General features: G+C 37.7%; 1 protein-coding gene across 4 annotated transcripts; it reads right to left on the bottom strand.

The window, feature by feature from the left end:
- Nucleotides 1–28844: 28844 nt before the first annotated feature.
- chl1b (cell adhesion molecule L1-like b) lies at nt 28845–100939 on the bottom strand. Of its 4 annotated transcripts, XM_088424229.1 has the most exons (28): nt 100849–100939; nt 65961–66136; nt 63524–63632; nt 63204–63394; nt 62294–62416; nt 61113–61283; nt 60924–60953; nt 60702–60813; nt 60383–60564; nt 59241–59372; nt 58302–58442; nt 57757–57868; nt 56916–57082; nt 56667–56832; nt 56432–56556; nt 54923–55024; nt 54461–54658; nt 54160–54230; nt 52058–52280; nt 49012–49047; nt 47928–48043; nt 47491–47695; nt 45832–45954; nt 42132–42311; nt 35719–35850; nt 33903–33975; nt 33730–33810; nt 30303–30439 (listed from the first exon to the last, which is right to left on the bottom strand). In XM_088424229.1, exons 2-27 carry the CDS (start codon nt 66052–66054, stop codon nt 33750–33752), a joined length of 3375 nt encoding a protein of 1124 aa, XP_088280355.1. In that variant the 5' UTR covers nt 66055–66136; nt 100849–100939; the 3' UTR covers nt 30303–30439; nt 33730–33749. The 4 variants fall into 4 exon arrangements, with proteins under 4 accessions (XP_088280352.1, XP_088280353.1, XP_088280354.1 ...); XM_088424226.1 differs by lacking the exon at nt 33730–33810 and having other exon boundaries at nt 28845–30439; XM_088424227.1 differs by lacking the exons at nt 33730–33810; nt 49012–49047 and having other exon boundaries at nt 28845–30439.
- Nucleotides 100940–136172: the final 35233 nt, after the last annotated feature.

Here is a 136172-nt window from a genome sequence, read left to right as displayed (position 1 = left end):
CAGTGCTTGATTGGCATATCATTAAGAGGAGCGCTGGCCGTGAGTGTCATCTAGCAATTCTTTAAAAAAAAAAAAAAAAAACATTGATTAAAAATTCTTCACTGGCACACAACTTAAATATTTTACATGATAAAATGCTCATCCATTGAAAAAGTTTAGATACAGATGTTCTATCTGATTGGACAGAATTTGGTGGCACTACTGCCACCTAGTGGCTTAGCATGCTTGTGAATGAATAAAACCGCACCATATGGATTCGTGTTGCAGCGATTTTTTTTTTTTTCAATGAACAAAGCTATGTGGATAGACTTTTTTTTTTTTTTTTTGCACATGAAGGATGAGGAGAATATTTGGCTTTAAATAACCCTGGTTAAGTGCAGACACGGCATCCATGTTTGTTTTAGTTTTCTTTACCATGCTGCCTTTTGCTCATCTTCGACATAAAAAAAAAATGTGGTAACCAAAAACAGTGACATATGTATTTCTTGTTTCTACTTTCACAGTCATTAGTCCATCTCAGCGTCATGGATACTTTTAGATTCCATTTTAAACTGGGCAAAGCTTTTACTGCGTGTCACATGTCGATGTGCAGAGCAATGCAGCACAACACCTCTCAGCCCACCAAACGTAAGTTGCAAGCAACTCCCTCATTGCCGCCATTCTCAGGAGATTGCTATGAATAAAGGATTAGCTCCAAGCCTTGAGTCAAGCTCTGATTCTTCAAGTCGCTTTACATATTTAGGGCCAAATTCTGCACGAGCAGAACAAGCAGCTTAAAGTCAAAGGAGGTTTTTCAAGTCAGATTGACTTGTGGTGGAGTGTAGTGATGTAAGTTTGTGAAATTCTTGACACGCCTGCCATTTCACCACATGGCTGTATTTCACATCATGTGTCAAACTATGTGAGCTACATGGCTGTTTTCATGACAGAATTTATTATTTTGGGGAGTGTGTATTCTTTCACAGAACTTGAGATTCTGACGCTTGAAATACCACCGAGTAAAAATGCTGGATGTCTCTTCTGTAGATAAGTGTTGCTGCTGCATTATAGATCACTTTTTTTTTTTTTGAACGCCACCTTCCAAATAATTTCTTCCATACCTGTTTCTAATTTTTTAAACCAAGTATTGACAATAATGCAAGGTTTTCTGTCGGTTCCAGAAACACCATAAAAAGGTGTGGGAAATTTTAAATAAGACATTAACTATGGTCAATCAGAATGTTCCAAATTTGGCAAGCTGGTTTTGTTTTTTAAGAAATTGCTGCCATTTAAAGAGTTACCAGAGTAGATGTAACTTGCCAGCAGGTTTTCATTGTCATAACTGAGATGGAATGATGACACGAAAGACTCAGACTCTGTTACTGCTGTCAGCCAGTGGCTAATTGATGCTAGAGGCTTAGCTGAAGCTGGCAACAAGAGCCATAGAATACAATGTAAGCATGACAAAGACCATTTTTAATCCCCTTAATTTGTAAATGAACATGATTTCAGAACAAATTTGTGTTGTTTACATCAGGAGTCATGACTCACCACGTTTGGCGGTGTGTTTGATTTTTTTTTTTTTCACTGTCCTGCAGCATATTCTGTTGTGAATTCCCCCAAAAAGATCTCTTACTGTAAAAGAAGAAGTAAATGTCAAACAGGAGGCTGTAGACAGCTTTTACAGATTTTCCCTGGATTACGCAGATTAGCAAGAGGCATTTGAAAATCTTTCCTGGATGCAAGTCATTCAGGGAAATACCTCAAAAGCTTAAGAATTCAACGACTCTCTGCCAAGAATCCAAACACACTATTTAAAACGGATAAAATGAAGGGATATAAAGAGACTTGTTATACACTAATGTCTCTCATAGACACAGCTCATGTTGCTAAACATTTTTTTCAGGCTGTAGATTAAAATAGGACATTGTTATGAATGACATCATTTATATATATATATATATATATATATATATATATATATATATATATATATATATATATATATATATATATATATATATATATATATATATATATATGTATTTACAAATGTACAAACATACAGACACAGCTGTGGTCCAATTGGGGCATGTTCAACCATGTAATATAAAATGAGGGCATGCAAGAGAAAGAGGCAAAACCTCCTTATGAGGAATATGCATATCAGGTGTGCCATGAAAGGCGACTGGATTGGCGCCTCACCAGCCAGCCAGTCTTTGAGCGACAGAAGGATTAACAGTTCCCATAGCAACAGCTTCTTCATTTTCCAAGGTCAAAGAGTCTCCTCCTCCCCATCAAGTTGCCAGAGAGCGAGGGGTAGTTCCTTGGCAAAATCGCTCCTGTTTTACTCTGGGGAGGAATAAAAAACAGGGCAAATAAGTATGGCAGAGCTGAATTGATATCAACCTGCTGGAGTTGCTTTTAACTGTTGGGAAATGGAGGAAACATGCACATGAATATACAAAAGATCTTATACTTATTTGATGTTTGTTTTTTCTTTCGTATGGACAGTACTGTTCTTACATTTTGCTAAAGTGAGTTTAACAACGCAGAATTTCTGCTACTTCATTTATTTATTAGTTATTTGTTGTGTAGTTTATCTCGTCAGCATGAAATGCTCCTTGCAATTGCATTGCTATAATTACACTCTTAAAAATTGCACTAATCTCTGTTTGTTAGTGCATATTTTACTTATCGTGCCAAATAAGTGTATTTAATTCAAATTTGATGAATTAATTACTAAACATAAAATAGTTTTTTTAATTGAGTTCCACCACAGGTGAATCAATAAAAATGTTTTAAAGCCTCCACTCGGAGTTTAATTTGAAAACGTGAATCTTTTCTCAATGACGAGCAAACATGCAGATCCAACAAAACAAGCAAGTATGATGGAAAGTAAAGAAAAACTAATGTGTGGGGAGAGAAAGATGTTCATTCAGTCGACAATTATTTATTCTAAGAGGTCACGATACTGATCACCCATGCTTTATCTTGTCAGTCATCATTATCGATTTGGTCTCCACTTTTTTAACCTTTTGCCATTTTGCTTCCGCGCCTTCTCACAGTCTTGTCATGAGTCGATCAAACATGGTGGGCCTGATCAATAAGGACATTATTTGTTGGCTTTCCTTGTGAGACTTTACATTTAGCTGTTTGAAAAACCATTCAAACTATTTTGTTCTCCTGGCAATAGAAGCCACATTCTTGCCGTTTAGCTTCCGTCTGCGACTATGGCCCAGGTACTTGTAAATACATAAAGGGACCTAGATCTGGTATTCTTACTCTTTCCACAGTAAAATATATGTATGGCAATTATATTTGTCACATTGGCCATTTAATTTCCTATTAAACATGAATTTTAGGGTACCAGTACTTCCAACCAGGATGTGAAATGTCTCGTTTACTGAAGCCGCAGCACTCACCGGGTGGCTACCTCTCCCCCTTCGTGACACCCTTCAATGCTGCCTGGCCACAAAACATGCATCCACCCATCATCTTGACTGCTCGTAATCACGAGGCTCACGGATGACGAAGACTATTCCAACAGCATACATTACGGGGCCAAAAACAGGCATTTTACTGACATTAAAATGCAAAACAGCGTCAATACACCTCTTTCACTATTACCTGTTCTTCCAATCAAATCATTCCCCTTGGGAATCCAATATTTATAACAATAGTTCAGCCCGCAGGTAAATTATTTACTCATGACGTTGATTGTCTGGCTGTGCGTTCAAAACAGACATTTTTACCGCTTTAGCAATGTCTCCAGTTTAACGTTTCAACTCATAAATTAAATGTTGCCGTTTACTTGGCTGACTGATATGCTGGACTTAAATCGTCAGTTTTTTGAAAAGAATAAGTAGAGCAAAGGTATGTCCTCTTGTGTATTTTCATATTTTTAAAAAATAGTTAGCCTTAATTGAATGTCTCACTCTATCTAATGCAACCCTGTCATACATATAATCAGAATAATACAATCTTTTTGTTTTCTTTTTTTCCTTTTGGTCAGTCGTAAGAGCAAGTCATTCCTCCCCCTGAGAGACAGCTAACATTAGCGCAGATTTGCAACCCTGTTACAGTGATTACATTTCTTTATTTAGTTATCAACCTTTTAGGCGCCAGCGTTTTTTTTTTTTTTTTTTTTTTAATAATGTATTCTGGTTTTGTTTCACTGTTTCGAAAGGTTGAAGCTTTAAAATGGTTTAGCAATGTAGGAATAATGTAAAAGTCGCTTAATGCAATATTGCTACTTTGGTTCTTTAAAGATTAAATTGTCATAAAAATCATACCATTTATCTGTAAGCTGACCTAATCATGTTCATGATAGTTGATGACCTATTGTTTATGAAAATGTAGCAGAAAATCAGAGTAAGGAATATTTTTCAAGAATGCCCTTCAATTATAGAATAACCCAACACAATTTTGATTGCTGTACAAAGGTTAATTTCGAGCGGTTTGGACAGTATTTTCTGCTTGATAAATCCACTGTCCATTGGTTGTGTGTATGTAAAAATCTGTTCATTATACAAACATATATAGCAAAAAATTTGCACTGTCCCTCTGTCACATAGCACCACACTGGTTTAATGATTTACTTTAGAGGCCCTTGGAATCCAAAAGAAGCATTTTTTTTGTTGTTGTTTTTATAAGTATTTATAGTCGGGAGTGATTCCCATGATTAATTTATGTAGTCTGGAAAAAAACACAATGGTAATAATTATTCTACTCTGCGGATTTTGGTCGTAGGTGTTGGATACACCAAATAAGATGAGGCCAAGATAACGATGCCTTGAAGGGAAACTATCTGCTCGGGATAACACTACTGTATAACATTCACCATCCTGCCCTTCCATAAGTACCCGATATGCAGATTGCAGTAGAAAAATCCAACTCAAGGTAATGATATTCGCATGTATGAAGACACGCACCTTAATGGATGTACAGTACATCTGGCATTTTGTTTAATGAGAATCAGAATCCCCTACTGGAATAGCAAAGTCAAGCTCAGGAAAAAAAAATGGTTGGGGGTGTCCTGTGAACTCTGGGGAGCTATGTTCCGCTTCATTATGTTCTGAATAATTGGTTATACATGTGACATGAGAAATTAACTCCAGCAGCCTTGTGAGAGTTCATTTAGATTTGTCTCCGCTCCCTTGTGTTATGGCGTATCAACGATACCAAGATAAGCATGGCATTGAGCTAAGACATCACTCCAACGTGTCATTATCATTACCGAAAAATCTATCGGTCCATTACCGGAACTCTAACCAAACTATTATGCATTCAAAATAGGTGTCATGTCTTATTACTTTATTTGATTACATGACAACATTCCACTGATCTCCGATCTATCATCACAGTGTGATCAATGTTGAAGTTCAACTGGATCGGATTAATAGGAGTTCTGTTCAGTTAGACAGCCACAAAATATTTATTATCGGGAGTCAGAAAATGTTATCAGCAGTCCAACTTTAATTCCGACTGTCATGCAGAAATCCTCAGCAGCATAGAGGCCATCCGTGAATGTGCATAAGTAAAGCTGCATCATCTGGCTTTTTGCTGCTATTCCGTCCAGGTTACTCAAATGAATACCAGACAGTATTTGGTAGGGACCTTTTCTTTCATTAAAAACTGTCTTCCTCGATGTCCTTCTCAGTGTCGCCCCCACATTAGCAGCGCACCGTCTGAACACACAACCCGGCTGCATCCTCAAAAGGATTCATAACGTTCATTCAGGACTGAATTTAATTTTTCCAAGGAAGACAGAGGTAAATTCTCCGTCAACCGTAAAGTGACAACGGCAGAGGCAAGGAGACAACTATTGCATAGAGCTTGCATTGTTCCACCGAGCAAGAGAGCCATTAGCTATTGCTAATGGAAAAAAAAAAAAAAAAAAGATGTTCAGATCAGGCTCAGTTGTTGTCATGGGTAAAAGTTAGGTAGTGTACGCAAATGCACAGAGTGAAGCACGCAACAATATGCATTAGCGCTGTCTGCCACGCAGGCGTACAGTACCTACATACCCGTTATTTGCATCCTTGCATATACTCATACGTATACATATATCCACACACACACGCACACGCACACGCACGAACACAAACTATAACGTGTATGATCTTAAGCCATGTTTGGAACTTTCACCTACTGGACATCATTACATCAGGGAGACAGTTTCATCTTTCCATGTGACCTCCACGTTTTTCATGTTGCTGCCCCACAAGTTATTCTCGGCTCATAATTGCCATCAAACATATACAAGGAATGTGTGCCACTGTCAGCAATCCAAGAAATTGTTGTCACCTTTTTCTTCCTGCCTCTAAATTGTATAGGAGTGACTTTCTTTGGACCTTCCAATCCTCTTGTCACTTTAATTGATGGAAACATTGCCACCGGTGATCATTAAAAACCAGGAAGATTCCTGACGGCAGATGGCATGGAGTCAAACCATTAATCTTGTATTCGCCTATTGTTTTTGGCTTGATCAGTGACTGGAAATAAATGCAATATTCAAGAGTGTATGCCATGTCTTATTAAAACTAAACGCAAGAACAACTCAAATAAAACAAAAAAAGTATGTTACAGTATGTTTAAATTTAGTTGTAACATGAGCTCATAATTCATTACTCTAAAACCTGCCAGTACAAGTCTGGTTAAACACAACGGTATAAACATACAAGTTGAGAAAAACAAAAAGAAAAATATCTCTTTCAGCGTTATATCCAGTTGCTATGTGTACTAAATTGCAGGTTGTTGGAGTTACAGTCAGAGGGCATCAATCACCCTTTGATAGTCTGTTGATTTCGGGAGTTCTTTTTCAGAGGAGACAGCCCTACCAGGGAGCGTAACATATAGCATGCTCACTTTGATGCAGACTTTCAATAAAAGGCAATTGAAATGACAATAAGATTAACTTCATTCCCTCTAATCGCTACAGAGATTGATGTGACCTCAAAGGGAGAAGCAGTCTTTTGCAATTCAATTATGTAAAGCTGGTAGGGTTTCTCTTTGCAGTAACATGAAGATGAATTGCAACACGGGGAAAAGGAACTCGAATCAACACTGTAAAAGATTTGGCGAATACAAGTCAATCGACTGAAGAGCGTTGCTAAATCAAGCTTTTTTATTTGGGAAACATTTTGCTAATTGCACATTTCAGTTACCTTGGGCATGTTGACGAAGGATTTTTGTTTTTTTAGTTTGACGTCCATATTTGCGTTCAGAACATGATGGAAAAATATACACGTTATCTCATTTAAACCTGTGCAGTATTTAGTATTTTTACCCATCCTTTGATCATTACATCAGAGGCATTTCATATCAAAGGGAGCTGAAATTTCACCCAGGTGATGACAAAATATCAAAGTTCAAAATGGCACGGTCACTTTGTCATCAGAGTACCTGTGTCATGACTTTCATCTGATTTCTTTAAAGCTTTCATCTTTTATGTATTCACCCAAGATTATAAAAAAAAAAAAAACTTTAGTGTTTAAATGTTATGATTTTTTTTTGTTTGATACCAGTATACCAGTTCATAAGCAGTAAATAAAGAAATTATTCAAATGGACATACTGCCCCCATCTTATGCATCGATTGGTGATTGGTTGATCGCTGATCTTGATTGGCTCCAAAAATCCTAATCATGCAAAATCTGATCGTTATTATGCACATCTATCAAATTTGATAGTACTCAATAAATTGCATTAACTATAGGCTTACACTTTCGCTTACATGTTGAAACAAACGAGTATCCAGCCGATGTGTACGGCGAACTTGTGTAATTGGATTTGGTAGTATTGAAAGTCTCCATGACCTTTGCTGAGAGTTGGCTTGTTTGAACTGGGTACGCTGTAACCCTTGACACCTTTCAATGTCAGAAAGTAACATGACAGGTAAGATAACAACTCCTTACAGGTTTGACTTGATTCTTGTAAAAGGCTGTTTGTATGACCTCTGTCAGATTGATGGAAAGATCTCAGAATGATTCAAGTACACTCCAAAGAATGCCAGAACATTCTGAAAATAAATCTTTCCTTTGTACGAATAGATATGAAAAAATTACTGTAAAGTTCAAAACAAGCAGCAAACTTCAAGCCCAAAGGGATTTAACAAGCAGAACCGTTAATGGTCATTGCATGAATATTTAAATGTTTCAAAAGGTTATGTAGCCTCCAGTCCTTCAAAAGGTCATTCAACCTGCATTGAAGGACTCCAAATAACATTGTTGGCAGACAACTTTCATAAGCCTCAATAAGAACAAATTCAAAAGCACTCACAATTCAGTATAAATGTTATATCACAGTCCGCTGAAAAGAAATTCACACACGCACACACACACATATATATATATATATATATATATATATATATATATATATATATATATATATATATATATATATATATATATATATATATATATATATATATTATATATACACACATTCACACACACACACACACACACACACACACATTTATCCGTTGCACCCAATGAACTCCAAACCATCATACAATGTTTCTGTTTGAGCTAATTTAACAAGGTTTCTGCAGGTATCGGTAAAGCAAGTGAGAAAGCTAGTATAAATAAATGCATTATACTATATATATATATATATATATATATATATATATATATATATATATATATATATATATATATATATATATATAAATGATTATTATTAACTATCAATAACTTGCTTTTTTTTCTCATTGATGATACTAAGTTACATCTAACGCCGAATAATCAATGTACGCTGTAATGAATGAATAATGCTTGAGTTTGGTTACCTACATTAACATAATATTTAATCACACAAACATGTTTTAAGTAATCACCGAGTGGCATTACCCATGACGCTCAATGTCATTATGACAACAATAAAAATATGGCTCCTTTTGCTCTTATCAGGATAAGCCGGAGCATAACGACCGACGCTCAGAGTAGGATGCTGATTTGAATATGACTAATGCCGGGCCAGTTGTACAAATCACATTTCGCTCCCAAAGCCCGTCTGCGTCTGATAGGTTCCTGCTCGCTCCTTCGCTATCAGAGCTCACACACACTCCTCTGCTGCTGCTGCGAGCTCAAAGGGGGGGGGGGTCTGCTTGCTCTCTGAGCCCAAACCACAATGGGTCCGGTCAACAATGGTCGAATCGGCCGGGTGGGAGTACAGTGCTAAAATAAGAGCAAGGGCTTTTAAGTTCTGCTTTGAGGTATTGGGTTCATCATTGAAGCTTGAGACTAATCGTGGTCCTGGAACGTGACATGACATGCTGCAAATGCGCCTGGATCTGGCTTGCTAGTTAGCGTGGTTTGAATTATGCCCCCCCTCCCCCCGCTGCCGCCTTCCCTCCCCACTTGCATTCTTTGTCTCGAGATTATGTGGTGATGTTTCTTTGTTTACGCATGTGCCATGTTTTTTTTTTCCAGGCTTATGCTATAACCCTCATTAGGGAAACGACAGAGGACTCGTTTTTATACCCCTCCACATCCCCTTATGTTATCTTATATCTCAAAGCACTGCACAATGGGCTGCATGGCGACAGGTCTTACTGTTCTGTATTCACCTTTCGGTTATTGTTTTTGTGCGTCTCTTGGACAGTTCCAGCCTGTTTAGCTCATTATTTTTGCTTTGTATTGGCGAAGGTGTAATGACAATAAAGCTATTATGAGATTACCCTAATCATCCAAATATTGGATGCACCCGTATATGGGACAAACCCTTATTTTTTGGGGCAAATGCTGGTATTTTCTACATTAATGTGTACAGGATGCACCATCACTCTGGTGACAATTAAAAAACTATTGCAAAATAATGCAATATAACTGTTATAGTTATAATGCAATATAACTATTGCAAATCTAATCTTATTTATTTTCTTGGGTTGCTACCCTTAAGTTATGTATTTGTTGCGGGTTAAGTGTGTCTCAGATTTCCCGCTTTGTGAGTGGTCAGTGAATGCCTCACCAGTGTAACGTTGAGTGCCCTTGAAGCAGTTCTTCCTTTTCATTGCGACATGGCTCAAGGTTTTTTCGCCTTTAATACCACAAATTGCACACCCTCCGTGTTCTACCAAGGTTATGATTGTGTGCATTTGTGCCAAAAAACAACAATTAATAAACGAGTCAAATCTAATACTTTTCTATGTTTTCTGACTGATGCATTCTTAATTTAATCAGATGGAGACATAATAACTTTTACATGCTCCTCTCTATTTGAATAGCATTCCTGTGTGTGAACGAGGATGGACTCGGGTGTCGGTTCAGTCTGATCACTTCTTTAAGAGAAAATAATGCTGAAATAACCTTAGCCAACACAAGCTTCTTTTAGCTGCAACAAGCCCTGGCTTGAAACAATCATGGGTCATTAAATATTGTATATTGAATGCGTTTTCACAAAACCAGGATTGTGTCAGAGAGATTATTGCTGAGTCTATGTTGATTATTGTTGGGTCCATTTTTGGAATTTTAGGTCCTTAAGTGTCAACTTTTATTTCCGAGCCGCCAAAAACCTGAACTTGTAATCAAAATGTATGAAAATAAGAGATTAGTAGACAATGATCACCATAAATAAAAGAATGTGCCAAAGCTTTAACTGTATTTTTCTCAAAACTAGAGATTTCAACTTGGCAACAATCTAATTGCTGTAACCGTCAATTTTTGAGCTATCTCCACGTATTATAAATAATTGTGAAGGGAATTAGAGAAACTTCAAATTGTTCAGAATAAGGCAGCAACATTGATGTCCATATTTAATGTTCATACAATGCACAGCTGTCTACATTACTTGAAGGTAAAGAACAGATTTTCTGCCTCAGTTTGCATGGGAAATATAAAAAAAAATGTTGACTATCAAAAACATGAAAGTCGGTTCATTCATGATTAAATGGAACTATATATATTTGGCCTTTTCTGTTTTAAATTGTTTTCACCGAGCAAAAACTACACATTTTCTTTTTTTTTTGTTCCCTGATTATTAATTTTCAGTACGATATCCATATACCATAATATTCAGTAGCTGAAGCCCTATTTTATATTAATGCAGCCCTCAACCTAACACAAACTATGATCCAAAAACACAAATGTCATAATACTGTAGTCTACCACAAATATTCATTGCCCTTATTAATGTCATGAATAAATTGATGCATGTCCTGTCCTTATATATGAAACATGAATCAATATGCAAGCAGCAAGAGGGGCACCTCTGAGGGTGGATGTTCAGCTCAATGCTGTGATTGTCCACTCACACAAAGTAATGAGATCATCTCGGGTGAAGTGATGCTGAAAATGAATCTTCTCCTCTTCATCTGCTAACAACATAGTGGCCACATTTCTCCTGGACCTTGCACTCTAAGGCCATCCATCCATGTTCCACATCATCATAAAGCTTCAGCTGTCACCTTTTAAAACGGATTTTAACAGGAATTTTCTGCACAAAAGAAAAACAAAAAAACATTGTATTTTTGTGTGTGTATTGAATCACATTGAATTTATATCTTTCAGAGCCAGACACTTTCAGAGACATCCTGACACGATTGCAGTTGCTACTGACCACCTTTGTGCAAAATAAGTCCTATGTGTCATTTGTGGGTATGATGTCACTTGAGACATTGAAATATTAAAAAAAAAAATGTTATCAAAAAAATATTCCATATCAAGATCAGAGCAGGATACTGTCAATTGCGGTCCCACTGTTTTAGGGGCACTACAAATAAATCATAATGTATGTAATTGATATTGAAATTTTACACTTACAAATTATTGCTTGTGCTGTTAAACCATTGACATTGTTTTCACTAATCTCAAAATCATCCATAATTAATCGTGATTCGTCACATTTTTCAACAACTATTTTCTTCAAAGATCGTAATAGAAATTCTCAAAAAAATTGTTCTCGGTTTAGTTCTGCCCATGAGCACAAACTCCGGCAGCTTTGTGAGGCAACTTGAGCAGAATTTTTTGGTCCAAGATGATATTCCAACGTGCTTTGTAGATTGCGCAAACATTTTATTTTTTTTTTTAATCGACTAGCCGTCATGCAAATTTTAGTAAGATGTAAAATCGTGCATGTTTGGTTGCAAAGCAGAAATAAAACAATGTTTACAGCTATATAAAATATACATTTATCTAAATATTTTACACAAATTTTGACAGCCTCACTTCCTGTATATGTAACCGTCCAAGTAGTTACCAACATCCTATAAATCAAATTCTATGACATTTCTACAGCCCATGTCTTCTGTTGAGAGGCAATGCCTGTTGCATTTGAGAGTTAAAAATCAAAGCACATTCTCCAAACTAAAATCACTAGTGAAACTGAAGTCGAAACCCATTAACCATTGACGAATGCTTTTCTCTGCAGCCCTATCTTAATTTAAGGCATATTGATGAAACGCTCCTCGGAGATGCTGTTGTAACAAAAAATAAATAATTTACCGCAAAGAAAAAAAAAAGGATGTTCCGTGTGGCGGTGAAGATAAAGCTTAATCTATCGCCGTTCTGTGAGTACACTAAGAGAAGTGGTCGAAAGGTCTGAAATAATCGCAGGTGTCAGAAGCTATTTTCCGCAGTTGTAAGGAGACAAGTTGTCTCGTGGAAGTGTGGGGAATTTTCTGGTAGGAATATTGCAGGTCAACATGTCAGATGACTGACAGTGCCACTGGAGATAAAATGAAAGCTGGACGGAGAGACATCCAGCAGAGGACAAAAAGGCCTTTGACCAGATGACAGAGTGTGAGAGGCACTGTACACGCTGTCGAGAACAACGCCGAGTTCTGCGTTTGGGATGGATGATTCACTCCTCGGCCACAGATTTTCACAAGAATGCAAATTCGCATTTCAAAGAGCAGGAAAAGGCGGCGTACTGTCGATGTAGCGCTTTATTTCCAAATGTAAGCAGCTCATCGCATGATTGGTCGGTTGCAAATCCATTTAGTGCGCAGTGCATTAATGGTGCTGCAGGCTGACAGGGCTCGCCACCTTTGCTACTACTGGGGATTAAATGCTGGTTTAATAAAAGGAACCTCTGCATGTGCTCGTGGCGTTCATTTGTTTTCCCGGTGTCGCGTGTGTTATTAAATCAGTGTTGTGCAGCGATATTGCTCATTTACAGTTTTGCTCATACATTTACTCACACTCATTTATGAACACATTGCACACATCGGCTTTCACCACTAGTTGGCATGTACAGTTGTGCTCATAAGGTACCCGAGGGCTTGAACAAAGAACCTTTCATTTAACGTACATGAGAACTCTCTGTGTCGCTAGAACCAGGGTGGGTAATTGGCTGTCCTGCATGTTTTCCCATTTTCTCTCCCCAACACACCTGGTTTAAACCATTAACTCATCAAGAAGCTCTGCTGGAGCTTGAAAATGATCCTAATCATTCGAATCAGGTGTGTTTGAGGGAGAAAACTGGAAAACATGCAGGACACCGACCCTTGAGGACCGGAATTGCACACCCCTGAGCTCCAATGAGACGACAATGACAAATAAGCGAGTTCAATAAATTTAACCTCATCCCTTCTTTAGCCATAAAAATCGTCCTTTCACTTGTCCCATCACATTGTCTTACATAGCAAACGACTGCTCTGTTAAGACTTGTGTTTCAAATTAAAGAAACACAAAAAAACAATCTGTTTTCCAGACTATTTTCCTGAGCTTGCCTGAATCCTAAAAAAAAAAATTCCACAACATGAGGAAGGAAGATGTGAAAATGGAAGAGCATGTAAGAGTTGCGGATTGGATGAATTATAAATTTCACTTTGGAAAATGACTCTCCGACAGTAAATTTGCTAAATATAGAGTTATATGCAGTCTTTTTAGAGAGGTGGCTTTCTGCAGAAGTAGCTCAAGTTTAGCCTACAACATCAATGCAAAGCACCTAGCGAGGAATAGCAAAACTCTGTCAAACTAAAGTCAACACCCCATGTTTCATCAAGCCTGTGACGAACAACATGGATAATTTTATATATTAATGTTATATGACATAGAAAAAAAAAACAAAAAAACCCCAGCACCATTACTCCTGACAGTCGAAACTAAAGCTTGCAACCAAAATATAAAATGTACATTTACTTCTAAATTTAATGTTTTATGACTTCCTGTAAATGTAACAGTCCAAAAATAGTTACGAACATCATATAAACTATTAAAAAAAAACACTTTGGTCTAAAATACACCTCAGGGTGATAGCTTGTTTTATTGTGGCTTCTTTGCAAAACATTGAATGTGTTTATCTTGTCAAATTGTATACATTATATGCATGTTGTGATTAGAGACTCAAGAAACTGATTTGTTAGCTCTTCATTGCTTCATGTTGGTCAAGGGGTACTTGAAGAAATATTTCACAGTCCGTCGCAGAGTTAGTGGCAAGTACATACAATGTGTTACCCGCATTCTAGTCGCTTTTTAAAATGTTCTTTTCTGACAAAGGATTTCATGATAACTGATAAATGTTAAAGGTGGCGTCAAGCAGCGATGGTAAAGACTTCCAAATCCCTAACACAAGAGAAGCTGTCTGCAGCAGTACTACACAATCGAAAAACCGATCCTTACAAGACAACGGTAACCTCTGTGTTCATCTACAAACGTCCACTCCGTGCTTCGCTGTTATCTCTTTTGCCCCTTTGGGGATTTTAGTTCACTCCACCGCCTTTAGCACAACACATGGTTATGGCAGATTGTATGAAATACAAACATTGCCTTTCCCGCTCTTTACCATGAAAACTGTCTAGAGACTGCTCTTCTCGTTCATTTAAAACAACTAACAATAAAAACATCCAAGCGTCCTTCAATTTTCTGTGGCCGCTTGACAATATTGAACAAATTATACAAAAAATTACCACTAGGTAATTGAATATTTGTTAAGTGTTGCATAGTGAAATAGTCTGTTGTTACTCAAATTGAATTTAAAAAATGTTATTTTAAAAATGAATAATTTTAATTCATTATTAAGTGTAAATGTGTTTTAGGGTCTTCAGTACTCTTTTGGGAATTAAGAGTTTATGATAATATGATATATTCTCTATGCGGCCCCACATCCAAACATGGGCCTCATTTTCTGAATGAAAAATTGGTTGCTTAGGTCGCAACCAATCACCACTCACCTGGCGAAGGTCACATGACCAAACTCGTAAACCAGGTGAGCCCTGATTGGTTGTTACTTGAGCCCTGAGCTTTGAATCGAACTGATGGAGGTTTTGCTTGATTCTTCATGAGCAAATTTGTAGTTGCGGGTGCAAAAATTTAGCCACAATTTCAAAGTAATACAAGTACAAAAAAATAAATAAATCCAGTACATGCCTCCTTCTTGGGACCTTGGCCTCAGCCGCAAAGCAGCAGAGAAGTCATTATCATTACAGATAATAACTCAAGCGGCCATTCATGTAAGGGCAAATCCCTTAGGATGGTACGCCTGCAGTATGAACATCATTATCAATATAGGGCTCCCTTGCGAAAAGCCACCCCCAGAAATAGAAAGGAAGCAGCAAGGGTAGATTTCAGTCCCATGATCTGTGAAGTCTGTGCTTGGCATCCAGGAATACAAACTATTGCAAGGGCAAATATGCGCTTATCAGAAGCCGCAACATAATTAGGGTATTCATTTCATGTAATTACCGCTAATCCGACGGGACACCAAGTGTTACGTTCTGAACTTCCTGATATTGAACAACCTAGGCAAGTGTTGAAGATCCCAGTAATTATAGATGAATTCAATAAATGGGGTGAAACTGTGATATTTACGCTCAGTTATTGTTTTCAAAGACAAAGGATCAAATTCTATGTACCTTGAAGGAGCGCGGCTCAGGCCACGGCGGCGCTTATTTTGTGTGATAATATTCCTTGCAAAATTCAATAAAATGTTCTCAAAATACCCAACTGGTTCAGGAGTCACCATTGCGGTGCCCGCAGGCGCAAGGTAACCCCCACGGCCCACGAGTGCCCCGCCATTTCTAAAAATAACAAATAGGTAAAGGTAATTTGAGAGATTTTTTTTTTTTTTTTTTCCCCAGAAGTCTGTAACAAACTGGTAGCACTCCATAATAATCAGCAAGCAAGAAGTGCAGCGGATCTCAATTTCCAAAAGGTTGCCGACCTCTGGACTAAATTAGCTTTAGAACCAGTGGGATATTGTTCACAAATTAGAGTAATAAAATTGTCTTGCGCTTCTTACGGATACATTTTCAAATTGGAGTAGTCAGGGTTAGAAAGTCCACCTTTAACGGTCAGCCGGGACTGGACCGACTTGTGGCCACGTGTTTTTTTTCTTTTTAAACTACCCCCCGTCGGTATCATTAAAGGTAAATGCTTAGAAAACTACTTTTTTTTCCCAACATGCAGCTCAACAGCTTCAACATGCAAGTCAATATAATGTGGCAAAAATGCTGCATTTTTACCATTTCGCTAATCAGTCTGTTCAAACTTCAAAACTAAACACGACAAATGTCATTTTTTTCCCTGATAATGCCACAGGATATTGACTTGTGCCTGTGCGGTGACATTATGGGGATAAAATGCTGAATGTACATGATAATAAACCTTTTAAAATTACGTATGGAACTGTCTAGAAGCTTAATTTTAGAATGTTTTGGTAGGTACAAAAGCTAAATAATAGCATTTTTATTTTATTTTTACATGAGCAAATCAATACCCTGTATCATTATGGGAAAAAATGCTACTTTTTTTTTTTTTAAATCCAGCCTATCATTATGTTTGAATTTACTTAAAATACGCAGGAGTTTACCTACTGATATTATAGGTAAAAAGGGCGGAATGGACATATTGTTGACCATTTGGCAGATTTTTTTGGACAATATATAAAAGGCCTTGAATGGCCAATATAATTAGCCAGCCGGCTAATCGTTTGGACCATCATCGCTAATATAATGTATACATAATTTTAGTCTTTTAATCTGGCAAAGAAAAAGGCATTGCAGCATAGATGCGGCCGCTGCAGTTTCTGTCAGACCAGTTGATGCATCTGTTGTAGCTTCCGTTTTTACCTCACATCTCACTTTGGTCTTATTAAGTTTCTGAAAGTCTATTTGCTTTGTGGAAACAACATAGATTTTTCCATCTAATTGTCTCTTTGGGGAAAGAGGCCCATATTGTGTTGGGCACCAAACCCTCTACAAGAGATGAATGACTGAGTTGCAGGTCTTAAACACAGCAAAACAAAATTAAACACGGGAGACAAACAAATAACCCTCTGCTAACCTTTAAGCCCTTGAAAATTTAATTCTAATTTTCCTTGATAATGTACAGCGGGCGGTGTCGGCAACAACATGCTGCGCATTTATTGCAGGGCTGACCCTCTTGCGATGCCCCAGATTCCAAGTTGATGGGAGGTGAATAAAAATATATTTTTCTTTTTAATGGAAAGCTTTCCAGTCCGGGGGTGGCAAGTCAAAAGGAGGCGCTGCTGTGGTTTCTTCACTGACTCGCCACCCCCGGAATGTCAGTGAAGGATCTCCGGTAAGGGAATGAAAATACACACCAGGCGGACAGAATGTTTTCTATTGGTTCCTTCAGAAACAAGGCACTTCATCTTCTACATTCTTTTCCACTGTGCTCACTTCATCGTTCTTTTCAGTCCTTTTGTGAGGCAACGTGCATATTATGAAAAGATAAAACGACTGCTCTCTGGAGATAATAGTTGCCGTGAAGTGTATTAATGAAGAAACACTTAGGGCGGGTTTAAAATGAGAGACTGTCAGGAAGAAATGAAATTACAAATAAGAATACGAAAAAAAAAGCAAGATAATCATCCTGTTCCATCTCTCCCTGTCCTCTGCACCTTCTGCTCCAAGTCAAGCTATCTACAAATCTTCCCTCGGCACAACTATAAATCTCTTCTTTGGGTTTCCTCTTCGCCTCAGACCTGGCAGCTCCATTACCGGCATCCTACAACCGATAAACCTCGCGTCCCTCCTCTGCACACGTCGAATCCATATCAATATGACCTCTCCATATAGGTCTGCAGAGCTTCCAGTGTGTGCTGTCCCTCTGATGAGCTCATTTTTGATCTTGTCCGTCCTCGTCACTCCCGATGAGATTTTTTAGAATCTTCAAATCTGCCACCTCAGGTCATTGCTACAGTCTTCAAGATAAACTACGTTGCTGATAAACGATGGTGACAGAAGGACACACGATGAGGTGGCTCTGTAAAAGTGTGTACTGTACATATGAGGGAATTATGCAATAGTTTACTTGTCTTTCGGGCCTGTGAATACACTAGCAGTAAATCATGCAAATGTGTTATTTGTGAAATGCATCACAAATAAATAAATTAAAGCTTTGCAAGCAAAGGGTGTTTTTGGTGTGTGGCACAAGTGCTCTTTTCTTCTGTACTGACCGCATTTACCGCCAAAATACCGCACAATTTGGCAGCTCTTCCAACAAATGACGCAACGCTGAAACAGTGCACTTCTGAAACTTGATCTGCTCGCATTGGATGCGAGCATGCAAGGGCCAGACTGATGCTCCATGTTTCATTGGGGCAACCTGCTTCCAAATTCCCCTCCATCTGACGGCATGCGGAAACACGGGCAGAAAAAATAGGAGCAAGCTATATGCCAAAGAGGAGGATCGGGGATGACAGAGGAGGGAACACCGTGGCTCATTAACAGCAGCCGCTTGGACTGATCCCAGAAGCCAGCCAAGGGAGTAAGAGCCAACTCGCTCTATTACCAGCAAGAGAGACACTTCTAAAGGGCACGGCCATCTGGAACACGCTTCACAAGCTTTTTCTAAACTGCATTTGGGTGGGAGGCAATGCCCGGACTCTTCAAGCAGGTTGACAATTAGGTGACACAGAACCGCTATTCGCCTTGGCCTGAATTGTCAATTATGATCCCGGAGAAATATAAGAGGGAGACGCACCGGATTAAAACAAAAAGGTTTGAAACAAGCATGTTCTGACTTTGAAAATCAAAACAAAGCAGTCGGTCGGATCACAATCAAGGAAATACTGCAACACCTTTTTCCTGCTGTCACTCAGGGCTCAGGAAAATGTCAAAACGTAGTCTCCCGTGTTGAGATGACACCCCCTCAAAAAGGACAAATGGCTGGATATGAAAAATTGATATACGGAAGGAAATAGACTCTTGGTCCAATATAGAGTCAGGCTGACCATGTGACTTGTGCAGCAGGAATCCAAATTATAGCTCGATGAATTATTCACGATACTGCCACGCGGTATCAAAAGCGCAACGCAAATTATGCAAGTTTTGGCTTGTTTAAAGGAACATCCAGAACAAAACTAATGAGAACGGGCACACGGAGTGATGAAGAGACTTGAGGCTGCTCTGCTCCCCTTCTGCATTTTTTTCTAATTATAAATACCAAATAGATAAATGCATATGCCGATTGTTGTTTTTTGGAGGAAGTAATTAATGACTTAAATGTTGTATTTATACCTGGGCTGCAGCTATTGAATATTTTGGTATTCGGATATTCAACTGTTTTACTCTATGACACTCCAGAAGTAGGAACATCAATTACGTCACTTGAGTCGTTTATGTCGTAACGGCCTTTGAAAAGTAAACAGATGGATCTCGCCAACCTTTGATACCACCTAACTGCTAACGCTGCCAACATAGAGCTCGCTGCTGCTTGCTGCTAACATTGGAGTCCCCGCTAATTGCGTAACGCATAGTACAGTTTCAGCATTATTGCCGTATTTGTCTGACGACTGTAAAACTCAAAACCAGACCAATTTTCTCCTGTGTTTCAATAGCATCAATTCAAATGCAAAACAAGTAATATCAAGTCATGCTGAATGCTTAAAATGATTATACATACCTCTAATTCGATACTGTATGCATCTGTTTTAGAGTATTTTCACAGAACATCGCAAAAATGCCCTTTCGTCAAGCGGTTTCCAATTGCCTCTTTGTTGTCTACAACGGGGCCGCGTGGCTCATTTTTTCCGGCAGACTGTGACGAAAACACGGTTTGACTCGATGTCCAAATGCTATTTGGGAAAGTAAGGTTTACTTTGAAGTTGGCCTCGGTGGCGTCTTACTGTCATGCCGAGCATGAACACTTTATACCGCAGCTAGCTTGACTTCATGACAGTCTGCACTCGATAAACGGGTACCCGAGGTGGAAAAATATGCCTCCAGCATTTTACGAACCAAGGTACTCAAACTACTCGAGAATGTGTTTCACACGTAATTTAAACGATAGGTTTCTTAAAACAACAACAACAAAACAGTCAAAATAAAGAAGTTGGCTAGCACTGCACATACGCGCTGGCATCCACTCTCAAGGCAGATACATAGATAATCATTGTATGACATACGGGTTTTACATTTCAAATAACCCAGGTTGCATTATCAGCAGTTATTTACAGTGCAAGCACTGCTCATTAATTTTTAAATGAGCCCTTAAAGTCTGGCTGACAGGCAAAGCTGGCAAGCAAAAGCAAAAGAATGAGCTGTTGTTTTTTCACTCACCATGTGAAACCGAGTAATGGCACAGAGCAAAGTGCTAGCAAATGCATTATTAATGAACTCATGTTGTAATACGTAAAGGTCAAGGCCGTTGTCTCAACACGAAGTAATTTGTCATATAAGCGTGTCGCTCAGTTCGGCGCTTGACAATTTTGCAGGACAGTAACATTTTAAATTAAATGGATGTTTGCATAAAAACGGGTGCACAAACTCTTGCTGAGACAGCTGTCTTTTCAAAGCAAACTCAGAGCGGAGATCTTAGTGTACTAATGTTAGAGTTAGCCAGCCTTTTTCCAGGGTCTCATTGGAATCCAAAGCATTTTTACTCTTGTCTTGTCTTGGCCTTGGAAATGGCCGACTCGGGATTTTTGACCAAGACCATTTCAGACCAGGCCAGTACTACTGTGACCGTTAAGAAGACTGAATACTGATTTTCAAAAGTCTTGGCCTTGACTGGCAGAAGTCTAGGTCTTATCTCAGTCTTGATCTCTAAAACTATTGGTCTCGTCTCGCTCAACCTCCAAAAGTCTTGTTCTTGTCTCGTCTCAACTTCCAAACGTTGTGTCGTCTTAAGCTCCAAATGTCTTGGCTTTGTCTCAGGCTTGACCTCCAAAAGTCTTGCTCATATGTCTCGATCTTCAAAAGTATTGGTCTTGTCTCTGTCTTTAAAAGACTTGGTCTGGTCTCAGTCTTGATCCCCAAAGGGTTTGGTCATGCTTCAGGGTTGGCATTTACAGTAAAAGTCTTGGTCTTGTCCCGATCTTGATCTTCAAAAGTCTTCGTCTTGTTATGGTCTCGATCTCCAGAGGTCTTTGTCTTGTCTTGATCTTCAAAACTTTTGGTCTTGATATACAGAAGTCTTGGTCTCATCTTAGTCTCAACCTCTAAAAGTCTTGTTCTTGCCTTGTCTCAACTTCCGAAAGTCTTGATCTTATCTCAGACTTGATCCCCAAAAGTATCGATCTTGTTTCAGTCTCGCTCTTCAGAAGCCTTGGTCTTATCCGGGTCTCGACCTCCCAAAAAGTCTCGGCCTTGCCCGGGTCTTGTCACAGTCTTGACCTCCGAAATTCTTGGTCTCGTCTCGTCTTGATACCATCACGTATCGATGTCTTTATCTTGGTTGGCGTGGTCTTCCAACAGTATGGTGTAAAAATCGATGTGGATTTTTTAGAATTTAGTCAATATCAATAAAAAGTCTGGAAAAAAAATGTGTCTTTGCAGTTATGATTTTTATATCTGAAGCTTCAAATACACACACCTTAACAGAGCAGTCTGGTGGTCTCTTAGAGAGTGTGAAGGGACAAGTAAGTGCAAAGATTCTAATTCACTCACGGGAGTGAACTCCTGCATAATAAATGCCAGACCTAAACACAAACCCTAACACACAAAGAAACTGTTCTCTGTTTAACTTGATTATCAGTCAGAAGAATGGACTAAATTTACAAGAAGGGAGGTAAAGACATTAAAATGAAAATGTGTCTTTAAGTGACTTATCTGTCTGGATCATCTCATTCTAGCTACATAACGTAGATTATGATTGTAAAAAATGCATTATTTAGTCCGGTCTTTCATTTATTGGAGCTTTAACTTGAATATTTCTTCATCCACGGATTCCACGTGTGTGTTGTCATGACACGTTAAGTGGATTGCATGTGCAGAAACATGCTAACGTTTCTGCGTTCAAGTGATGTTGTGACAAGGGCACCTGGCTGCTTTCTTGTTTTTTTTTTCTCCCCCATTCTGCTTTGTAATCACATTACCCATGCATGTCTCATTAATTCCCCGCATTGCTCAGTGAGCCACGACTCCTGCTGTCACAGTCCTCCGGCTAGTGCATGCCAAAGCAAGGCCTCTAAACAAAGTCGCGGGTGAAGTTAAAATGACGGCCTGCAGAGCAGTCACAAATCATTGATGAGGGTCAGATCACTTCAAACTGAGAACTCTCCACAGGTACTGCAAACTCATAAAAGAAGTCTGTTTTCAAGCGTTGCTCACCATTTAAATGATTTGATTGGATTGGTAGTGTGCACAAACATTTATTTTCATTCGAATAAATTATGCTTGAGTAATTTCAATGATTGTTAACCCTGCAATTTTGTTGTAAATAGAATACATAATAAATTCACAAAAGGAATACCGGAATTAGCATTTCTGATTTCATACTGCATGAGTGGCCATTGAATGCATCTCCGGGCAACTGCGTGAGCGAGAACAATACCCACTTTCTTTCGCTTCTCCATGTAGCGATCGATCATTGAATGCAGACACCTTTATTTGATAACGTGTCTCAGGTTCCCATATTGGAAAAACACCTCATTGAGATTGCCACAGTTTAACTACATTTCCCATGATTCTCATACAGGGAAGCAGAAAGAAGATATATTTCCGATAATCTGTGAATGTTAACGTGTGATTGACATCGAGATGGTCCAAAGAACGATATGATGGGATGTGTCCTATGGAAATTGAGGAAAAAACAATGAGGCTGACTGCAATTGGCCATAAGGCTATAAACCAGGACTACTCTCGTTAAAAAGGGACGTTTGGTCACCCGGCGCAAACTATACAAAATCAACCACATTTCCCTGTAATATGAAAGAGAGCAAAATTAATGAAGCCTTTCTGAGAAAAAAATGATCAGAAAGAAATTCACCCCTTAACCCTCGTCAAATTAATATTACAAAAGTATGGTCCACGATTCTGGAGGCTTGAATGAATGACAAGGTCAAGAATGACAAACCATGCTCAGTGTTCTAGAACGGCAACATTATAGGAGATACTATGACCCACACAGTGAATTATTGATTATACTCTCTCTTCCAAATACATATTTAATACACTTTGTAAATAATTATTGACAAACCATTGCTGTGTGGATTATAATATTACATTTTGGTTACTGGAGCATTTTCAGGGCGGGAATGATTGATTGTGACTGACATTGTAAAAGAGGCCTCAGTGACCCTCTCTGACTCTGTGCAAAATGATTCTTTACTAGGGCTGCCACCATCCCACACAGACCGTCCCAAAAGTACAAAAATATATTTTTTATTTATTGATTGATTTGAATTATTTACTAAGGTTGAACATGAAGTGAAGTGTGGCTCCACATACTTATGTATTATGTTTTATGCAGTGTATAGTAGACGCTATTATACATGTCTATACTATTACATATGCTAATTAATGACTTCTTTACATATGTATGTACGTATATATGTATTAAATTAAACATGATAAACTTGTGTATTACAATAAAACATTAAACCTATAATAGTCTCTTAAGTCAATTACAGACAATGCTTTGACAATATTTGTTGAGTAAACAGTAGAGCTTCCTTTCAAGTACAACGAAGGCAATAACTTCCTGTTAGTCTTTTTCTCCCGCATCTTCTTCTTGATGCACACATTTATGCCACTTTATAAACAGTATAAAATACAGCCCGAGTGATTATTGGGTTCAAAACTTTCTTTCCTTTCTTTTCGGAAGCTCCAAAATAATTTTGTCTTGAATGAAAGCCCGTTCAATATGTTTTTCAGCATACAAAGGCATGTTTGGTTTCCTAACCGCGTCAGCAATGCATGAATTCAATAGTTAATTGTAACCAATGTGTTATGTTCATTTCTCAGAAACAAACAGCAATGACGTCTCTGCGTCAATATGACCCGAGATGTGTTTAATTATCCAAAAGTTTTTGAGGGGTTTTTTGAGTTTTTTCTTCCCCTTCTAGGAGTTTTTACAGGGGATGCTGTGGTGTACCTTACACCGAAAAGATGTCTCTGTATGACTTCTATTTTCGAAAGAAGCCTCGACATGACCTCTGAGACTTTGAGACTTCGGTGATTTAGGGCTGTATAAATAAAATTTGCTTGATTGATTGATTGATTGAAAAATGTCAGAACAATGTTTGCGTGTCTCTTGTGCAGTATTTTGTACAATCTTTTGATCTTTACATCAGTCATTTCACATCAAAGGGCACAACCACTTAGTTATCACACTAGGAGTGTGCCATCCCTTGGCCAAAATAACTTGCAAGATTGATGTGGAAGAAAATGACCCCAAAATAGCTTAAATATTGCAAAAGGGTTAAATTGCACACACAAAAAAAATATATTGTATATATTTGTTATGCAGTACATATAATATGCTAAGCAGAAGTAAAAAAAAAAAATGCTGGAACATTCAAATGTTTAGTTTCACCCACAACATAACAAGAGGGTCAAAGTTGACACACCCGACTTGGTTGACGTATTTCCGCCAGCATGATTCTTTAAATCCGCATACTGAGTTTCTTACACCCGGGGAAGGTAATCCAACACTGACCCAACCAAACTAAAGTTGTCAAATTGGAAACGCTACCTGCAGTGGTTGAATGCTCTTGAAAGCCAAAAAAAAAAAACCATATCAGTAGATTCCCCTCATGCAAAGTTTATATCATGACTTCTCTCACTCATAATCGGACTCTCCAGTGATGCTCTAATTACCTTAATTTCATTCAACCCTCAAGCAGTGATTATCTGCTTAATACACCCGTTTCACAGGCACTTAATAAAATCATTATTTTGTTTTATGCCTCATCTTTAGGGCAATACGGCAGTTATGCATACAATTAAATTTTATTCTTCCCGAAATGTTTTGTAGTCTAGTTCTGTTTCTTCTCATTTCAAAAGTGATATGAGAGAATGGGGTGGATAATGCGATCCGCTCGTTTCTAAAGTCACCAACTAAATGACCATTTTCATAAGCTGGCATCAGAGAGAAATGGCGCTCTCGGCACTGTAATCGATTTTGTTAGGAATGCGCATTTGGTTAAGCAAATGAGACCTTCTAACCCCAAAGCTTTTATTTGGATAGAGACTCAGGGATCATAACACTCCCTTGTTTTCAGTCGAACATCTGTTTCTGTCTCAACTGCCTAAATGGTAAAGCATTATAGCATACAGCAAGAAAGCATCCAATTCCAAATCAATTAAATTGAGAAAATAACACGACACAGTAGTTAAAGGGGACATTTTATGGCAAATTGAGTTTTTAATTGCTTGTACACAGATAGCTGGGTCAAAACCTTGTTTATTTTTCAGCAAAGGGCTTTTGAGCAATTTACTGCCGGGAACATAATTAAGACAAGACTACTTGAGGGATGTTTCGTTAAAATTTTAACTCCCCCGACGGGTCGCTTGATTAAAAAATTGTTTCAGTGAATCTTTCGACAAACGTCCACCATTTGAGAGTCATGCAGCCAGATGATGGACTTTCGGAATGGCCGAAACTAGAATGGAGCCTTCGCGTTGTCCTTTAGCATCCCTTTGTAATTGAAAGCATGCACGCTTTCAGAAAGCCTTGTGCTGACGCCCCAGAAAAATGCACAGCGGTACAAAATTACCATTTAAATGAGAAGCTGTTGTGTTGTCACTCTTTTTTTTTAACGTGTAAAAACATCATTATCATCCAACATGTCAGGCATAAAATTACAATATGATGATTTCGGCTCAAATTATAATTAGAATGAAAATGATATGAGCCTATTTGCCTATTTTTGATACAATACAAAGCCGGCATGGGGAATACAATGTCGAGTCTTTGTCGAGGACAAGGCAAAGTTTAGAATGAACCGCTGTGATGGTAGAACGCTGGAATTGACATGCTTTTTGTTACCGTCTTTGAGGAATGAGGGTCTGAGTCAAACCTGCGAGTGGAACATGCGATCCATTTATTTTGTCGGACAACTTAAGACAATATCTCTCATCTTGTTGCGTTTCAGAGGATTCTATGATTTCCATAAATTTGATCTCTAGATTTTCCAATGGTGTTTTTGTCACTGACAATACTTTTTTGTTTTTGTGGTTTGGGTCCACATAAAATTCTTTTTGCTGAAATTATATATCCTTTGCTCTGTCATGAACGATGCCAGCAGCCATTTCCTCCTTTGGCTGTCAAAATAAGAGTTTGTGACGTTATTTGATGGACCTTGTTGGGCAATGGCAACACTGTATAACATCCAAATGTGTGAGAAGCTTCAAAATATACTGTACCATAAAAAGTAATGTAAAACACGAACGTCCTTAGTGCGCAGTTAATTTTGAATTTCCTCCAAATGTGCTACAACTTGGTAATCTTTTGCGACCAGAGCGTGACCAGATTCCGATGTAAAAAACATGGTGTTGTTTTGAAACGGTGTTGTTCTATTTTCAATTAAGTGCGCTAAAAGAAAAAAAAAACATGCGACTGACTTCTTTTTTCCGATTGTTAATTGAGAATAAAAGAAAAACACATTCTTTTTTTCGACTGAGTTTTCGTTCACCGTGGCATGCGTTTGACCACCAAAAGCTTGGTGGTCGACCGTGGTCTACATCATATTAAACAAACATATTAACAGCAAAACTGATTTTAATTTTAGGATGTTCCACGGACGACTTAAAAACGGAAGGACCGGATATAGCCCCTGAGCCATCGTTTGGAAACCCCACATACATTTCACGCTTTTGCAGTTTTTCTATCTTAGCAGAGGAACCTTTCGCTGAAGTTTTGACCACACATTTTCTCGTCTTTGTTTTGTTTTGGGGGTTTTTTTCCACAGGCAATCATTGAGCCCGGTATGACAGCTTCCACGCTCACATTTGACAATGTGCCCATAATTACGCACGTAAACATTTCGTACCTGACAGTCAACGACTTGCAAAAAAATCATACGTGAAAAATGATACTTTCCAATACTAATATATTGAAATCACGCTCATTTTTGTGCACACAATTAAAGAGCGGTAGCGCCTCATTCACATACCTAAATCCAACGACGTGAATGTTGCGCAATCCAGCGATAATGCCAATCAGCTGATTGGTCCAAACACACGTCTTTCCATCAAACTAGTCCCAAATCCAGCGACGCGGGGATGCTAAAATTACAAATGGAGTATCGGTTTTTGACTTGTATTGCCAAGGCTAAGCTAAAGCTTGAAGCCACGTAGCTAATTGAGATTTCTCGTTTCCCTGTTTGATGGTTTGAGGACAAACTTGAACATGTGGTCCAATTATACTTGAGAATGGGTCTAATCACAATACTTGGAATAGAGCACACTCACCTGGCATCGAGGAACGTTTTGCTGTCAAATCCGTTTCCTCATCTGGTCTAAACTCCCGCCGAGGAAAAACAAACTTTGTAATGGAATTAACTGCTCATCATCAACAACAACTAGAAACAATTCTTAAAATGTGCAACAATACATACCTGATCTGCTGGTAGACTTTGATAAAATGCTTTTAAAAGGAAAAGGCATTTAAATATGTCACTTATTTTCATAATGTATTTTGTGGCACTATTAGTTTGTGGAATATGAATTATTAGGGAGGATCCACCCATTTCTTTAATCGAGATCATGCACGGCCATTTTGTCATATGCTGGCAACTGAAAATTAGATAAAATGATCTTGGCTCAGGTAACAACTGACAGTATTACCTGTTCTGAGATTAGTCATGTGACCGGCAAGCTGAGCTGTGAGTGGTGATAGATTTTTCTGTTTAATTCATTTTCCCCAAGCACAATATTAACGTAATTTAATATTAGAAATTATTGTGATCGATTGCACGTCTAAATGAATTATCACTTCAATTTATACTTGTAATTTCTATTTTATTCTCTAAAAGTATGAGCTGAAAAGTTGCCATCTAATGATACCGTTTAGAGTAGCAATAAACCTAAAAAAAACACAACAGAAATGATTCAACAGGCAAACAAGTCATTTGAAAATGTAAGAAAACACAATTTAATACATCAAAAAACACAAATTAATCTGAACATGCAAATGACAGATTGTTTTTTTATATTTTAAAAAAAACAATGCAGTGGCTATGTTGCTAAACATGTCAAATAATATGTCAGCTGCAACAGTGTTTCTTTTTGTTAACACATGTTCTTAATATTTTGACACGGATTTTATGCAATTTGCACAAAATATGTTCAGATTTTGAAGTCACCTATTCTATACATTCATCATGACATTTTGTAAACTGCTCTGTTACAGCAAGCAAACAATAATTACCATATTTCCTATGAGGCATAAAAACAACATTTTTACTTCTAACATCAACCAAGACCCAAAAATATTGATGTGCAGTCAAATATCGCTGGAAAATAATAAGTTAATAAATCCTTTACAGATAGACCATGTTTTGAACGGAAAAAGATCACTAACAACTCTGACAAAAGAATGCCTTTGTATTGATACATCTGTTTAACAAATAACCTTATCACAATGTGTAGAAATGTTTTTTAGTCCACGCATCAGTTGAGCAAAATATGTAAAAATGTTTCGTAGTAATTATTATATATATATATATATATATATATATATATATATATATATATATATATATATATATATATATATATATATATATACAAATGAGAAAATAGGATGGGACCACGGTGAAAAAACAGGAAGTAATGTTGAAGATAGTAAGGCGGTATTGGTTTACTTTTCACTACCGTATTTCCCGCACAATAAGGTGCACATAAAGCTTTACATTTTCTCAAAAGCTGACAGTGCGCCTTATAATCTGGAGCATTTTACAAAACCTATTAACCAAGACTTTTGGGGAGAAGTAAAATAATTTAATCGACATATAAATCGTCAATTTTTACGTCTGCATTTCAGTAATAGATGTTTTTTTTTACCATTAAAATTTTCATAACACCGTTTGATATTTTGAAACACTTTATAATGTCCAATTTTGAAAGAATTTATATGGGGACAAGGTGCAAAAAGGTGTTTGTTTTTTTTTGTAAAAGAAAGCACAGTTTTATAAAATAAATCTAGAAACTTTTTAAATCTTTCAAACAACATATTTTAAGGTTTTTGGTTGCCATTTGTTTAAATAGTTTAATCTTGATTTGAATTGATTTATATTCTATTAATAAAGTTTGACTGATTTATCTGGTTTTGTTGCCAGCTCCATCTAGTGGATGCATAATGCAACCCCAGCCACTGCTGTAGCTTCTATTTTATGCGCTTTATAATGCGGTGCATCCTATATATGAAAACTGTTTTAAAATACGCCATTCATTGAAAGTAAGCCTTATAATGGGTTACGCTTTATAGTGCGGAAAATATGGTATTTTGTTTTTACAAAATTCACCATTTCGAAGCATGAAATACTGACTAAAACCGAACATTACAATGCAAATGTTTCATTTGCGTTTTTTTTCAAAATGGCGGTTTCCGAAGCTATGAAGATGAAACAAATGAGAAAAAAATCAAATGAGATTTTGGCGCAGTTTTGCCACACTTTTTGTCTTATCTACAAGTAACAAAAAAACAAGCGCATACACACACACAAAAATATCAATAAACAATGTGGTCCCATTCTATTGGCCTGTAACAATATATACACACAAAAAAACACACATGCAGGATATAGGTATATAGCTGGCCTAATAATCTGTGCATAATTTGTTTTTGTTCAAAAAAAAAAAAAAATAGCCACAGGCAACCCAAATAGCCTCCCAACTGAAAAAGAGCTAACAAAGGAAGAAAAATAGCAAATATGAGAACGCACAGGTGCACAAGTATGCATGGGCTGACTGTACAGTATATAAATACAAATAAGTATTTCTTAACGGTCATTGAGCTGCAGTGAAACAACTAAGAGCTTCAGAAAATGAGTACCATTGGCAATGACTCATTGCATTTGACACAAAATGCGCGCTGTGGTCTCTGCTCGCTTCCATTTGTCCATGTGAGCGGGTTTAATGAAAAGAGTAGAAGATGGATGGAAGTCGGGCGGCTCACGCCGGGCTCTGAGCGGCGACTTTGATCTCAGATGACATCCTCTTCTCCTTGCGGCCCGCATACTCGCCGATAAAGGAGCCGTCTTCGTTGAAGTGAGTGTCTTCTTCAGCGTAGTCTACCAGGCTGTCCCCGCTGTCCCTCGCTTTGATCTCGCGGCTCAGAGAGCGTTGGCTGCCTTTCAGCGGCTTCTCATCGTTGTCGCTGTTCGACAGGAACAATGGAGTTAGATCCCAGCCGTGAATAAATTCGTATTTACAGAAGAAAGGCTTTCAGTCTTTTGAACGGCGATCACCTTAATATGTAGAGACAATGCACCTTTGATTTGGACAAGGTGTTCAATGGTTGCGGTTGGACATGGATTATTATTTTGCTCCATCATTATGTATAATCTCCAAATAATACCATTACAATAATTGGGAATGAAGAATAGTCAAAGAAATGGTCTATTATTTGATGTCATTTTGAAATGATTGTTCAAGATGTTCATATGGTCATTTTTAAAAAGTAATAATAAAAAACATTTCAAAGGTAACTTCTGGCTAAAAGGAGCATCGTAAGAACACATGCAAGTCGGCTTTTCATTTCGTCATCCTGGTTTTAAATTTCTTCCCGCTTTCACCTAATGGTTCAGAATGTAGATTTGTCTATGAAATATTGCATATGAGCAAAAATACAGCCTTAACAAAGATAAATACAGAATTGAAGTTGAATAGCATTTAACTTGATATGTAGTAATCCGCGTTATAAGCCGGCGCTCCGTATAACCCCGCACACCCAACACATGGCCAGTGTCAGGCAGAATACTCGTATCTCCGAAATCATCCAAAATCGGAGGATTTAAAAAAATGGCATCACAAGTAATGAGAACACACTTGTTAGCAATATTAGCTTTGTCCTTTGATGGACAGTGGCGCCAAAATGTCACCTAGGAACAACAAAGCCTAAAATCAATGCTAGGTATATTTATCATTGATTAATTCAATTAGCAATTGAATTGAATTGACCCAATTTTTGTCATTGCGTTGTATTGCTTGACTCGTTGACAAATTGGGGAGACCACAGAGAGCGAGAATAATGACAATTGTCCACTTCAGCACAAGCACCAGCTGTCACGTCATAAATGCACAGCTATAAATAAAAAAATAAATAAAAAATATGTGTGTGTGTGTGTGTATGTATGAGATGTGTTTTAACAAATTCAGATTAATATCTTTGAAAAAGAATAGAAAACTAATAGATTGCTATATTCTAATTTTCAACCAATTCCTTTTATCGTGATTTACAGTTAATGGGGTTAGATATCTCAGCAGTTGACAAAGTTACCGCAATTCGAAAGTTAATGTTGCCAATTTGAAATCCCTAGTTTTGAGAATAAACATGCTTAAAGTTTTGGCACAATCATCTTTCAATGTTCAACGCGCCGTGTAATAATCTCTTCTTTCCTAGACTTCCATTAGAAGCTTTTGGCTGCTGGGAAATGAATGTCAAGACCTTAAGGAGGTTGGTTGTTTTTGTCAAAATCCCCAAAATGTCCATCTGTCAAGAATTCATATTTCTATCAATAACTCAAAACTAATCTCCGCAACATTAACCTGGTTTTGTGAAAATGCATCTCTTATACATCAATAAGGTTCAGCCAAAATTTAAGGAAGGACATCCACATTTCTCATGCAGTGGAAGTGAAAATTCCATGGCACTGAGACATATTTAGCTTCATCCTGTATGCATTTGTGCTTTGTAGTTCCCACTGATTGTGAAATTACAGAGTACCACAAGCCATGTGGTGGTACTCTGTCATGAGTTGGACCACTACAGGATTAATGAAACGTGCACAGATAATACTGCCCTAGAGAAGCGCTGCTTTCAAACACTGATTGCTTTCAGCTTCCTACTGTGTACTGGGCGCTCGGTGCCCAGTGCCATCAGAATAGGAAATGGCAGCATTTCAACACTGCAACAGCTCCCTTCAGAAAGCAATGTCTATTAAATAAAAAATTGTGCACACCACACTGTAGGCGTTTTGTGACCAGAGGAACTTTTTATAGTTTGAGGAAGTGTTGGCATAATTGCTATCCTTTTGTTTGTATACAGCAAACAACAGGGAATGTACATTTTTTTTGTTTGTTTTGACACAACAGCCGTGTTTCCGCCAAGCAGAACCAATCGGTTTAGCCTCACCGTACAAAGTTAGACACTGGCAAATCCGCTTGTTCTTGTGAATTCAAGTAAAAGTGTCACCAAAGAACACAAATTGCTAGCATTCCTTCAATGTTGCTCCTGTTTGTGTCCTCTTAAGTAACACTAATATATTTGAATGCATTTGCAATTACGTTTGAACATACTTCCAGGCAAAAGTCTATGGCTTGAATTTGACTCAAACCTTTGTGACTGAGTTGAGCTGGTCTCCAACTCTTGTGACCCGATCTTGACGTGAACTCGACTCTTCACAATTGAATCACCTTGGACTCGAATCTTTGTGACTTTAACTGGACGGACTCGAATGTTTGTGTAAGCTTGATTGCTGACTGATCTTGGACTCCAACCTTTGTGACGCTGACTAATCTTGAAATCGATCATTTGTGACCCAAACGTCATTTGGACTCGCATCTTTATAACTGATGGATCTTGGACTCAAGCCATTGTGACTCTAACTAATCTTGAACTCAAATCTTTGTGACTCCCGACTTGACTCTGACTCGGACTTTTGTGACTCGACCTTGACATGGACTGAAATCTTTGAGACTCCGACTAATCTTGGACTCAAACCTTTGTGACTTTAACTGGACAGACTCGAATCTTGTGTAGTCTTGTAACACTGACTGATTTTGAACTCAAACCTTTGTGACTCTCGACTTGACTTGGAGTTTTGTGACTCAACCTTGACTTGGGCTCAAATCTTTGAGACGCTGACTAATCTTGGATTTGAACCATTGTGACTTTCCAATCATGAATTCGAACCTTTGCGACTGGCTAATCTTCGACTCGGACCTTTGTGACTTGAACTTGGCTTGGACTCAATAAAGTTGGACAGCCCTGAATTAAACCTTTAGATGAGAACATTAATAACGATACCTTAGGGTAAGCACTTGTGCAAGTCGATACCCGTGGCATTCTGTGAATAAATACAGTACTTGGCCATTAGTATTTGGCCATCAAAATACATTCCAATATGTTTGTAAGTACATTTAAGTGAACAATTGAACATATTTGCAAATGCGTACTTGCAATTAAAAACGTTTACGTACGATTCTATACAAATTAGCACGTACCGGTTGTTGGAAACATGGCTGATGGATTGAGAAATGTTTGGGGATTCTCCTTTTTGATGTCTATACTTAAGGAACATAAATCAGTACGTTTTTTTTTTTTTTTTTGTCCTCGGTCTCATTGGTCAGAAACTGCCTTGTGTCTAATGATAGCTAGAAGCAACTACTGGTGCAACAAGAGTGATGTGCAAACCGCTCACAACGCTACTGCTGCTTATCACGTACGTTCCGATTCCTCAGCGCCATCAAATTTCTTCCGCAGAAGAAGTATGAGGCTCGGTGTCAACCTCATGAGTGTTACGTTCTCTTTGCAGCAATAGGGGAGAAATAAAGAGTCGTACTGAGATAGGAGGAATGCGACTTTAATGGTGAAGTACCGCTCTGAGGGTGTCACTTACCTGTATTCGCAAAACGTGTCGTCATTCATACCCTGGGACTCCACGTCTGGATGAAGGTCTTCTTTTTCTTTTACTGCTCGTAAAAAAATAAGGAGGCATTGTCAAACATATGCTCCAGAGAGCTACAAATGAAATCCCGTGTCTCACAACACTTGACTATTATCGCTTTTGCAACCTACAGCTGCTCTGCACTTTCAGATTGTATTGAAATCTAAGATTGAACGCGAGTCAGAAAGTGATGTTCTTCGAGTGAAAAAACTTCCCTTGTTAATGTCCGTGGAACATTTACAAGTATGTGATTTACACTGCACACAGAGGCCGGTTAGTTTTACACAAATAATACTGATTTGAGACAACAATAATGGGCATTTAATGAGAGGACAAAGAGCTGAGCTGTGTATCCCTTTTGTTTTCATGACGGGCGAAAGCTACCCAGACACCAACCTGATGGCCATTAGCTGTGAATAATAAAGGCAATTACGCACTCTCAAGATCCCAGTAGAATAACAACAACAACAACAACAAAAAAAACGTAAGCTAACCATAAAGCTTATGTCATCATTAACTGCACACGAACAACACGTGCAACATTTGCATCTTGTCCCGCTGTGGGTTCTACATTGTTTGGAATGCTGCTGGAAAATCTGAGTGTGTAAATAATGCATCATTTGATTGCGGGACAATGCTTGTTCGACCAAAATAGCATATTGCTCTGTACATACGTGCAAATATAGTTTTTGCTAGTACGTTTGAACATTTTTGGAAATAGGTTTAAAAATGTGGAAATATTGACTCTTTAGGTATATATGTTCAAACGTGTTTGGAAATATATCTTAAATGTCCATGCAGACTAAATGTTAAAAACGTAGCATTTTCTTTCCAAAATGAATGGAAAAGATGAAATGGAAAAGATGCCAAATGGACATCACAAATGTATAAAAACACAAATAAACATTGTTTACTTACATTCAACCATATTTGCAAGTACATTTCAATGTACGTAAGAGATAAAAATATTGATTTTTTTTCCCATAAGGGTACAGGCCATTGACTTGGACTTATTCAAATGACGTAATAACAAAATCATAAAAAATATTAATAAACAATATTCGCTTGGTTAATTTTTAAAAGTATTGCTATAGTGGAGGTTGAATGCTATGAAAAATCAACCCTTTTTCTTAGCTATAAGGCTACAATGTACATTCAAAAGTATTTTCAAGTATGTTCTAACGTATTCTCAACTGTTTTTGAACGTACTTATCGGTTGGTTAAATGCTAAAACCAGAGCCTTTTTTCCCTTTAATGCCACAATGATTAGGCTCAATGGGAAAAATGATTAGGCTCAATGGGAAAAATGCTGACTGGACATAATAACAAAACAAAGTTTTCTAACATAATCTTTGAATGTATTGGTAAAAAGCTGGCCTAATGGTAAAAAAATAAAAAATAAAAAAACGTGCACATGCTCAAATCAATAGATAGATAGATAGATAGATAGATACTTTATTCATCCCCGTAGGGAAATTCACATTTCCAGCAGTATCCTCAAGTCGAGATATAAAATATGAGAAATAAAATACACAAAGATACACACTCCTTCAATAATCTAAGGCATTATGGGGTAAAAAGTTGATTTTAGCAATTAGCCTATTTGCAAGTATGTTCTCATATAGAGTATCTGCGATTACGCATAGATGTAATTGCAAGAATGTTTGAAATGTTTGCCATGCGAAAAACTATTTTTTCCGCATTGGCAGGTCTCTGCTTTTAGCAATTATCAAAAGGTCGTGTGCATGGTTTGCGCGTGAGCACTTACCTGAATATTTTCCTCCTTTATTTCTGTTGACGAAACAGGCAATCAGCACAATGAGCGTGAGCAGAGCAATGGCGCACAGCAGGCCAATAAACCAGCCCTGGTTAGATATTCCCTCGTGGATGCTGGCAAGACCTGAGGAGAAGAATACTCGGTGACTTTGACACGCCTTAACCTTTTTATCGGACGGCTTGATTGAATGTTTACATCGACATAGCTTATCTGATGCAGCGGTAGTCCAATGATGGAAGGCGTCCAATATTAATATTAAACAGCTAATTCGCCTGTCTAATTAATCAAGTATGGAGCACTATACAAATGGAATTTGCTTGATCCATGTCGCCAGATTAAATCCTTCAGACAATGGAGGCACACGCTCTACAAGGACACACCTGTGGTCATTTAAAACATGGAGGTTATTATAATAGTATTATCTGTTTTTTTTGTTTTTTTTTGGAGCAGTTATCTAAGGTTTGTACACATGCAGCAACTTCGACGTGCGCATCGGTCAACAGAGGTGTCTTGGAAGAGAAAAAACAATCACCTCATTCTGACAAATGCCAGAGTTGTTTACAGTTACACAGCCAAGTCCGGACAGAAAACTCATCTTTTTTTCTTCACTTTTTACAGCACTACTGCCGTCAAGCCAATATATAAGTGACATTTTGGAATTGTTCTCTTTTATCAAAAATCCACACAAAAGTTCAGAGCACATGTGTAGGCGTTCTTATTCTAAATTATCGACCAATCTGTTCAACTAGCGCTTGCTATTTTTTACGATGTAATGGGAATTGCATAATGGTAAATGATGATTGAATGGTTGAACAAAGTTGTCATTTTTGGTATCTCCTGAAAAGTGATGCTTTCCAAGCCACGAGGATCCTGCTCGGTGCCAGCCATTTATTTAATTTATTAGCAATTGGCCTACGTTATGAAAATATATCCCAAAATTAAATACACTCTTTATTGCATACCCTCTGGTTTTATTAGTATGACTCATCTTCCTCATTTTTGACCATTATACCATTGAAAGTCAAGACCCCATTGAATTATGGGAAAAATGTGTTTTTTAGCATTTAGCCTGAAAATAGCCTAAACGTATTTGCATATATGGGCAGTCTGTCGGGACCGGCAGACCGTCTGTCCGTGTGTCACCGACGAACACCCGTTTTGCCAAGGAATGATGAATGACGAGAAACCTAAATAAAGATGAACTGAGTGGTGATGGAACGTAGCTTTTCATCTGCCGTTGTATCCATCACTCACCGGCAGAGGTGGGTATTCCATTGATCTGTCACCAACAGATACCCCGTTTACTCCAGCAAAAAAAAAAAAAAATGTTATTTTCCCAATAATGCCCTGAGATATGCACGTGCCATTCGATGCCTTGTGGCATTATGGGAAATATGTTTGTTTTTTTTTTCTTTAGAATTTACTGCAGCCTAAAAATAGCCCAAACGTAATATGCAGAAGTGGACAATCTATCAGGACCAAAACAATGTCCTTATTTGTCTTAGTCACTCAACGGCAGAGGTATGCATTCCAATGGGACTTAGGCAGGCATTTCCTCGGTTTGTAAACAACGGGCAGCCATTTTACTGACCAATGACAGACCAGTAAATGTTTGTAAAATGTCCACCTCTGCTTTTTTCGCAAGCATATTTACAATGGTTTGCCTCTCAAAATATTTTCTTGCACTGTGGCAGCTCTACGTTTTCATAAACAATAGCATATTACCACTACTTGTAATTGACTCAAATTTAGTTAAACATTTGTGTCTCTTTTAATTGAATAATAATAGCGTGATTTCTATCAGTTTTATTGACGGTGACTGATATGTGTATATTTATAGTTTTCGCTTGAATCTCTTTTATCATTTACATTTCAGACCCGTGAAGTCACTTGGCCTTTTTGCAAGTCATCTAGGGAAGGAAGACCATCTAATAATTGTAGTGAATGATGCGCATCATTAGTATGCCTTGACAGCTGCTGTCGGAGCAGGTCGACGTCAATCCACTTCATTTCCCCATGGCAAACATGCAAATCTTCTGTCGTGCCTTCAGCTCAGGTGCTTTATTTACTCAGGTGATAATTCAGCACGCATGGACACCTGCGTCTGTGTAGCCCATCCCGACCAGTGCAAATGACACTCCTGGACTAATGGTGATGGATCAGCATGCAACTATGCTAATTCTAATCACCCGCAAAATGAATTTGACTAAGATCAAACCCTTAACTAAAAATATCCTCAGGCTGTCTCTGGTGTTATTTTTGTTTTTGTCATTGCACCTCTCAGCTTGCTATAAAAACGCCAGTGAAAACCAGCTGTTCAGACAACAGGGAGTTGCTCCGTAAGATGCGGTATCAAAGTCAAGAGGACGTTTGGATAAGCTAGGCGACGCCGACAAATATTCCGATATGACTTTCAACAGCTTCCACTTATCCATTTATCGCACCGTCCTCTAAATACCCGCCTTCCCAGTATGCGCTCACAAATCCCCGGCACACCCCCGGAGGACATTTCTCCTCATTTTGCTCAGGCAACTTCTTGTCTCAATGCGGTACTACTGTTTAGCCAGTCAGGTGACTGTTGGGTCAATACTCCGCCGTGTCGAGTGGGGACCGGGGCCCGGGAAATCAATCACTGACAATTAGATGTGTTTGTCCCATTCAAGTGATGGCACTCTCCGGCTACACTGTCTAGCTACAATATAGATCTTGTATCTCGTCATCCCCTTGGTACAGCAGGGAAATGAAAACTGTATTAGAAGCCACTGATCAGTTCAAGGGATCACTTATGTCTCTGCTTGCAATTAGTTGCGGCACTAAATCATGTGCAGTGACTCATTAAGGTATGGATGTTTTGAAATTGTTCATAATTTATGTCGCATGAAGACAAAAAGAAAAAAAAGCCGTGCCGTACCGACACCTGGAACAGCCGAGTGGAGATAACGTTTTGATTGGAAAACTTATAGGAAATACGTTTGAGCAAGTACGGTAAGCCAATTGAGATGCGAGTTTTGATTAATAAAGCTTATAGCCCACTAAGGGTGAATGCTAACGAATGCACACAAAGGTTCTTGGTTTGTTCATGGAACTCAGCGGTCACCGTAAGGTCGCGAGTGTTTGAACGAACCCTGGAGGATACCAAAAGAGCCGCTAACTTCGTGGCTACTCGCCAGCATCGGTCCCTCAGTGGGATACCGGTTTAAGGTAGTTAATGCACATTCACGTCAAGGTTCGTTCAAGGTTCCATTTGTTCTATAGAGATTCTGAAAAAGTCTTGTTTTTTTGACATGACACGAAAAACAATTAAGACCGTCTCAGAATAATTAAAACTATTTCAGACCTTGTTTACACGTAGCTGGGATTCCTCCGGCCAAAGTGGAGATTTGGCCTACTGAGCTGGATTCGTATCAACATGATTTCTTTAAATAAACAAACAATAACAATGAGGGGGGAGACTATGCGGATTTAAATAAGCCGGTTACAAGGTTACAAAGACAAGGTCTCATATATATATATATATATATATATATATATATATATATATATATATATATATATATATATATATATATATATAAATTTCCCCAAAATAGGCCTGTTCATTTAGATTAATGGTTTAATCCGGTCATTTAAAATATGATACTCATGTATTTTTCAAATACACTGGTTAAATATAGGCCAAATGCTAAAAGAAAAACATATTTTTTACTTGCACATGCGTAAGTCAATACCTCATGGCATTATGGGAAAAATGTGATGTTTTTAATATTTAGTCAAAGTTTGAAGATATTAAATACATTGAAATATATTTTCAAGTATGGTCAAATGGATTTGCCAGTCAAAAAACGTCCGCCCTTTGGTAGAGCTTTATTTTTCGCACTGATAAGACTTCTGTTATTTTGATTCTCCTTTAGGTTTTGATGCTTTAGTGTGGCAGTATATGCTAAGGTTCTACCTATGTTGGACTTAGTGCATTTGGTCATAGGAAACTTGGAAGCGCTTGGAGGTGAGGGAGAAGCGGATTTGCCTGAAAAGAAACATAGACCTTCATATTATTCATCGCAATATTACTACTTTCTAGTGTTGGCATGCATGTTTTTTAACTACTCAATTCCCTCTAACTAGATTAGTCACTATTCATGCTGCTAGAGTGGAAGACGGAATCTGAATAATATGTCTATCTGGTTTATTTACTCAAATATAATTCTGTTTTAAAGCACTTTTTCCCCTCTTTTTTGCACCTTGAATTATTATCCATGACGGAAAAGTTAGCATTTCACAAATTTATGTATCACTGGGGAGGCAAGGTTAATAGAGAATGAATTATCCTTTTCACTGCTAAACATAAGAATTATTAATGTGATTAGAGCTAAGAATATTTACTTCTTTTTTACCATCAGAAAAAAAAATGTTTCCTGCTGATGCCAAGGACACAGATAATTATCTGCGCACAAATTATGTTCAAAATGGATTTTGAACATTAGAATATAAAACGTGTCACAAAATGCTATTTGGATATATAATAGCAGGATTTTTATTACATATTGAACCATCCCCAAAGTTATGAATTGGTATTATAATTAGCTCAAAGGCATTGTGTGATTTAACGTGTCTGTGTGAGATGACATGCATCTACGCTGTTCTACATACTGGGGCCATCGGCAGGAACCAGAGTGGGAGCTGTAGGAGCATAAAAAGAAAGAAAAAAAAATACAAAAGGGACAAGCCAATGCATTGCTAAGCAGACGTTCAAACACATTAGGCATTGCATGATCAAAGGTTCCGCTTGAAGCGAAGCACGAGACAACAAAAGGCTGTGCACTTTCACAAGGCGCTAGCGTATATTCAACTAATACCTTTAATACTTACTGTAATTGTTACACATGCAGTGATGTAAATCATTGAAATAGAATACAGAAAAACACATATTTGTAATCAATTATCTTTGCTACTTTAAACTAAAACTCACATACAGGAAGAGAATTAAGTTTTTCTTTGCAGCATTTACAGCCAGATAACCAACCCAAAGAAGGCAAGATACAAAATTTAGCCTTTTCCTATATTCGTCATCACCCTGGTCACCAAACTGTGGTTGTCAGTCCCTCTTTTTTTTTTTCTTTTTCAAATTGAACCAAACTGCAATCATCATCATCAGCAAAAAGTTTTTCTGTGCTCAAAATCCATCATCGCCCACTCAAACTCTAATCATTGCACGCTCAATATATTTTTATGTGCTCAAAATCAATTCTTGCTTGCTGAAGCAAGATCTTTCATCGCTGGCTCGCGATTGTGGCACAAATATAATTCCCTAAGATAGCACTTCTAAGTGTGAAATGCACTGACCGCCACTGATATTCTACTGGAAACATACTATTGGAAAAAGCAGCTACTCTTTTGTTTATAATTGCAAATAAAATATAAAAAAGACAAATTAACAACAAATGGGTGCCCGGGGTGGTAGGGAATGACGGACCGATTTTCACTTCAAATATATATATGTATATTTATAAAGTGAAAATCGGTCCGTCGTTCCCTACCACCCCGGGCACCCATTTGTTGTTAATTTGTCTTTTTTATATTTTATTTGCATTTATAAACAAAAGAGTAGCTGCTTTTTCCAATAGCGGGGGAGGAATATTGGGTCCGTCATTAGTCACCACTCATGCGTCCGTCTTTTTTGGGGGGTAGGAGCAAAACAAGCATGGGACAGCGAGGGAGACACATCAGTCCGATGGAATACCCACCTCGGCAGATAGCAATCACTTTCACATTGGCACGTGAAATAAAAGCATCGCCTAGTCATTTAGCGTGTTTTTATTGCAGTCGAAATATGTTTCGCTTTCATTTCCCGCATAATTGTTCATACCACAGTCGGATCCGCAGATTGCCTTCACTAGAGGTGCGCCATGTAATCCTCAACAAATGATATGTCATGACAAAGAGACAATTACATGCTACAAGCGGGATCATTATGCGGACTTAGCCAGCGTCTCTTTGATGATTGCACAATTCATTATCGGAACCTTCACTTACGCCCTGCTCAAAGCAATTTTCTTTCTCTGCTGATTGTCTCATAACTTACACTTTCTATCCAATCAATAAGCACTTGCTCTGGCAGTGACAAATGAAAGGCTACAGTGCAGACATATTAAATTGTTTGTCCACAAATATAACTTACAGGGACAAAAGCTAAGCTTGGCTGGCCTGGCTTTAGTTTTTACAGGCTGAACGCTGTTCGGAAAACAAACGGGGAAAAAAATGGCTTTGTATGCGCCTCACTAAGCCTGGATTATACGGAGCAATTCTTTGCCATAACTCTAATGTTGTTGCTGCCTCTGAATATAACAGCAAAACACAGCCGCTAATTCAATCCAGTTGATGGCGTGTTGCTTGGCACTATTACTCACTTGCTTCAAGCGTGGTGGTGCTCTCCTCACTGATAATGGGCCCACAGCCAACCGTGGTGCAGGAACGCAGGTGGAACTTGTATTTGCTTAGAGGCTCCAAGTCCCGCAGGGTCCACTTGGTCGTGTCGGGTTTGCTGATGTCAATAGACTGCAGTTCCCCGACTTCCTCTGTGTTGTTAACTACAGGCGATGATAAGTTGACAAAACAAACAAAAAGGTTACTCTTCAAGATTTAACCCACTGATGAATCATAAGATACAGAATGTTCTACCTTAAAAGACGCCGTTGAGAAAAGGCTCTTTATTAAACTGTTATCCGTTGGAATTCAGCTTAATGCTTTTAAAACTACTACCTCACTTTTATTTATAACATTTATGACTGTTAATGAAGGTTGCGAATGCACGTTTTTTTGTCAGGGGTTCATCGGGTTTGTCTTGTGTTGTGAAAGTAAGCCACTCTTTTTGATCTTGATAGGGTTTTTTCCAGGTCATATTTGTTCTTGAGACATTTTAAAGACCTTATGTGTTTTTTTGTCACAGGTAAATATTGAACCTTAAGCCCCTATCCCACCAAGGTAGCGGCTCTTATGATCTCGTCAGGGTTTGTCCAAGGTCCCAAACAATTGCACAAACATTTGTGACCAGAGGTTGCCAAAATGTTGCAGGAAATTTTTAAATTTTGTTCTGTGCAGGGGACATTTTGGTCTGGTGACATGTTGGCCATCGTTGGCAACCTTGAATACACCCTGACGAGATCAATTCTTTCGTCAAAACTTGCCAATATTTGCCCCTGAGTGGGATGGGGGCTTTGGATACAACTCCAAACTTATGTTTGCCCCTCGGTGGGATATGTAGGGGCTTAAGTGTTGCACAAAATGTCACACCCGGGCATGATGGGTAAAGTGTGGAATGGAGTGCACCCAACAGTCCACTACATTAAAGCGGGAAGGTTGGAATGCTCAAAAATGATCATTTAACATGGTGCAAAGGCAAAACAAACAAGAAGAAAACAGTTACGAATAAACACATCCAAAAAAAAGACTAGACACGGGGCCACATCAGAGAGAAAGCGACAGGGAGGCAAAAGAACTCATAGACGGTAATACAATCATATCATCACCTGGCAACTAACTGAATGCAAATTGGGAACTAAATACACTCAATACTAACAAGGTAACACGAAACAGCTGGACAGGAAAAATAGACAGGGAAAGCTGATTGGTCATTATGGGAGGATGGGGGGCAGACAGGTGGACACAATCACACTATTGAGGACAGACACGAGGGGAGCAGAAACATGAACCAAAAAAAAAGAAAAAAAAACACAACTTGAAAATACGACAAACCCCCAAAACAAAAAAAACCCAACACCAAGTGCTCCTTATATTCTCCGAGTTTTTGCACTATAAGGTGCACCACAATGTATTTTATAAATATTTCTCATCTGGTAAAACCAGTGTTAAAACTTCCATTGTGAACTCGCAAATAGCTTACGAGAGATAGAACATTGGTGATTTTCTATTATTTTTACAAAGATTCTACATGTATTGCATTTACATTATATATTACACTTGAATTACATATTAGCTACAGCTGTTCCTTAATTATTGTAAAAAAATCATAAAATGATCAGCGTCTTCACATAAACTGGTATTCCTTCGTATTACTCAGTACCAAAGAAGTAGCTCTCAGTTTCAAAAACGTTGGTGACCCCTGCTTTTGGGCATTGTGTCTCTCGCTAGAAATCCATTCGCAAATTTAGCCCCACATTTGATATGACGATCCGAATATTTTCAGCAGTATCCATTGTACTCCACGGCGCCTTCCGTGTAATGATTTTGCTCCAGCAGACCTGCCAGTGAAACTTGTGAGACGTAAAGCCATTGAAGGCTGAAATGCGGGTGGGTGTAGCCTGGTAACAGCTGCTCCTGAGCTTGAAATTTCACTTGTGCTACCTTGGCAGCTGGCTGCATTATCGCCAACTTTTTGCGCATGGCTTCCTTCAAGGGGACTTTAACATAGTCACACCTCAATGAGTACATCAGCTTTATCGCCCAGGCACACTGAAAGTGTCCTCTCCTGAAATACACTGTGACATTTGGCCCTCTTTCCCAGCTGCCACATCAAAGCCAATTAGCCAGGAAATGTGGCAATGAGATGATGGCGGAAGTTACTCCTGAGCTTTACTTTTACTTTTTTGTTTGAGGAGAGCGGCGTGTGTCAACATGGTATGTGTTGCAACACTATTGGGATTGTGAGTGTTTGCAGTAATGCCCCCTGCCAACTGCACGGGGTCAATAAAACAGAACCCGGACCAACTATGGCGCGGTGGCCTTGCTCTGCATGAGTCGAGGAATGATTATGAAACGCAGGGCAGCAGGCGTCAACCCTGACATCGACTCGACGTGTTTCCGATAAAAACATTATGATCTTGTCATTCTGACCTCATTCCCATTCACAGTGGCAGAACAATTATGTTTTAATAATCTTGAGATGGATCAGTGGTTCTCAAATGAGGGTACGTGAAGGAACTTCAGATTTTAAAAGGGTTCCTCTGAAGGGAATGTAATGTTTTCTTTTCAAGTAAGAGCAAATTAAATGGAACATGAAGCAACTTATTGCTACGATGAGGTACGGTGACTCCTTTGCAAAACATTGTATGCTTTTATTTAGTTTATTTTGTGACCTCATCCAATGCCAGGGATGTATTTTCACGTTTTTTTAAGAGTCTGGACATTAAATCCCAGATATTTAAGTATTAAATCCATACTTAAGTACATTAAGGACGGCAATTTCCAGATACTTAAGTATTAAATCGATACTTGAGTATCTGGGATTGAATGGTAAAAAAACATGAAAATACGTCTGGCATTGAATGAGTTAAGTTATATAAAGATGTGCCTTGTCACAGTGATACATAGTCATATTAGCTCTTTCAGTGCCATGGAAGAGAATTCCGTTCTTTTAAAATACTAACAACAATACTCATAAAATTCTTGTCAAATACGTTTTTTTAAGGAGGGTAGCTGACACCCTTGACTAATTCTTACCTAGTATAAGTCAATTGAGCACAGTAGCGATAACTGTGACAATTGGGTGGCAGTGTTTCCATATATACAACATCGCTATTACCTACATGCAATTCAAAGTAAGGAATGGAAGTCAATCTTTCACATAATATTCTGTTGGCCTTGAAAGATGAGTGAAAATGTTAAATATACTGACCCTCTAGAGGTTTTCTGACACCGCTTGGCACTAAAACAGTTAGTGATGCACACAAGGCAGACATATGCTCTTCATCAATCTAGCGTCTTAAATTGCTTCATAAAATATGCCCATTTAAAGCACCACAAATGTAGTTCCGCTCTGTTTTAAGTCTTTTTTATATTTTCAGTCAAAAAAGTTTTGCCCTGGTTACGGGGTACTTGACTGACAAAAATATTTGTTTTGGTGCTACAGGTCTGAAAACAAGTTGTGAAGCACTAAGCTAGATAACAATTAACAACATAACAAAACATTACAAATATATCACCTTCCATTAGTGCAGTACATTGTTTCCAAAAATGACATATTTTTTTGTGTATTCTTTAAATAATGCAAGTAGGTCTAGGACGTTAACATTATTAATCAAAGAGGAAAATAGAATGTTTTCTTGTGGTGTATCTGGGTCACTTATGATGATGAAACGAATAGATACGTACTCAGCTGATACTCCAAAAGATATCCTGTCAGAATCCCGTTTGGCTCTGACGGTGGGACCCAAGCCAGGGAGACGGTGTGCTTCTGTGTATCTGTGACCTTGAACACTGGATTTTTCTCCGGGACTGTGAAAAAAACAAAAAAACAAAAACACAGTAAGCAGTGAAAAACACAGTCAGGAGCAGGGCTGCGATCAAATTGGAGTCAAGTTTTGAGTCCAAGTTACGTTTGATTCCAAAATGTTTGTGTCTGCCATTAATCATTCTGGATAATATCAATATTTTAAAACACTGCTGTTGGTTGACGTGACTTGAAAAAATAAGTCAGAAATGTCAGGTTATCCCAGCGCTACTTCATTATTGCGTGATAGTGCTTAATTATTTGATTTTTAATCCCTATTCAAAATCGAGTAAACCAAAATAATTAGTAAATAAGCCCTACAAATATTAAATATATATAGTTTATAATGCATTTAAAAAATGGTGAGAAATTTAATTTAACTTTATATTAATCGAAAAATAATGTATCTAAGGTTGAAATACAATTTTATTTGAAAAATGTGGTGTCCCACCTTGCTACACTTTATGAGTTAAACAATACTAAAAAAACAAAATTGGTATTTAAAAAAAAACAACAACATAGAATTGCACAGACATTATACAGAGAATTAAAAAAAACATAATTTTGTAATACCCTTTAAAGAAAAATTAAAAGACTGTATTATCATATTATCCTATTAAATCATTAGAATATTCAATATAATAATTATTTACAAAATATTGGATAATGACAGCCCTAGTTGTACCATTCAAGTTCTGTATTTTAAAATTTATATAAAAAAGTGACATTTTTATTAAACTTTATATAAGAAACAATTTTTATGGTTCTACATTTTTAATAGCTTTCTGTCTAGCTATAATTTAGTAATTCCTTATATCGTATTATCCTATTAAATCATTAGAATATTCAATATCATAATTTTTACAAAATATTAGATAGTGACAGCCCTAGTTGTACCATTCAAGTTCTATATTTTAAAACTTATATAAAAAAAAGTGACATTTTTATTTAACTTTATATGAGAAACTATTTTTATGGTTCCACATTTTTAATAGCTTTCTGTCTAGCTATAATTTAGTAATTCCCTATAACTTAATAATAATAATCATCATTCTAATAATAATGCATCGCTTTTATATAGCAATTTACTGGACTCTCAGAGATGCTTTTACAATGGATACATTGCATTTATATTGTTTTTTAAGCAATTTTAAATCACCTAACAATGCTAAATCATCAAAATTGCTAATTAAAAATCAAATTGAGTAAATGTTTTGCCGTACAGTAAAAAAAAAAAAAAAAGTAAAATCGGATCAGATTAATCCAATTAATCAAAGGAAAAATCAGTTCTTAAAAATATTCAATCCTGAAAGCCCTACCCCTAGTTACAGTATAAGCTTTCGTTGTTTCCATTTCTTAAGAGCGTGTTAAAAACAAGTTTGACTTTGAACCAACCCTAAAGATATCAGAAGAGCCACAACCTGTGCCGAAGCTCGCCACCGTTTGGCCCTCAGTGGGGCAAAGTCTTTTATTTGGATTTTCTATTGTGCCTTGACAAGTTCAAAATCAATAAACGTCATTTTGTTTCCCCGCAATCCTACCTCCCTCCGGCGTTTTGAAGTTGACAGGATGGCTGCCAGGACCGTTGCCGCGACCGTTAAAGGTCATGACGATGAGACTGTATTCGGAAAAGGGTTGCAGTCTGGGTACGATAGCATGGTTGCGGTCGCCGGGTATCGTTAGCGTGTGCTTGTCTCCGTGGCTTTTCTTCAAATCCGCCAGACTGCGCAGACGCCACCAGTTGATCTACACAAAAGAACGACACGCTCAGTACCACCTCGGTATATAAGCCAACATCACAGTCCCTTTATACGATGTGAAGAGATGTCAAGGGTGATTCAGTGTGAAGAAGCGCTTTGTGCTGAGGAAGATGTGTACCGTGGGTGACGGCAAAATGAGAGCAGCGAACGTTTAGACAGGGTCAGGGTCGTCCCATTTAAACTGTGGCTAAAAAGAAGGGTCTGCTTTGAAGTATTACCCTGTAGCCTCCCAGATGTCCGCGCAACTTGTCCTTGTTTACACGAGTCCAGCTGACCTTGACCACTGAGCTGTTCATCACCGCCACCGCCACATCATCAGGTGCGGCGGACGGAACTGCGGAAGCAAACACGATGGATTGTAGAGCACGCTAATACAACAAGAGCTGCTGTGACAAAATACGATTTACATTTGAAAAGCTACGTCACAAATGAAGACGCTAGCATGGATATACAGTGGACCCCAGTGTTACAGCATCCCTGGCTTACATTTTTTTTTTCATGTTGCGATGTGGAATACTGAGTTTTTTCATCCCCCCTTTACAGTATTTTCCCGGCTTTGCGACAAAAACAACTATCATGACCATAGAGGGTTGGCTGTATTTGTGTTGTTTTGCCTCTATCTGGTGTTTTTAGGGAATTGCACTTATTTACTTTTGCCGTCAAACTGCTTCCATGCAACGCCTCACTACAATGCTGGTCTGCTATTGGTTGGAGTCTCCTCATGGAGATGCCGGTCTGCTATTGGTCGGCCTGCCTCACTCGTTTGAGTGTTAGTGGTTACAAAACCATTTTACTGCTTAATTCAAACTTGAAAGCGTTAGCCATGGGTCCCAAGATTGCTAGAGATGTTAAAGAGACAAGTAAGAAGATGTTTTATATGGAAACAAAGCTGAAGATAATTAAGAAATCTGAAACTAGCCTAGCCAAGGCTAGCCTTACTAGGGAATATGTGCATAACAAGCGCGACTCAAAGGTAAATAAATCCTTTCTACATATTTTATTGATGATGTTTTCTGATTGTATACATGTATGTTATATGTACGTAGCACTTTTTTGAATACAATTTTGAATATGCATGTACAATTTTTTGTTTTTACCTGGGGTTCTAAACGCATTAGCTATTTAACATGGATTCGGATTGCCCGCCATATGGTGAACTCGCCTTACGAGCTCAACCGCGGAACAGATTAATCTCGTAACACGGGAGCCCACTGTATTGGGAAAACACATCACTACAGGGGTGGTGGGGCTGTACTATCATCAACTTAAAGCTCTATTTATCTTCTATCTAGAGGTCGCGACCTGTGTTGCTCTCCTGGGGACAAGTCCAAAAGAAAGCTGAACACAAAAAATATATGTATATGCAAGAGGTTACTTGACTCCAAAAACACACAAAAGTACATAACCCTAAGACTTTGAACATTTCAATAAAATAGTAACGAATAGCAGAATCCTACTGCATAAAGATGAATTAGTAAGTCCGTAAAAAGGAGTCATTCATATATAATCTTCCTCTTTCTTGCTCTTTCGTTTTATATTAAAACTATAGATCACAAACACACTGGCGACTGGAAAATTGACCGTTCAATATCTAGAAACCATATGAGTTTATGTCACAGGGAAAAAATGACTCTCAGAGGGTACAAATGGATTACATTTAAAGTTAGATTTCTAGCAACTTTTGGGATTTAAAAGAAAAAAACTAAAATGCAAGTTTGGACTGTGGGCTCGGACCTCAAGTAGGAAATTGTGTAATTATTTAAACCGCTTGTCGCTCCTGCGCTTATAAAACTAAAACACTTTGAATTGGAATAGTATACAAAATATTGCAAACATAAACCTCTGAAGTCATTTCTATTGAAAGTTTTGTTTACAAAAAAAGCAATGAAAAGTTTGCTTTGGGATTGGTGAAATACATTTGAATTTATTTAACACAAATCAAATGAAAATATTATTTGTAACTTTTAAATGTTTTAATGACCCATTTATTAAAAAATATTTAATCACTCGCCTACTGAAAAATCCAAACCTTTTTACATCTGACTCCTGACAATATTTTAAAAACTGTTTCGCACATTTACAATATGAAATAACACAAACGGATAGTCCATTTATTTAGCCATTCGCAATGGTATAAAAGTGAACATGTCGTCTTTAATTGCGAGATGCGAACGAATCAGTGAGAAAGCAGTATGTTTGCTCATTCATACTAATTGGAAAACGACTTATGTTTCACTCACTGATTAGCTTGCAAAGGAATCAGTGAGAAAGCAACATGTTCACTCGCTGACTTGTTCTCAGCAGATACATCTCACTCCATGATTTGCTTGCGAGGTGCAAAAGGAATCAGTGAGAAACAGAACCTTCACCGTCTGACTCGTTCAGAATGGGAAATGACGTACATTACGCAAACGGATTTGCTCACAAGATGCGAACAAATCAGAGGAAGAAGTACAGTACTTTCACTCACTGACTCGTCAACGGGATATGACGTACATTTCACTCACTGATTTGCTTGCGAGGCGCATACAAATCAATAAGAAAGCACTACCTTCACTCATTGACTCATTCTGAATGGGAAATGATGTACGTTTCACTCACTGATTAGCTTGCGCGATGCAAAAGAATCAGTGAGAAAGCAGTACTTTCTCTGACTTGTTTTGAACGGAAGAAGACCTATATTACAAAAACTGATTTGCCCACAAGATGCAAACAAATCATGGAAAAAGCAGTACATACAATTGGAAATTACGTATATTTTACACAGTTTTCGCGAGGCGCAAACAAATCTGAGAGAGCAGTATGTTCGCTGTCTCGTTCTGATAGGAAAACAATGCACATTTTACTCACTGAATCGCTCGCAAGACGGAGACAAATCAATGAAAAACTACACTTAACCACTGACTTACTCTGAACGGAAAATGACGTAAGCTACACTCGTTGATTGTTCGCGGGATGCAAACGAATCAGCGAGACAGCAGTATGTTCGCTGACTCAATCTGGGGGGAATATAGTGCAGATTTTACTCACTGATTCTCTCGCGAGCCACAAACGAATCGATGAGAAAGCCTTACCTTTGCACAATGATAATTCTGAACGGGAAACAACGAATGTTTCACTGATTCGCAAACGAACCAATAAGAAAGCATTACATTTGCCCACTGATCATCCTCAAAGGGTAATTACGTACTTTTCACTTCGATTCGCTCGCGTGACTCAAACAAATGAGTGAGAAAGTAGTATGTTCACTCTGACTCGTTCTGGTGGAAAAATAAAGCACAATTTACTCACTGATTCACTCGCGAGACGGAAAGCAAATAAAAGACAAAAGCCTTACGTTTTCACACGGATAATTCTGAACGGGAAATTCCGTACGTTTCACTCCGCTTCGCAAACGAATCAATGAAAAATCATTACATTTGCACACTGATCATTCTGAACGGGAAATTACGTACGTTTCACTCCGATTGGAAAACGAATCAATGAGAAATGATTACGTTTGCACACGGATCATTCTGAACGGGAAATTACAGACGTTTCACTCTGATTCGCTCACGAGACTCAAACGAATCAATGAGGAAGTTCACTTGTTCACTCACTGACTCTTTCACGAACGCCTTATTGCAGTACAAGTCCCTCCCTCGTTTGACGCTCATTGCTGAGGGACGAATAAATCATTTCGGAGATTGAGCCGTTGGCTTAGGTTTACTCTAGAGTTGTTCTTTCGAACGAATCATTCACTCCTTGCAGAACACTCCCCCATACACAGCTGATTTTTGGCAAGAGGTGTGCGACACCCCAGGCTAATTGCTAGTGACTCTCATGTCACACATAAACAAACATCTACTCTCTCATTCTCATCTATGTGCAATTAGAGTCTTCAATTATCCTAGCATGCATAATTTTGAAGTGTGAGAGGAAACTGGAGTACCTTGGGGGCACATAACTTCATATCAAATGTGGTTATTTTTGCTCAGAAGTAACATTTGGAAAATCCATTATTACAATGTCATGGTTTCATAAAGTTGCTCTGAAGCCGTATGGTCCAACGTGCAAATAAACGGTCGCTTCCCACAATAAAGTCAATCCGACAAAGTGTTTTGCACAACATTGCGTCGCGTTCACAAGTTGTGCTCCTCAACTTTGTTTACATTTGCTGCAAGGGGTGAGATAATAAAAGTTGCAGCCCGCAGCTATTTGAAATGGAGACAAACAGTAGAACCTAAACACTTGGTTAAAGCCAATCTCCTTAAACATTAATGAGTCTCCCACAAGCAATGCCTCCAACAATAGATACCGTTGGCTGTAAAGATTAAAAAAAGTAATTAGCGGAAGTTGCAATACTCACAATCTTCGCCGGAGTAGCCAGTCACCACGTTGGGCTCTGGGCCCCAACCTTGGTTGTTCCTGGCTTGGATCTTGATCTCATAGGGCACAAAAGTGGGCGTGTTCTTGACCACGAACGAGTGTCGCTTCACGATGTGTTCCTTCCAGTCCTCCTCCATGTCCTGCCGTCGGTAGCTCACTTTGTACTCAAGACCCGGACCGTTATGTTCAATCGGCAACAAGGGCTACATAAAAAAAAAAAAAGAAGAAGAAGAATAAAAAGAGGTGGCCAAACCTAGCTTTCTTTATTGTGTAAAATACAACTTCTCCAATGTCACTCCTTCCATTTCGCTGAAATGAAAAGTGGGTGCTTGGAGCACTCGCCGTGTTTTATCTCGCCATCTTTTAAAAGAATGGGCTGAGTATCCTGCTCGAGCGGGCCTTTTCTTAAACCTGGTATCTGGTTCGAACATAATGCAATTTATCTCTGAATATATGAGAGGCTTCAAGAAATAGAATGAGATAGTATAAAACACAAAAGGAAATCATTAACAAAGCGGAAGCTCGCCCAGCCGGGATTCGGAAGCCGTCTTTTCCTGACACGAGAACGAACTCATAAAAGAAAGAAAGTCTTGTCTCATTCTCAACAGCTTTCAATGGAATGCCATTCAAATGAAGATCAAAACAAAAATATTTAAATACATTTATTTTCTCCAAGCTTAACCCATTGACGCCGATTGTCGCAAATTTGCATCACACCTTTTCAACGCCAAACTTAGACAACAAAAGTGTCCGTTTTGCTCCACTGCTCGTTGACACATGACCAACACACACCTAGGAACCATTTGCAAGCATTAGTTTTGCTGGTCTAGTGGGACACCTCATCCTATTTGGGAACGCTAAACTCAACTCATAATGTGTGGCTATTTTGGACGGCAAATATAAGGATTTAGAGAGCCGATGACACATTTTTTGAAGATATTTGATAGATTGGTTTTGACGCAAGCACACTACAATTGTCCTCAATGGCAATTTGAGGTGACATGCTAATGCTCCACAAAGAAAGGTCACTCAAAATGAGCGGGAGGAAAGTGTTGATAATGTGTGTTCTTTATCATTCATAGCAGTTATAAGAATTGAAAATAACTTTTGAACAGATGTTTTTAATCCATTCTTGCATGTTGTTGCTAATCTGCATCATACCTAAATTTGTATCTCTGTTATCTTCTAGGAGAGGTTCTCAACCTTTTTCAGTGATGGACCCCCTGTGAAATATGCTTTCAGCCAAGTACCCCTAAACCAGTGAAAAGCATAAATGGGTTAAAAAGAAACATGCCATCAGTGTCTGATTTATTCAACTTTAGACCCTTTTCAAACTTCATTTTTATTGGTCCACAAAAAAAAAACAAAAAATGTAAAGTGACGTTTTTTAGGATCGTGGAAGAAATGTGTTGTCAAAAGGAAATAACTTGATTATTAAGAAATATTTTCTGTAAAAAATATTCAATATAAAGTGTCAGACCGGTTCTCAAAAATAAATGATTATAAATAAATATTTGTCCACAGAAAAACATTCAACATAAAGCGTCCTATTTTGGGATTACAGTAGAGATCTGTTCACAAAATTAAATCAATAACTTAATTATTCATGAATATTTTTCCCCCCAAAAATAACCAACATAAACTGTCAGACCTGTTCTCAAAAGAAATAATTATAAATAAATATTTGTACACATAAAAATATTAAACAAAGTGTCCTCTTTGGGATCATAGTAGAGATTAAATAATTTATTTGACAGGTAACGAGAGGTGGCACATGATAAATTGATTCAAACAATTCTAGTATGGGGGAGAATCTGTTTTTTTTTTTTTTTTTTTTTTTTTACAATAATAAAAGTTGAATAACCTACCGAACATAACATTCGTTTTAGGAACTGATATTTTCCTGAAACAATTAATTCATTCAATAATTATTTTGAAAGGATTTTTGCATGCATCAAAAATCTCACAACAACAACACTTTTTATTAAAGGGTTCAAATCTTTTAGATGTGAGTTATTCAGTTAGTCCAGATGGCAAGATTTGCTGCAAAGTATAAAAACAAAGCCCTTAATCCTTTCTTACCTCCCAGTTGATATCCATTTCATGCGGCAAATGACCTTCGATTTTGATATTTTCCGGGTTCTTGTCAGGGGCTGCGGAAAAGAGCGAGCATAGATTTAGTCCGGATTGTTAGTGTGAAAGAAATCTCAAGTGAAATAGGCAGAGAAAAGAGAAGATTCTCAACAAGAGCGGAATCAATTATGTCACAGCTCCGAGTGTTTGAAAGTTCACGCAGAGCACAATGCTGGCAGCTTTAGTGGCCTGGAGCTCCTTATCAAAAAGTATAACGCGTAGCAAACAATACACAGAAGATGCATTAGACCTGTTGGAGGGGTTTTGTATCTCTCCGTGGGCTCACTGGGAGGACCCCTCCCGACGCCGTTAACAGCAGCCACGCGGAAACGATAGTCGACATGACCGTGCAGTTTGAGCACGGACGACATGTGATTCCCGGGTACCCTGAGCAGCTCCTTCCAATTTCCAGGCTCCCACTGGCTCTCCTCATATTGAATAATGAACTCTGTTGACAAGCAGAGAGACAATCAGCCCCTGACGGCGATGCTTTTTGCCAAAGAATTGCTTATCTAACCACAGGCTGTGCCGAGTTCTCCTCGCTTTGTGCCCGTATATTCCACCCAGACATTCATCACGAGTCATGCTTGAATGGATCAATAATTGATACATGTTGAATAAACATGTGCTCAATCCACGCTAGCGCAAAATTAGAAGCAAAATGATGCGTGTCATTTAAACGGCAGATTGCGGCGGAGATTTTTCCTCTTACCTGTGATTGAGCTGTTGTGATGGTCCCCTGGGGTCCATTTCAGTTTCACACTTTTGGGCTTGTGTTCAGACAGAAGCAAGTGCTCAGGTGCATCGGGGACATCTGAAACCCATGACATGGTTTGGGGGGGAAAACATATCACAGGTGCGGCCATCTCGGCAGAAAATGAGGCCAAGGCAACCACTTTCAATCAAATCAGTCCAACAGAATGTGGAATAGCCTTTTTCACCGAAATGTACAGAAGTGTGGAGCTGCCAATGTGGAGTAAAAATATTTGACTGGCAAGCTTTTTTGATCTACAAATACATCCGAACATATTTTCAATCACACTCAAATGTAGTTAAACGTGTTAAAAAAGAAATAGCATTTTGTTTAAGGTGTATGTTTGAGTGTACAGTACAGTGGACCCTGGGTTACGACGTCCTTGGCTTACATTTTTTCCACGTTACGAAGTGGGATACGAAGTTTTTTTCCTCAGCATTTTTCCCGCTTTATGGCATCAACGACTCTCATGACCTGTACGGTTGGCAGTGTTTATGTTGTTTTGCCTCCCTCTTCAGGCGTTTTAGGTAATCGCTCTTATTTTCTGTTTGCGTCAAACTGCCTGCACTGCAACGCGTCACTAAGATGCTGGTCTGCTATTGGTCAGCGTCACGATGTCACTAAGATGCCGACGCGCTAAAGATTTGAGCTTGTGTGATTGCTTACATTATCGCATTTATTGTGCATTCTAGTACTTAATTCAAACTTGACTGGGTTAGCCATGGGTCCCAAGATTGCAAGTGATGTTAAAGGGAGAAGTAAGAAGATGATGCGTGTGGAAACGAAGCTGGAGATAATAAAGAAGGAATACGAAGAAGGCTAGGCTAGGCTAAGCTACCCTTGCTCAAGTAGCTCGTCAACGTCTCTCAAAGGTAAATACATTTATTTTTATTCATATAGTTTTCGTTTATTATGCTATTTAATTGTATACATGCATATTATATATAAGTAGCACTTACTATACTATTTTGTTAACAATTTTTAATATGTGTACATAATTTTAGTCAAAAATACATTTAAACGTACTTGTGAGCTAAAGGTTAAAAACAGCAGTTTTCCCATAATGCCACGGAGCATTGATTTGCACATGCTCAAGTAAATTTTTGCCCAAATTCGTTTTCATTATTATTTCTGTTTAGTAATTTTTCCCAAAATGTCACAGTATATACGCAGTATATTTAAAATATTGCCATATTTTTAGCATTTCGTCTGCATGTACATTTGAGCGTGTTCGCATGTTCTAACGTATTTGCAAGTATGTTCATGCGAGTTTTCAAGTCCAAAATGTTTACTTCAGCAGAAACGGTTTGCGGTAATATCAAAACTATTTCTCATGCTTATTAAAGCCTCATTCTTAAATTCTGTTGTCCTTTACTGACATATTGATCTGTTCTCAAAGGTCATGCCGTAAAATGTTATCAGAGATTTCTGGAGTGAATATGAAACCGTATTTCTCCGTTAGCTCACCTAACACCATCAGCAAAGCAGAGGCGGTGTCCTGGTCCACTGGAGTTCTTCCTATACATGTGTACACACCCTGGTCCTTGTGGCTTAAGTTGAATATTTGGAGGATGCCATCCTCCACAAAGTATCTGTTAACGAGAAGATGAACGCACATTATTGATCGACAAAACGAAGCACGAAAATGACTTTTCATTCGCGAATAGGACTGTGATGCAAAGCAAAAACTCCAGTAGCCTACCTTGAATTCTCCGTATAATTGAAGCCGATGTCCATGTTGTCTTTTTCCCACCGGAGCTCAAAGTCGTTGCTGAAGGACTTGTCGTATTCTGCCAGGCATGAGAGCTGGGCTGTGGAGCCTTTTAGGATCTGCTGGTCGTCCGGGCCTACCGTTATTCTCGTGGGGTCTTTGCAAGAGAGACACAATTTAGTTTCCTCCTTGAGGAAGACGACCAGCCACGACATACGCTTCGGAAACAACTCGAAATACCTTTCACGTAAAGCGACGCTTCAATGGCCGAAGATCCTTCGATGTTTTTAGCGTAGCATGTATATTGTCCCGTGTCGTCTTTTTCTGTGAAGTAGATCTCCAACGAGCCATTTTCATGGATGGTAAACCTCGGCCCCGCCACAGATTCAGAGGAATCATCTTTGTTCCTGTAAACAATAAACACACTTTTAACTATCTTTGAACAACTGACCTTAAGGCCATTTTTTAAACCTTTTTACCTGAAAATTATGTACTTTCTGGAACATACGGCGTATCGGATAATCGGGCACAGTCCCAATAAAAAGGATTATTTGGGGGAAATTTCTATATTTGGCCGCACAGGGTTATAAAGTGTATTACTGCATACTACTGTATCAAACTGAATCAAATTAGAACAACAAATAAGTTAAAAAAAAAAAAAAAAAAAACAGACACAATTAAGCAGAAAGTCGCTTAATTTTTCCAGCTAATTTTCTCTTAATCTGAAAATGTACACTTTCTCTCACCTTGAATAACTCAGGTATTTCCGGGGTCATAAGCCCATTTGAGGAGCACTGATCTACTTTAATATTCGCCTGGTTTATGGTAATATAAAGGCATTATGATATCAACCTGCAGGTTTTCCTATTGTTCAAAATATAATCAGTGTTGCTTGTTAGCTACACACTCTTGTCTTCGTCTGGTCTATTAATTTTGATTTAAGGTTAAATATTACGCTAGAGATGTTGGGAGTTCATAAAAATCGTCTGGAAAGCAAAAGGCTATCAAGCAGTGCATCCAGCGGTTGAGATCTACTGCCCCCTGTCGTTGAGAAAAGATATAGCACCCCTTGTCCACCCACCAAGTTATCGTCGATGGCGGAGAGCTGAAGACATTGCAGTGCATCATCACTCGCTTCCCTTCAACAGCTGTGTAGTCCTCCCCTTCTTTTGTAAGAATCATTGGAGGCAAATCTGCAAAGCAGAAGATTTCAAAGCTTGTGATGAGAACAACGTTTCTCAGAGAACAAAAGAAGGCGTGTCATGCAGCTGCAGCGCGGTGTCTATTTGGTGCAGCCGCTACAGCGACACAACTAACACTCAGACGTGTCCTGGACTGTGAAATGGGCGCAAACTTGTTAGCATTTAAATGGCAAGGAACAGAACTTGTTGTTCCGCCGGGAGTGCAAATAGCTGCAGTGACGGCTCATTGACACTTCCTTTCAGCTTTATGGACGCGTTCCAACACTGCGATCGGCTCACTAACAAGCAAACTCAAGATGACTCATTGCCAAGTTTGCTATTTATTACAATATTGTCTGAACATGAAGCTGTGTTTAAAAATCACAGTTGGGGACAGTACACGGCAAAACAAAAGTCAAAGTAATATAAAACAATGAAAACATACTCATGACCATGATGTTTGCATTAGCGAGGAGGGTTCCGTGCCTGTTGGACGCTCGGCACTGATAGACCGCACTGTCAGATGCTTTGGCGTTGCGCAAGATAATGGTGTCGTCAAGCACCTCCCTGTTGGCTGCAGGGGATTCTGCAAAGTAACATTAAAGATCATGCAACAAAACTATATAAAAAAAAAAAAAAAAAAAAAAAAAAAAAAAATATATATATATATATATATATATATATATATATATATATATATATATATATATATATATATATATATATATATATATACATACACACATATATATATATATACATACACACATATATATACACACACATCTCACAAGTGATTCATGAGGCATCACTAATGCTGATGGCTATTTTTGTATGGTTTTGGAAGTTGGAAGTACTACATTTTATATTGATTGGCTCTGCAAGTAAACGTGCTTCTGACCCAATAAAACAACATTTTAATTGCACGTTTGAATCCTGGTAATGGCATGAGCATAGCAAATAAAGAGCACATTGTCAAATGTTTCCTGGTAATTTATATTCCGTCTCTCGTCTTGTTATTCTCCTTCTCACTTCCAACCAGCAGATTTCATCAGGAGCTGAAACTCTATTAATAATGAAATAATATTTTTTCTCCCCTCCGTTTTAGATACCGTCTTTGTATCCCAGTAGAGAGATTTCAATTTGATGATTTCAGAGTTGGTGACAGCTCAGGACTAAGCTGAAAGTATTTTCAAAGTAGATTCGGCTCATCCTCCGAGCATTTGAGAGTTCACTGCCATTGCAGGCGGCTTTTAATCACTCTTTGCTCTATGGCGAACCAAGTTGAGGAAAGCGAAGTAAAAGCCGCACGGATCTGTTGACGAGTTGTAACTCCGCATCGATTAAGTCAAACGCGACACGGGGACGCGCGGGACTAACGAACCGTTCAAAGGCAGACCGTTCACCCTCCAAGTTATTGCCGGCTGCGGCGTCCCGCTCGCCGAGCACTTGATGAGCACATCGGAGCCAATCATATTCAGCTGACTCTCGGGCTCCAGCAGCCACTCCGGAGGTTCTGGGAAGATACACAGTAAGGGTGATTTTTATCAAACGGAATGCGGCACAGACATTGAGCAGTTACAAGGAGAGAAGAGAGGAGCGGGAAAAATAAATTGCGTTCAGGGCACTCCGGCGCAATCAACAAATGGATGTCGGACAGGCTTTGCTAGCAAAATTGGACCGAGTGTTGTCATCGGAAAACTGAAAGTCACCTTCTATTTTTACGCACATTTGAACGGCGAACATTTTCTGACGGTGAAGGAATCTAATACCGTATACAGTAATCCCTCATGAAAAAGCGGCAAGTAGACCCCCCAACCAGACGGAATTTTCATGCATGTGTATGTGTACCTGAAATTCCAAATATTACTATCACCGCTATCACTCGGGCACTCCTACAAGTCACGTGATTGCTCCCGGCGCGACAATCGACCAATGAGGGCAGGAGTTGTAATCTACTCCCGCGCCAACTACCATGGTTGCTCTAGGAGCCAATCAGATGTCTTGTAGGAGCGCCCAAGAGCTGTGTATTTATACTTTACATATTTAAGACAAATATTACTATAACCACTATCACTCGAGCACTCCTACAAGTCACGCGAAAGGCTCCCGGCACGACAGTCGATCAATGAGGGCAGGAGTTGTAATCTACTCCCGCCCCAACTCCCATGAGAGCCAATCATATGTCTTGGGTTAGGGGTTAACAGTTTTTTTTTTTTTTAACTAACCACCAGGGTGCAATTTCTTGGTGGCTAGTAAAAAATGCTGATTTTGAATTTGAACTGCTATTTTACTCCCCAGTAGGTGTAACCCTACACTAGTAAACACAAACAGGCATGTTACTGTTGTGTTGGTGCAAGGAGAAATGTTGAATTGTGGGCAAACCGCAAAAGTTTGGAATGAGAACAGTAATAGTCCATGAAACATACATTTTTGGATAATGGTGACATTAAAATGGGTTGAATAAATGGTCGATACATGTAGAAGATAAAGGAAAACAAATCATCATTGTCACTGTACATTTACCTTCAACAGTTACTGTGAAGTAATGGACGACTTCTCCAAGTCTGTTCTTGGCCTTGCACATATACTTGCCGCTGTCCTCTTGTTCAATATTTGGAACAACAAGCAATTTTCCATGACTTTCTAGTTTGGCCTTAGATGGAAGTTTATGACCTATTTTGACCCACTCGACCTGTGGAGTTGGACTTCAAGAAAACCAGCAAAAATTAGGTGTACATTGCAAAGTATGGGAGAAAAAGTAATTTTAAGTATAAAATTGAACTAAAATTATATTGTTGTTTAATATTTTTACGTTCATCTAAAGCAGCCTTGCATAACTCACAATCCCTCAGGAATGCACTCCAGTTTCAAATCCTCTCCCCTGACGAGGCGTTTCTCAGTTTTGACACCAGATGGCGTTAAAAGCATGGGTCTCCGCTGCAGGATGGCATTGGCTAGTGGCACAAAAGCAGGGAGAGCAGATGAGAAGTATTTGACATCAGTCCAACCACTTTTTATCACGAACGCAATATGAAAATGTACGCAACACAGAAAAAAAACTCACCAATTTCAGGACTCATGTCATGAGTTTTTTCTGAAATGCAGGAGGATGGGATGAAAACATAAACACACACTGACTGAGCTCACAAAATAAAAAAAGGCATGCACGTGAATAAGACAATGGCACAGGTATGTCTGCATAATTGTGACAATGAATTTTGGCCGATTAAGGAGGAAATACGCGAGTCCTTACTCGTCTTGACGATGACCGACATGGCTGTTTTCTGAACGATGGTTCGTATTCTCGGAAAGGCGGCGAAGCAACAGTAGTCTCTCCTGCTGTCCTTCTCCACCGCGTGAGAAAAGTACAGATCTCCATTCAAGCCCATTGATACCCTCTCATCTTGTTCTATATGTTGAAGGTCTGAGCAACAGAGATTGGACCCGAGTGAAAACAGCTCTATGAAATTTCTTATAAGAAAGACTCAAGAAAGGCCCATAGAAAACTGTTTTTGCAACACGTATTTAATATATTTCATGTAGATGTAAGCCTTCATCAAAAATGTACATTATGTAAAGCCATTAACTCATTCAGTGCCAGCTACGTATTTTCATGTTTTTTATTTAAGAATCCGGACATTAAATCCCAGATACTTCAGTATTAAATTGATACTTAAGTACATTGAGTACATTAAATCCCAGATATCTAAGTATTAAATCAATAGTTAAATATTTAGGAATTAATTTCTGGACTCTTAAAAAACATGGAATTACGTCCCAGGCATTGAATGAGTTAACAAAGTGGCATGAAAAAAGTGTTGTGCCATCCGGTTCTACTTTGTCAAACTTTGAAACTACATTTGCAGAGGTATAGCTCTGCATACTTTATCCAACAACTCCAGAAGATACTTCATGCATGATCATCTGTTTAATTTCTGGCTCATCTGCTGGAAAATTGCACTACAGGGTACTAATGAAAACAATTTTTCCAAAATAAAGGCAAACAGCATTTTGGAGTCAGTACAACACAAATAAGCAAACTGTTCCAGTTAATTTGCTCTCAATTTGAAAAGAAGGCTGTACTGGTTGATACTTATGTTACGAGTTAAGATTTATCGGCTCACTATTATATATATATATATATATATATATATATATATATATATATATATATATATATATATATATATATATATATATATATATATATATATAATACTGTATATACTGGTTCTATCATTGGTACTAGTATCCCAATTGTGTTGTATACCAGCTATACAACGGCAATGTACAATACAATGGCCTTCTAATCTACATTACCTTTAAGAAGGATATCTAGATTCTTGAAAAAAATCTCCAATGGCTTTTCATATAAAGACACAAATAATACAAGCTATAGAATTTGCTGGGGCTATATTATGTATTGTCACTCACTGATAGTCATCCAATAGATCTGCAGAGGGGGTATTCCTTTGGGTGGGTCACATTTTAAAGTAAATGGCTGGCCTTCCTCCACAACAACAGGATCGAGCGTTTCTTTCGGAAACTTCGGGACATCTAGAAAAGTAAGGCAAAGACTGCAGTGAGTGAAAGAATGTCACATGGGTTTTTCTTTCTTAAATTGTACCAACCCGGGAGTGAATTACGCACTACAAGTGAGTGAGTGCAAAAATACAAATATTTAAAAGAGGCGAAAAGGCTAAATGCTGAGTGTACTGCATGTATACATGTATAAACATATATAAACATTATACCATGAACTGTATGCCAGATGTTCTTAAAAGCTCTCTAATAACCCAGATTGACTCAAAGAGAAGCAGCTATTGAGTATCTTTTGGAATTCAAGTCTTTGGATGAATTAAAACATATATATATATGTATAGAGTATTTTAGTTTGCTTGATATAAAATACTTTTAAACAGAGAAGACAGAATAACGCATTTCCACTTATCATTCCTAATGACATTTTTATTTTTTTAAGAGCACAGACAGTCCGGGGGACTTCCTAAAGTTAATACTTTAATACTCAAAGGGACACTGTGTATGATTTTGACCGTTTTTTCATTAAAAAGGAATAAAATAATTATAAATTTCAAAATCTTGCAAAAAAATGTGTTCTTAACGACGTATGTTTTAAATATAATCATAGGGAGATAAAACAGCTCAAGTCTTTTTTCCCGAAAGAAGTACCCCTGAATTGCTCGAGGACCTTGCGGAGAGGGCCAACTGATAGTTACAGTACACAGTAATGGAGTTAAATCACTTAGCTCTGAAAGAGCTATAATAGAGCAACCCACTCCTTCCCTCACCCAAGCAAACACCGGCAAGTGTATTTGTTACTCACGAGGGACAATGAATTCAATCTCCTTGGATGTGGCGGTCCCCAGTTTGTTTGAAGCGTAACAAAGATAGGTTCCCTGGTACTCTGTTAGGTTCCCATTATTAGGTATCACAAAAGTCCCAGAATCCTCTTCTTTCATCAGACTGGGGTCTGAAGAGGGGTCAAATTCCTGGCCATTTTTCATCCATCTGAATCTACACAATAAAACATGTGAAATGAAACTGAGATTGCAGTGTGCCACATTTCCAGCGTTGACCATATTTGGTCCAGTGTGGGCAAAGTGTTATTGTTTTGTTTTCTGGCTACGAATGCAAAACGCTCACTCTGGCTCGGGATTGCCTTTGGCCTCGCACGTCATGGGATAGCTCTCGTCAAACGGGAAGGCGATCAGGGTGCTTGGCGACTGGGAGGTGATGGTGGGCAGCTGCTCAACTGGGCCGCAATCCAGAAAGCGTCATCATTTGAGGGACTCGGAAAAAGTTATGCAGATATTTCACAACTGTTGCACAATTAGCAGAGCATGTTTATGGCTTTCTCCAGTTTATCCTTTGCTTTTTTAATGTCCAATACCAAAGATTTTTTTGACATATTTTCTGGTTCACAAGCAAATCATGATATTAAAATATGATAAGGCATAAAAAAAGAGACAACTGGAAATCAATGGAGCCAAAAAGCATGAAAGCGACAGCAGGTTTCCTTTTGCAGCAATGTTTTTTTTTTTTTTGCGTTCAACAACAGAGACGTTTTTTTTTTTTTTCAACGTAACGTTACTTCATGGTATTAAAACGTAAGAAAAGGTTTTCATTGATCCTAAAGAAATACAGCATGAAGGGGCTGGTACATTTACTTTTGCAGCACCAAAAACAAAACAAAACATGTTATTTCGTCTATCATCATTTAATGACTACATCATTTTTCATGTGCAATAATGCCCTTAAAAACATGTTTTGCCACTTGCTGTCAACTGAAAATGACATCACACGTGCTCAAGGCTCAGATAACAGCCAATCAGATTGCAAATGTCATATTACCAAACCCAAAAAACAGGTGAGCTGTGATTGGTTATTACGCGAGAATTGAGGACATGTGACGTCATTTTTGTGTGGGATTAATTTTACATGAGAAATTGTTTAGTGATCAAATTCAATATAATTATCAAAATAATAACTTATTACTGCTGCAATAATGGCTAAACAAGAGTGCTATGTTTTTAAATGTGCATGTACTCATGTGCAGTATCAATATCTAATCAGTTTAGCAATACTATAAACAATACAACATATATACAATAAAATAAGAGTTACAGCATACACTGTAATATAAGATCATATAAGATAAGCACTGCACAACACCGCATCACCACACTGTTATTAATATATATATATATATATATATATATATATATATATATATATATATATATATATATATATATATATATATATATATATATATGGCCCAACATGGATTGGAATGGTCAAATAAATATGGCAAGTAACAAACAAGATGGCAGAGATGAAGAGCTGAAATGGGGACCGATTTCCAGTTAATCAGTTTGTTAGAATAAACTTACTGTTTACATGACCTAAAACTAGGAAAATCCAAAGCAGCAGTGGGAAGATAGTAGAAGACAAACAAAGCGAGAAAAAAGGAATAGTTTGAGATTTATTCCTTTTTGTCACATGCTATTCCCCCTCAAGACTGATCTCCAAAAAGTTATTTTCATTTTTAGCAAAAATAAAACCGTTAGAACTGCACTATGGAACCCTATGAGACATTGTTGAATAATTTAGAGAAAGAGGTTTGATATGCGTTTCCAAGGAAACAGAAATACACACAAACACAAAAGCTACAAGAAAGACAACTCGAGCAAGATAATAGCTGTAAATATATTCCATTCACACAGTGTTTGATGAAAGTAAGAGTACTCTAAATTATTCAACTGCTTTGTTTACCAATGAGAATAGATTTTTGTTTCTACATGACTGTAAACAAAAGCAATTGTAAGAAATATAAATAGCCTTTCCTGTCACAGTTGTATCTGTGGCAGGCATAAATTCCTCTCAGCACCAAGTTTGAGCTGCAAATTTGAATCTATCAAAGCTCATGCCTTTTTGTTGACATTTTTCTCTCTCCACAGAAGTGTCACACTGCTAATGTGGGCTAAATATTTTTCACTGGCAAAAACGTTTGAACATATTTGTAAGTATGTTTAGGCATATTTGCAAATAGATTTGACCATACTTTCAAAATTTTCAAGTATAAACACATTTTCAAGTAGGCTCGAAAGTATCTGCAAATACTTTAAGATATTTGCAAGAACCTTTGAACCTATTTCCAAGTGTGTTAAAATGTATTCAACACATATGAATGAATATGCATGCATGTTCAAACAAATTTACAAATTTGCACATATGTTCAAATGTATCCTCAGGGTGACGCGAACACATTTGCGAGTATGTTCAAAAATGTTTGCAAGTATCTTCAACCATATTTTCAAGTACTTATGAACATTTTTGCAAGAACGTTCAAAATATAGAAAACACATCGAAAAAACATTTGCAACTAAATTTGAACATGTTTGCGAGTACTATAATCAAATGCTTTTGCAAGTATGACAATAAAGGCTTGTTGTTTGAAAAACTTGAGATACTCAGGATTGGAGGTAGGCAACCAATTGATCGAGTAATTGATCTGCAGTGACTAATCTGAATTTAAAAGTGCAAACTTGTGTATGAAATTTGAAAAAGCGTCACTAACCTTCCAGTGGGATATCAATGGCTGAAGTCAATTGAAAGGCACAGATGAAGGTGACTGAGGCAAGAATGCTTCTCCAACTCTTCTCTAACGTCATGATTTTTTTTTTTTTTTTCTCAGACGTCAAGAAAGGAGTGCTTCCTTCAATTTTTGTCTGTGGTGTATTGAAGAGGTGGCACCTGTGAAGGCAGAGCAGACGGAGAAACCCCCATGAGTCCACCCACGTTCTGGCAGAGCAAAAGGCAAAGCCCAGACACAACAAATCCCCCGTGACTGAGCGCCAGACTGCTCTCTCTCGTCGGCCACGCATAACCAGGTGCGCCCGACATGTTCATCTGCGGCAACAGCGACTCGGATCAAAACGGAAATTTGGATGAAATATTCACATTCAAGTCTCCTACCTACACACTCAAGTTCAACCACCCACACAGAGTACAATTGCTTCTCGTTTTACTGCTTAAGCTTGATGTTTACACCCGCACAAAGTGTATTTTCCTTAAGACAATAGGAAATAAAGCGTTATTGCTTTTATGATGCATGAAAAATGTTCACTGTCAGCCAGGTTTAAATCGATATTCAGTTAAAATTTTAGGTTAGTCACTGCCAGTTCTCGCTCAGTGCGAATGTGAGTGGAAGGGAATATTAATGAAGGCAAGGAAGGGACGAAGGAGGAAAGGATAGATGATGGATTTAGGTAAAGAATAAGGAAGAGAGGAGGAAGGAAGGATGAAGGCGGGATAAAGGATGGATGATAGGTGGATGGAAGGGAGGAAGCAAGAAAGAAAGGTAGTAGGGAAGTAAAATGAAGAGATCAAAGATGGATGATGGATGGAAGGGAGAAGAAAGAGAGGTAGAGAGGAAGGCAGAATGTTGAATGGAAGGAAGGGATGGAGAAAAGAAGGAAGGGTGAAAGAAAGTAAGGAAGGGAATGGAGGCAAAATGAAGGAGGGTGAATGATATAGGAAGAAAGGAACCAAGGAAGGAAAGAACAAAGGGAGGGTGGATGAATAAGGGATGAATGTTGGAAAAAAGGTTGAAGGAAGGAAAGAAAAATGAAGATGGGATTAGGGATGGATGATGATGGAAGAGGGGAGAAGAAGGAAGGAAGGAATGAACTAAGGATGAAATAAGGATGAATGATGGAAGGAAGGAAGGAAGGAAGGAAGGAAGGAAGGAAGGATGATGAATGGAAGGAAGAGGGAAGGAAAGAAGGATTGAAGAAAGGAAGGAGAGAATGAAGGGGAGGGGAGGCAGGATGAAGGAGATATGAATGATACATGAAGGACGGAAGGAAGCAAGGGAGGCAGGATGAAGGGATCAAAATAGAAGGAAGGAAAGATGGTTTGAAGGATGGATGGAGGAAAGAAGAGCGGAAGGGAGGATGGAAGGAAGAATGAAGGCGGTTCGGCGGATGCATGATGGATGGATGGAGAGAAAAGACAGTAGGATGAAGGATGGAAGGAAGGGGAGAAGTACAGAAAGAAGGAAGGAAAGAGTGGAAGAAAAGATGAAGGATGTAAGGAAGAGAGGAAGGAAGGAAAAAAGGAGGTGGATAGAAAGAGATGGAGGGATGAAGGATGGAAAAGGGTGGATTAAAAAGTTACAGGTTTAAATTCAACATCCATCCATGCATTTTCTGCATCTCCTCTGTGGTGGGCTCAACCCCAAACTGGTCGTCAGTCAATCACAGCACTCAAAATTAAATTCACGAGGCCTGTCCAGGCAATTTAACCAGAAATCTGTTTGAGTGTCTACTAATGCGAAAAATACTGCACTGCCATTTAGCATGCGGTAAAACATGCATTAGCACAGCTGCCTGAGGCATGTGAGGCACTGAGCACTTAAATACTCCTTCCACCTTTGCAACCAACAGCCCAGATTGTGAACCCTAATGAGCGCACGAGCGGTCAGAGTAGAATGTTGGGCTTCTTTAGTGTCAACCCTCAAGGGTGTATGTTCACTTGTCTTCCTCCTGTTCTGTGACCCACTTCACTATATCATTCTTGAAGTAATTAGTTTGCCAGGTAACACTTGAAAAGTTGTTAGCTCGTGAAGGCATATTTGCCATGGACGTATTCGCATTGGAAGAACATATATATATATATATATATATATATATATATATATATATATATATATATATATATATATATATATATATATATATATATATATATATATATATATATATATATATATATATATATATATATATATCACAAGTGTTTCATGGGGCTTCATTTTTTCAACACTACTTTTACTGTTTTTATGCTCGTATAGGAACTATCCACTTTTTATAGTAGCTCATAGGCTTTAAAACCAGACAATTTCAAAGCAAAGAAGACATTAGGGTCGAACTGCTATGGAAGGAATATTATTAATAACTGACCAGAAACCAAAAGAGCAAATTGAATGAATTTTGTCCAGACTGGATTTCAAATGAACGTGCACTGTGAACTTAACAACCATTCCTCAAGTTAATGGTATTAACTGGGGGCCTCACGGTTCAATACATGTATTTAAAGCAGCTTGTGACCTCAGCTCCACCCACATATATCAGCAACGGGGTTGAGGGCTCGGGGTTAGCGTCGCATACGCCGCACTCCATCACCATTCAGCGCTATTGACCTTATCTGGAATGGAAAACTGCTGTTTCGGTGCTATAAGTCACGTTAAAAAAAGAAACAAAACGAAAAAAGAAGCGCCGGAGGCTATCGTTTGTTTCCCACACGTTTTGATTTATGTTGTTAAACACTGAATGAAATCAAAAGGTAGAGGCGAGCTGTAATCGGTTGGGGCTTTGTTCATTGCTTGGGCTCGGTTTCAAGAGGAGGACTAGGAGGAGTTCCGATTCCCCAAAGCTATTGTTTTCTTAATGTTCGCGTTTGTCAGGGAAAGGTCTCACCCCACCTACAGCACTTGACACGGATTACATTTTGTTCAAACTGTGCCTGACGATTTGCCTTCTGATTTAATTTGTTCCCCCCCGATTAAACATTTATTGAGAGCTAACACCGCCATCTGGTAGTGGGAGGTTCGCACAGGACTTGACTGCGGCCGGTGATAATGTCTGCATTGGATGTATATGATGCGCATGAGGGGCCCCCTAAAGCCGGCTTGATTTAAAGACCCCGGGGTCTTCTTAATCCACGCCCCATTCAACAGCCTCGGACCAGTCGGAGATTGATGAATTTGGCAGGAGGTTAAAAGCTTTTCACTGTGAGAAGGCAAATATGGAGCCCAACTTTGCTGAGCCAAGACTTAGAGGGGACAGACGCTCTGGAGTAAGCAGAGAGGGGTGAGGGGGGGCAAGAATGTGGGGAACGGAGACCACTTTCACTACTTTCAATATTTTGGTGTTTGACTTTTGATCCTGAAAACAGTCACAATGTCATGGAAAGACAATTAGATGATAGATAGATAGATGGATGGATGGATGGATGGATGGATGGATGGATGGATGGATGGATGGATGGATGGATGGATGGATGGATGGATGGATGGATGGCTCATCGGGGTGCACCGCATGGGGCGCTCTGAGATCATAGGAGAGGGGTGGACATAATGGTGAAGGAAGAGGAAAAAAAAACAAGTTCTCAGCCATGTCACAATAAGGGCATAGCATAAGCCTGGAAAAAATCCTGGCCCATGCCTCAACAATACCAGAGGACAATGCCACATATCTCAAAAAACAAGTTGATGGCTGGGGAAGGAGGAGGGCCATGATGCAACCCCACTGAAAGCCTGCAGGTTCTGGAGCTTCCACAGCTTAAAAACTTACTTCTTCTCACTTGCTTTTAATACGCCCTGACAGCTGAGATCTCTGCAGTGCAGTCTTATCTGTGTTTTAGCTTGTCCTGTATTTTTTCTGTTTTATGTGGTATTATGTTTCTATTTAAACATTTATTTCATTATACATCACATTGGTTGACCACAGTCTTTTTAAATGTGCTTTGTAAATAAAATTTGACTTGACAGGGGCAATTACATTACACGGTCAGAGATTAGGACCAGCGGGAATGTTGAAGGTAGAACGTTGTGCATGTATGATGTCCATGAATGTGCGAATGTAAGAGTGTCCTTGAGCTGCAAGTCCAGTCCAACCAACAGTCTTAAGGCCACCTGAGGAGGAGAGATTGTCGTATCTATCCAGAGGGAGAGAGTCCAGATGGCAGTTGTTTCGGGAGCAGGCCGACAACGTGAACTTGAGTTAGGGCCTCAATTAGCCGAATTGGCAATACATCCATCAATGCGAGACATCAAATTTTTCACGATGATCAACGCCATATGACTTGTTTATTGATAATGTAAGCAGTCAATATCCTAGCATAGGTGTCGAACTCCAGTCCTCGAGGGCCGGCATCCTGCATGTTTTCCAGTTTTCTTTCCCCAACACACCTGATTCAAATGATTAGCTCATTAGCAAGCTCTGCAGGAGCTTCAAAATGATCCCAATCATTTGAATCAGGTGTTTTTGAGGGAAAAGGTTTGAAAACATGTAGGATATCGGCCCTCGAGGACTGGAGTTCGACACCTGTGGATACCATACCAAAATGACTTATGATACTTTAGGACCTAAAGTATCATAAGTCATTTTCTTATTGAACTTTGACATGTCGCCATTTGGGTGAAATTTCAGCTCCGTAGTGTCTTCTTTGAATGCTTTCCAGTTAATGTGAAATACATTTGATGTAACCATTGAAGAATTGGAAAAACACTGCACAATGGTTAAAAAATATTGACTTATATGGCAACTCCTCTCAGGTGATATACCGGACGCTTTTCACACAACTTCCTGTTTAGCTAACTACCATGACCATAGATGGCAATGATTTTCTTTTTTTTTTTTTTTTTTTTAATGGAAGCGTTATAATGAACCTCAGAAGACTGAAGCTCCATCACTGGTTTTAAGCACGAGCAATAATTTAATCCAGTTTGACAAGACGACGAGCTGCCTAATCCCATTAGAGGCTTTCACAGTAAACTACAGTGGGTCCGCACGTGCCTGTGTGTAGTCTTTGTGTGAGAAAGCAGCAGATGGTGCCAGCTATGAGAAGATTGTACTGAACTTTGCACGGATTCTCCTGAACCCCGCACTGTCCTCGACAGAATATCCACAAGTGTGTGGGATTCCCTACCAAACAATTTACATGTTTTCTTTCCCATATTAAAGTGAGCAATGATTTTGTATTGTGAATTATTCATTCGCAAGGTGCTTCGGGGTCAAAGCCAAGATGCAGGGCCAGTCCAGATGGTCGGAATATTATGATAGAGCTCGCCAAAAATATTGCCAAGGTTTGCCAGTAGCCAGTAAGGCATTGCATATGTCATAAAGATGAAAAACCTTCAGCAAAAAATTAAAATGATATGTAGGAAAGGATGAAGAACAATTTTTATCGGAAAAAAAAAATCATCTGGGATGGGGCATGATACAAATCCTTGTGCACGACAACAAAAATATGTATAAATGCAGAGCCAGACACCTTTTTTTAGCTACAGCTGCTATATTTCCAAATTTCCAACCGTATAATAAAAGACACTCATCACGTCAAATATGAGTACGATTATTACAGATACAATTGTATGAATATGTCTAAAATGGTATCCATTTTAACATTGACGAACGAAAAAAACAATAAAAATCAACTTTCAACAACTGTTAACTACTTTTTAAAACTGTGTTTCTACAAGCTACAGGTTCGTCTAAAGCCGAAAAAAAAATTCAAAGTGCATCAAACTGGAAAAAAAAAGAGTGATGCCATTTTTTTTTATTGCAATTAAACTTCACATGGCAAAAACAAAGCTGATTCCCTGCAGTCATTAGCTCAGCATGATTTAAGAAGGACTGTGTTACCTGTGGTCTATTACTTTTATTTTATTTTATTTCTTTATTTTTGCTGTGTACTGCATTAAACAATGTAGTTCTGTTTTTAACCACTAAACATTACAAAATATACAGCAATAATTGGTAAATAAACAAAATGAGAAAAATGCGTTTGCAACACATGGTAATGCAAAATACATTTCATTTGATTATTTAATTCAACCTCACAAGTCTGTTCGGCAGAATAATCAATTCTTAAAATATTTGAGCGACAGCTCTAAATTCAAATGATTTAAACGTCATCAAATGAAAATGAGAATTACTACTTCAATCCCAAAGATGTATTTTTACGTTTTTAAGAGTCCAGCTATTATTTCCTAGATACATATTCATATTTTTTGAATAAAGAAGGGTAGAAACATTGCTGGTAAAGAAATAATTAAATGCTAAAGTGATCCTTCACTTTAAGGTAGTTAATTGCCTGCGTTAATTGATTACTTTAGTACTCAATTACATTTTTTTTCCATATCCACATTGTATTTTATTTGGACTATTTCCAAATAATTTCACAAACCAGACTTTTCTCTGGCAATAATAATCTAATTCAATTTACCTCCTACAAGCTTCGCCATGCAATTCATCTATTATTCAAAACATTATTGGTCGGACAAAATCCGAAACAAGACACGAAATGAGATTGGAAAGTGGGAACAATATTGGCTCATTTGCTTCTGTAATTGTTCAATTTCGCTGCACTTGAGTAGCGTGACACTTCAATTATGCCGTCATTAATATTTCAGGAGTGTGTAGCATTAGCAGGCCGGGGGAACTTGGAGGACTGTCAGAGGAGGATGAGAGTAGGATGTGATGAAGCAGAGTGAAGAAATGGGCCTCAGTTGGTTATAGATCTGCTGAAGTGACGATATGGGGTGTGTGACCTGTGTGTTCTTGGATGAACTAATGATGTGTGACCTCCCTGATCCAATATTAACCCTATGAAACAGAAAGACTCCATAAAGCTGTCACAATACCGTGCAAGAAGTGCACCATGGTTCTAGCGTCATCGTTAAACCACCACAATGGTGCCCGAGATATGATTTTAATTCATATCGCAGCCATGCGAATAATAAATTATCTTTCCGATTGATATGAATGAAAAAAGCCATTAAGGAGGGGAATTCACCGCCAATGATCATTTTCCACCCATATTGCATCATTATTCAATGGGCACTTGGCTATGATTTTTGTTTTGCCCCACCTTGGCCACATGGGGGCAGTATAATGCTGAGAAGTTAATAAACTGTTAAGTTACAAATGTCAACCTATTGTCGCTCAACAGTACAGCACTAATAGCGATTTTTTTTTTTTTACAAAGGATGAACAATACTGTATATGACTATAATACTATAATATAGAATATATGAAAAAGACTATATGAGTGATGTATTATCTGACTATATGTGTTGCTGCACCATTTGTTGTTAAATTCTTGCATTTATGGGGTGAAACAAAGGGTCTGTCTTCAAAAAAGACTATATATATATATATATATATATATATATATATATATATATATATATATATATATATATATATATATATATATATATATATATATATATATATATATATATATAGGGGCATCATAATCATATGATAATGTTTCCCTTCTCTTCTCCAAATTGACAATCCATTTTCCAAATTAAAATATGTAATCTGATTATTGGAGCATGCGGTATTGATGTCAAAACAAAGCCACGGCTGTCCTCACTCTGAACCTGTTAATATGGTGAGGTTGGGAGGAAGGTGTGCTGCATCTGGTTGTCTGTAAACCAATCTTGTAGCTTTTTCGTCTTATCTGCTGTCTTTGAAGGCCCGGAAGCACTAGGACACTAATCTCATTAGTGTGGGAGCTTTGCCCAATGGCCAGCAGAGAGATGGATTCACAAGTTGGACTGCACTGACTGGAGTCATATTTTTGTAGGAAAAAGCGCAGCCCTCTCCTCTCTACATTCATTTACTTGCTGGCAATCCCTCCGGACGTGTCTTTGCTGCAGCAGGACATGATTAATAGAAATAAAAACCTGAGATCAAATCCTGAAATCATTTATTTCAACTAACCACACACTTGCTTTCTGATTGTCTGATTGTCGAACAAAAACAAAGAAAATACTGTACATGTCCAACTGCCTTTTCATTCATGTCCACTCCTGTAGACATTTGTTTTTTGGTCTATGTTGTTTGACTCATTGAGCTATTCACTATCTCCCAACTGGCAACATTTTTGGTAGCAATGGGAAAATGAAGCTTCATGAAGCACTTGTGATATTTTTTGTTTTTTACTCCTGTAAATGGTGCTCTTGGTTTAGAGATAAATGCTGGATAAATGCTTTGAACCCAGAGTTCCATAGAGAGGAATGCAAATATATAACAAGTGCTTCATGAAGCGTCACTTGTCCATCACTAATATTAGGTAGTCATCATGGCAGAAGATGCACATATCCTCCTGAGACACAGTGTACTCAGTTGTGTCCACTGTATTGGACATTTGTTTTTGGTCTATATCGTTTGACTAACTGGGGCTTTCCAATGAAGTCCTAGTGTCCTCAGTAGGGGACAACCTGAATTTTCCAATGACATCACATGTTTTTACGTTGGATGCAATTAACTTTGCTATCTTGCAGAGACAAAATGGACACAGCAGTGGACACAAATGAAAAGGCTGGCTCTCAGGGGGACATTTGTATGAAAAGCCTCGTTAACGGTGAAACAAGAGGTTTGGTGTTATAATTCAGTGCAGAGTTTCCTGTTCTGGTCCTGAGCAGAGTGTCTGGACAATACCACAGTGGGTAGGCTGTAGTATGCAGCTATCAGATATGTGGCCTACTTCCTGTCATCGGGTCAAGCAGAGGTTGTGTTGAGACAAATCCAATGGAATGATTACAAGAGCAGACACTCACAATTTACATCACAGGCTCAGTATTTATACTCAATAGTGAACGTTTATCAACATGACAATATTGGTTACTATTGGTTTACGTTTTTGAAAATTTCATCTTTTCAAATCATTGACTCATCTTCAACTTTTACACATCAATATCTACTTACAAGTGACATCAGCCTTGTCTTTGGTCCCCATAAGGAAAGTATATATTCCCTTCAAAAGTATAAACAACAAGTATTTGTTAATAAACTAGCTTTAAAAAAAAAGTGAGCGCTGAGCTGGCTTTGTGTTTGGTCATACTGCCTTGAAATGGAGGAACGCAAGCACTGTGGTCACATATGTTGCCTAAAGCCTCTGGCTTGGTTAAGACGCTCATTAAGCCTCTGACAATCAATCCCACAAAGCCCCATGTAAAAGGCTATTCATATGGAGAGTACAAAGGAGTGGTGGAATGCAACTTCCACTCCCCAATCCCTCCTTGTGGCACAAAGTTAGAGAAGAAACTTGATGAAAATTTAGCCACAATAATCAGTCATCGGTAAGAGAGTAAAAAATGGTTTGGTCAAAAATGACCTAAATTGGACAAAAAAAAAGGGAAAAGAGCAAAGATTTGGGAATATTTACTCAACACCACTTTTTGTCTTAACCCTTGTGGCATTATATTCCAAATTATGGGAATTCCTTTGATTTTTTTTATGATATCATAAAAGAATCAATGGGAAAAAACACTTGAGAGCTGAAATTTCCAGCAGATGATTAAAACGTAAAATTTTAAAACGATTGACAATTCTATGTGATTGCAGCTGGATGTGCAAGATTTTGTGAACAAAAATAATCATTGTCCAAATTTTGGACAATTGCAGTTATAATATAATTGCAGTTTTTGAGATGCATTTTAATAGGATTTATGACATTGATTTTCCTGCGATTTTTGAGACGTTCCGTTGAGCGGCAGTCAAACTATGTCAGCAACCAGAAAATTCTTCCTTGACTTGTGTTTCACCTCAAGACAATAGGTGGCGGTAGTCAATGGCTATGCCTCAAAGGGTCATCAACACGTCACAGGATACAAAAATAGACCAAACCATTTTTCAATTGTGTGTGTCAATAAATCTAACCAACATATGTATGATTGAACTAATACCACTGTGTAATTTTTATAATAATTTTCGTTTTCCCAAACTCTCTTTTGAAGAGTTTTTGAACAGTCAGTCACGGTTTTCAAAACAAGGTAAATGTGTGAAGAACGCACTTAATCAGTCATATCTTCCCTCTGACATAAATATTAATTACAATGTGGCCCACCAAATGCATTTGACACCCCTTATTTAACCCAAAAAGTTCTGATTTAACCCAAAAGGTTATTCAACTAGTTGAAAAAGTTGGGTCAAATCAAATAAATAACCCCAAAGGTTTGGTCTTTTGCTTCCCCATGAAATTGACTAAGTTGGGTCAAATTAATAAATAGTTGTTTTGTGGGTCATACATTTGACCCTTTTTTTTCTTTGGGTGAGATGAATAAAATAAAAGTGTGATAAAAAAAAATATGGAGGTGTCTTCTTATGGTCGAAAACGAGTCAGATGATTAAACCAAAAAGTAGGAATTTTTTGTGTGTAAGTTGTGCAGCTAATGTAAGCACTTGGAAATACAATTTCAAATGTTTTATTTCTCTTGCTCCGTTTATTGTCTCCTACTTTTAGTGGACAAAAAAAAAGGAAATTGTTTTATTTTTATTTCAAGAGGACCATCTATGCCAGTTTATTGCACAGCAAGGCCATTAAGTTGAGGAACAAATGAACTAATCAACAGCTTTCGACTTTTGGCTTTACACAGAACCTGATTGTTTTCTTTTGGGCTATTTGGCTCCACGGACTAAATGAAGCCGGGTGACATGTCAACTGAAAGCTCGGTGAAGTGCCGAGACTGTTGATAAGAACCTACCGTCTCCCACGGCACAAAGGGGGAGGAAGGGAGGCAAAGCACCAAGCGCAGGATGATGTATGACGGAGGGACTGGTTTTAGACTTGGGTTTTACCAAAGAGAAAGGCAGAAATGAGCTAGGGGGATGGTCATGCTTGGATTATGCTGATGTGGTAACCGCAACAGAAAACCAACAAAAGCCCGTTTCCCTCACCGGAACTAGCAGCCACGAATTAGGTAACTATTTCTTGGGCAGCTCCAAAATGATTTATCAGTACTGTATCAGTGTCGTTTGATCCAGCTGGAAATTATTGATTCCACTTTTTGATGTTTGATTTGAAGCGTGCTAACGGCCATTGAATTGATGCAAATTGATTTCAATGACCTTTCACTTCAAATGAAACCTAAATTAGGGCTCGTATTTCTCCACTACCAACTGACACATTAGCAAGACAGTCCTCGGATCATTTTTGCAAACATTAGCTTCTCTGGTTTGCGATCAGATGGGTCACTAAATCCTGTTTTGGGTCGTCTGAGATCGACTCATGCTCCGCCATAATTTTTGGACTGCGTTTCGAAACACGAGCAAGTTGATGAGCATGTAAGATATTTGATGTGAAATCTCGACAATGGATTTTTGACGTGACCTGTGTACTCTGCACACTAAATTTATGATGTGTCTTTTGACAGTACTTATGAATGTTTAACGGTTTTATCATTTTGTAACCGTTGTTGCCTGCTGTCGTTTATTCGCATAACACAGAGATTTATCTAATTTATGCACTCTACTGAAATTTACATTCATTTAGCATCTACTTGAAAGCAAAAACTCACTTTTTTTTAATTACTGCAGAAAAATTCAGGTGTCAGAGTTAAGAGAATGCAATCTTGATTTAGGTAAATTATTCAACAAGATTTTAAATCGATGGTACTGGATCTGTCCAAAGACTTGCTTTTTGTTGTTGTTTTTAGAGAGGCGTAGTGGTGGGGCCCGAATGAGTGCACTAAGCCAAAGTCAGTAATTGAGAGCTCTCAGAGCACTCTGCAACGCCGGTGCCAGATCCTCAGAGTACACGAGCACTCATTAAGCCACAACAGGATGGAGCAGCCATTGCGGCCACACAAACACAGAAAAGCTTTGTGAATGCCACACAAATGCTTTGTTCCCATGGGCTGGCTGGCCCAGGAAGCTGAGTGAGATTGGTGACTACCAAACCTGATGCTGTCCCGAGCACAACCCCGGAAGAGAGCCTGGGGGAAAAAACAAAAAAACAAAAAAAACTCTCTCTCTCTCTCTCTCTCTCTCTCTCTCTCTCTCTCTCTCTCTCATATATATATATATATATATATATATATATATTTTTATATATATATATATATATATATATATATATATATATATTATTATTATTTTTTTTTTTCCAATTATAAAAAAAATATATTTTCAACATGGGCTTGGTTGGGAGAAGGTGGACTTTTTTGGCAACAGTGTACGACCATTTCTTTTTATTAACGGATTTTCCACACGATAAGGCTTTTTTTTTGAAAAAAAAGCTGACGGTGCGGCCTTATAGTCCGGTGCGCCTTATATATGGATCAATATTGAGATTGGGATTTGTAGATGGGGAATGAACTGATAAAGTAAGCTTTAGCTGTTTCTTTTGTGTGTTTACAGTTGAACAAGGTTGGTCATATTGACATTGAGTTATTATTATTATTATTATTATTATTATTATTATTATTATTATTATTACTCTGAGTATTACTATATTGTGATTGAAAAAGTTTTAAAATATGTCATTAACTGAGGGTGCACTTTATAATCCATTAGGCCTTATATATGGAAAAAGTTTTAAAATATGTCATTAATTGAGGGTGCGCCTTATAATCCGGTGCGCCTTATATATGGCAAAGGTTTTAAAATATGTCATTAATTGAGGGTGCACTTTATAATCCAGTGCGCCTTATATTGCGGAAAATACAGTATATTATTATTACTGTATTGTCTTGTTTGATAAAACTACCTTGTTAGTGTTTGTAATTTATTTATATAAGTCCACTTATCACCCTATATATATATATATATATATATATATATATATATATATATATATATATATATATATATATATATATATATATTTTTTTTTTTTTTTTTTTTTTTTAACAAACTGCTACACTCTTATTTCGCGTCTTTAGTTACTTGTAAAATAAAAATAATAATAATAAAAAAATACAATGTGGAAAGGCAGGTGACCTGCAAAAGCACTCGATTTCCCTGAATTTCCTATGGGATCAATATACACAACATACCTACATGCGCAGGTCCATAAACTTTTTTTTTTTCCCATTAAAAAATCTGTCTGCTGTCACCGCCCTCACAGTCACAACTCCCCGTGCCATAATGTAATCTTTCAAAAAATAATCTGCTCTCCTGCCAGAAAAAATGCTTACAACATCTTTAATTTATGACATGCCTCTTATCTGCCTCAAGCAGCAATCATGAAATGTTATCAGACGGCTACAAGATGGAGGTCTGCAAGTAGATCATTTCAGTAGAATTACAATAATGCTCTCTTGACCTGCTGCCCGGCCTACGCCAAGCAAATCCACAAAAGAAAAAAAAAACAGACTAATTCAGACAAGAAACAATGTTTGTGCCCGTTTCAAGAACATGCTCCACCTGCAAATCTTGGTTCCGATTAATCAAAATTGGCGCGGTGTAAATTTGAAACTGTCATTCAACCTGTCCAGAAATGATAAACGTCACTGCTTTAGAGGGAATATTAAAAAATGAGTCAGGGTTCATGCATTCATATCCCTGAGGAATGCTGAGGTAGGTAACACGTTCACTCTTTTACATCATCTGTCAAAAGTGCTAGCTGCACGATATTTTAGGCTTTTCATTAGTTTCGCATACAAGGAAAAGGAAGTTGTCTGTTGCTGGCTTTCAAAAAACTGTCAATAAATGCACACGTTAAAATCCTGACGTGTGGTTGGCTGATAGCAGGCATGTTATTTTCCTACTTTACTAATTGTCAGCTTTTTTTCATTGACATTGCCAAATAAAGACATATCACTAAAACAGGTACTATAACACAATTTAGCTCTAGTTTGCTTCATGTTCCAATTACTTTGCTTTTAATTTGAAAAGAAAAATGTACTGTTATGCTCCACTGCAGAGTGGAGTGCCATCAGTCTAATTGTATGTACAAAAACACATAAAAAGAGTGCAGAAAGAAGTAGACCAACATCTAACAAACAATGTACTGCATAAAACAAAGGTAAAATTTTGCCCTCTAGTGGTGGTGGTAGGGTGGGCTAAAATACACCGACAGACCGACGAATACAATTTCGCCTCGCTTGAACATGATGACGGCATGACGATGACGGAAAGGGGGCGGGGCTCTGACGAATGTCGAACCAGCAAACAACTGTAAGTTGCCCACCTCTAATAATTTATTGACATTTATTTCTGTTCCGTCCGCTGAAAAGTTGTGTCACTAATGGCAACGTTCATCTGTATGAAACTTGAAATTTTCAAGCCTTGATAGCTATTTTACACATGTGCAGCTGGTGTATTTTGTTTGTCACACATGGTGGGTCGATTGTCTGTTGTAATTCTTCTCCATTGGTCAAATGCCTCTTTGATATTTACTCTTTTCATATGCTGCGTTCTGCATTCTCCGACACCCGAATACCGCATTGAACTGGGAGGTCCGAGTGGCGACAGTGGAAAAAAGGAACTTCCAAAAAAAAAAATCTACCAGCTATCTTTGTTGTTTATATTCGCCTCCAAAACTGTGAGGTTGGATCTGGGGCAATCTGTGCTTGATAAGTCCAATTTCCCGACTTCCTTTTAATATGATATTAATTTGAAAAGAAAATGAACAATTCCTATCGTGGTATTAATAAGCAATGGATTAATTCTGTTCACGGTTCTTAGTGATGCAAACAAAAACTACTGCATTACTACCGCATTGATTAAATAAATGAATCAATAATTGGGAACCATACTTGTCTGGGGATGTGTAGTATACCATAATTGTCCGGGGATCCCCATAATTGTCTGGGGATGTATTCCATTTGCCATTCAATAGCTTCTAAATTCTGAACACTGATGTATAGATTAACACTCTGAGTGCCATTGACATTTAAGACCGTCAACGGAAACCCTACCAAGGAGCGCCAATGACATCCATTGTTGTAAACTATGTTTTTTTGTACTTTTGTTATTTTAATGGGAAGGTTTTGCACATTTTTAAAACACTGCCTATAGTCTGTCAGAATGCTTGAAACTGGTGTGCAGGTTCTCTTTTTTTTTTTGTTAATGGCTGTCATTAAAAGCGTTAAATGTTTCCCCCAGTTGCTGCCATGTTTTAAGAGAACACAGCATTCAATCTGCGTGGTCCTTTTAATGATCTGTAAATGAAAAACAGGCAGAATTCCAGCACCGTTGGCCACATTGGCTTGAAACTTGTTTTGGGTTTTTTCCCCTGCTGATCTCTAATGCTTTCATCTGCTCTTCAATTATTTCCAGCTCTCGATCTGTGTTGACACAGGACTTATTCAACGCAGTACTACAAACAATCAGATCAAACAAAAAGCCCTCTTAAAAAGCCACATCAAACACCTTGCGCTCATTCCGCAATGGTTCACTTATTGAACATGTTTGGTATTCCAGCTGAGGTTAAACTTCGCACGGACTTTCAACACATGTTCGGAACCGATACGCTCAAACTGAAAGTCTTTACTCCAGTCACACGTGACAGACTCTTCCATATTGTTTTCTCGCTCTTTCTGACAACCATTAGCATCACAGATGGTGCACTCAGTGATCGTGGAAGCGATACACACACCTACTAAACATCTGCTTCTCCTGCAGTACGAGATGCACGATACGCTAAAAATCATAATGGAAATGATGCCATTTTCCTTATGCGCAGTTTAAGTATCCAAATTAGTGTGTATCTTGTTTGCGTAAGAACACTTTACATTTAACCTTAACATTAGTGGGATGATATCTTATCATCCATTTGTTTATGCAAATAAACTTGCCTTGCCGTATAACTCGATTTCATGATGCGAAAATATCCATATTTATTCCGGGTCGGTGAGGTCACTTTCACAGTGGAAAAGGATTGTTCTAAACAGCTATCAGGAGTGTGTACACAGCTGTCAGAAAATATGAAAGCATGAGCTTTGAAATGAATATGTTTGAGCATGCGTCTTTTAAAATGGTCGACCGTACGTACGGGTAAAGTACGGAAACAGACTCCATTATTGAGACTGCGCCAAATAATACGGTGCGTCACATGGTGCGGAAAATCTAGTATGTTATTTGACCCTTTCAACACTCTTAATTCATTTACTTGATAATTATATCAGAACAAAATACAAACAATAACGCATGACAACTTAATCACCTAAGAAGGATCGTGATTTTCAACAACAGTAGCTCATCTGTCAGAGAGGGTTTTTGAGGAAACACTCAAAACACTGACAATTTGCTGTCTTTAATCCTGTTACAAAAAAAGGACGTCTAATTATATCCAGAAAACAAGCTTTTTCCTTCTTATGGCCTTGTAACAAAGAGAAGCCGAGCTGACCATTCACTTGAACTGGCCCTCATAATAAGCAGTAGGGATCTAATAGCCTTTTAAGGAGTGTCCTTCAGACCACTGGCTCCCGCACACATCCTGGGTCAAGCCTTCAGTACCACAAGGGGTAAGCGGGCCTGTCACACTACACGGCTAATCCTGCAGTGGAAAATGGCGCTGGGGTCCGTCTCACATGAGCACACAGCAAGAGATGAAGGGCCCAGCAATATTTGAGACGGTTTACTGATTGTGAGCGGAGGACGGTGGGCGCGGTCATGTCTTTGTGGGATTTGACACAGACAGGTTGTCAAAAGAAGCACTGGCCAACTTTTTATGCCCACTTCCTATTCAGCGGCAACAATAAGGCAACGTAGGGAGGTCCTTTTCTGGCACTGTGTGGGGTAACCGTAGTGTTAAATCGTTATGTTAAAGCAATGTTTGGACATGCTTGGAATCATTGATTTGAATTATTTTTAATTAAAAGGAAGAAAATCTATGCAGCTTTGCGGACAGTTAACTTGACTGTGCTTTTTAACAAATTAATCTTATTGTTATGGGAAGACTGTAACTGTTTGCTTCTCAGAGCATCTCTTGATAGCCAATTAGCTCACATCAGGCATAATAGCCTGAAGGCACATTTATATTAAATGCGAGGAACCAAACTAGCTTTATGTTTTCCGTCAAGCTTCATTTTGTCCATTATACAGAAATGCTAATAGTCTTGTTGAATATATATTCAAGAGTTTTATTGTCATATGCGTAGTATACTACACAATGAAATTCTTATTCTGTTCACTTTCCAGAGCAGACTGCATTCCAAAATCGAGCAAATAATAAAGTAGGCAATAAAAGAAAGAGTAATAGAGCAATAATGGCAGTAATAATGAACCACTAATAAATGAATAGAAGTGACAATATTATGGAGCAGATGAAGTGGAAGAAACTGTATACATAAGAGGATGATGGTGCAAAATATTATATACAGCGTTCCCTTGCTATACTGTATTGAATGAATGAATTTCGTTATGGCCGCTTCACTCTATTGCTGCTTTTTGTTTATGACCAGATAGGTTTTTTTTTATTGCAGGTTTAGATTGCTATTTTTTTTTAAAATTGGTTTTCCTTTTGAGTCAGACCAATAAAGAAAAAAAGAGCAATTTTATTTATTCAACAGAAATTCAACCTCTCCTGCATAAATTTGCATTTATGACTAGATTTACTGTAGGTTTACCTTTCTATTTTTTATTATATTTTACTCCTCTTAAGTGGGAACAGACCTAAAAAAAATTATTTAAGCCATAACATGTTCTATTGCAGGTTTACATCTCTATTTTTTTTCAAGACAGACCTCTCATTGATCAAACTTAAAAATAGCAATTTTATTTCTTTAATGATTTAAAAAAAAAACAACCTCTACAACATGGTACATATCTGTGATTTTTTTATTATTTCCTCGTTATTTTTCTTGATAGTTTCTCTATAGAAAATATCAATTTTATTTGATTATCATTTCAAAAAAGAATCAAACTAAAAAAAAAAAAAAGGGGGGGGGGGGGGGACAAAAGCCAAAATAAAAGTTCAAGCTCGACTTCACAGATTTTAGTTACCGCGGTTATTTTTGAGACACAGTCTATTCTGTATTGATGGGTAGTTAACGTGACTAAAAGTATAGCTTAGCTAGCTAGATTTAGCTTAACAAATTATCGGTTCCACAAGGAAGCTTGAACAGGCACAAAGACAATTTTCCTTTGTGACTTATCCAATCTCACACAGGGACTGTAACATTTAACTTTACAGCCCATGCTACATTTTAAACAAAGGATTCAGTGTCAAATACAGTTCTCTGTATTCAATGTAGCAATCCATGCTAGCATGGGTCTATAAGAGAGGAAGAACCAGGGTCAAATGGCTGGAAACCATCTGCCTTGTTTACCTAGTTGTCATGTTGTGGAATAAGTCTGTCTTTAATGCAGTCCCGGGCTAACGACAGTTCATGCGAACCATTTCATGTCACCAAACGGGAGCCCTTATAAACGTGTTAAGACTGGATGGCAGGGGCATTAGCATTTTTGGCACAAATGAATAGAGGCGTTTGTTTCTGTGCTCTCTCAAAGACTCTATTAAAAGAAGGTTTAGGAATTGCTCTGTTTTCAACTTTGTCAAGTTCTGGCAACGCAGCCTGAATAATTGACAAGATAATAATAACTAGAGAATGCAGTTCTTAAAGAAATTGCATGCGAAGCCTGAAAGGCTAAATTTGGACGAACTTGGAATTGGTGCAAAATTTAGAAATTAGTTGAGAAGACAAATGAAAAAAAATAGTTTTTCATTTTTGTAGGTGTTATAACCCTTGCGTAGTATTTGACCATTTTGGAGTCATTTTCTTCCACATGATTCTTGCAGTATTTTAGTCAAAGACAGCAAACTGGTAGTGTGAAAACTAAGTGGTCATTACATATTAAACTTTGACAAGTTGCCGCCACCTGGGTGAAATTTCAGCTCCCTAGCGTTTTCCTTGATCAATTGCAAGTGATCAGACAAAATACTGCACAAGGGCTAAATGTGAAAATTATATCATATTATATTATATTATATTAATTATATTATATTATATTATATTATATTATATTATATTATATTAAATTATATTATATTATATTATATTATATTATATTATATTATATTATATTATATTATATTTATTATATTATATTATATTATATTATATTATATTATATTATATTATATTATATTATATTATATTATATTATATTATGGACGTGTTGAAAATAATCCCTAAAGGTCAAATTATCTGTTGAGCGTGTCCCTTAAAAATAACATAGCATTTTTGGTGGGGATGTTTATCTGAACTGAATTGTGAATTTTTACAGATTACAGAGTAGCATGAATGTTAGATGCATGATTGAAATTGGAATCCTTCGAATTGGTCAATATGACGAAATGGTGAGTGAATCTCATCCAAAAATGTGAAAATATATTTGTCTGAAAACAAATAAAACAAGAAAACAAAGGTATGAGGAATACATTGGAATTGGAATGAAGACCATCAGAAGAAAATTGTGGAAGGAGATTCAAGACAAAAAAGGAGCTAATGAATAATGAAAAACACAAGTAATATTTAGGAATATGAACGACATTTAATCCTCAGTTTTTAGAAATATACTGTAGATATGGCAACAGCAATACGAGGCGATGATCTTTTCATCAAAAATAACTTGTCGCATTCTACTACAAATACTCAAGGTAAATAATTGACCAAGCGTACAATCTCTTTTACCCAGATTGTTTAGCAAACTCGGATGATCAATGACGATTGGGATCCAAAGGGATGAAGGACTGGGGATTCCGGCCTCTCCCCTATACGGATGACCGAACCCATGGAAGATGAGTATCGATCTGTATCAGCTAGGACAAAGCATAGCCGCAAGGCTGATCATCACCAATGACGCTCTATTTAGCGCAATATCATCAATTTCAACAAGCCAAAGCATGAATCCTGATTAATCCGGGGATAAATTATTTACACTTTTTGATATGCAGCTTTGCAAGTGTTTTCGAGCGCATTGAAAGAAATTAATGAGCTCTTGTGTGGAAAGATAAAGCCACACTGATTTCTACCAATGATAGGAGGAATTGGGGGGATGGAGGTTAACTTGAGTTCTCTTACTTTGAAAGCGTATTGATTAAAAAAAAAAAAAAAAAAAAGTACATTTAGAGAGGAGGATTGTGGCCCAGAACTAAACGAAGAATAGCACAAACTATTACATAAGGTAAACACATTACAGAAAACAAAGATAGGAAACAGCAAAAAAAATAAAATAAAATAACCAACAAAAGAAAATGAACGTTTTGTTTTGCTTTTTGTTTGCATTTGTTTTAAATTTGTGGGTGTGCTTTGTAATGTTATTTTGCATTTTTTGTTTTTTTTTTTGTTTTGATATAGGAGTTTTGTCTAATTATTTTGTTTGTTTTCTTTTTTGCCTGTTGTTTTTTGCTTCATCTTTTTTTGTTTGGTTTTTGAATGTCCTGTTTTGTAATATGTTTTGTTGTTGTATATTTTGTTTTTTTTTCATGTTTCCAACTTTCTAATGTTTGTTTTTACTCACAATTTTTGAGTTTACTCTTGTTTTATCTTTTATCATGTGCTTAGGATTTTTGTTTCTTTAATTTTTGCATGTGATTTTTGATATGTGGTTTGGCTTTTATATTGTAATATATTATATTGCAATCAATTTATATTGTATATATATATATATATATATATATATATATATATATATATATATATATATATATATATATAAGCTTTTTCAATTTTTTTATTTTCACAGTGGATTTTCAATTTTTTTTGTTTGCGATTATGGGTTGCATTCGTGTTTCGTCTTTTGCTCTTACTTGATGTGATTTGCAATTTAGCAACACCGTAGAGGAATGTAATATATGTCAAACTAGAAAAAAAAAAACACCCAGAAAAATGACTCCAGGCTCCTTTATAGAGTTCATTGGGATAAAAATCTATATTGTCTCTTTTTTTTTTTTTTTTTTGAGGGGGTTAGCCATGTAGAGCTTGCACATTGCCTGAATAAATAAACAAACACGTGATGAATGTGATTGTCCTGACCTTATATTGATTCTCCAAATATTGCATTTTTATACCTTCCAGAGATAAATGGGTAATCCATCTTTATGAAATATGGTTCCACGCATTTGACTTCACACCTTCCCATGCAGAAATCTTTTATTTTGAAGCTGCTGATGAGGCTATTTTCAATCTTAAACCCAATTCAGTCACTGACTCCACACATCCACAAGCCATCAATATTACCAGGCCCATCCCCCAGTTGAGCACCGCTTCACGTTTCCTCCCATCTATCCGCTACTTAATATTGAAGCACCACGTTTCCGAGCTCTCACGAGAAGATAAATGAGGACAAAGTCCCCAATTAGTCTCCTTTGTTTATTTTACGTATAGTTTTTGCGACTGATGTTCTTCTTCTATCCTTCCTGTGTGCTTTTTTTTCTTCAATCAGATACGCTGCGAACAATGAATTAGCCTCAACGATTTTACTCGTTCACACCATGAGGTCTCGGATGAAGCATGTGAATTTGCCGAGGCAGCAGTCCGGGGACAACCATTAGTGTCCAAAGCGGTGGAGCTCTAATGATGATGGCTGTGGATTTGCTGTGGTCTGCATTGTGGGTAACGCAGTCTCCGACATGGGTCATATGAGATGTTCTTCAACGTGTTCTTTGCGAGTGCATTCACTGAGTGGAGGCAGGAATCAAAGATGATTTTGTGTGGTTTCGCTTATGAGAAAAAAACAATTCAATATATATAAGCGAAGTCTTTTTTTTTAAGAGTTCCGAAGACTAGTAGTGACAAGGAGGCAAAGCTGCCTTTCGGTTGACCTTTTCATGCTACAGACGTGAAGAAAAGTATTTTGAGTGGCTCCCTCAGTATTCACAGCATTCTGACATTTGACATAAAAATGACAACACCAGTACACTTAACTGGTTTACTCATCTGTATTTTCACACGCAAACATAGACAGTGCATTCGTTGTGGGTTTTGGGCGCTGTTTACACTTTCAAATCCATCTGCTGTACATGTTTTGAGGCATCAGGTTTTCATTTGCATGCAACAATTAAAATGACAATGAACAACGACAACCCGGGGGCATCCTTTGTATGTTTATATCAATATGTATTATCTGCAGAAGAAGATTAGGGTCAGTGACTTTATTCTCACTTTAAAATGAGGATTTTGACTTTTTAAAGTTTGAATTATGAGACTAAAATCGGATTTCGGACTATAGTCTCAGAATTCTGTCTTTGTTTCATCGTGGCATTGGGGAAGGGGGTCGAGGGGGTGGAACCAAAAGCAAGCAGTCAGGTTACACTAAAAAAAACAAATGATTCAATATAAAGAAAAAAAACAAGGTTGAAAACAGCATACAAAGGAACAGATTAAAACTCATGAGAAAAAAACTTGGACAGACCAATGAAGACTAACAACTAACTAACAACACTTTGACAATGACCCGACAAGAAGTGAAAGGAAACAGGAAACTAAATTCGCTCAAAACTAATGAAAAACCAAGGAGCACCTGGAGAAGACACAATTGGAACAGGGAGCTGATTAGCCGACACAATGGAAGCAGGTTAATGCACACAGGTGGACGCAATCACACTGACGAGGACAGACGTGAGGGGAACAAAAACATGAACTCAAAAACGTGAACAAAACCCCACAAAAATAACATTTATGTCAATTTTAGGAATCTTGATTCTCACTTTCAAGTGAGAATAAAGCCAGTCAGATCTGACTTTTTTCTCAGAAATTAAAATGTAGACTTTATAGAATTAAGTCAAAATTCTGATTTTAAAGTAAGAATTTAAAATAAAAAAAATAATCACTTCAAATTCAAAATTCTTATTTTAAAGCCAGAATTCTGACTTCCAAGAATTATAAGAACACTTTAAAGTGACAATTCTGGCTTTAAAGTGAGGGTTCCGATTCATGAAATGAAGCCAGATTTCTGAGAATAAAACCAGAATTCTGTCTTTCCTTAGAATTCCAAACTTCAACATTAAAGTGAAAATTCAACCTGAGTTCATGCTGAATTTTAAATGCGAATGTTCTCAAAATTTTTACTCAAGAGTCAGAATTCTGGCTTTAAATTGGGGATTCTTATATTATAGTGAGAATACTGAGACATAAGTGAGAATCCTTTTTTCTAGTTTCTCTCCTGAAATTATCTCTTGTGATTGAAAAAAACATGCATTTTACACCATGTGTTAATTATCCTGTTCAATAATATAACAAAGTACCTGTTTTTTTTTTTCAAACAAGATTTTCTGCTATTTTTTTCAATGACATTATTTGATGTCCACAAAATACCAGATTTCCTCTGAGACGATGCCAATGTCTATCTAGACAAACCACATAAGCTGCAGAAAATCTCCAATATTTCCTCATCTATTTCCATAATTCTCCTCAAACCCATAAATGTGTCAAAAGAGATTAAACAAAGCTGTTTCCTTTCGGACTTAGATAACTAAAGACCCATTTCGGTCTGGTTTTGGAAAAGTCGTCATGTTTGACTCGTTTACTATTCAGAATGCATCTCGTTATGTTACTAATAGCAAGAGGATCGCGCATGTGCTTTGCCTCCGCCGAAGGATAAAATAAACAGGGGTTCATCGTTAAGCTTTCGCAAGACTTTCGAGTCTTGCCAAGATCTATCCGACCTGCAGGTGGTCAAAAAGAAAAGAGGGGCTTAAGTAATAAAGAGGCCTCCATGTGGTACTAATGGCAGCAGAGGCTTGTGACCTCCTCCACTGGTGAGCCACAGGAAGAAGGTAGAACCATCTGTGAATTTGCTTGGGGAAACGGGAGGGGGTGGGGCTCATGCTAATGTTTCAAAAGTTACACCGCACAGCACCGCTAAGGGGCCGATAAAGCACCAGCTCAACAAGAATACACACCCCGGGGGAGTCAAATCTGTGAACAGACCCAAATGCTATACCCTCCCCAAACTCTGAAGTGGATAATCACAATTCCATGACACGGGGTGCAAAGTGTGGGTTCAGCTGGGGCGAGAGAGTTTTGGAAAGGGATTAGTGAGGTGTCAAATGCTTTGAAAAAAGCAGCTACGCATTTGTTGTTTATTCCGGAGGGCAGACACCCGTGAATTCAACGACTGTCAGAAAAGTGACAGGCCTCAACATTAACCGCCGTCAATTATTTTGCTTTTTGGAAAGGATCTCGGAAAACACTGGAGCTCAACTGTCACTCCTGGTCCCCCTCCTAATTTATTGGGACCCCCGCTGAGGCTTTTTTTCTTCTTTTTTTTTCCAGAAACTGAATGAATTACAGGTGACATCCATGTCATATAAACATGTGTAATTACCCTTTGAGGACATTTCTTCACATCTGGTGGCACTGAACATCTCACAGATCGCTTTGGCTCAGATTTCACATCCTGCCCTCATATTGGTATCATAAAATAAAAAACCCTAAAAGTGACAGATTGAAATAAGCAGCTGCCAAATACAATATCATTCATATATATATATATATATATATATATATATATATATATATATATATATATATATATATATATATATATATATATATATATATATATAATAGAGAGAGAGAGAGAGAGAGAGAGAGAGAGAGAGAGAGATGAAAAAATCTTCATATATTATAATGAATATTATATTTATACATACATAAAGAAAAATATATATACACATGTTTTCCTGTATGCATATTCATGAATATAAACAAAAGGAAAACAAATATTTATATATTCCCTGTATAAATGTGATGATAAATTGCATTAAAAAAAAATGTGTACTTCCCTGCTCTGAATATTTTTTGTCATGCAACAAAAAGGTAATTTCACTGCCCTGCAGTCAAAAACGACCGAATAAAATTGAATCTGCATTTCTGAGAAAAGTTGTCAAAACCCAGATTTCCGTAGTTTGCCTATACTGTACTATGAAATAAAGTTGAACTAACTATTCAATGAATATTAATCCAGCTACTGTTATCATGCATGAGAATTAAAGGCAAAGTCACTCTCAAATCTCTGACGCTCACTTCAAAAGTCAATTGGGGAGCCATGAAGTCAATTTAAATGCAAATGTGACAACAAACTTTCAAGGAGGTGTGGAGCTCCTCTGCTTTAAAGTCCATGCCAGGAAGATGACACACTGCGGGAAATGCTGACTCATTCATGACACTTCAGAAACTGCGGGGCTCATAAGGGAGCCACATAGTCATTAATATGGGAAAAAACTGTGAATTATATTATATCTTTTTTAAATTTAAATGCATGAATCAAACTGCAGGATTCTGTCTGTGTTATGGTGAAATTTCCATGATGGTGCTAAACACGCAGGCATGTTCAGTCTGTTGAACATCGGATGTTGTTGTTGGCAGGCATTTAAAAAACGTTTTAAATAAAATAAGGGAACAAACAAAAACTTCCCTAACATCTTTCTGTGTAAATATCTGGTGTTACGACCTGTGGCTTATCTGTGATAAAAATTGCCTTTTTGCTCAATATTTGCTGCTGCGGTTTATACACCAAAAAATACGGTACTTTAATACTTAATTCCCTAAAGTAATTGAATCTTTTACTCCTGAGTTTCCTGAAGTATCCAATTTCTTTAATACTTTTTGCAGCTCTAGTACTTAGTTATCTTAATAACTCTTAATAATTATCTTAATAATCTTAATTATTTGTGACCTAAAGTAATCAAATATTTATTATTTCATTGATTAAAGTACATCAGTGGCGTAATAAATTACATTTATGACTTACTTACCAAAAATAATTTTAAAAAAAGACAATTTTAGAACCTCCCTTAGCCAAACACTTAAAAAAGTAAAGATATATAAATGACTTTGAACAAAATGTCTAGATTCGTACAAAATGTAAATATCTTAGGGTTTGAATAAGTTAAAATTGACTTTTTGGAGGGCTGTCTTTCGATGACATATTGCTAAAGGAAAGATTGAGTACATCTAAAAACATTCAAACGCTTTGCAGTAGCGTGCGGAAATTTTCAGAGCTCTGCTACACGACCCAGCCAGCACATTTTTGTTGTTAGTAAGCTTTATCTAATCCCCTCTGCCAATTAGGATGAAGAGATTAGGCCGTTGCTTGTTCATGAATTCTCCAATAAATTAATCGAGTCAATAGGACTGCTGCGTCACAAAACAAAGACGGATTACGGACCCGGTTCAGGTGGTAGCCCAATTAGCAAAGTGGCCACACAGCAGGTCAGCCTTTGCTATCATGAATCTAATCAAGCTCGATTGGATGGCTAAACTCCACTTTTGGGAGACGGCGTTGTGTTAAACCAGCAGGTGCCATTGGGAAAATAAACAGCTTCTTACTATGCAGAACAAATACCAGCGCTTCATGTTCACACCAAATCAACATGGCCGACACAGGTCCTGTTACAGGACCCAGGAGAGCTTCGCATGTTGTAATGAGATCCCAGGGGAAACATCTGGATGCACAAGTGAACCCGTCTTACATTCATCTTAAATACACCTCATTAAAGGCCCAGTAAAGATACGGTATTTTTCACCGAATAAGGCGCACCGAAATCGGTTCATTTTCTCAATCGATATCGCGCCTTATAATCGGGAGCTCCTGATCCAGAAATGGATTCCGGCTTTTTGGTTTGACGTCTTTAATTCAAATTTTTCACAACTACTTCCTGCTTCCGTGTTTAAGAATCAGAAGTTCACAGCTGATGAACAGTCAACCAAGAAAGCGTTTAGAATTAGCCAAGGTGTTTTCACACAACCGCCAGTCTATTTGCTAGTGATGTTGATACCATTTTTTAACATCTGTTGGAGGATCTCCTCCTCTGCTCATAACCTCTAGTTTCACAGTAAAAAAAAAAAATCAAGTGAGACATCTGGCGATATACTACAATAACAATAAACTATTTGCCATACAATGCTTCAAAAAAAAATCTGGGTTGTATAAGACATAATTTTAATATTAAATAATACGACGCTTAAAAATATGGTGTGCCCAATGGACGGGTGGATGGAAGAATTAATGGTTGTTGGATGGGTGGTAAGAGGAATGGATTTATGGATGGATGGGTGAATGAATAAATAAATAAAAGGATGACTGGATAGACAATGGATGGATGAACAAATGGATGATTAGATTAATTAATGGATGGGTGGACAGATGGTGGATGGGTGAATAAATGAATGAAAAAATGGATGATTAGATTAATTAATGGATGGGTGGAGAGATGATGAATGGGTGAATAAATGGTGAATTAACGGAAGAATGGCTGATTAGTGTGTTGATAGGACGATTGATGTGTGGATAGAAGGACTGCTTAATGCGTGAATGCATGATGGATGGATGGATGGATGATGAATGAACAAATGAATGAATGGATGCTGGATGGGTGGATAGAAGAATGGATTTTTGGAGGGATGGGTGAATGAATAAATGAATGGATGGATCAATGAATGGATGAATAGATGAATCAATGGACTGATAGATGATGGATGGATGCATAGAAGAATGGGTAAATGAATGGATGAATAAATGAACGAATAGATACATGTATGGTTAACCTCTTTCAAATGAATGTTAGAATCTGTATACATTTAAGAGCTTTATTTTTTTCAAATGGTATAAGCAGTTTGATCAGAATAGGACAAGGCACATTTATTTTAAGGTGGAGTACGTCCTGTATGCCCCCTGTCTGTCAAACATATCCTCCCACATCCTAGGTGCCCTTCACTTCCATGTCCCAGGGGTCCCGTTGGATCCTTATCCATGGAACCACACACAATACCCTTCACAGAACACAAAGCTAGTAACACCGTGCTCCTCAGTGCTATTCTTTACATTTGTCACTTTTATTCCACCGCTCTTTGTTTGCCTTGTCTCAGTATGCATGAGTTGTCCCCAAGTCAACCTGCAATTGAAATGGAAATTTTTGCTTTTACCAGTGACTGAAGGGGCATAACTTTTTACTCGTGTGGGCATAGCTGTCATTTTTGTGGTTCCTTGGAGGATTTGGAGGCAGTGTACAACATTTTTTTTCTACATAAACATGATTTTTATGGACATGTGTCTAATGCTGTCATGGGTTCGTTTTAAGTCTTAGCTGAGCAACTACAGTGAAATAGCCTTCAAACTGACAGCGGCATCTGCACAGTGGGCTTTGAAGGTCATGAGGCAGTGTTAAAAAAAAAAAAAACATGAACCCTTGAAAAAAAGCATAGCTGTTTTGATAAACTGATTAAACATTATGTAAACAGTACAGCCACTTAATGACTAAATACAATATCCACAGCGGTTGAATCGTCTGCCCTCACGTCTTCAGGTATTTCCAGAGCTATGCCATCTCAAAAGCCTTGTGGGGATTTTGTGGCTGTTTAATACCCTTTGTTACTGAAAGACTTCTGTCAGGTCCTGTGTGTCAAAATCTGTTTCTTTTCAAATTAAAAATTGTTGCTCGTTTTTGAGGGTTCTGGTTCATGCATAGAAAATTGTGCAGAATCTCTATGATGTAGCCCTAGTGTTGGATAGACTAACTATACCTGCAATGCGCCAAGATTCGGTAGATTCAAAAACACATGGAATGTGTCACTAAAATCTATCTTTAATCGAACTTTGGTTTACATCTGTCTTTATTAATAGCTGAGCTAACATTTTGTAGTAATGTAATATACAGTGAAAACACTCACAAATGCAATTCACCATGGGTTTCTTATTTAAGTAATTTGCAGAGCAATTTTTCTCATTATAAACTAAAAAGGTAGCCCAGCAGCACAGACATTCCAACTAAACATCTTTGAAAAATACCCTGAAGTATAAGTCAAGAGGGCACGTAAAATGTGAGAAGTTTGATGCTTACAAAAATATAAGGCATATGTTTGGTAATGGGCAGGTGTCCATGCACATTAAGATGCCGTTTTACTGATATGCTATTCCCCAAAAGAACTGCTGACAAAAAAAATGTCATTATATTCAGTAATAACTGCACTGATTGTGTTTGTTTTCATGTAGAAAGCCATTTATTGCCCTGATTACACCGTATGTCACATAAAACATAAACCATTTTTTGACAGCCAGCCTCTATAATCTTCCATTTCACCTTTTATTTTATTAGAGGCTGGCAAGAAATATGATCCACTTTAACAGCCCTCCAGGTCTTCGGTGACCCACTCTGGTCACAAAATTATAGTAGATAAATATGCACATAGCAAAAGAGCAGTGAGAGGATTTCATACTTCATCTTCTCAAACACCCTTACAGCTAAAGTCGTACCTTTGTGGATGTAGTTTGTGATTATCACGAAAGGAGGGGGCTCTGGTACTGCAAGGCGCTGAAGCACTCCAAGCCTGCAGTTGGGAGCATGGGTCAGCGATTTAATTGCTTGTAGCTCTGGAGCCTGAGCTGAACCTCAAGAAGGGTCAGAGTACTTGCTAGGTGCCATTTGATATTTCTGCCAATCACATGGGGGATACCTGAGGACTTCACAGCTCCCCAGACAACTTAACATCATCTGCCAGTTCCTTGTAAACTGACTTTACACGCTTTTTTCTCAGAAAATCGTTTTCTTCCTTTGCCATGTCGAGCAGTATCAGTATGTCACATGCTCGATGCGTTTAAAGCTTTGGTTTCCTGATCTTGTTTGAGTTGCCGAACCCCGCCAGTTTTATTTTCACCAAACGTTATTTAGTGAAAAAATATATATATATTTTTTTAAATTCAAGTCATAGGTAAATGCTTATTTACTGGCGCACAAAATCAATGTACGGATATCACCCAGTTCAAAGAACGAAACCAACACAAAGCATGGACTCGCAACAAATCAATGGATGCTCTGCCGAATCGCTGAGACCGACTCAGCCAACCCTTAGGGTTCGATCGAACCCAGGTTTAGAAGCACTGCTTGAAAGGAAATGAGAAGAGCAACTTGAATTATACCTAGAAGATCAGCACAAAAGCATAACACTATTCAACCATATATTGAAAAATGAGAATGCATTCCTTTGCAGCAGATAAAACTGCCATGGTTTAAGGTGTCATTTCTCCAAACATTGAACTTTTTTGCTAGCATTGACGGCTATACAGTAGACACCAAAAATCAATTTTTACTGGACTAGCAATAAATGACTTAAAGTTCTGTGCAGAAACCAATACTCATTCTAACCTGCCCCCACATTTTTGCAGTGTGCTAGGCCATAGTGCCTATAATCTATCAATCAATAGCAATCATAGTGTTTCTTTAAAAAATTATTACTTGTTAGCAGAGTAAATGCTGAGTACCTGCTGAATACTTCATTTAATTTCAAGACAATTTTAAATGATCAGAAAACTTGATCAGAATCATACAAAGTAAAATCAATGAGTATAGAATATAAAGTGACCTGCAATATACTTAACAAAACATTGTTTAATCCAGCGATTCAAGAACCTGGGATGAGGGGGACCTATGGGACCTATGTGAGATTTTAACAAGGTTTCTGCAGGTACGGTACATTCTTTTCAAATTAAGAGTAAGCGAATTGGAACATAAACCATAGTTCTGCTAAATTGTGTGATAGTGACTCCTATGAAAAAATATTGTTCATGCATTGTGTCATTTTCCAGCAGATGAGGCAGAAATAAAAAAGATGAGCTTCTGTCATCGGTAGACGCAGAGTAAAATACGTCTGGAAATGGAAGACGTGCAGTTCTATAAATTAACCAATTAGCTTCAGCAAAGATTGCATTTCTTCTTGACTTATTTTGCTAACCAGTAAAAATGATCTTTGAATGAGTTACTCTATCAGACATCTTTTTTTTTTATTTAAAATGAATTAAATTATTTAGGTGATACTTAGCTGGAAAAAAAAAAAATCACAGAGTGAAAGATCAAAAACCTCTGCTCCTATCAATTACTACAAGTGTTCAAAATTACAACACACAAACACAAGAAGTGCCCGCATTTGTCGACCAATATTCGAGACCAAGAAGGTAGGTGATTCAGCGTTGCCATGGCGATGATAGAGCCATGCGAGTCCCTTTTACAAGCCACTGGACCACCAACACAATCGATCTTTTTCTTACTATACATGCCTATCATCAAAAGCTTTGAGAGGGAAATCTGTGTTTATGCTATCCTCTCATACTTTCTAATACAATGCAAGAGCAAACAGACACACACCCACACGGACTGGAATCACAGGTGTGCGTGTGTGTGTGTGTTGCAAGGCAAACACTTTACGAGCAGGTGAAACGTGCTTTCATCTTACGTTTTCAATTCACCTTCAGAGGCGGCTAGTGAAGTTGCGCAATCACAAAAACAAAGAAAGTAAGGCGCCATCGGGGCACTGTGTGTTGGCGTTTTTGTTCGTCGGCACCAAAGAGATTTAACACAGTGGAAGCATTTCAGGAAGTTAGATCTCTAACAGACATGGAAGGAAACATTTGATGCGCATTCACAGTCAACCGCAGTGCACCGAGCGCTAAGATATGAAAAACCAGCTTGTGCGCCACGACAATGGATGTTCTGTTTGCCCCATTTTGTCATCTAACTGATTAAAGGCATGAAAAGGTCCATGAAATGCATCAGGTTGGAGCTGCATATTAAGAGGCTGGCGATTGGCTGACACGGGCTGGTTGGGAGACGCCGGACACTTTGCTTGTCCAATTACTGGCTCTTGCTCAAATTGTTTGGTGAGAAACGTTCGACCTACTTCTGGACACAAAGCGCCGCTGCCCTCAATAGTGAGAGGCTGTGGACCATGTGTGATGACAAGTGCTATTACAAGCTCTTGTCGTTGGCCTACACATAAAAAAAAAAAAAAAAAAAAAAAAACTTTTAAAATAATTTAAAAAATTTATAAATTACCGTATTTTCCAGAATATAAGGCGCGGCAGCAAAATATGAGCAAAAAAAAAATATTTTTGTAACGGATAAGCCGCACTGGACTATAACCCACAGAAAGTTCTTTACGCAAAAAGATGGTGTATGAAGTTTATATTTTTTTTAATTTCCTTTTTTTGTAATTTTCTGCCAACAACAGCCTCTCTTTAATAGACTAAACATGGCTGCAAACGATTGTCTGATACCGATATTGATCAGATATAAGCAGGAACGAAATCTGTTTTTAGTTTTTTAGACTTTTATATCACAAGATGGGCAGTCTGCCTGTTATAATATTTTGCTTGATTGCTTCAAACGATTGTATAAATGGTGTGGTGTTGAGACCCAAAATATTTAAAAATATAATTTGAGTATGGGTCAATAGAAAGGGCCCACTTGTGCTTTTTTTTCTGCTATACATTGAGAAAAAAAAGTGTTGAAAACTTGAGGTTTAAATATTGTTTTTTGTGAGGAAAAGTTTGAGGAAAAAAACCCTGAATATTTAGTTTTATTCTGCATTTCACAATTCCGAACTGTGAGTTTCCTAGAAAAAAAAAAGAGAGAAAAATCAACCGACAACGCTTCACTGTTTTCCACGTCGCTTTTTGTTTTTTCATCTTTTCCTCACTTCCCTGTAACATTTGCGCTTTCTTCACTCCTATTGGCCCATTCTGAACCAAAAAAGCTGAAAATCGTCACCATCAAGCAGATCTGATTGGTGTAAAGTTTTACCATTCAAACAAAGAACAATCTCGAGTGACAGTAGGTATGCTAAAATATGACCCAATTATTCCATCTTTTTTTTTTTTTATTCCTCATGACCATAAATAGGATCTGCTCCACTTGAAGAGCAGCTTGAAATGATTACATTAATTAACATCAGGCTGACCTTCCCAAGGTCTCCATGTTAAGCAATTGAGCCATATGGGTTTAGGACTATATTAGCTATAATAAATTTCTTGACATTTACATTTGATGAAAGCAAAAGACAAAGATTCGAGACAATACGAAGCAGACAGCTTCAACGACAGCAAGTGAAAAACAAAACAAAAATTCAAATTTCTTTTCAGGCGTTATTACAAATGAGAAACCGCAATAAAAGTGACAGCATCTGAAACGAGGTGTTCATCCGGTCTATAAATTCATCAAGGACACCAGCTCCATTCAGCCCCATCAATTCCAGCAAGCTATAAGCAACAACCGCTGCGGCAATCTCTTATAATGCGTTTTTAATCACGCTCGCTAAGATCTCATCCGTCATCGTAATCTTGTGTCAGGCATTTACAGTAGTAGATCCACTGGCAATGAGGATAAACAGTTGCTTATTTCAAAGCGTGATTATTCACGTTTACCACCTCATTCATTATAGTTGTGGTATTGGAACTTCCTCATTTGTGATGTTTGTGAAATCTAATTATGCCGAATCGTGATTCCAGTATCGTATTTTCCGCACTATAAGGCACAACGAAAAGCCTTCGGCTTTCTCGAAAGCAGACAGTGCGGCTTATGCAGTGCATAAACCTCGAGTTTTCATTTTTGGGGGAGGATATATTGAAATAACTAAATCGACATGTAAATTCTTCATTTTATCTTAGCGATTTATATACGGACAAGGCGCAAAAATTCATTTTTTTTTCTTTTAAAGAAAGCATGATTTTGTCAAATTAATCCAGAAACTTTTTTTAAATCAACAAACAATATATTTTAAGGTTTTTGCTTGCGAATTAATTTAAAACATTTAAGTTTAATATTTAATTAAATCATACTTATATTATTTTAAACTCTTGATTCATCTTAGCATTGATTTAAAGTGTTTTAACGTAATCAAGAGGTATTTTTTCCTATTCTTCAAATGGTTCTTTCCACAAATCATCTTTTTTCTTAATTTTTGATTGAAAAGTTTGACTAACTTCTTTGTTTTGTTGACATCCTTTTTAGCACAGCTCCATCTAGTTGATGGATACACAACCAAAGCCACTACTATAGCTTCTATTCTATGCACCTTATAATGCAGTGCACCTCATATATGAAAAAAGGTTTTAAATCAGCCCATTCACTGAAGAGTGTGCCATACACTGTAGTGCGCAAAAAAAAAAAAAAAACGGCAGGATAAAAGGGAGTTGTGTTTCTCAGGCAAGATCATCATAATTTTAGTAAATGGGTGTTGGCCAATAGGAACGGACCAATTAGTGGAAATGATCATTTTACGGGGAGAAGCGGTCAAAAAGAGTGAAGCGTTGTTACATTTATGTTTCATGCTGTTTTTACGAAATTCACTGTTTTGAAGTGTGAAATACAGAAACTGAAAATTACACTGTGGACATTTGTTCTCTGTGTTTTTTCAAAGTGGGAGTTCCCAGGTAAAAAATTACAAAAAATAAAAGAATAAAACAGAGTTTCAACCTTAGGTTTTTACCACTTTTTTTTCTCAATGTATGATGAAAAAAAAAACCACAAAACAGCACAAAAAATTGAAAATTTCAACAAGTGTTCACTTTTTACTGGTCCATACCCCAATATCACTGCTCATAACTGTTTAGGACTTGAATTCATGAATTTTGAACAACAGCAGTTGGTCTTTTTTTCTTTGTTTTTTTTTTTATAATTTTGTGTAAAATGTGTGATTTTGACATTTTTGTGGGTATTTTGCCGTGAAAATTGTGAAATTGTAAAAAATAAATAAAAATAATAAGTGAAAATTTGTGGAAAAAATGGAAGCTCTAATGACATGGAATTTCCAAATATGCTGAAATCAGAATGAAGTGAACCGGATGAAAACTGTGCAAAGATATGCATGACAAACAGGAGTTGGAAAAAAAAGATTAATATTGAAGAATAGGAATAACATATCATCTGACAATACGACACTTTTTCATTTGGTTAAATGCCTTCCAAAGTTGAATTGCACAACCTGAACATTACAAATTTCTCAGAGGAATGAAAATATTTTCGTGCTGCATCTCTCATTGGAAATAAATGAGGTTATGAGGATGAAAAATGTGTTTATTGAAACCATTCGTTCAATATCCAACATGAGCCACACATGCTAAAATCCCAGCCACCTTAAAGTGCAACAACTAACTTGAAAAAGCGGAAAAAGTCCCAATCATCTTGAAAGAAATGCACGGACACAGCGATTGAAAAGAACTAACCTTCAGGTGCACCATAAGGCAGTCCTTCAGCAAGTTGGCCAAAATCCTCCAAGCCAAGGAAAGCAGATGGATGTGGAGCGGCGCTTCGCCCTGCTTGCACTGAGCGGGTCTGAGCGGTGGACCCGGCGCCCCTCCTCCTCTGGAGGATGCTGCTTGTGCCACTCCCCCTCGCCTCTGGAAGAAAAAAAAAAAAGTAATAGCGCTTTCTTCCTCCGCCTCCACAAAGACTGACTCGAATAAAAGCGGGGACCCTGTGGCAGTCAATAGGTTTTGAGAAAAAAAGCCCATGGCAACGCATAAAATGCTGCCGGCAACTTCCCCACGTTGTGACCGGGTTAAAGTGCCTGCCCCCCGAAAAATACAGTGAAAGCCGCGTTCCGCTCCGGAATGAGCGAGTTTTATTGGGTGATGGCATCGTCAAACTCCGCGCATGAGGATGCTGTTCATTCATAGATGGGGATGAATTGCATTTGGAATCAATCACGTTTCATCACAAAATGCTGCACCAACACAATGAAATCAACAGTATCCCTAATCACTAATGTATATATATATATATATATATATATATATATATATATATATATATATATATATATATATATATATATATATATATATATATATGTGTGTGTGTGTGTGTGTGTGTGTGCGTGTGTGTGTGTGTGTTACAGTGTAGAGGTACGAAGTGATTCAGGGACAAAAGTAATTGATTACCTGAGTACTTAAGTACTACTAAAGTTATCAACTATAAACACATGTGCGAAAGTACTTTTGTATGTACGACATTTGTATCTGAATTAATTGCTTACTTTTTACACATTAGAACCTAAGCAATCCATAAGTAGCCCCAACTAATTGATTACTTCAGTACTTAAGTGATCACTGTAGGACCAGATTACTTATAATACTTTTGCTACTTACTTTATGTGATTCGGCATTTAGTGTTTAATTACCGGAGGTAATCAATTACAAACCCTAAAATAAATGATTACTTCAGTAAATTAGTACCTAAAGTTACTAAAAATGACTAAAATTACTTCATTATCCAAAGTGATCTATTACTTTTCTACTGAGTAAACCAAAGTAATCATGTATTTTCATGTTTAATCAACAGAAGTAATCAATTATTAAGTCTAAAATAAATGATTACTGAAATACTTAAGTAGTTAAAGTGATTACTTTAGTAATTGATTATCGAACGTAATCATTTACTTAACTACCGAGTTAACAAAGTAATCATATACTTCACAGTTTAATTACCAGAATAATCAATTACTAACCCTAAAATAATTGATTACTCCAGTACTTTAGTACCTAAAGTAATTCAGTAAGTGAATATCCAAAGTAATCCAATACTGCGTTAACTAAAGTAATCATTTAGTTTTGCTGTTAATTACCAGAAGTAATCAATTTCTAACCCTGAAATTATTAATTATTTAAGTACTGTAGTACTTAAAGTACTACTTTAGGCAATTAGGTACTAAAATAATCCACTTTTGGCTGCAAACCTTTTAAAAATAAATGGTTTTAATGGTCATGAATATCCATGTACATTGCTTGTGGTATAGTCAGGTTTTCTGCCGATTACATAAGTATTTGTGTGGTACAATGTGCGACCCTGGCTGACTGCGGCCCATTCATCATTTGTGTTTCTGAATGGGCATACAGTTCCGTAGTGCAGCAAATCAATTTGTTTCTTCCAGACCATTTCACATAACAGCTATTTCATCCAGTTCTTATGTGACCATTGTGGTGATGTTGCACACAAAAAAAGCTTGGTGAACAAATTGAATTCACCATTTTAACGTCTCTCAAAATGGAACGGCATAGAAATAGTATGTCATGTTTTACTGTTCGGTCACACTCTAGCGGAGCTGAATCATTGTCCTGTTCAATAACAGTCTGTTCTACCAGACTGTTGTGGCGAGCGCCCTCCTCTACGCAGTAGTGTGCTGGGGAGGCAGCACCAAGAAGAAGGACGCCTCGCGTCTGGATAAACTGGTGAGGAAGGCGGGCTCGGTTGTGGGCACAGAGCTGGACAGTCTGACAACTGTGGCTGAGCGACGAGCGCTAAACAAGCTGCTATCAATTATGGACAATCCAACGCATCCACTACACAGCATCATCCACAGACAGAGGAGCTGCTTCAGTGACAGATTGCTGTCACTGTCCTGCTCCACGGACAGGCTGAGGAGATCATTCCTCCCCCATGCCATGAGGCTCTTCAACTCCACCCGGGGCAGAAAAAGCTCACATTAAACTCTAAACCTCATACTCTGCACTGCACTATTCACTTTATACAAGCACCTTAATTATACTTGCACTAGACTCCAACGATTCACACTATTCTGTTTACACTGTTAACAAGCACCTTAAGTATACTTCTGTACTGGACTTATGTGTATCTTGTGTACTTTATTTCTCATATTTTATATCTCGACTTGAGGATACTGCTGGTAATGTGAATTTCCCTACGGGGATGAATAAAGTATCTATCTATCTATCTATCTATCTATCTATCTATCTATCTAACTCTGATGGAGATACGATCGCCATGGTAACCTCTAAGTGCAGTTAGATCTGCGCATCTAATCAAAATCAGTTAATTGAAGTCTTTCAGTTAATTGAGATCCGCTAATTCGACCGTTTCTTAAAGTCAATAGCTGTTTACCCAACACATGTATATACAACTATATATATATATATATATATATATATATATATATATATATATATATATATATATATATATATATATATATATATATATATATATATATATATATACTGTATATAAAGTAATCTATTAAGTAAGTACCTTCGATTGTGTATACTGAATGCATACATTATGCATATAGTAAAATTGGATCTTTGACGTCTACAACCGTCAATGGCAGTGAATGAGTCCAAATTCTACAATTTTTAGATTCTACATTAGGCTGCAGAATATGCAATTATAAATTTGTATCTGCGATATCATAGCTCCATCCCGTCTAAGGCGCGGTTCTTTCATTTCATCATAACACGGCTTATTATACCGTCAGCTCGTAGTCTCTGTAGACATGTTTTGATTTCAGCATCTCTGACCGTGTGGGGTCATTAAAAGCTCTTTGAATCAAAGGAGCAGTCCGGAAAGGGCAGAGCGAATCAATTGAGTGACCTCAGACGCTTGGAGAAATTGAGTGGATTCCCAACCGAAAAATGACGTAATGGTAAGATTTTATCACCGTTGCTGGTAAAAGGAGACTCACTTTCCGACAGTCTTGACTCACTGAGTCACTGTCTTGATTCCCCCAGCGAAAGGCAGTGGATCTGGCAGAATATTCATGCTACAAGCCATATAGGTCTTTTAAATTCTGCTCCGGTTCTTCACCAGGTAACGGAAGCGAACAGATTGACTGGAGTCTAAAACCCGATTACGGTTATCATAATCAGATTGAAGTGATTACACGATGGATTGAAAGAGCCATACATGTAAAAAGATACGCTTGTGAGGTGTTCTGAACTTGAGTGAGTGCTCGCATCAGATCCAATTAGATTTGTGGGGCATCTGCTCCCGTTTTTATCAGAGGGGGGGGTGGATGTTTTACAGGAGCTTGAGGTCTTTTTTAACCGCTGTGCAGTATTTTTACCATTTCTGGGTGATTTTCTTCCACATTATTCCCACAGTATTTTAGCCAAGGGATGGCACACCCTTGGTAGTGTGATAACTAAGTGGCCATGGTGAACTTTGGCATTTTGTCACCCTCTGGATGAAATTTCAGCTCCCTGGTGTCATCTTTCACTGCTGCTGTGTTTTTGATGTGAAAGGCCTATGATGTAGAGATACGTTGATGTTAAGCTGACACTGGTGGTTTTTAAGGTTTTCAATGATGTACCCCTTGTGAGCAGATAATTTTTCGATTGAAAACAATGGTCTTAAAACAGAGTGCTTTGCTATTTGATTTAATAAACTTTTAACAAAGCATACAAACAAAAAAAACTAAGCGAACAAAAAACATCTTAAAAGAAAACACCTTACAGGAGAGAAGCACACAAGTAAAAAAAGTATAGAGTTAAAAAAAAATCCTCTTTTGAATGCTTCTTTTGGGTGCTTCTTTTTTCTTACGTGCAGTTTTTTTATTGTGTGCATCTTTTTTCTTTTGTGCTTCTTTTTTCTCATGTGCTTTTTCCATGTTATTTTTTATTGTTTGCCTTTTTTGTCTTGCATGCTCATAGGGTTAGGGTTAGCCTTTGGGCTTTGCCTGAAAATTGCACCATTAGTGACAATGAATATCCGTTAAAAAACAACAAAAACAAAGGCATGAGCTTTGCAAAATACACAATAAACTGTAAAATTGCGAAATTGAATCCCATCAAACCCTAAATATATGAAATAGTTGGTTTTCATGCATTTGTTAAACAATCGAGAGAACTAAGAGTACCATAAAATGTTTAACATACAATATTCTGCTGAAACTTTTCAACAACACAATTATAGCAATGCCCCCCTTAAAAAATGTGTTCCACAAAATCCCTCCCACTCCTCCCCTTGATAACATTCTGACTGCACAGCAAGTGTTATCATTGAAACATATTGCTTCTTAGCTCACAGGAATTTAGCATGCAATGTAAATACCTAGCTTAAAGTTTACCTTCTACCATTCAAGATGTGAAAAAGACACCTATACCCCTGTTAAATTTGACTTCACATCATATTGTTAGGTAAAATTTAGCTGGAATTGTTTTTTTTAGCTAGTAAAACTTTCAGCACCGTTGATTTCTGTATATAAAAAAAAAGAAAAGTCAAGTTGCTACTGACAAGCTAGCTGTTAGAATACCCACGGTCAAAAAGTGTTATGTTTCACTTTCGAGCAAGATTGTCAAAATATTTGTCAACTGTGTGCTTTGCCAAGTCTATTCTATCTGATGGGAGTTATGATTTCAAGTGGCACCACGCTTATGTAACAATTTCAGGTTATGTGGAAAATTGCTGAATAATTACCGCAGGGATATAAACAACTTGGAATCATAACGTCGCCCCCATCGCCAGACAGGGCGGGCTGAGAAGAAAAGAATGAGCTGGTGCCATTGAATAGCTTGAAAACAGAGGCGAACTCTGTCAAAGGTGTCAAAGTTCACATGCGGAGAATGAATGCACCCCCATTGGTTTGTTTCCGTGCACTTGTTCTCTATCACTCGCTGTCTCTCTCTCTCTCTCTCTCTCTCTCTCTCGCTCTCGCTCGCTCATTGAAAGACTATGGGACAGAAATCCCCGCGCTGATGTCTGCTGGGCTGCATAATGAGAATAAATGAGCTGGAAGTAAATAAGCAGGCTGTGTGTTGCTCACCACTCCATACCAGTCACGTATAGCCTTTCATCAAAAATGAAGATGGATTATGTTGGCAAAAGGTCAGGACAATAGTACAGTGTTCTGTGAGGGAACCCAAAGAACAACAAATCCAAAGCTGTGAAAAAAAAAATACATTCCTAAATAAACTGGTTTTCCCATTTCTTAAAAGACTTCTTTTTTTTCAAGTTTACTGTGTTTCCTGATTCGCCAGCCCAAGATAAGTATATTTGGTGTGTGGTGAGGGATTAAAACATGTATACCAAACAAAAACAAAATAGAAAATTAACAATAAAGAAAACAGGCAATATAAAAAAATGGGGAAAAGTTAAAAATGAAAATAAACAACAAATAAAAACAAAAATAAATAAATAATGGAACAAATTATATAAAATACAATTTAAAAAAAGAAAATGAAAGAAAAAAAAATATTAAAGAAACAAAAACAGTTTAAGAAATGGAAAAACAATAAATGAAAAAAACAAATATAAAACAATAAAACAAATGCAAAAATAGTGTAATAAATAAAATCTCCAATGAAAAATGATTAGTAAATGAAACATATAATAAATATAAAACAATCAAAAATCATAATACAAGAAAAAACATTTTGATGAATGAAAAACAAAAGAAATATATTAAATGAAAAAAATCCAAGCATATATATTAAACATAATTTAAAATAAAAATAAAATAAACCCAAATGTAAATAAGTGATAAAAAGGAAACAAGAAATTAAATTAAAAATGTATAAACAAAACATTAAGACACAAAAACCGACACAAAATTGAAAATTGAAAAATCGACTACCAAAATAATAAATAAAAAGCTCCACTTCACGAGATTTACTCATTGCGGGTATTTACTCTTTTTTTGTTTTGGAAGGTATGACCCATGCAATAAATGAGGGAACAGCGCATCTCTGAAATGGATCCAAAGGAATGCGATACGAGCTTCCCCGCTGCTCTTTCGTACAGCAACATCATTTTCAAGACGTAATTAACAACAGCGGCAGGTGGGACGAGGGGAATCTTCCTTGTGCAGATTGCGCAGCGTGAGGCTCCCTTAATCATTCGCCTTTCTGGAATCATTTCCTTTTTATGAGAGCAACAAGGAGCATCCCCCATAACACCATACGAGTCGGGAGATTCACAAGTGTCTGGTAGAAAGCGGGGGGGTCACTGTCTCCAGTCTGTTTCCATAGCAATCCACATATTGCTCTTCTAAAATGCGAGCTGGGATGCCAGTTTCCGTCAGTCATTTTATGAATAAGGGAATGGGGAATATCCCCCCCCCATGCTACAGTAATATAACTGTCTCACTCTGTGATAAAGATAAAGTGTCCTCATTAGATATGTGCATTTGTGTTTGGCACACTTGTCTTTTATGGCTTAGCGCATTTAGGAGATCATTTATCCGGCCGAGCATAGATCCATTCTGCAAACGTGTTGTCTTTATTGTTGAGAATAAAGAGACGGAGCATCCGGCTTCATTTCACAATCGTGCATATTTAACTAGCAAAGAACAAGATCGGCGTTCCCGGCTTTTTTTTTTTCTTTCAAGGCACGGAGCGGCTTATCTAAATTTGAAGATGAAATCATTCGGTGAATGCAATTGGCCATGTGGTGAAAGACATGAATGAGAAAAGAAACGAGGCCCTTCTTCTCCGCTATGAATGCGGTTTGATAATTACATTTCTGCGGAATTGGATGAACGCAGCGGCGTGCCTGATCATGCAAATAATTGTTTTCCTGATTATATTCAAATGAGGGTCACATTTCTCAGAGTGCTAATGCGAGATCTCAAATAAGACACAACAATTATAGAAAACGTAATAATATTGGGCTGATTTGAAAGGCGTAAATATCACCATTTTCCGGCCCGCAAGCCTGACAGTAACAACATTTGGCATTGTTTGGGGGTGGGAGGGGGTTAATGTAATTGTGCCCAAGGGAGAGCAGTGTTGCTTATTCTGTCTGTTTCAATTGAATATCTTCAGAAACATTTGCTAGCCGCACAAACGCTGCACACGGGGAACAAGAGGGATCAATCGATAATAAGCAGCAACGGATCAATCATTTCAAATCCAGAATCGAGACTTAAGGCCTGGAGCTATTAGGAAGAGAAAAATGGGAATCGACAGAAATGATCGATGTATTTTATTTCACTGTTGTATTTTTTTGGCTTTCATTCTTTGATATCCAAGGAATTGGTCAAAGACAGTATGATGTGGTATACGATTATTGCAGAGCCCTTACATATAAAAATTATAGTGTCTATTTTGTCATTATTTATTCACCTAAAGCTAGTAAGCTAAAACATTACCTAATCTGGGTTAGTAAAAAAAAAAAAAATGAGATGGGTTGTTTTGCACAAAAAAGGAGCGTTGTTTACAAATATCCTCAATAATTGTATTATACTTATATCTATTTTTGTGTGTAGTTTCTTTAGACCTTTGGTGGTCTTTGAGTCTCCAAATAGATTCCACTGAAAATATTTGGGTAAAAATAAGTACGCAATTATGGATCAAAAAATGTGGACCAATTTGACTCAACTTCTTTTTTCTTCTCATTTCTCATTTCTCATTTCTTCCAAAAATTAAATGAATAACCCATAAACCAGCCTAAAAGGTTTGGTTATTTGTTTGACCCAATTTTGGGGGTTATCCAATTTACCCAGAAAATTGTGGGAAATAAAACTCATAAAATGATTTAAGAATTTGGCTTGTTTTGTGGGTTATGTGGGTATGGGTTATCCATTTCGAACCACTTCTTGGGTTAATCACATCATCCCCAAAATGAGTGAAACGAATAACCCACAAAATTAGGTAGTTCTCTTATTTTTTTTTTCTTTTGAGCAAGTTATGTTTGATCGAACTGTTTTTAGTGATTATAAATATATATATATATATATATATATATATATATATATATATATATATATATATATATAGCCCCCGATGAATGAACCCCCTGTCTTTAACGCACAAACCTTCCGTCTTACGAACCATCCAACATGCCGGTCAGTGAACTACTTTTTTCGCTTTGCTGCATCAACAAAAATAACTTTTCTCGCATGTCACGGAAACGCCGATATGCTATTGGCCGGCGTCACGTCAATCACAGAAATGGCGATATGCTATTGGTCGAACTCATCTTGCTAGATGGCAGGAGCTGGTCGGTGTGTTGTGAAGACTTTGCAAACTTTCATCTGTTAGACATGGCTTCTAAAACTGCAAGTGGCGGTAAAGGAAGAAGTAAGAGGATGATGACAATAGAAACAAAGCAGGAGATCATAAAAAAAAATACAAAGTAGGCGCACGCATAGTTAACCTTGCTAGTGAGTATGGCCTTAACCGCTCGACAATCAGTACAATTCTCGAGAACAAGGAAGCTATTGAAGCAAGCAAGTCTTCTAAGGGCATGACTTTCCTTGCCAGGGGACGGACCTCGGTCAATAACAAAATGGAGGCTTCTTCTATTATGGATTAAAGAGAAGGAAATCGCCGGTGATATGTTCTCATTTGAAAAAAGTTCTCGTTTAAGAAAAAAATAAAAATAAATTCTGCAGGTTCGTCTCTGCTCCCCTCCGCCCACCACCAGCTCAAGTCGCGTCGCCCCAAAAGTAAATGTGATTTTTCCTTTGTATTTCTACGTTATTTAATTTAACTGTACAGTGGATGATGTTACTAATTTTTAATATGTGTATAAAGTATGATGTTTTTACCTAAGGTTTTTGCACGCGTTGCACGCATTCACTAATTAACATAGGTTTGGATTGCCTGTCATAGGGCGAATACAAGTTACGAGCCTAGCCGCTGAACGGATTAAGTTCGTAACACGGGGGCCCACTGTATATATGTATAGCTGAACTAAATCTTGTGTGTTTGTTCCTAGCGGGCGTCTAGCGCCAATTTACTGCATGTTCTTTCTCATCCCATATCCTGTTCTCGCATTTGGACGAGACATCCTGGATCTTGTTACCCGTCTAATGCGGACACGTGACCTGACCTCGAGGAGCTGGGGGTGTAAGAGGAAATGGCGCATGTGCCGTCGAGGAGGCGTGCGGTACTGATTCAGGCCTGACTGATGTCACTTTGACAGTGAACAGAAAGGACTGTGTTGCTGTCAGCAGGGAGCCAGACAAGCCAAGACACCATGATGACACCATGCGCTATTAATGGCCTTTACCTCAAAAGCACTGACACAACCCTATGGGGGTGATTAATACATCCTTCCCACATTTAATTGCTGTCTTGCATTATTAGATCTCATTATTCATCTAATAATATTATCTTGGACTTACCCATTATTACTGCCCTCATTGCTCTATTACTGTTTTTTTTTTTTTTGCCTACCTAATTATTTGCTCGATTATGAAATGTTCATTGTTTGGCATTACTATGCATATAACAATAAAACTCTTGAATCTTGGGAAAAAAATAAGCATCCACTGAGAACGGGTTGGACTAATAACTTCACCCCCGTCCCCAATAGTAAATAGTAAACCGACAACAACAAAAAAAAAAAACTTTGAATGGGAGTGTAAAAAAAGGATGGCTGGCTTTGTTGCCATGGAGATAGGTCTTATACGGAACTCAGGAAGTCAATTAGCAATCTGGCTGCATCTCATTAAACGTTGTCTGGCAGCACTGTGAGGCCGGCACTTTCAACGTTTGAGGCCTGCCACCAGTGGGAAGGTTAAACTCCTCGCTCCATTTAAATGCTTTAATGCAACTTTTGTAAATCTTCAATGGGGTAAACGCAGGACAGATCACATGCTATTGTCACTACTGTCTTGTGTGTGGAAAAAAAGTGTTGGAAGCTGGAAACGAACACAAAAGACACCGCTGATAAATCTGTCAGTGCTATTAAGTTCTTTGTAGACACTAAGGGTGCAACGGGTAAAGAAAAAAACAAAACCTTTTTTAATTTAAAAGACATATACCCATTGAAAAAGACCATCACCCATATATAACACATTCAATTCCAAAGACATGCTTTTACATATCTTTCATTAGTCTTTGGTGTTCAATCCCAGGTATTCATTTATTTGTTGTCTTTATTTTTGCGCGAAGATTTATTTTGTGACCTACCCGTACTACAAGTTTTGAAAAAAGGAAAATCATTAACTGAGTACCTGGGGTTGAATGTCTGGACTTTGTCAAGACGTATAAATACGTCTTTGGGATGAAATGAGAAAGTTGTGCTCCTGAAATCTTGCAGCTATGGTTGACATCGAGTTGAATATATATATATATATATATATATATATATATGTTTTTAATTAAATTGAATAATGACCGAATTCTACTGATCTCCTTTTGTTTGTTTGTTAAAAAGAATGAAAATAGACCAACTGCAATTTAAACCACTTCCTCTTTCTTTAAAAGTACAAGGTGTAAAATGTTGTGCCATCTAGTGTGGTGAACCAAGAAAACGCAATGATTTTTGACCACACACACACTACATTGTTTCAGGGTGACCACACTTCACAAGTGTGCTATTACCACTATACTACGTTTGAGGTTGCAAAAACGTACTGATGTTTTTCGAATGGTTTATCCCTCTCAGCGTAATACTATATGTAGTGTTCAATGATTGGTTTATTGCTGCCAGAACACTTACTCTTTGTAAAAACAATTTAGATTTTTAGACTGCATGCACACTTAAAGCGCATCGTGCTGTCGATTTTTGAGAAAATAAATCATTGTCCAGTCCTTATATTGTTCAGTCCATTAGCATTAAAGGCATTTTACATCATAGGGAAAGCATTGACTCTAGGAAGCTGAAATTTCACCCAGATGGTGACCACATTTGTTCAACATGGCATATACTTTGGCTAAAATACTGCAAAAATGATTAAGAGGAAAATGATCCAAAAATGGTCAAAACACAGCACAAGGGTCAAAGGCTTTTAGTTCCACCTGATGGTGCAAAAAATACGCAATCATCCTTTTTCATTTGAGGTAGCCAGGACTGGTTTCGGCCAAAGTCGCCAAAATCCATTTAACTTAGATGTTCTTCATGGGTTTTTTTGCGGCTATGCTCCAGTAAACATGGACTAATCTTGTCGCCTTTACGTGAACTTGCAAATTTTTCCCCACCTGCCAGTGTGCGGCCAAAACAGTGGCATGCGGTCCGTATGGATCACGGATCTAAGATGCACCGCTGCTGACGCGTGTACACACATGGGATTCGCTGAGAAATACGCAGAAGAAGTTGCTGGATGCTGTTTTCCAGCTTTGTTGTGTCTCTGGGGCTCAAGGGCAGAACACGAACACCACCTCCCAGAAACAGCTCACCCCCAGATACCGTCATCTGAATTCCAAACAGCATCAAACCCCTGCCAGTGAAAAGCAATATGGATTCTCCAAATGAGCTGCAGAATTGTTATCTGGCCAGGATATCACGCTGCAGGTATCTGGGAAAATGCTAATGCTCTCGCTTCATTATTGCCATTGAGCACTTTCATTGTGGGACCTGATGAATGCGCCGGCGAGTCCATTCAGCGGCGTGGCTTCCTGTCATCGTGTGTGACAAGCAGATGACTTCAGCCTGCCCCCGGGCAGCTGTGCGGAGATGCCGCATATCTTCCTCATCGCACAAAATAAAGGGGGACTTTGATGCTATCATCTCTGAATCATAGGAGAAACATACAGTCGTTGTCACACCACAGGAGACTTCCATTTCGCCGGTAATTGACTTTCTGTCTCGCCTCTTGTATTCAGAAGTCGCCTCGCGCCAAACTGTCTCTCCACTTGAATTCGAATGCCAGATCCAAGTCTGTGTCAAGCAGTCCTTTCTGACATTGGCCGGGTGTCCCACTTTTGAGCTTTGTGTCCTGTGTCTCAACAAATTTCACTTTCGAGGAGGGTACATCCCAATATCTTGTTTTATTTTTTTTGTTTTTTTTTTCCCCCCAATCAGCAAGCCAATTGGTGGGCCAACCATTAGTATGTCAATCACACAGTTGTCATAGTGACTGTTAAAGGGCCTATAACACAGGCGTCTAACTCCAGTCCTCAAGGGCCGGTATCCTGCATGTTGTCTGGTTTTCTCCCCCCCCACACACCTGATTCAAATGAGTGGCTAATTAGCAAGCGCTGCAGAACTTCAAAATGACCCTAATAATTTGAATCGAGTTCGTTTGAGAGATAATTCTTGAAAACCTGCAGACCTGTGGTCTTTAACATGACATTTTATTCTTGAACAGCTGCGACAAAGTTTCGGCAAAGGAAGCAGATGTTGCATTCTCGTCGGGGTTCGTTCGAGGTCGCAAACGTTCGCCAGATATTTGTCTGTGCTGATCTACTGATTCAAGGACTTTGAACATGTTAGAAATGTTCTTGTGACAAGAAACATAACTGTTGGTCAACTTGGAGACAATAATGTACATTTGCTAACTATGCCCACAAATGTTGGCCCCTCGTGAGATTGGGGTAGTAAAGCCTCATGAACCTCTTGTAATATAGATTTCCTCCTCTAGATGGCGTTGTTGGTTTTTTTAAAGGCTTTTGCCATGGAAATGTCCAACATTTCCCCTGCAGCTTTAAAACAAGAGTGCCATCTAGAGGAGCAAAATGTGTATCACAGGTGCTTGACTAGTCCATTAGAAGATTGTTGGGGGTATGTGGAAACATTGTAGAAATTGTTTGATGAACTAAAATCAGATCAGTCACGTGTCAACTCAAGTTGCAGAGACAGGGAATATAAAGCCTATTATATAACACATGAAATGCTCTATACTGGTCAATGCACTGACTTCCAAGCAAACATTTAGCATCGGCTAAAGTATTAACGTGACCACCTCTCACCAGATTGATTAATGAAACGTAATAAATATTCCCTGGTGTGATTTTATTGTGTACTTAATTTTCATGTGTAGTGTCCCAAGTTTCCAATTTTTAATGACTTTTTTCCCACATCAGTACACAATACATACCTATTACAAAAATAAAAAAAAAAAAACATGACTCATAGCAATAATTACTGGGAAAATGTCATTAATGTGATCAATTTGAATATTGTGGTGGCCTAGTGCTGGGGTAGAGTCTAGCTTACCATGCACCCTAATAGGGAAAAGCTGCACCTGTAAATAATAGATGCAAGGATAGGTTATATGAGGTGAATGTATCCGTTTATCGAAAGATTTGACGTTTCAAATATTATACTTAAACTCTATCAAAAACAGATGGATAGATGGATGTTAAACATGCATTCATTTTACGAGTAAGAATCACCATTTTAAGAAAGAAAGAAAGAAAGAAAGAAAGAAAGAAAGAAAGAAAGAAAGAAAGAAAGAAAGAAAGAAAGAAAAACGATCTTCAATGCCTACAAAGAGCTGGTTAAGGTTATGCGCTGCTGCCCTCTATCGGGAGAAATCAGAGCTACAGCAACTCTTTCTTCAATTCCTCAGTATTTTTTTTGTGCCAGTCGCCCTCTGCAGTTCATTTAAGTTTCTATAAATCACACCCCAACAAGGCAAGCGGGGTTAAGTAAAAATCACACGTTGGTGCCTAACTATCGGTATGCTTGTTTGTTATTATAAACAGATCCCACGACGATGATTGCAAGCAATTATAGCAACCTGGTGTATAATTCAGCGTAATTATTTTTTAATGCTTTCCCACAAAGGGCGAAGAGATGAGTCCCCCCCATAAAAACACATGATGCTTTTGAATTTCACGTTCTTTTCATACTCCCCTTGACTTTGAGCTCTCATTGCCACTGGGGTATTGCATTATTTCCCCGGATTTTTTTTTTTCTTGAATATCATTAAAGTCCCCTTTTCTCCTGTGTCAGCAGGGGATATTGTGCTGGACCGGGTCAATAGACCACTGATTTAACAGCAGGAAGATGAATCTAGGGAGAGACTCCTCTTCATACCCTTGAGCAAGGTGCTTGTTCTTACAAGCGTAATTGCCCCTGTGGCAAAGATACTGTTGTTCGCCATGAATAAAACACATCATATATCATAAGGATTTATAGGTTCGGATGTCTAATAATGAACTCCGGCAGCATCCTCCAAAATAAACTAGAGGAAGCAATTTTTGAAGAAAGTGGGCTTGAAGGATGGATGCAAAATTGTGAGATGATTTAAAATTGCTTTGAACTGAGTGTTGGAAATGTTTGAATCGGTGGCGGGAAAAAAGTAGAAACTAGGAGAAAAACACAAGATAGAAAAAAATCTCATTTTGGGAATTTTAATGCTGAAAATATATTTTTGGGGGGGCAGAATTTCATAAACTGGAGAGTTTGTATCTCAAAATTCAAATCAGGCAGAAATTACAAAATGAAGACCGAGAAAAACATCATCATTTTGGATCTTTTGTGGGTATTTTAATAGTGAAAATGTTGATTTGTATTAAAGGGACAGTGTGTTAAAAAATTAAAAAATAAAAATTGGGGATTTTAGGAGTATTTATAGGGATAAAATGTGTGATTTTTTTTTTTTATTCATTAAGTGGTACTCATTAAATATATATATATATATATATATATATATATATATAGCTTTATGCTTCATTTTCATATATATATATATATATATATATATATATATATATATATATATATATATATATATATATATATATATATATATGTGTGTGTGTTTGTGGCAACGAGAAAAATGTAAGCAGACCTTTTGTAAATTCATGTTAAAGACAGAATGGTGAGAATCTTTTGAAAAATGTGCAAGGAGCGGCATATTAAAACAGTGTAAAAGAAATATAGGGAAAATGAAACATAAAGTTGAAGGTAGGTATTTCGGCCTTTAGTCTTCACACAATACAGAAAATATTTTACCAATGCAGTGCACTGGGTGAGTAATTTCCGAGTAATTCATCCTTTTTTATTCAAGCCCTGACAGCTAGGAGATTCGAAAAGTCCCGAAAACACACACTGCTCTGTGCTCACTCTTCATTTTTGAAAGAGAAGAAAGAAAAAGCTTTGATGTTCTTCATCCAAGATTGTGTGGAAACACAAGTGTGGATTGAAGCATGCTGTACATGTGAATATCCTCCTCTTCATGCCACCTGCTGCTTTGTATGAATTTGATTTTTGCACTCCAGTCAGTCTTTAGCGTCTTCACACTAACACGGCCTCCCGCCATGTGTCAATGCCAAGCTGATCATACACCGCACACCATCTGTCGTCAACCTTCTCAATATATATCGGACGCTTGAAATACCAGGTGTCAAACTAAAGGCCCGGGGGCCAGATCTGGCCCGCCGCATCATATTATGTGGCCTGGAAAATACGATTTGACTTCAAGTTTCTGACTTGAATAACAAACTTGCAAGTGTTCTAAAAGCAAATTGATTGGAACATGAAGCAGCTTTATGCAAAATTCTGTTGCAGTCACCCATTTGCAAAATGTCATACATGTTTGATGTGTATGCTCTCTAGTGGACATGATTTCTTATTGCAGTTATGTCGAGGGAACACACTAGGTATTGCGGTATGTAATTAGTTTATTTTGTCTTCATATTGCCTATTTCGATTGGATGAGTGATTGAAGTGAATACTATATAGTTTAGGATTGGCTTTTTGTATAAGGACAAGCTATGGTGGGTACTGTTCAACCCTTATGCAATATTTTGACAATTTTTCAGTCATTTTCTTCCACATCATTGTTGTAATATTTTAGCCAAGGGATGACACATTTGGTAGTGTGATAACTAAGTGCTCTTGCCATGTTGAGCTTAGACATGTTTTCACCATCTGGGTGAAATTTCAGCTCCTGAGTGTATTCTTTCAATGCTTTAACTTTGATGTGAAATATCTTGGATATAAAGATTCAAAGGAGTGGAGAACATAAAGCACAAGGGTTTTAAGATTTTTTTTTTTCAGAGGTTTAATATTTTTTCCATTTTTTCAGTAGGATGACGGAGGTTATTTTTTGTGGGGGGTGATAATGAGAGGGCAACACCAATGATGACGGGAGTGACGATTGACGGACAGACAATGACAATTTCGGTCGAATTTGGTCACCCTAGTGTGGCTACTTTCTGGCAAGTATATGAATAAATAATTGCCCAAGTCAGTCTTGTGCTCAGTTCTTTTGAGATAATACCAACATGTGTCCTTAAATAGTAAGTGCACATTGATGATAGCTCAAATATGTGACCTTGCTTATTGCTGTCTTGCGTTGTGGGAACAAACACTTGGTATTGCGTTGTGGGAACAAACACTAGGTATTTCGGTGTGTGATTAGTTTATTCTCTCATACTTTATTTGGATGATTGAGTAATTGAAGCGAAGACTATGAAGTTATTTTAGGCTTTTTGCTAAAGGGCAAGCGACAATTTTCAGCTTGATAAAATCTGTAGACCGACAACTGACGGACAAGCATAAAAAAAAAAAAGGAAAATGCCCACCTGTGTCAGCTTTTTACCGTGTCCGAGTTTTAAATTTAGGCTACTTGCTGGCAAAATGCAGTCGGTCGGTCACAAAGAACAAAAAAACAAAAAAAGAATTCTCCAGCCAGTCTGGTGTACAATTCTTTTGATGTAAAACCAACACGCGCCCTTAAATAGCAAGCTCACATTGATGCCCGAGCAAATATTTAACTGTGTAGTGGAGTGCAGATGAATATTGGCCACCCTACTTTTTAGCCTTGCTAATAAGGCCAGCGGAGGTCCCGGTTATTACATGATCAAGCCCGAGTCTCAAGGGCTGCAATCTTGTGTGCAGAAAGCAAAACTGCCTGAGTGGAGATGCACCAGGGAAGCTTGTTGACGATCCCCAACCTCATTAGAGGGCTAGTCAGAGGCGTCTGGTTGCAGTGCAATCTTGTGGAATGTGTGCACACACAGGAAGGGCTGTGAAGCCTGCTGGTGCATGCGTAGTCACCATGTCAGGCTGGGGGTGAAGCCAAAGTCTGTTTGTAGCGTTGCACTGTTATGACATGACTTGTCCTCCCACAGCAAACACACTGAGGTGCATTGCCAGCAATGGGGGATTTGTTTAACGCTAATGTTTTCGAGGAAGATTTTTAATACTGAAATATTTGGAGGGGGGGAGATGTCTAGGAAAATGACATAGTATATGTCTGGATTCATGTTCATTTTGCTTTCTCTGATGTTTTTTTTCCATATGTTATCTTGTCAAAATGTATCTAGGGAAGACAGTTCTCCTACACCTCTACGATTCCTGATTTAGAAAGATAACATTGTAAGGGTCACTGAGACCTGAAAAATGTATCTAAATAAGGTCTGGATTCACACTACAAAGCTGCAATTACCAATTGAGTACTTTTGCTGTAAAATATGTCATTATTAAAAAAAAAATGAAATATCCACTTTAATCAAAATGACAACTGGGGTGCACTTTATCTGCACCAAACAGTATGTTATCTGAAGCGTTCATCATGCGCTAACGTACCCACGTCAAACCTATGTTAACGTTTCCCTTTTTTTATTTTAAATAACTTATTTTAACATCCAGGTCTACTCAATACACACAGCTAATGGAAGCACTCAGGCTTGTATTTCACTTTTAGTAAATTATTCAATTATTATTAAGACCATCTGTGTCACTCATGTCTTGCTAGCTTCTAAGCTTGTTTTGATTGATTTAAATATAACCAAAAATTCCATCAAAAACAACAAAAATAAGAAAATATCAATACAATGTGTATGAATGTTTTGTTCATTTTTTAAAGATAGTTGCACACTTTAAACTGTAAACACTGACCCTAATTTCGAACCGCCCAAGATTGATTATTGTATACTCTGTAGTTTAATTGTGCCATTTTAAATACAAGTAAATTATAAAATATAATTTGACAAACAAATGCGTAGTTGGTTCTTTATCGTTTCAAATGTTGAGTCGTATTGCTTTTTCTTTTTCTTTTTTTTTGAGTGGGGCGTTCAGCTGAGTGTTTTGTCAGTATTACCCCATACCTCAATGCAATATGTCAATATGTCAGTAATAATGAAAAATAAAATGTATATGATGGGTAATTATTTTGGAGATCGTTCTTCTGATATTTTTTGGATGTGATATCCAGCATAATTTATCATCAGCAATTATAATGCCAAGAAAATGTAATGTCCTTTTGTTTAGATTCAATGATAAATGATTATCAAGCCAGTTGTGTCATCAGTAAAATACTTTTTTTCTAATCTTGCAAATGAATATTACAATACTTTTCTTGGATTTCTCCTAATTACATCTGATCCATTTTTAACTCTCAAAAAGCAGCAAACAAATATGATCTGACATCATTGACCGGAAATGCACATTTCACCGCATCCCTCGCGTAACACAATTGAGAGTTAATTTCCAAAGACGTGTTCCATAGCCTCACACGGAGAAGAGCTTTTTACTCCCTCTGTATGATTTACTGAACCAAGAAATTCTAGCAGAAGAAAAAAGGGGAAAAAAATGCATCTCCAGGACACTTGATAGCCCGCATCAATGTTTGAAGCAGGTTTGCCTTTGACAGGCAGAATGGAAAGGCCTGCCAGGAGTCGGGAGTCAGACAGTGCATCACTGCACTGCAGTGAACAAAGAGACTCGGCTATGAGACCTACTGTACTGTACGTAGCACACTCAGCCAAGGATTATGCTCTGGAGCAATGTCAACGTCCCATGACGCCCTTGGCCTACTTCTCATTGATGCAAAGAGCATTATCTACATTATTATTATCTTTTGAAACCTCCAGAAAGATCTATTAAAAGACTACATCTTTGAAACACAGTCAAGATGCGGCCAACCTAGTCAGACCGTGGTACGGTGTTCCGTTGTTTTTCGTGGATAACGGGACGGCAAAACCGCCAATAAGTGAATTTTGCGAAGTAGGATTTGACACACATAAAGGGTATGAAATGTGTTTCATAAAACCTAAACATAGTACGGGGGCCGAACAGGAAAATGTCTTTTTCAGGCACAACACACAATGCATGTTGAGCCGCCGCTAACTCTGCCCACAGGCAAAAGCGCTATTCCCCACAAATCAACTTTTCTTAAAGTGCTAGGTTCAGTCTCTACTATTCTCTCATGCATCCGCTCAGGCACCCTCCCCCTCCCCCTCCCCAACATATACATCTGCATACTGCTCTCTCCTTCACAGTCTTAGGTCTTCCACACACCAAGCAGACATCAGTGGTCGTAAAGTGGGTGGCGTCCAACAGTAGCATGCGTAGTAAATTACATCAGTGGTCGGCATCCTTTGTGGGACTTTGGAATCAGATTTTGGGTCAATTCAGCATGTTCAATCAGGTCGGGGCATTCGGAAAAATCTTCACTTGATTGGCCGTTTAGCTAGCGAAGAAGCCCAAAAGACGAAGCGAGAACCGAAAGTGACAAACGCGCAAAAAACAAGCGAGGCGAAAGTCGAAACCTTTAAAATGCACAACACAATCGAGAACAGCATAATTTCTCTCGTTTTGTTGTTTTTTTTCCATATCCCAACCCTGGTGTTTGGCATAATGCGTAAGCACGAAGCACAAAGTGGCGATGTACTGCCAATGTATGGTGCAAAAAACTTGTCAAGACCTTTGCCCTCAGAGTGCACCCAGGAAGTCACACACGACTGGTGAAGCTCTTGCAGCTGCAAACATACAATTAAGAGGACATTCAGCCTTCAGTTCACTTGCCTTTTACAACACACGTGCTCCATAGCACTGCAATGGTTCTCTCAGCAAAGTTTCTCTCAGGCGACGTTCTAAAGTGAAACCCTGTCATCCTTTGGAGAAAGCTGAGGTAATCATAATGACCTTCTGGCACTTCTCATTCAGTGAGGACACATATCCAGCAGAGTCCAATACTCCATAAGATACTCTATGAAGAAAGTTTGAATCCATCATTTTTTATATGAAATCAAATTGTTCAGTAAAACTCCACTGTAAATGTTCATCTTGAAAATACATTTTCTGATGCTAAATCACCAGTACGTGGACTTGATGCTCCATTTTGAAGGGAGACGGAACACTATATCGTGGTCTTCAAGATAGTGATGTGACTTTAATGCAGGAACCAAGTCTTTTGAAATGCTCTTTACTGTGATCGATGAGAACCCAGTCTTTGGAAAAGGCCGCTGATTTAACCCATGTCATTTAAACCTATAATATTTTAGAAGAAAACTATATTTCATATCCCACTACTTAATTACATAAAGTATGACATAAATTGCAAAGTATGACTAATCCCATAGTTAATTCATGTTTCAAGAAATGCAACAACAAAAATGGTAAAAGATCTTGTCGTTTGAACGGCTCCTGAATGAATTTTTCCCTATACAGAATTAAAATGATCTAAAATTGCTAGCAGTGAATGAAATTGTACAATGTACTTCACTGAAGGAATAAAAATAACATATTCTAATCGCTTAAATTGCCAAAAAATGTTTGAAGCTCAATCCCTCACTGATGTTCAGTGCTGCCTTAACTAACCGTAAATACATTGCATGTTCCTTAACGGCTAGCACAATAAATAGTGTACAACCTATTCCTCGTTTAGCGGGTAGTTGCGGCAGGATTGTTTATGTGGGTGAGAGACTGGTCTTATTGCTAATAGAATCTATAATCAGGAAAGGTTACAGCATCATGCATCTTTACTGGTCTGGCAGTGTAGCCATGCTTATCTCGTTTGATTATATGCTCATAATTTATTCAATGTAACACTTTTATTGTAACTTATACCAGGAATGCAACTGAGGGCTTTTATAGCTGAGTAAAATCTCAGGGTCTATTGGACGTCTCCTTCTCTCACCTCTCATTCGTTTCTGCTTCCTTGATGAACAAGAAATAACTTGCGTATTAATTTACTTATGAAGGTGACATGTTGCTATATTACATGAAAAATGACAGTGAACTTTCCACTTCCAACTGATTGATAGATAGATAGATTAAGTAGAAAAAGTAGAAGTATATTTTTGCTTGCTAGCTAAGATAGATAGAGATACAAGTAGACATAATTTGCTAGCTAAGGTCGATAGAGATACAAGTAGATATTGGCCGACTACCTAAGATATACAGTAAAAGTAGATATTAGCTAGCTAAGTAAGCTAGCTAGCTAGCTAGATCCCATAAAATGTAGAAAATAGAAGGATATTTTACCGTGCTAGCTAAGACAGATAGCAATAAAGCACATCAATTACCTATCCAAGTTCCATTGAGATACAAGTTGATATTAGCTAGCTTAGCCAGCTAGCTAGGTAGACAGATAGAGATAGAGCCTATAAAAAATAGAATGTAGAAGTATACTTTCCCTTGCTAGCTAAGATAGATAGCAATAGCTAAGTTCAATAGAGTTAGAAGTAGATAGCCTATTAGCCAACTACCTAAGATACATACAGTACAAGTAGACATTAGCTCGCTTGATAGATAGATAGATAGATAGATAGATAGATAGATAGATAGATAGATAGATAGATAGATAGATAGATAGATAGATAGATAGATAGATAGATAGATAGATAGATAGATAGATAAAACGGTGAAAAGGTATCGACCAGGCACCTGCAAATGAGACATTCTCATCCGGTCCAACAGGTTTGGATTGGGTCTCCACCAGTTCGCTGAAGAGGTTGGTCCAGGAACCAGATGGAAGACTCCAGAGTTGAAGCTGTGTTCCCAAAGCTCAGTCCAACACTTGGGAGAAATCAAGCAGCTGGGCTTTGAACCATTGTCAATCATCAGCCCTCTGTCAGCGCACCAGTGAAAATCAAAACATGGTCTTCCAGATGGAGAGGCAGACAATGCACAATATGTCCTGGTGCTGTCGTTGTCACAGACTCACGCCTGTCACCAGTGATGCCGCATGCGAATATACGCAATAATAGTGAATGCATTCAATGAGGCTGTTGGATTCCCATTAATTTCAGTTAAATATCAACTCTGACGTCAGGCTTCATCTGACAGAATGTCCTGAAATATCACATCGCAGTCACACCGAGATCATGTTGACCTCTCGAAGACAACACTTTGAGAAGAGCAATAATTATTGCCCATGAGCGAATCCTCATCTTAACACTTGGGCAGAGAGCGAAGAGCTCCGATAATATGCAGAGACCGGCATCTGCCTCTCGCGGTATCCGTCACAACCTCATCAAGGGCAGCATGCACCATTGTGACATGACGTGTATCTGTGTGTGTGCTCATGTGTGAACGGTTTGGTCGCCCAGATTTAACGAGGCACGCCTGGCCCTCATGCATAATGGAAGAGAGGATTACACGTTAATTTAATGACCTGGCTGTCCTAGGTGATGTCAAACACCTGTAGAGGTCTTTACCTGCTGCATAAAATATGATATCTCACATTCAGCTTCAATCATCAGTGTGATAACTATGACTCAAAAATAGATACAAAATTCTGACTTCAAAGTGAGATTTATATACAGTACTGTACAATTAGTAACAAAATAGTATAGTAAATGCTATTTATATGTAATGGACATGTATATTATTAAATATCATGAATAAAAATATATAAAGGAAAATTTGAATTTTATTTACCTTTGGAATGATGTGACTACTTAAAGCCATATTCCCTAGCGAAGGTAGCCTAGCCTAGCCTAGCCTAGCCAAGCCGAGCCTTCTTGGTATTTCTTGATTATCTCCAGCTTTGTTACCATACTAATCATCTTCTTACTTCTCCCTTTAACATCACTATCAATCTAGGGACCCATTAAAGCAAGTAAAGTTTGAATTAAGCACTAAAATGCATAATAAATACGATTTTGTAAACACTCACACAAGATTAAGTCTTTAGCATATCGGCATCTTAGTGACACCGTGACACCCACCAATAGCAGACCAGCATTTTAGCGACGCCATGACGCCGACCAATAGCAGACCTGCATTTTAGTGACGTATGCAGTGACGCATTTAGGGACGTATGAGTCCTACGCACGCACACTGACCGCCAAGTTTGAATTTTATCATTGTTGTTGATGCCGGAAAGCGGAGAAAATCCCGTAAAGAGGGGACGAAAAAATTAGTATTCCACTTCGTAACATGAAAATAACATAAGACAGGGACGCCGTAACCCGGGGATCCACTGTACACTATATTTATGTACATAAATAGGAAAGTAGTAGATGATGCGTGTCATCGCTCATATTTTATATATATATATATATATATATATATATATATATATATATACACACACATACATACATACATACATACATACATACATACACACACACACACACACACACACACAGACCATACGGCAACTCAAAACCCTCTGATAGTAATATAAAATCAAAATATGCCGTTCGTCTGGCCGTGCACAATCCTAACCAGCGATACAATCCAATCCGAACCTAAAACGGCAGCAATCATAAATCAAACAAAAACGGCTTAGCTGCCAGACACACACCTACCGGCGTCACAAATGGCCAGTCGATTACGGCTGCTCAATACGAACTAAAAACAATCTTACACAGCCCCTAAGGAGCGGGACAAGCTCGCAACCTTGTCCGTTATATTAAACCGTCACTCACAAGGAAAGAGCGGGAAGTGGAATGCGAAATATCATTGTCTGAAGGAAGGGAATATCCTCAAACAATGAAAAACTTAGCAAAAGTCGCTTGCTGTTTATGCTAGCACGCTAGCATTGTTTACATCTGAAAAACAACTGCGTGCGTTGAATTTCGATTGAAAATTATCTTTGTAAAACGGCCTTTTTAAATAGAAAATATTGACTTGAATTAAATGATGACAGTAGAGCACCTCCTCCACACTGCAGTCCCAGACGGCTCATTATCGCCAGACCTAAGCAAGACTCACATCAGCATCCCCCCCTCCCATTGCTGACATTTGTTAAATAACAGTGGTGTCGCTGTTCTGTTCTGTTTACAGAACTGTATATTTGCAAAATGTGCATGCACTTTCAAATATTTACTTCTGAGTCTTTTACATGTTTCGCCAACAAAGACTGGTGTCAGATAAAGAACGGTTAAAAAGTCAATATATTTGACTGTGTGTTTCTATCTATCTATGAAAACCCCACAAGAGCCCTTCCTCTTATAATGAAATATTGATAAATGTTTAATACAACAACCGGCAACATCACTAAAAACGTCAAAAACACATCCCCAAAGTATCAGAGAATCCCTGGACAAGCAGTACTGCTTTAAGGTGTGCATTGATCGGCTATCATTATTTATTCATACATTGAAATAAGTATTGTCCTGCGTGAATAAAAACACGACATAGTACAGTGAAATAATATATTATAAATATATATATATATATATATATATATATATATATATATATATATATATATTAAATGAAAAAAGTCAAAACATATATATTAAAACATAATTTAAAATTAAAATAAAATAAACCAAAATGTAAATAAATGATAAAAAGGAAACAAGAAATTAAATTAAAAATGTATAAACAAAACATTAAGACCGAAAAAAAAAAAAAAAAAAAAAATATATATATATATATATATATATATATATATATATATATATATATATATATATATATATATATATATAATTATTTTTTGTTATTGATAAATTTAAATAATAATTAAAAAAAAAACTAAGTGGCTCTTGCATCTCTTGATATTTCTGTATTTCTATGAGCTCATTGATAACCGTTGTTGAAAAATGCAAATAATCACAATTAATCGTGGGAACATTTGTGGTTAATCAGTTATAAAAAATAAAATAAAAAAACAAGTATTTTACTCACAAATCATCCAAGTATAGCTCTTTTTGAGGCTGCCAAAATCTAATACTTACTGTAAAAAAGTTTTCCTGTCTCTCTGGTGCGAAATTTGTCTCGCGCAATCTTTTCCGTTGCAGTCAGTTGGATGACTTCAAGTAGGTTTAACTTCCAAACTAAGCAACTTGCTTGACATGACAAATTCCAAACTTCTCTTTGTCTAAGTATTTCTTTACATGACAGCAGGGGTTTAGTCCTTCTAATTAGAAGCATCTGGCACACTGCTGAATTGGGTAGAGGCGTCAACAATGAAGTCCTAATTAATCTGGCAGGTTTTTTTTTTTCCTCCCGGGGAACCTTTTTTAAAAACAACTTGTGATTAAAGTTATTGCAAATGATAATATAAATAACCCCCCAAAAAGTTAGATGAATCCATGTTAAACTTACATTTTACACTGAAAAAATAAAGCACACAATTTACTCTTTACTTCACCCAAAAGTAATGAGGCTAATTCCTTGATTTTTTTAGAGCCCGATAAAAACATCTCTATTTTGATGATAATAAATGATGACAACTTCCTAGAAGTGACCAAGAAATTTGGAGTTTTACCAATGATAATTTGGGATAAATGTTGGGAAAACCAAACACAGCCAAAAAGTAGACAAATAAAATAACCATCCAGGCTGGAATTTGTCAGTAATTACAGAGAACTGTCTAAAAAAAAAAAAAAAATCTTGGCTCGAAGTTTTATGTTCTCGTGCGGCAAAGATGGACAATTGCCAAAATGATGGAAAGGTTAAAGCTTTGGGAAGGAAATGATCAGCTGGCTTGCTTTAGCATTCCGCGTAATGTTGAGGAATATTTGCCATTTGTTGGTTTGAGAGCTCATTTTACATGTGAAACCTGTGTCATTTACTCAATGGTGTCACATTTTTCCGGCTCCATGAGCAGAACACTTGGCAGGCACAGCATCAGAAGCTTCCAGGCTGGCTAGGACACACAATCATGAGTGGGAAAAAGTCACTAGTGAGACTGACTGAAACAATAGTAACCAATGGGAGAGTGTTTTGATTATCTTTTCTTTCAAATATATATATATATATATATATATATATATATATATATATATATATATATATATATATATATATATATATATATATTTATAGGGTTGCACCCTGGGCGATATTAACATTTAAAAAGCCGGCAATGTTTCCCACATGGTTTGCATGAAAATAAACCCTCTGCTTATCTCACCCTAATATATATACCAATGTGAAATGGCATGGAGTTTCTCACCTGATTCTTAATATATACTGAGAAAAATGAGCTTAAAAGTAAAAAATGTGCTTGGTTCTAAGTAGGCTTCATTTTTTTTTTTGTATTGCTCTGCACCTAGCAAGTAAGTTAGCTGTTTTTGCCACATATTGGGTGAATTTGTTTTAATTATTTTTGACTGCATTTATTTTAGTTCATTATTATTATTTGTAAGTATCAAGCCTTGAAGTCTTGTTTAAATACTCCTTGTTTTAATAAAAGGGCAATAGATCAATACATATACATGTTTGACCAAACATGATAATTGGCATTTCAATGTCGACCAAAATAATTGTGATTACGTATTATTTTGACTATAATTGTAGCTTTCTGCTTGTTCTTATATATATATATATATATATATATATATATATATATATATATATATATATATATATATATATATATATATATATATATGTGTGTGTATGTGTGCGTGTGTGTGTGTGTGTGTGAAAATAGAACAAGCAGAAAAAATGAGCACAGCCATTAACAAAATAATAACCAACTACAATGCCAAATAAATTGCAGCGACCGTATCTATGTGGAGGACAAATGATGATGCATTCTCAATTAATACGTTATTTTAAATAATGATTTCACAAAATAAATAATGAGAGTTGGGAATTGAAGCTCTCTCTTGCAATTAGTCTTTTCATTTCTAAACATAATTTGGCTTGGTTGAAATGCCACGGCTGTGATTCCACAGTGTCTGTCTGCAAAGGTCATTTGAAAGGTTCTGCTCCATCTTTTTCTCTCTTCTTCTCCGTACATTCCTCAAGATTAAGTTAATCACAAAGAAATAAACATTATTGCTTTTCTTATGTACTTCCTGAAATGGGTTCGATGATATTTAATGGTGATCTTAAGGGTAAATAGAATATCAATAAAAAATTGGGAAAATTATATCAAAGAGAATGTCAGAGCCTGCAGAAATACAATAGTTGCAAGAGTTGTGGCCATTTTTTGCGTCTGTGGATGGTTGTGTAGTAATTCATGATTTACCAAGAAAATCAACGGAGCTGTCGATTGAATATTTGGCATTTCCATTTGGGTCTCCAACGTACTAAAAAGTGTGTGTTAGAACATATTTTAAAATTTCCAATACTTACTGATATAGTGTAAGCTAAATGCTAACTAACTGTTTTTTATTTTTCATTTTGCATGTGCAAGACAATACTCAATTTGGCATTATAGCAAAAAATGCTATGTTTTCAGGATTTAGTTCATACCAATGTCTACGGAAGAGGATTAGGGCTAGAGGGGAAATAGGTTGGCTGGAGTTTATCTCAGAATTCTGATGATTTTCTGGTCAAAATTCTCATTTTTAAGTACAAATTCTGTCTTTGTTCATAAGAGTCCGACTTTAAAGTGGGAACATTGATTTCATTCTCAAAAATTAGAATTTAACATTAGATTTCTTACTATTCTCAGAAATCTCACTTTATTCTTAGAGTATTCTTTATGTTAGCCGTCAATCTGAGGCCTCGAATTCTGATTTTCAGAAATCAGTCAGAAGTCTCAGAAATGTGAGAAGTCAAAATTCTCACTACAAAGTCAGAATTCTGACACTCAGAATTCTCAGAGATCCTCAGGATTCTCATACATATTAGAAGTCAAAATTCTCACTTTAAAGTCAGAAATCTGACTCTCTGAACTCATGGAAATATGAGAATCATCAGATTTCAATGTCAGAATCTTTTTTTTTTAGAAATTTATTCTCAGAATTCTCACTTTATAGTGAGAATCCTGTCACAGGCTCGGACCTTTTTGGTACAAGTTTGTTAGAATGAGTTTGCCAACGAAAAATGTTTACTCCACAATGGCAGCGCCACCTTTGTGTACAATTACAATACGATAAATTCATTTTTATTTTCAGAAGATCAAATACATTTGAGCTCTTAGTTTGTGTGTCATCTGTTCGGCGACTAACGTTATTCTCGACTTTGATTTATAGTCTATAACAACGACGTAACGTATACCGCAGAAACGTGTTATAATTAATCGGCAATAAGAGCACAATTGTCAGCCCATAATACTTGATCAGAAGTGTGTGGGCTCCGAGAAGTTGACTTCTAATTTCGTGTGGGTGTGATGTTTTTTTTTTTTTTTTAAATCCCACGGCAAAGATGAGTTTTGCAGTCCGCCTGCGATTCATTCCGAGAAGGCATTTTAGTCAAATGTGTCGAGCCAGGCTGTCTCATTCAAACGATACAATAAATCTTGAATATGTGAACCAGTATTTAACCGTCATGAACATGTCACACGTGTCAGTGAAATAGATTTGGCTGGAGGAAAAAGCACTACGAGTGTTGAATTTTTCACGAGTTGTGTCAGGCCTGCGCTATGCATATTGTATGGACTGTGCCTGACAATAAAATTTCTATTTGAGCAACTTTGTCAAATGACTGATACGGCAGATGGAGCTATATGTTTAAAGGGAGCGTTCGCCGCCCGATCCGTCAGCAAATCCGCCAGTGGAGTAACAAAAGATCACAGCAGCGATGTAGCTTTTACATCATAGCCTTCGCACCCTCTTCCCACCTTGGCTTCAATTTTGCAGTGCGGTTTTGTAATCTGCGTGTGGGTGTGTGTCTACTATTTTTCCTGCAGTGCTGTTTAAATTTCACACATTAGTGCCAATGCTTGTGGAGCAGACGTCTCCTCAACCTGGGTAGGGTAAAATTTGTGCACAGGCCTGCACATTGAATCCAGGCCACGCTACCGCTCTGCACCAAGAGAATAATGATCGGATTTACTGATAAATGATGGAAGTGTGTCAGAGGCCAATTTCTCCTTTATGAGTGTCTCACTGACACATTGCGGAAAATGAAATGAAGCTTAAGGAAAATCAACTTTGGTGTTTTGGGGGGTTTTCATCAAGTGCTCATCACAGTCATGAAAAAAAACACGGTAAATTATTTGATTTGATACAAAAATTTACATTTCTAATCATTTCAGTGGGTGTCAATTATATTTTTAGTGCCGCCAAAAGATATTTTTTTCACAGTTAATCGCAACATTTTTCGTAATCGTGACTAGTCACATTTTGCAACCATATTTTGCAATGCCTGTTGCAGATATTTACCGGAGTAAAATCTTGGAATTAGCGTGAAAATCACCCAATTAAAAAAATTGTTTTAAAGACTTTTGTCTACCAACTATGATTATACACAATTGTTCAATTGTTGAAACTTTTATTTAATGTTTGACAGCCAGGGGAGCAGCAAAATGCAGACCCAGATGTCAAGGCTTGGAATTGAAGAAGTTAGAGTCTTTATTTAAAAAAATAAATACATAAAAAAATTAAAATAGACCTAGAAAACCAGACCTGGAACACTAGGCCTGAAAAGGAAATCCTGGAAGAAAACTCGGAAGTTAGCTTCATAATTGACCATTATGACAAAAGTGAAAAAACCAAGACCATAGTAAATGCATAGCAACTGATACCAGTAAATCGAGAAACAAACCAGTCACAACGGGTAATAAATACTTACAAATAACTAATGCGACACATACAGTACATGACCATGAAGAGAAAAGTGACAAAACTATGAGTAACTGCATAGCAACTGATAGGTCAGGGAACAAACCAGACACCACAGTAAATTAAGAATACCAAATGACAAGGGTGACACATAACAAAGTTAAAATATACATGACTATTGAGACACAGGTGACAAAAAAACATAACTGTATTAACTGCATAGCAACTGATACCGATACATCAAAGAACAAATTAGTCACAATAGTAACTATTGAATCTTAAATAAAAAAGGTGAAAAATACAGAAAATAGCCAGGACAAGACCTGCATAGCAAATGATACTGCAATACTAACTCTTGCATTCATATACTGAGAGCTGTATTATGAAAAAAGTGGACTTGTGAAAGTTGGCAGAAAATGACTGAAAACTAGAGTTTAATGCAGTTTTTTCTCATGTGTGAGTTGAAGGTCATGTGCTAGTTACCTACATAAAAAAGTTCATGTATGACTGCATTTTTTTTTTTTTTAAGAATGAGTCTTGCAAGGATATTTTTATTAATTCTCATCATGATCAACTCGGATTTCCGGTGCCTCAACCATGGGATAGGGAATTGAAATGCTGAAATATTTATGAGATGGTTGCATATTCATTGAGGGGGTCCTTTGTACGTGCTCATGCGATCTTTCACAACATGTTCAAAAATTAAATATTAATGCATTTAAATAAAAAGGCCAGTTCTGGGTGAGTGGGTGTGTATTTGTATGTGTGTTTGTGTGTGCACACGAGGGGGGAAGTGAATTGTGTGCTATCAGGGCTGACTGGTGTGGAATCTCAAGGGGGGAGGTTTGTTGAGCCTGTCAGAAAGGAGATATGAGAATCACCTTCACATCTACTCATTCACAGATATTGGACACACCACCCCCGATATATCTCTTGCAATGATGCAAGTGCAGTTCATATTTATGCATCTCTCCACATCCCAAAGTCATTGTTTTACCACAAATGACTGAGCTGCAGGGTACTATACTGTATCCCCTTGAGACAAAGCCTATTCATTTGTGTTCATTGTAGTGGACATTTGTTTTTAGTCTATATCTTTTGACTTGGTAGAGATAGTTAGTCTTAGCATGCTCAGTGGAGGAGATCCTGGCCTTTACACTGATGTTTCGTCTGTTTCGGTGGGTATGCGATGACCTTTGTTGTCTTGCTGGGATAAAATGGACACGTTGGTGGACACAACTGAATAAGCGTCGTTACGGGAGGAAATACCAGTGTAGTAATGCATTAATCCAGCCCTGAAAGCTTTTGTCAGACTTGACCAAGACTCCTTAGCATTTGACTCAAACTTGTCTCGGGCACGGAAATTGGGAACACAAATTTGACTGAGTGCAGAGATAGCGAGGATGTACATGGAGACATTTTTTCTCGTATCTTTGTGACTACAATTTGACTGGAACTCTAACTTTGTAACTCCAACCTGACTCCGACTTGCACCTTTGTGTCTTCATTCTGACTTGGACTCTGACCTTTGCGGCTCCATTCTGACTTGGACTCGTACCTTTGTGAGTCCAACCTGACTGGGTCTCATACCTTTGCCACTGTACTTGACTCGAACTCGTATGTTTGTGACTCCAAGGTGACTAGAAATAACTGAACATTTGTGACTCCACCTTGACTTGGACTCATACTTTTGCGACTCCAACCTGACTTGGACTCGTGCATTTTGAGACTACCTCGTGCATTTTGAGACTGCAACCCGACTAGGACTCGCATCTTTGTGACGCTAACCTGACTGGGACTTGTACCTTTGCAGCTTAAACTTGACTTGTACTCGTACCTTTGCGACTGCAACCTGACTCGAACTTGTACCTTTGTGACTTCAACTTGACTTGTACTCATACCTTTGTGACTTTAACTTGACTAAGACTCATACCTTTGCCACTCTACTTGACTCAAACTCGTATCTTTGTGACTCCAAGGTGACTAGAATTAAATTGAACCTTTGTGACTCCAACTTGACTTGGACTTGTACTTTTGCGACTCCAACCTGACTTGAACTCGTGCATTTTGAGACTGCAACCCGACTAGGACTCGCATCTTTGTGACGCTAACCTGACTGGGACTTGTACCTTTGCAGCTCCAACTTCACTTGAACTTGTACCTTTGTAACTGCTACCTGACTCGAACTTATACCTTTGTGACTTCAACTTGACTTGGACTCGTACCTTTGTGACTTCAACTTGACTAAGACTCATACCTTTGCCACTCTACCTGACTCGAACTCGTATCTTTGTCACTCCAAGGTGACTAGAACTAAATTGAACCTTTGTGACTCCAACTTGACTTGGACTCGTACTTTTGCAACTCCAACCTGACTTGGACTCGTACATTTGCGACTACAATCTGACTAGGACGCGCACCAGTGTGACTATAACCTGAGTTGGGCTCATACATTTGCGACCCCCAACTGACTTAGACCCAAAACTTCCCGACTCCATCCTGACCTGGACTCGTACCTTTGAGACTTCAACCTGACTTGGACTTGATAAATTTGACTTCAGCCCTACTCTAAATTTACCATTGCCTCCAAGTCAACCGCTTGTTTGATGAATACCGGGGATTGGATGATCCTATTTACTTGAAAAAAAACAAAAAAAACACACTACACAACACTACATATTGAGAAATCACACCAAGGTTTGTCTTAACTATCACATTCACATTCTTGTTGACAAGGTGAGCCAAGAGAAAGGCGATGGACTTTCACTGAAGGGCAGTTTCAGAACAGCTTTGTCTTGAAAATGCAGTGCCACTTAAAGGTTAATGGAGCATTGATGATAAGTTTCATCCACCTCCTCTCTATAATGGAACTTCACTAGCATTGTGTCATCACCTCGATAGGAGGGATTTGGGTCGTTAATTATGGAGCACCGGCATATTGGTTTTTGCAAGGCATTGGGTCTCTTTGGATTCCTGTTGAATTCCTTATTTTAATTACTTTTATTGTTTGTTTTTTTTTTCTCTTAAAGTCTTCCACTTTCACATGCTGTCAAGTTATTTGGTGTTACCCACTCTCAGCAAAATATCTTGTTTTATTTGATTTTGGACCACATAAACCAAGTGGACCAATAAAACATAAAATAAATAAAAGGCTATTCTTGCCTGTAGATGTTGTTATACCCCCTAACTTGAGAGAACTGGCAGTAACAACAATGAGAGCAGTACAGTATGCTGCCAAGCCTGAAGCAAAAAAAAAAAAAAAAAAAATCACCATTCTCTCTGTCAAAGCGATATCTCACAGGGGAGCACAGCACTGCTTGAGGTGAATTTCCTCTTTCTGATCACTCTGCACCTGCCTTTTCTTCCCTTCACTTTTCTCTTACAGTTTTTTTAAAGAAGTTCAACTCTCAGAATGGAAGGAGTTTGACACCGCACATTTACATTCATTTATATTCACATTTATTGAGTAGACCAAGTGACAGTATTTATATTACTCCCTTATATCAAGTGAGTAAATGTTTTTGGTTATGGACTAATTCATTACATTGTTCCATTTGGTCTGGGTTCAAAATCAATTATGTTAATCTTGAACTGGACTTATTTGATAGTGATTTTCCATTCTGCCAGTATGTGTGTGGGCTTTGCCCCCATACCAGCCTCACGATGTTCCAGAGTCAATACTGATGGGTTGAAGGACCTTTTGTCAGTATCGACTCTGGAAATTTTGAAACTGACTCAAATTCGCTGGATGAGAGACAATGGCAGGAAAGAACGGATGTCAACAAATCTGCATTATATTTCTTCCCCCTACTGTCTCAACCAATTGATTCCTTGAGGTATAAGCTTTTTTTTATACAACCAGTGAATCCAAAAACACATTTTGGAAGCAGTTTTCCTAGACAAATTTGTCTATTTTTCCTTCTTAGCACCAGAGGTACTTTTTAACTCAATGTGCTGGCTGACTCCAATTTGAGTGGCAGTAGTGCTGTCAATTTATAGCAATTTGTCTCTAAATTCAGCAGTGTGCTTGTCTTCTATTGTTTCAATTTTTTCAAAAAAAAGCCTAAAGGCAGCGGTTTGACATTGAATAGATTGTTTCAATTTAGGGGTGTCAATATAACAGGTTAATTGCAGTCAATTAATTACAGTTTTATTTAAAGCCTTATGTTTTTATATCTTATTTTTAATTTCAAACATTTAAATCCTGAATGCTTTTTGCTTTCTGAATGGTTAGATCTGCCTCTATTTATAAAGAGACTTGGTTGAGATGCTGGGGGTTGGAAAACAAAGGTCAATCACGTCCTGAGGTGGACACTGATTGACTATCATTGTGTTTGGCAAAACCTGATTGGCTCCTGTTGTGGGTGGGGGGCAAGATCAGGGGAAAAAGGAAGATGTGAAAATCAAGGTCTATGTGAGCTCTGTCGATCTGATGAATTGCAAATGTAACTTTAAAAAAATGCCCAATGCATTCTTTGTCGGAAGCAGCTTGCTTAACACAACGAAGCAGCTCAAGTTTAGCTTACCACATCAATGCGAAGCACCCAGCTGCAAAAGCGGCCACAGCTAACAATAGCAGCAAAGATATTAAGGTAGTAAGACATAGCAAAGCTCTTTGCCCACCTAAACTTAATCACACCCCACATATGAGCAAGTCTGTGACAGACTGAAAATATGGTTATATTTGAAGTCCATTTTCTAATTATGTGTCTATTGACTAAAGAAAACAACACCATTCCACCTACAAACCAAAGTTTGTCGCCAGTAATTGGGACTTGTCTTAAATAATGCACAAGGTGAATATTTACAACTGTTTTTGGTAAAATAAATAAATAAATAACTGATGACCCTTTCATTTTTTTCCCTCAACACAATGCATTTGACTTTGAAAACATTGGATGATGGGTTCTCATAAAATTTTATCTGAGATTAAAAAGAGATTACATTAATGAATTACAGAATTGAATTAATCCCTCAATGTTTTTAATCTATGACAGCACTATTTCAAGTAAATGTGAATCAGATGGTTTGAAATATAATCTGTTTTGAAATTGACCAATGTGGCATCATGAATGGATTGTGTTCATTTTCTTTTGTATGCGTAAACGTGTTAGTACACAAGATTGCACAACATTGCATTTTAATAAGATTTGACTAACGCTGAGTACTTAATGGTGTCGAGGGGTGCGCATTTGTAGAACTGCTGTTTTGAGACCCAGCAAGGAGCAGCAGTAAAATGAAGCTTTTCAAAGGGGAAATTTCAGTTGCTTGCATCATGAAAACAATTAAACCAAAATTAGGTAACACAATGGGAGTGTATTAAGCTTCTATCTGTGGCGTCGCATTCTCAATTTTGAGCAGCACCGGTCCACCTAGAAAACATTGTTCGGTTTTGATTTTTGTTTTCTGATTGTTTGAAACGGAAAAAAACGAAAAACTACTTATGCATACAGGCTCAAGATGATAAATGGAAACACCCCGGAGTAAGGAGATGCACGGATGGCATAGAAATGACCCGGCGTTGTTCTCCTGCAGCG

The sequence above is a fragment of the Hippichthys cyanospilos genome, chromosome 9 (assembly GCF_059441005.1).
Source record: "Hippichthys cyanospilos isolate Australia breed blue-spotted pipefish chromosome 9, RoL_Hcya_1.0, whole genome shotgun sequence".
Lineage (NCBI taxonomy): Eukaryota > Metazoa > Chordata > Actinopteri > Syngnathiformes > Syngnathidae > Hippichthys > Hippichthys cyanospilos.
Note: the sequence above shows the minus strand (reverse complement) of the source record. Positions and strands in the feature narration are given on the sequence as shown.

What these genes read in the sequence shown, in the direction of transcription:
- chl1b (XM_088424226.1), bottom strand. Translation starts at nt 66,054, where the DNA reads ATGACGTTAGAGAAGAGTTGGAGAAGCATTCTTGCCTCAGTCACCTTC. An exon ending in AAAGGCAATCCCGAGCCAGA is followed by an intron (nt 63,395 to 63,523) that starts GTGAGCGTTTTG and finishes TTTATTGTGTAG; the next exon opens with ATTCAGATGGATGAAAAATG. An exon ending in TCTTTTGGAGTATCAGCTGA is followed by an intron (nt 42,312 to 45,831) that starts GTACGTATCTAT and finishes CATCGCCTGTAG; the next exon opens with TTAACAACACAGAGGAAGTC.